The 144,179-nt window shown below is 40.2% G+C and overlaps 1 protein-coding gene and 3 long non-coding RNA genes across 4 annotated transcripts; 3 read left to right on the top strand and 1 right to left on the bottom strand.

Moving 5' to 3' along the window:
* Positions 1–40,839: 40,839 nt before the first annotated feature.
* On the top strand, positions 40,840–57,546 carry LOC134511589 (uncharacterized). Its single transcript, XR_010069914.1, has 4 exons — positions 40,840–40,952; positions 47,777–47,832; positions 54,938–56,461; positions 57,261–57,546. It is a non-coding gene; the product is annotated as an uncharacterized LOC134511589 (long non-coding RNA).
* Positions 57,547–57,548: 2 nt separating this feature from the next.
* On the top strand, positions 57,549–94,111 carry LOC134511588 (uncharacterized). The gene is made up of 4 exons (XR_010069913.1): positions 57,549–57,768; positions 83,683–83,898; positions 85,428–85,728; positions 91,231–94,111. It is a non-coding gene; the product is annotated as an uncharacterized LOC134511588 (long non-coding RNA).
* A 5,385-nt stretch (positions 94,112–99,496) lies between these two features.
* Positions 99,497–103,013, top strand: LOC134511590 (uncharacterized). The gene is made up of 3 exons (XR_010069915.1): positions 99,497–99,578; positions 102,078–102,214; positions 102,786–103,013. It is a non-coding gene; the product is annotated as an uncharacterized LOC134511590 (long non-coding RNA).
* PRL (prolactin) lies at positions 99,926–105,910 on the bottom strand. Its single transcript, XM_063325806.1, has 5 exons — positions 105,883–105,910; positions 104,173–104,354; positions 103,647–103,754; positions 102,048–102,227; positions 99,926–100,117 (listed from the first exon to the last, which is right to left on the bottom strand). The coding sequence occupies exons 1-5, from the start codon at positions 105,908–105,910 to the stop codon at positions 99,926–99,928; spliced, it is 690 nt and encodes a 229-aa protein (XP_063181876.1).
* Between the last annotated feature and the right edge of the window lie 38,269 nt (positions 105,911–144,179).

The raw sequence follows: 144,179 nt of genomic DNA, 5'->3' as shown, positions 1-144,179 counted from the left end.
TTCCTCCTGGGCAGAGGAAGAAGGGGGACATGCTAAACCTGGGGACCACGTTTAAATGGGGCATGTAAACACTGTCGTGCCAGAATGAGCTACTCCCATTATGCTTCTTCTGTGCCCGTTGTTTCAAAGTCTTAGGTATTAGGTATCTTTGAAGGTTAAATTTGTAGCGATGAATTATTCATTGCGAAGTAGAAAGGGACGTGTGAAAAATGCAGGCTTTCCCACTGCAACTTTTAAAAGGCAAAGAAGATCCTGTGGGCACATACTTGTGGTAGCTGCATATAGGAATAGTGTGGACACTATAGTTTTGATTAAAGGCAGGTTTGAAGTACTGTGGTCATGCTGATTAGACATGTAGGATGCAACTGGTTTGTGTTGAAGCAAAAAACGTGTTTACAGGAAGACGAATAAATGGGAAAGGAATATCTGTGGTTCAAGAGAGAAGAATTAATAATGTTCCGATGCCTTTTGCAAACTGAAAGTCTGGGAAGTTGGTTGTGTGCTAAGAAAACCACAAGTACTCAGGCTTGGTTTAAATTCAGTCTCTCAAAATTTGTTTGAATGTGTGAGTAGGAATCCAAATAGTGTGGTGATAGAAGAGCTGACACTCCTTCCATCCTTCAGATGTCATTTACAGGACACGGTATGTTGTTGAAGAACCAGAAAGCTATACCATTCTTCTGTAGAATGGTATTCAAGAAGAATAGGGACCTTATTTACAGTTTTGAATAAAGTGCCACTAAAAGAATATGTGACACTTTGTCACGTGTTACTTAAGAGATTCTGCCAATGCACACAAAATAACTCCATCCTCAAAACGGACAGAAGAAAACCATGTCAAATACAGTAGTCTTCTGACGTCTCCCATTAGTTGTGAATTTCTACGAGTATTTTTCAAACACAAAATGAATTATTCTAAACAGCCTTATTCGAGATGTCACAATTAAGGTAACATAAAGCATGTCAAAGTTGTACACTTTGTGCTGGGGTCTGACTAATCTACAGCTGAAAGGGTTGAAGCTACCTTGTGCAGCAGAGGCATGTTAAAAATTATTAGTAATAATGACTCCAGAATTTGACCCATGGTTTTCAGAACAGTTTGAAAAAGTATTTTCGCACAGTAAATGCCCAAACTTTTTTTTTTTTTTGTTTTAAACTATCCTTTGCATTTTATCTAAGTTGTGTAAGAATTTGTAACCAGAGACTATAGACCAATTACCCATCCAAAGTAAGCAGGAATGTTAGTTGGAGCAGAAAAACAATAACCAGCTTAAACTGCTAAAATATTTTCTTTCATTTGTATGACAATGCTATATAAAAATTCCAGCTGAAAATGAGGGCCCATGTTGTTTTATATTGTACAAAAGCAGAGTGCAGTGTATGGAGAGAGAGCACAGAGAGTGCATGTAGTTAGATATCTGGCCTGGGAAAGTTGTATGAAGAGTTTTGGGAAGAAGGAGTAGGAATAATGACTTTAAAATGATTTTGCAACAGTTTAAATCATATGGATGTTTGCTTAAATTCCTATGATTTTGCTTATTATTCAAGGAGGGGGATGGAACTAGATGATCTTTAAGGTCCTTTCTAACCCGAATCATTCCAAGATTCTATGATGTGGGAAGCTTGATTTTAAGCTGAAGTAACCTAAAAGAGCTGCATTATTTTGAGGTTCTTTTACTTTAAGGCACCGTAATCCAGTAGTCTATGACAAGAGAAAAATTTCACACAATCACAGTCTAGAAATAGCAAACGTTCCCTTGACAAACACCACCAAAGTCTTTATTGACACAATGAAGCAGTCTTTTCTTAAGCAGACAGTTGAGCTTCTCAGAATAATATCTGTAATGTTGCATAGTTAAGTGCACAAAATGAGTAATTGAACACTTACGATGAATTCAGAGCCGCTGTAGTGGGTTTAACTTCTTCGAATTGAAATGATGTGCCCATGCCTCGTCATGGCTGAATGTGATCTCTTCAGCTTTTCAAAGTTAGGTTGCTGCAGATACCAGCGCGACTGCTTTGGAAATGTATTTCCTAATTGTAGCATTCCTTTTCCACTTTGGATGTGGCTTTGATCAGTTATTTACTTACTTGGCCTCAAACAGGTCTACACTTTTCCAAACCTTTCTCTGTTTAGTTTGTGCCCAAACCGCACATCCCTGCTATCAGCTTCTGCAGAAAGTCTGAGGCAAGCGATGGCTGCAATTCCATACAGCTCCAAAAGATGAAACAACATGAAGGAAACAGTCATGATGCCTGAATTTTTTATTTCCTTTTATTATGTGAATGCTCACTGTGTTAGAATATTCTCACCAGCAACCCTTCTGCAGTTATCAAATGTCTCAGCTTTGTTTCAGTGCTTAATCAGCTGTAAAAGACCTTTTATTGCCTTATATGTTCTTTCACCATAAAACTTATCACTTAAGTAAATCACTTCAGTATTAGTTTATAGATGACTCCAAAAAGGAGAGGTTTGGTTTTTTTTAAATTTATTGTGACTAACAGCCAGGTACGCGCAGGAACCAGTACTTTTGGAGCAAGCAGCAACCTGTACAGCAGTATTTGTATGGGGGGTTACCCTGTGAGTAATGCAGTGGTCCACGTGCCCAGCTGCAGAAGACCATTTGGCTGCTGTGTGCTACCAGAGCTGCTTGCCAGCCGGCATGGCTCATTAGGAGCCCAGTTGCAGGATATAACATCTTTGCAGTCAATTAACAATGCTGCTCTTTAAAAGGGTCCAGATCCTTCCTGATTCAGCAAAGCACTTCAATACATGTTCAAAGTTAAATGCTTGATTAAAGTTTTGTGTAATAAAGATGTGAGGTCTTGTGCTTGAGGTTAAACAGGTAAGTGCGTTCCCAGATCAGGGCCTGACATGTTACGGTTCTTAAAGGTTTCCAGGAATCTTGAATATCCTGAAATACTGACTTTGCTGCTTTCCAAGCTGAGTATAACCTACAACTGAAAAAACAAAACCAAACCACATACTGCAAAGTCCGTTTCCCAGTCATCACTGATGCTTGTCTAGTCAAAGAAATTCTAGCAGACTGTTTACATTTTTGTAACCTTAAAAAAAAAAAAAAATTAAAAGAAATTACACAAGTCTATTTTTCTGGAAATTGGGTTAAAAAATTTTTAAAAAAATTTGGTAAAATAAATCTATTCTTTGTAGAAAGAAGCAATAAGAGTAATTGATTTGTTATACACCTCCTGACTGCAATATTTCTCACTGTATAATATGCTACTCTGTAGCCTGCTTCCTGTGGTTGAGTAAAGAAATGAGTATTAGGAGAACCAAAATCCAAGTTTTTGCCTTAGTATTGTATGTAACAATGTGTGCCACTTTCCCATACTTATTTTCTAGAGTATTAACATCCACTTACTTATTGCAATACCCTACTGATAAATTATTACAGTATCTATTAGGAAAATGTCTTTGCTCTAGTTCAGTGGGTTAACAGCAGAATCAAAGCTATTCTCTATTGATTGCGAGTTATTCATAAATGTAACCACTGTGTTGCTTGTGGACTGGGTCTAAACACCTTACTGTGAGATCTAAAATTGGCATTTTCTGTAATAGTATGTTGAATTGTCATAGCTCACTACGTTGTCTACAGCGTCTGTTCTTATATCCCCACTGATAGAGCGCAAAGCTACAGCTGACTGTGGTGAACACAGACTCAAGCCCCAGATAATTTTTGAACACAATTTTTTGTAAGTGATTAATTGGTGAAACATACTATGAACATGGACTGCTTCCTTTTTCCTCTTACTTACTTTGTTCTGCTAGAGAAGAAGTTGCAATAAGTTTTCTGGTGTGTGACACCTTGCTCGTTTGTTTTCAACTTTTGTTTTCAGTTTGAATTGGGCTGAAGTGGTATTTTGTTTTTAATTTATTATTTGGACCTGAAACTTAAAACCAGATAGCCAAAACAAATATATTCCCTGTACAGAGACTGCCTCGAAGTGGTTGGAATTTTCGGTCGTGGGCTGCAGGGCCAGGTGTAGCACCTCCCCTGGGGGTGGTGGGATGTCAATGTGCCGGTGCGGCTGGCGCTTACTGCCCTGGGGGTTAGTGCCTCTGCCAACGCAACTGGAGTTGGAGATCCAGGGGTCTGTCTTCAGTTACCACTCTCAGATTTGCTGGATCCGTTCAGGTGTAAGACTCTGAGGCTCTACAGGTTACCATGTTTGAGATATGATGGGGAAATTTTGGCTTTAGTTGGTATAATGCTTGAACACCCCAGAAGTTCTGGAAACAATGAAATCTAGAGAGCTAGGACAAACTCTGCTACAAGACCAGACCCCAAAATACGCACATCCTCCACCGCCTAGCAGAAATCCACATGAAAGTTCAGTGAGAGCCGGCCCTTTCTTTGCCTTGCCCCAAATTTCCATGTATTTCAGATAACGCATTTTGGATTCAATGATGCAAGCCTCTTCTGATGAAAGCATTTGTAGCAAAATGTCCAGCCCCTCCCAGACACAGGGGTGAGCTTGAGCTGCGAGCCTGTGTCAGAAAATGGGTGAAATTTGGAAAAGTTTGGACCACATGTGAACTTTGCCACTGCTCAAATGTAAATAATCCTGCTCAGACCCTAACAGTTGAGTTGAAGCAGGGCTTTTGAAAAGGTTGAACTTGGATCATAGTTTTATGGCTATCTCTAAAATATTTTATTGCTGTTTTATGACACCGGCGTGTAAATTATGGGGCTGTAAAGACCTGCAGTGTGAAGGTTTTATCCTTTGCTTATATACAAAACATAAATAATACCCTTTTGTTTTTAGGGAGATATATAGATATTTAAAAAGTACAGTTTAGGAAGCCGTGTGTGTTAGTAAGATGAGCACCTTACTCAATATTTTTTAAGTGTGGGTACTTTATTTTTATTAGTTGGTAGTGTGTAATTATTTTCAGTCCATTTATGTAGGTGAAACACAAAAAAAAAAAGGAGGAGGGGGAATAAGTGTGTGTTGTACGTATGTAAATACCATTAGAGTATTAGTGTGTGTAACACTATAAGAATCAGAGACGAAATGCCTTTTATCGGATGAACTAATAGAGAAAAATATCTTTTGGAAGCACAAGCCCTTTCTCAGGTCTGAAACAAACCTTATATAGTTTGTGTGTAAATATAATGAATTGGCTTATACTATATGTGTAGATGTATATATGTGCCTACGCAAATGAAATTATGTAGATGCAACAACAGCTACAATATTGACTCATTTGTATTAAAATTGCATGGTTGCGTTCTCCATTTTTAGAATAGTAGTGGTAAAAAATGAAAATGTTTAGTCTCCTATTACATTTTTAAAGCTAATGTAATACTGTGTAATTCAAAAAATGTGCTGTATTTCGGAGTCAAGGGGATTAAAGATCAATTCTCTTTGGTTGTGACTTCATCAGGATTCATCAGTAGCTTACCCTGGCCTTTACCTCCTGGGTTTTGTATCCAGTACTCCTTCAGATTTTGCTCCATCTCATGTTGAGATGACTCACCATCATTTCCTTCCACTATCTCATGCTGAGTGACCATGGGCAGAAAAATTGTTTTCATCTGCTCCTTTTAGTTAACGTTCTTGTTCCAGTAGACTTGCTCAGATAAATTTTTTTCACAAGTTATGAAACAGTTATTTTATATTGTGAACTCCTTGTTATTCTTCTGCCCCCAGACTTGGCACCAGTGTCCTCTCCAGTCTCTGGGAAAAATGCTAGCTTATGCTGATTGGGGTGGAACAGAGGTGTTAAGTGTGGTTCTCCTGTTGTTCAAGACTGGAAGGACTGGGATGGGACATGAGTGGCTATAGTGGTGTGAAATTCATGTTTTTAGGGGTCCTAAATTCATATTGTTCAAATTTCATACAGTCTTATAATGTCTTTTTTTTCTACTAGGAGATGCAGATGGATCATTTTTTACCAGCTCTCAAGCTGGTAAATGCTCCCAGCGTTTTACCAGCTCTCAAGCTGCTCTATGGTCCTTGCTCTCAGCAATATCCTCAGTGTCCTGGTGATGGGGTGCCTTGGAAGGACCGCACAGAACAAGCTTCATACTGCCTCCGCACTTCAGGCTCTCCGAGCTGTAAGTACGTTGTGTAAAGTTGTGGCTACCGCTTGGCATTTCCAAGTTGGTTAACCAGGAGCGTTTTGACTTAACATCTGGAAAATTTATTGTGATTTTGATGATTTTTTGCTTTTTTAGGTGGTTGAAACTTTGTACCTGGCTCAAATAAATATGAAAGGTACCTTTATATTGATTTATTAGTCCCTATAATCAGCAAAAATTTCCACGATTGGTAGAGAAATTGGTATTTTTCCTGTAGTGCATTACTGTAAACAGCACAAAGGCTGTTATTGACATGCAGCATTGGATAAAATTCATTTTTTGCTGCTGTGCCTAACAAGAAAGGGAGGAGATGCTTTTGATTATTCTGAAGGTATATTCCCTAGGACCTATTATCAGTCTAGTGGTATCTCTGAATATGTATATAGAGGGATGTTGAAACAATATTATGTATAGAGGTGTACATTTTCCAACTGTAAGAAAGATGTGTCTGAAACCTAACTGCACTCATTTTAGCCGAAATAAACACTTTTGGGAAGAATTTAGCTGAATGGTTATTTTTGGTCTGGCAAAGGGGAAACCAACTGAGTGACTGTCATTACTCTGATGCTGATTACTGGAATTGACCAGCTTAAGGGCAATTTGCTAACTTTGTTTAAAAACAAAACTGGTCTTTCTGGGTCCAACTGTGATTTAGAAAGGGAGGAGCTCTAGACCACGTTGTTTTTTTCTTTTTTTCTTGCCTGTCTTTTTTCTTTTTAGAATAAATATAAATTATTTAAAAAATGTTTTCTAGCCAAAACCATTATCCGAACCCCACATGCTGTGGGATTTAGGGAATTAACAGGATGATTCAGACATACAATCCTCACTTTCATTTCCACTCCTGAGAATTCACTTTAAGGAATAAAATTTCTTTCCTGCACTTGGTCAGAAACCAAACCAAACCCTCTTCTCCTATTTTCTTTTTTCTTTTCTTTTCTTTTTTTTTTTTTTAAACTGGAAAGTAAGACAACTAATAAACGTAACGTTAAGATCTGGCGCAGACTGTAGTCCAGTATAATCTCAGGATATGAGCGGTGTGACTTCAGCAGGCGTTTGCAGCACTCCTCCCTGTGTGCTCTTGACTGATGCGTTGTCCGATCGCTCCTTCCCTTTCCTCTTCCCTACTCCGTACGGAGACACGTGCCAGCAGGGGCTAAAGGGTGGTTCAAAGTGTTCCCTTTTTTACTTAGGAAGTGGGACAGGAGGCACTGAGAGTGCTGCCGTGTGTATTGGTTTGCATCTCTGTGAGAAGACAGACCAAGGGCACTGCCTGAGCTCTGCCCATGAGTAATAGAAAGTTGTGATCTTGCAGCCCTGCTGCTCTCTTGATGTAACTCTGGTTTCCTTTGCCTATATTGGGGCCAGGGCCAGGGGGGAAGGTCATATAAGCTGCAGTGACTTTCTTTCTGCAGCAGGAATGAAGAGTACTCAGAACGTGCAAAATTGACAAGGTGGGCACAAAGAATCAGTTTATGATGGATTTGTTTCACAGCCTTTCCCTTTTTGTTGCTCCTTATCAAAAGCAAACAAACTCAAACAAAACATATCCTTTCATTTATGCAGGAACTAAAGCAAGTTAGCGAGACTCGGTGCTTGTCCATACTGCAGTTTCGTTTAAATGCCCACATGCACATGTATTTTCTTGCTTTCTCCCTCTTAGGACTGCTTCCCTTGGTGCTCCTCCTGCCAATTTGATTTAAAGATTCCTCTGACATAATCTGTAACATTTTTAAATTTATAGTCTGTTTGGGTTTTTTTTATTATTTTATTTTTTCCCCTTTGGTCATTCTTCCTCAATACCCAGCAACATCTTCATCCATTCCCTTGGTCTCTCTTTTGCTCCTTGAATTGGGAAAAGTCTCTTAGCTTGCTCTTGCATTATCTGGTATCTAGTCCCCAGTTGAATTAAGTAGTACCGAGCTACTTGTCTATTTCTCAATTTTCTTTCCATATATATATATAGATAGATAGATACAAATATGTATATCCCCCCCACCCCGATTTTTTCCCCCATTATTTTTTTTGCTGGGCTTCCCTGCCAAATTCAGACTATGTTGGTCAATCTGTCTGACCTGTCTCTCCTCCATCTTAGTTCATGGAGTCTCTATGGGCTTCTTCGAAAATTCACCTGAGTTCATTTGATTGTTTAATGCTTCTCTGCCGTTCCGATCCTATTTCACAGCTGCTTTTCTTACCGTGTCTTCAGTTTGGGGGTAATTCCAAACCAGAGCACATTTTTCCTTTCGCTGGCACAGTTCTAGGCAATTAGATCCATAGCTGCACTACTTAGCGCATTTTAAAGACAAATCCAACCCAACAGGAGGATTAGAGGGGCTGCCTGCAGCATGTTGCCTTTCACCGCATTCCTGATTCCCATTTTGCTACACCAGATGCTGCCAACATCCTTGTCTCTTAGGCACTTCTGTAGTCCTGTGCCTCTCCTCCCTTTCCTCTAGCTGATGTTTCGCTGGTGTTTAAATCCACATCCAGTTGTGTTTTTATTACACGCGGAGATGGAAACTCTGCCCAATGATTCCTTTTCGTTCTCCACCTTCCTTTTGTTTTGTCTTAAATATATTCAAGGAGGAAACAGGAGGAGGGATGGAAAAGGAAGGGTTCGGTCTAGACTTCCAAAGCAATTTCCCCTTCCCTACAGAGCACAGCTCATTTCCTTCCAGAGCAGTGTGCCTGGGAAGTTGCACGTTTTTTTCTCAGCGCTGACTTTCCTGAAATTTGTTGAGTCAAAGCACAGCTACTAGGAGTGGTCCAGAGGACCGTAAACACGAGTCTGTGAGTGTTCTTCCCTCTGTTGCTGCCTCACAGAAGAAAAAACAGAGATTAATGTGGAAAGGAGAGGGCGGTCTAGATAAGCAGCCACAGGGTGGAAATGTTGAAAGAAAATAGACAAATATCCATAGGCACACCTGCACTTGGGTGTTTCTGCATCGTGGGGCCTCACAGGGCTTATTTTTGCCATAAATGTCTCAAGGACAGAAAACTGAGCCATGTGGAGGTTGCTGATTTGCCTGAGGGTTAATTACAAGGTTTTGCCTTAAAAAAAAAAAAAAAAAAGAAGAAGAAAAAAGTGGTAGTTTATGGCTGTAACTTTAACTCTTCATGCGTTGCATTTAGCCAAAGAAGAGATTTTTTTTTCCTTAAAATGCATTTATATTTGCTGTTTTGTAATAGTATCCCATTTCATACCGTTGCATCCACTGTTATCAGGTTTCTGTGTTTGCTTTAAACCTAATTAATAATTTGCTTTAAGTCAAATTAAAAACAGACTGAAAGAGTAGCATAGTCATGACCGAGCAACTTCCCTCATGGGAGTTCAAGATGCTCTCTGCTTAAATTTTTGAGGTGAACTAAACTCAGTTTGGTCGAAAAGGAAATGCTTGAAAAAAAACCAAACAAGTGATGAGATCATAATCTGTCAACTCCATGGAGTTTCTGATTTACTTGTTGCCTACTTAAGCATTTGTTTACTTAAAAGGTGAGATTTCTTGGGCTGAAAATGTGTGGAGACATGGATAGGAAGATGAGCTGGAATCTGACCGTGTGCTTGATTTAAGATAATTATTTAATCCATTCAGTTTGCCTTTTGCTTAGCAAGACAAAGTTATGTGGTGTTTACTGTCCTGCCACCAGTAATTGCAGTTTTTTGTCTGAATAACTGGTTATTATTTCTGAGTCTGAAGAAGTTCATAATCGATTTCTTGTGTTAATTGTCAGAAAATGTATAATGAAACTTTGGAGGAGTACTTGTGGGCTACTAGGTATTGCACTTATGCAGGAACTTAATTGATCTTTTTTCAGTGGAGGAATAGATGAGGAAGCTGCCTTCACATTTTGTCTCAAAAGTGGAAGTTCAGCAAACTCTGTAGGCAGAGGGGCTTTAAAAGATCTCCTGCTTCCCAGACGCTCTGCCTTGAATTCCCAGCTACAGAAAAGCCTTCTGCTATTAGGCACAAGGGAAGACACTGCAGTGTTTGCTCCTCTTCAGCTCGATGACATTTTTTCGTGTGAACGAAAACACCTGGCTTCGGAAAAGGTTGTGTATGGGTAGGCGTGCTGATGGGGAGTGGTTACTACATCCACTTGATCATCCTACACTGGATAATGCCAAACTATTGGGGCCTCAAAATTTAGGAGGCCCTGGCTGCCTGGCATTGGACACTGTAAGGACAAGAAAAAGATGTTATGGTATGTAATATAGTGTAAAGACCCTGTTATGGAGCTCATGCAAATTACAGACCTATTTTGTGAGAGTAGGGAATGCTGCTTCTTGCTTGCTTCAGCCACATCGCAGGTGGCCAGGCTGGTACAGGGAGGTACAACTTTTCCATTTGCAGAAGTAACCTCTGGAGTGAATAGGTGCGGAGCTGGTAGCTGAAGGTGCTTGAGTTAGTTATATCCATCCAGCTGTGTTGGACTGGTTGGCTTGACTTTTTGGCAGCTGTGGCCGGCAGAGGAATCTGCACCTGTTAAAGGTAGTTCTGGCAGTGCCAGGTATTCAAGATGAAACGGACGTGGGGGGAAAAAAAAAGGCTATGACATTTCTACTGATATTATCTGCCACTGAGTAGATCAATGTGGGCTTTTTTTCTTCCTGAAATGTGTAACTCTATGGAGTTTGGATTTTTTGGGGGGCCTGTTTGCCGTCTATAGTAGGTGCTAAGGCTGCATTTAGTAGATCAGGTGAGAGGTAAAAGTGCTGCTTTCTAAGAGGAAGAATGGATACACAACAAATGCAAATGATTTAGAAAATGCTACTTTTGTAGCTGTGATCATGGCATTACTGTGGGCTTTTAATACTCGAAGCAACAGCAAGGCACCCTGACCAAGAGGAGAAACTGCAATAGTAGGTAACATTTTTACCCTGCCAGCAAAAGACAGGCCAGTATCTCGTGTTTTCAAGTAATTTTTCATCTCGTTTTTCCAAATATGCACTCTAATGGTACTTGTGGGGCCAGGGTGAGACTGACCTTTCTGGTGCAAATTGAGGTTGTCAGTGGTTTTGTACATGTAGTTGTTCATTCTTGCAGAAAGCAGGACAGTTCCAAAGGAAAGCCAATTGTGTTCTTGGAAAGCTTGGATTTGAAGCAGTGGTATGCTAAATGCTGAATGAGGCACATCAAAATACATGGAGGCACAGGTGGAAATTAAAAGAAAGAAAAACCTAAGGTATCTAGTTTTGTTGCCCGTCATCTGCTAGGACTCCAGAATTGCCAGAGAAAGTAACTCCACCTCAAAATTCCTCAGGCCTTTTATTTGTGAGGCCAATAAGCAAAGTGCCTTGAGTTCTACAGCTAAAAAGGTGCTATATAAAGATTGAGTTTTATCACTATTAATAATAGTATGATTATTGATTTATTCTCACCGTAATTTTTACAACAGACATAGTTACTGTTTTTCTGTGGATGGTGTAGAATGCATAACGGTGCAAAAATATTATAATTTCTCTGAAGGTATTGCTTGCAGGCAGACTGTCAAGATTTAGAGTGCTTTGCTTTGTCTTGGTATGTAATATAGCCTGTAGCAGTAAAGTCCTTTCAGATCAATATATTTCAGCAGAACTGTTTAGTACGTTCCCAGTAAATGATCAACAAATGAAGTGCACTTGAAAAGGAAACCAGCCTTTACTTTCTATTTTTGAACTTGTCTCGTATTTTGCAAAGCAAGATGGAAGAAGCTAGAACATGTATAGCATCCACATCTAAAGAACTGTGCATCTTATGCTTAACTGATGTCGGTAGAAGAAAACAGATAAGATGAGTTATATTTCTTATTCTCACCATTGCATCCCAATTACTCTTGTTGTAGCTGACGCTTATGCAGAAGATGTATAAGGGTGCGCGTCCATCTCTTTGCATCAGTTTTGTGCGTCTTAGCATCAGGAGTGTCAGTGTTCAGGTCTTATCTGTAGACTAGTAATGCCTTTACTGTCAAGTGTCTCCTTTTCAGTTTCGCTGGCTCAAATAGAATAAAATGCATTTACCTTTAAAAACTTAAGTGTGCTCTTAGCAATCTGGAGATTTGGAAAAAACTGGTAGCTGGCTTGTTTAGTGAACAACCCTTGATTGCAATCTTCGATCTCAGAACTGGTTGCTGGGCTCACCTGCCTTCTTCTGGCGCTGCCGCTGAGCTCAAAGGGGCCAGACTCAGGCAGATAACTGCGATGCTGAGTGGAAATGGAGATGTGTATGTAAACATTATTTTTGGTTAGCACCTTTTTTTCTTTTTGGTACGAATGTGATGAACAATCACCGTCACTAAACTAGGTGGAAGCAGCTGGAATAACATGTTACACCATGGACAGAAAGTGTTTTCAACGTGGAAGAAGTCTTGGTGTTTCCTAAACGCTTGCAGGAGGGATACTTTCTTGCAGAAACTTCAGGAGGTAGATGAATACTTACTGGGCTATGTATCCCTTGACTCTTGCTAGCTTTACCTAAGATCTCCAGAGGTCCCTTCCAACCCTACCATTCTGTGATTCTGTGTGTGATTCTGTGGTTTAATAGGTGCTACAGAAACAAGTGTGACCAGAAAACCATAATGCTTCTCAGAAAGTAGCTTTTTGAGAAGTGGTACTGTCCATTTTGTGTTGCCCTGGTAGCCCTGCTGAAGCAGCTCAATGAATCCCTCCATCACAAACGCATGAAATGGGTCAAGTCTGGACTATAAAGGTACCTCTCCTGCCCACATCACTAAATTCTCCTTTTCCTCTTTCCTACCCACTGCCCTTTATATCAGAAACATTACTGGATATACATCTGGGAAATCAGCAGAATGTTTGTTTTACTTCTTTTCAAAGTATTTTCATGGTTTTAGGTGAGTGTTTGACTTATGTTCGTTGGCCCTTGCACAAGAGACTGTGAAAGCTATTTCCTTTTTCCTTAATTAGAGCATGCAGAATATCAGGTTTCTGAGCAGTGAATTTCCTCTCAGGAGATAGGTGAGCATATGTGGTAGAAGTGGTTGTTTTTGTAGGCTTGGGAAGTTGGTCCTTCTGTACTTTCCAGATACTTTCTTAAGCCAAACTTGTACTTTTCATACGGACAGAAGTGGAGACCTTTTTTTTTCCTTTCTTCCCCCTCTTCTTCCCCCCCCCCCCCCCCCCCTCCTAATTTGGAGTTGAATAGACAAGTGGAGAGTTAGAAATAGCTGAGCGAATTTCTAGGAGGGTGATAATAGGAATGTGGTAACAAGCATGGTGAAGGCAGTGGGCCAGCCTGGTTTGTCTGTGTGACTTGATTTGAGTCAGCAGAGCTCCACCAGAGACGAAGCCAGCCCTCTGCTTTTATGCCGGTATTTTCATGCATAACTTACTTGCAGTGATGGCGAGAAAGCAAAGAAAAAGAAAAAAGGGAGAGACGTTTCCCTCTCTTTACTTGTGTCCTGATTTTTAAGGTCATTTATTTTTATAACTGCTGGTTTGTCTGTGTGGGTGGGCAGGTATGAGTCTCGGTCTGTCTTCTCCCTGTGCAGTGCCAGGGGGAAGTTCAGGTCGGTGCGCTGCCGCAGCCAGCCCACATCCTTCACCCACACAGCCCCGTGAAGCACTTGCACACATCAATCAGGGAAAACCCTCAGCTCTGTGCGCCGTTGGAGCAGGTGTGTGAGCTCATGGTGACATCAGATGATTGTCACGTTGTCACGGGGTGGCCACCGGCACCTGGCGCGTGTTCTGTGTACAACAGGTCTACCTCCCGAAATAAATGATTGTCTTTGCAAAACATACAGCTACAACACTCAGACAACCAATAACCATCCTTTCCTCTTGCAGATGGTCTAGGGTAGAGCAAAGGGAAAGAACAGTGAGGAGAATGATTTTGCAAAAAAGTTGCAAATCTCTGTACAAAAAAACCCCCGTCTAGTGCCATGCTTTTAAAATTGTCAACCAGTTACAAGCACTGCAGAAGGAGGAAGGGAAGATCAATGCTGTATCCAGACAAAAGGAAAGCTGGATAGATCAGTTGTGGCCCGGGGATTGGAGAGCTCTTAAAGCACAGACAGATGCTGTGCTGTGGTGAAAAGTTCTTGCAAAGCTACTGCTTTTATGTCCATTTAGTGTTGTTTTTACTTTTCAAAGCACCAACAATGTGCCTTATTTTCTTTCCTTGAAGGATGAACCCAGAATAAACGCACACTCACCCTGCCCAACCCTCTTTATTTTAGTGTCTCAGAGTTTGTAGTATACCAACACCTAGCTGTAAATACACTAACTGCATGAAGTGAAAATACTCCGTGCCTCCTCAAGTGGATCTGTTGGCCTTTTCCGAATGCTATCTACATGGACCCGCTCTATTATGGAGTGTGAGGCAAACTCTGTCCCTCTGTGCCCAGGTAATGGTGGAAGTGCACCACTGGCTTAATTTGGCCCTGGGAATGCAGTAGAGTGGCTCTGGGTTGTATGAGTACATATGAGAGACAAATTTGGTGTTGGCTTCTGGCACTTCAAATAGGATATCCGTGTACATAGCCTTTATTTTGCTAAATGAATGGAGTATATTGGAACAAGTTATTATTGGGACATATGCCAGTGAGATCCAAGGAACACTGAGATGTTAGGTGCCTCCAGTCCTGGGTATGCTCTTAGACAGTTGGCAGAGTGATGTTTCCACCATTTGGGGGTGAGATGGGGTTTTAAAAGTTTAATATCTCCAAAAATTGAGTTTAGAGTATCTTTCAACCTGCCTGTAGCACTCTACCCCCTCAGTGCCTTGTGGACAAGATGCATGCGTACTGTCCTTCCAGCTGCGCTCCAAACTTCGCTTATGAACAAGTGTATGAAGAAACTCAGAGAATTTAACTTCTAAATGAAATGGCTTATCTGATTATTTCATCTTTACATGTAGGCAACAGAAAGCAAGATTTCAAGAAAGAGCAGTGTTATTTATTATAGACATCCTTTCTAAGAAAATAAAAAGCACTTTTTCGTAAATTAAAATATTGAAGCCTTCCTGATTAGGTGTATTCAAAGACATGTAAAAATTACAGGGTAGGGACCTAGTTGGGAACAAATTCCCCTTATATTGCTATGCCAACAGTGTTCATGCTGCACCATTTCACCTGCAGATAATAGAGGTAGGTGCCTAGAACCAGGAAAGGAGGCGGCTTCTGTTCCGCTGTGCACAGTTCTTAGTTATGGGAGAGCAATTCTGACTCCTACAAGATATTTCCAGATTTGAAACGCTGTTTTGTTTTGTTTGGTGATGAAAGGTAATGACTTAGCAAGTTTATAATTGAATATTGCCATGAGTGTTAGTTTACATAGATAATGAGACCATCTTCAGCTACATTACATAACTTTTCGTTGGTGTGACTTCTGCGAAAGGAATCTGAGTCTTTCTGCTTTGGGATGTGAACTCACCACCAACCAAACAGTTGAGAAGAATCTTCCTGTAGGGAGAAGTGTCCTCTTCCCTTTGTTTTTTGTTTTCTGCCAGTAGCCTCTCTTGAAAACAAACTCTTAGACCAGCTGCTTCAGCGTTACTTTTTTTTGCCTTTCCTGTAGAAGTTGGTCCCTGCTTGCTTCACACTCTGGAGCCACATGGGTAGTGGTGGCCCTGCTTAAGGTGTAGGAACTGCTTTGCATGAGCTTGGATGACATCGCATGGGTGCTGACCTGCAGGCTGAAGCACAGGAGAATAACCATGCGATGGTCACAGAGGGGTCACAGCACGATTGGCTTTACCAGCTCTGTTTTGCTACTTTATCATACAAATGAGCTCGCTCTCCTAATCAGGTTTTCACACAGTGAGCGTGGAACAGGCTGGTACTGAAGGGGGGGGTGGGGAGAGAGGGGGAAGAAAAGAAGAAAAATATTTGTCAGGCTTGATAGTGTCAATGAAAACATAAAGAAAGAAAGGAGGAAAGCAATGTTTGGAGAGCAAAGAGTGACCTGACGAATGTGACCCCTGTTTTTCCCAAGGGCTTCTGACTTTGAAACCAAAGCTGCCTTTAATGTTCACCAGGTGCCATCAGGGTGTTTTGATTCCCTTTAAGGAAGGGAGTTAGCCCTATAGTTTCAGCATCTGTGCTTCAGTGAACTTCAGTGACAGGGTGTATTCTTGTTCAGATCATAACCCTTGAGGTTCAAAGGCCATGAGCAGCTCAATAATTAATTCTGTTACTTCCACAGGAGGCGATGAACACAGACCTGTACTACACACAGTTTTTGCCACAGGAGCCTTTCCAGTCCTGTCCCTGCTCGAACAGGGTGCGCCTGAGCATCTCTGAACGGCTGGCCAGAGCAACCAGAAAGGTAGGCAGATACAACAGAGAGGCAACACCGGCAGTAAGATTATTCCTCATGCTAAAAGGATACTTTAAAGTTCATATTTTGTCAGCTGAGATTATAGTTCAATTTCTTGGAAAAAGCGAGATGTTATTTTGCTGAAGATATAGGGCTTTTTGTCCCCTGTTGTTATATAAGCAAACTGTTGTTACTTATCATCCTCTTTCTGGCTGCTTCCTCTCCATGGGTAATCGTCCCTCTGATATTACCTAGATATCTCAGCCCTGCTTGTGACCCCAGTGTCGCATAGAGATTTCAGCTTTTCAGGTGTTTGTCCTATTGCAGAAGACGGATTTATAGGAATATTGCATAATGTCAGCCAGAGGAAACGAGACTGACTGATTGGTGGGGCCTTCGCTCCCCCCACCCCTCACCCCTTTCCTCCGAGAGACTCAGGAAATTCAAGAAGCTCATCTAATCACCTGGTGCAGAGGCTGGGTTGTAGCAGGGGGGAAGGCAGGGTAGGCAACCTGTCCTCGACAGAAGATTTTTTTTTCTTTGGAGGGGAGGACCTAGAGGGCTATCCAAGGGCTAGCTCAAGATCATTGAAGTGCTAGTTGCTGGAGTAGTGGGGTGGGCGCGATGGCCTTGAGAGGCCACATCCAGTGACAACTCTGCAATATCTGTCGTTCTCTCATCCTCAGTACTGCAGCAAATGGATGCTTTAGGAACAGAATCTAATAGTATCTCTGACACCTCTAGTTGTACTGCAGGACCGTGTGGGTCCAGACATGCAACAGGATGACCGCTCCTTCTAGTCATCAGTACGAGACCTCCTGCACCCAGTATCTGTTCTATGGTCACCTCCTGCTCCCAGTTATGTGTTCCACAGGCCATTCATTTAGAAGTGTAGGACCAGAGGAATTTCAATAAGAAATATGGGATGCTGTTGTGCACCACAGATCCAAGACAGCTCGCGTTCGCTGAACTGAACATGATGATGATGATGTTACTAATAATTGCATTTCATATTGTGGCACAAAATGCAGCTTGTCTTTATCTTTGTGTAGAAGTGTTCAGTTTATACTGTAGTAGTGCTTCTTAGTTAAAGTGGAAAATTGCTTCCTGAAGTTGTGTTTGCATTCAGAGGGAGCATTTTATTAATTAGTAAATAATGATATGATGGAATTGAAGTATACTGCCTTTTCTTTTCAGTCTTTCTTTGAGGAGTGCATGCTAGAAAAGTGTATACACAAATAAATGCTTGTCCCCGTGTCCCTAAAAACTTAGGCAGATATGTTGCAATACAATTTAATTTTAATGGCAATGACAGCTTAGAAAGGAAATGCTGTCCAAAGGTAGATAAGGAGCATAGCAATAAGAATGTACTTTTATGAGTTTAAGATAGAATGTTAGAAGCATATTTCTATAAACCAGTCACAATATTAACATGGAGATATATAGATATGTATTAATATCTTGTTAACATTAAAATATGTTTGGAAATTGTCTTGAAAATTTCCAACCCAGACACAAAATCTAGGTACCTGTTCTTTTTGCTTCATGTTAGGATAAAAAACTTGCAGTTGGTGAGTGGGATTTAGCAATGCTAGAGGCATTGCTGTGGGTTTTGGGGCCGATAATAATCGCTAGGGAGATTGAAGTGTACTGAAAACCAGAAAATCTGAACAAGCCTTTTAAATGAATTGCTGAAGTCCTCTAAGAGGATTTTAGAATAAAGGTATCTGAATGCATTCACACATGTGGGGACCGGAGTGCATATGTGCATTGCTGGGCCCTGGTCTAAATTCATGTAATACTACCATGAACTAAGGCTGTGCTACTGTAAAGTGTGTGTTGACTTGGATATAGCACCTTCCGAATCGATTCAGAGCCCTCATTAGTATAAGGATACTTCTGCTGGAGAACGTGGGCCTTCTTCAATTGCACTGAGTGATTTTTAAGGATGCTTCAGTATTGGGGACTGGATAATAGAGCCTGGAGGAGAATGTTTCAAAGTTGATTTGAATGCATAAGAACAACCAGTCCATCTTGCAAATAATACTGACATGATTTTTTTGTATTTAAGTTGTTTTTCATGTAGTTAAAAATAGTATTTTAGTATTTCTGAAGTCTTCCCTAGTTTGTGTTCAGCAGCAAATTCTGGAAAGTTCATGAGCAGCTGCAAAATTAACCCTAGAGTAGTAATTCAAGAGGAAGCTGCCTCAGTATTCACAGCTGAAAGGTTCTCCTGCTGCATTCTCAAATCTGACTTTCAGCTTCACTTCCCTATAGCATAGTTCTGATTATATTGTGTAATGAACAACATCTGATATAATCTTTACTACTTTTCTTTCTTTTTGCACAAAGAAAAGAATTTTATTGTTATGGTAGAAGGAAGAAACTATTCTAGGCACAACTAGAAAATATAGAAGGTGGAAAACAACTTTCATTATTTATATTAAGAAAACATCAAATAATTCAAAAATATACACATGGGGGAAAATTCTGAAACTTCAGCTGTGCTTCTAGTTTTCAGTTGTACCACTTATTGGTGATGAATCTCTCTGTTTGTATGTGTGAACAGAGGAATGCTTACACTGAGATGTCTTGAAGTTGGTGTTCTAGATGTATTTTGCCTGATTGTCTTCACATTTATTTTTACTAGTCTTGGAAATCACAGTAGTTGTAGATCGGCCCACAAGATTATGAAGACAAAAGTAAGCCAATGAGTTAACGAGTTTGAAATATTGCACCCATAGTATTCTATGTCATTTTTTCCTGTCATAAAGTGGATGTGAATTGCCAGTGAGTGCTATAGTAGGCCAAATTTGCATGATCAATAATTTTCTGTCTTTGAAATATTTTGAATATCACATATATTTAATATATATAAAAAAATATATATATTTGAAGAGGTCTGTGCTGGTTTTCTGTGCATATATATGATATGAAAACTTTGTTTACAAACAATAGGTCTTTCTCTTCTTGTCCATTTATCCACAAATAAAAAGCAAAATGGGAGAGAGAGCTAATCATTATCATTTATCAAATCCAGCATTTTTACTACATGTGCCTATTTGTTCACATTAGCAATTCACTGCTAGTGACAACCTGCTCCCTGAGCAGTAATTTCACCTACAGTCTTAAGTGTGAAAAAGAAGATACTGGGTTAGACGTAATTAAACTTCAAAATCTGGAACAGTTGTTCATTTTAGTGGTTGCTTCGTGTGAAAATTCCTTTAAGATTAGTGGGACGTCAAGACCCATGGAAGTGCAAGTGCATTTCATGACCCTAAGGACAAGAAAAGACAGGCACGGTGCGGCAATGGTTACAGCAGAGACGGGTGATGGGGGAGATGACAAAGCTCTTGGGGAGATATCCATGCCACAGTTGCTGCATTCCAGGTGCAGCAGCTTAAAAAAAAAAGTAAATCTGAAACTCCTTTGGATCATTCCTTAAAAAAAAAGAATATTGTGGTGATGAAGCCCAGATTGATTTTATTTTTATTTTTTTTTTTAAAAACTCAGCTATTGACCTGTGAGTTCCTAAAGGAGCTGGGGGAAGGTTGCACAGTGAAACGCTGGCATACCTTTGTCTAGAGTGTGTTGATGGGCGTAGATGTAATAGTGTTGTATACCATATGAAGAAGAGGTAAAGTAGATGGGTGCATCTGCTGACAATCTTTCTTTTTAATTTGGAGCCACCTGAAGGCAGTAAGTATCTCAGTAATAACCCGATCCCCATATGGCTTCCGTTCTTTCAGAGTAATAGTGTGCAGGGGCGGAGGGGGGGGCGAAGAGTCTACTTTTAGCTCTGGCTTCTGTTTGCCTCTTTGTGAGCCTGAGAACGTTTCCTGTCTGCTTGGTGATGGGAAATGTAACCAAAACAGACGCCGGTGAGTGACATTTCTCATGGCTGGCTTTCTGCGTTGGGTTTTCTGTACCACCTTAGAGATGTTTCAACATGCGTGAAGGAAGAAGGAAGCCAGATCTTTGGCATGATTTGCATGCTCACTGTAATATTTAACCTTGTCTTCTCAGCATATATTGTATTGCATCTAAAATATTTTTCCCGATTATAATTCCTTACAGTCCAGTATTGCCAACAGCAGGTGAATATTGTACTTTAAAATACATTTAGTTTTGCAAGTGGCACATTTTAAAATAAAGAGTTTTGCTTTGGTCTAGAATTTATACATAGACTCTCTACTTATAGTTTCCTCATTTTTGTTTCTGTATCTCCCCATACTTTCCTTCCTGTCTGTGTTGTCTTATTTCCTCTCCAAATTATAGATACGCTGGAACAACCATTTTCATTGAAAAGGGCTTCACTTTTGGGGATAATCTATGGCCATTTTAAGAAAGGTCAGCAGTTCACAAGGGTGTTGCCGAAGATGGGACTATATGAAATGTGGCTTTAGGAAAAACAAAACAAAATCAGCAGTCCTCAGCACCCTGCAATCTTCAGATGGATAGTACTAGGAAGAAATGCCCATCCTGCTTGTTTTTCCAAGAAGGTTTTATGCCAGATTATAGTCCTTGCCCTGTCTCTGTCAAAGTAAGTTTTGTGATGCAAATTCACATGTCATGTGAAGGGCAGGGTGAGACAAGGAGAATGAGTGAGTGCAGAAAGGAACAACAGAGAGAGAATTTGTGCTTCAGCCGTGTTTAGTATTGATGCTACGCTAAATCATTATAAACACAGGTTAGGACTGCCGATTGGGAAGCAATGTCAATATTGGCATCTTTACTAGTATCTGTTGCCCTATTGAATTGTTTGGTTGCTTTAATGAGAGAATGTGAATATATGCAACTCTTTAGGAAGAATTTCAGAAGGAGACAGTGAAGTCATCTTCTTTTTTGGCCTGTGCAAACATACACTTATTTATTGGAGATGAGAATTCAAAGTTACAGATTCAAAGGCACACAGGCATAGAATAGTTGTATTGTATTGTTATTTTGAATTGTACTGTTATTTTTTCTGCTTGGAAAAATGTGAAATCCTGAAACACGCTTCACTGCCCATTTTTCACTCCTTTTGCTTACCTCTAGAAAATAAAGTCTAGGCTGCTTATTGTTGACTTTATGTAATTTCTGTCTCCAGCTTGCTGCATCTTCTGGTTCGGCACTGCACGGGAGACATAATCATGCAGCAAAACTCCGGCTTCCCCTCATCTGGGTGTCATCAGGGAAAATGTGCGCTGTGGGTGAAGGGATTCCAGAAACCCCAGTCCCAGCATGAAAGCAGCTGTGAACTCCATTCTCTGGACGCTGCTTTAGGATCTTAAAAATTAACCTTCCTTACCCACAGTGGGATTTCAGGTCCTGCAGAAGTCCATTACCTGTCCCTACATAGGCACGAACAACAACTCAGAAATTTCTACAATGTTGTGAGTGTTAAGGTGTTTGAGTTGCATGTATTGAATATATGCTTATCTTTCCATAATTATTTTAAAATCAGGGCATAGGCTTGGTATCATGCATTCGATGCCTTCCTATTCCTCTACATGTTGCTTTCATGGTCAATTTTGCTGTTAATACTTTATCTTTTGAGAATGTTGGATAAGGAATCCATTGGATATGGCAAATTCTTGTTTTTCTACATATTGTCTAGTTGTATGTTCCTCAAAAAGCAGTATGATGAAGCTAAGATATAGTTTGTTTCACCTAGGTAGGGAAAGTTGTGAAATTCTAGTTGGAAATAATGATACGATGATGTTATTCCATGTTTGAGAGAGATCTGATACCTGTATTAAGGCAGAAAGGCTGGTGGACAGAAGGGCTTAGTCTGTACTAAGAAGTTAAACGAGCCTGGGAGTACCCTCTGGCACAAAGTTATGGACAGCCCATCTCCATAACATAGAACTCTTACTCTCCAAAAGAAGGTGGTGACACCCAAAATGCCTTACAGTATTTAACACCGGGCTGTGTTTTTCCCCTGTGGAGAGTGCTGGCAAGCCTGTGCCAAGCCTATGGCAAGGACTAGTCTAATAACTGAACTGCAGAGACAATTAAAGTCTACTGTCTGGGATTGCTTCTTGGCACTATTTAATTTACTGGTGTAGAAGTGGCCAAAGAGGAATGTCTGGCTGTTTATCTCCAGTTATGCTGTTTATTGAGGATCAGCACTCCAACTGGTGTGTTTCATGAATTTGGGAACTCATTTTGTCTTAGCGCTGCTGAAAACTTTTGTTACGGTTTTGTATTAAAATGGCACCCATGTTACTTCTGCGTATCTCTTGGGGGGGCGGGCGGGGGAAGAAAGAATCCTTAAGCGAGTGTAACACTGGCCACTGTACGTGAGACCAGTAATGATGGGAGTGAAAGAGCTTGCCATTTCCCTGAGGGTTTTTTTTGCCCTTCCTTTATGATTTCAGGGGATGATAATGACTAATTTTCACTGTAACATATAGGGCGTTTCTGCTGTGTGCTTCAAGTGTATGCCTGGTGTGTGTGTATCTATGCACAGACACACACATACATACGTCACCCATTTCTAGAGGAGATGCGAGTAGCTGTGGATGATGTTGGGGTGGTTGGTATTAAGTGATAGTGACAGGTCATGTGAACGCTGAGGCTCGGACCCAGCAGGAGGCGGTGCGTATGCATCTTCAGCATCAGCACAATCGACATCCGCTCAACAGAAGGGTGGCCGGGCCTTTCCTTAGGAAACATATGCCAAAACTATTATCGGAGACTACGTCATGGCCTGCAGCAAACTGGACAGGATGTTAATGAGGAGGGAACTGTGGAAGAAGGAATCTGAGTGCGTCCCATATTATCGAAACAAAATGCTGAATAAACAGATTATTTCCATTACTGTGCCCTGTCAGCAATCTCGGTGTTTTGATCTTTATCAGGTTTATGCTGATAAAGGTTTATTTTTCATTACATAGTTGATACAGGTTTGGGGGCGTTTTAAGTGCAATAAATAAATAAACAAATAAACGCAAACATCTGGGAGGCTATAAAAGACACTGTGGACCCAGGACAGCTCATTATTTCTCCTTGACGAAAAAATCTCTGGTGCATCCTGTGATGTCTGTGACAGCGTGTAAGGAGGCACTCCACTATGTCAAGCCCAGAGTCATAATTCTGTCTTCTCTGCTGCAATAATGAGACTTTTTGAACTACTGAACTCAGCAGAAGTTATAGGTGTAAAGAAAATGGCTTGTGTTTTGCAACTGTTTACAACAGGTGGAGATCAGGGAATTCGGACTGGTTATTTTTTCATTTGAGGACCATGTATCAGAACCTGAACTTTAAAATCGTGTTGATGATTCCAACAGTCTGGCACTAATTTAATTTCATATTTGGCAATTTTCTTCTGTAGTCCTTAATTAGAGGGTCAATATTTTATTGCTTACTTTGCTTCTAGTTGTTTTTTTCTTTATCTTTTTCTTCCTGTCCCTCTCCCCCTCCCTGAAGGTTTGCCTGAGTAGCAAGAGTAAGATCGACAAAATAAATAACTTTGGGGAATACAGCTGTCCATTTAAAGTTGGTGTTCTTTTGGTGTGTTTTAGAAAGCAAAATACGAAAACAAGATTTAACCCCATACTTTTTTCCAAGATGCCAGCTGTTTAGAGATTGCACTTTTATGCATTGATCAGAAGTTCATCATTAACATTAGTTTCATGTCCCTTGAAATGTTGGGTCAGTTCTCTGCTTATTCATAAAATTAATTAAATATGGCCAACGTCACAGTGAGTTCATCTTATCATTAATTTTAAGCTGCCTTGTCTTCACCAGACAATGAATGTATTTTTTCCTACATCTTAGATAATGCACAGTAACTAACATGCGGTAAGCTGCAGTTGTAATACGAGTTATCAGGATGACGTGGCTCTTGGCCTCTTGGCAAAGTATTCACAAAGTCCCTTGTCTTTGTTACGATTTTACCAAATGTCAGCTAATATGCACTAAGAATAGGTTTGCTGCCTGCTGCCCCAACAGGAATGACCTCAGCCCTGACCTGGAGCTTCCCTGTCTCAGGCTGCAGAGATGGCTCGTGTGCTGGAGCCATTCCAGCCTCGGCCCCTCAACCCCCTGAGGTGCAAATCCGTGGCCCCGTCTGCTAGAAATGAGATGTTTGGTGTTGCAAAACCCATCAAACAGCCCTTGATTGGCAGCCGCTGTCACTCATTATCAATCTGAGCTTGATTTGAGGAACCAGCTGTTGGTAAAGGGCCATCTAAAACATTTGTTGTTTGTTGTTAAACTTTCCTTTGCAGGGAAAATGCCTCTAAATACCAGGTACTTAAGAAATGGAGAAGTTGGATCTGATCTGTTTGTTTATGTACCATATCGTCATTCCGGGTGACCTAGTTTAGGATTGTGATGAGATCTGAAGAGCAGAGTATTGAAAATGTTGTTTGTGAGAGCCTGTGTGCCAGAACAATATGGGGTAAAATCATCTTAATGAGATGCTAGATCATCTGCAAAATGCATCTCTCGGTAAATACAGTGGATTTATTTTCCTTAAGAGGAACACAGTGAGCATCTCACAGGAATGCACTTTCATAAGGTTGAAAGAAAATAAGTAGAGGTTTTGGTTCTTTCAAAGCTCAAGCAGAGCAATTTTCTGCAGTACCACCATGGTTGCAGCCATTGTGATTAAACAGTTGTTATTGCCAGCCTGCTCTAGATTCACGCGTAGTGATGGGACATTGAACAAAAATCTTCCGTCGTACTCCAGAAATTAGATAACCGTTCTCAGTTTGTTTGGCAAAATAAGCATGAAGGTGTTGTTTTATTATTGTTAACCAAGATCCAGAACCTAAGAGTCCAAAATAGTACTGTAGCTTCCAGCTAAAAATCAAGGCCTGTCAGGTGGTATCACATCCATTCCCTTTTGAGCATTATTTGACCCAAAAGGAAATTCGTTGAAATGCTTGCTAACCTTTACTGAACAAGAGGAGTGACTTAATAAACATGATTTTTCCCTGGGGAGTTTTACTGCCTGGCCTAGGTTTAGGCAAGGCTTCCCCCTTGACATTTTTCTACTCATGTTCTGAGTCTCCCAGGGAACACAGCAGTAGCTCTCAAGGAGACAAGTTGCATTGGTGTTCCCCTGGAAGAAGCATAATATTTGTTGACCAGAGCCTTAGCAAAAAATTTACGCTATATATAAGCTAATAAAAAAGGCAGATTTTTACTGTTCTGAATTTGCAAGAGCAATCTTGTAAACCTCATGAGTTTTGATTATTTAATTCTTTATAGGGAAAAGGTAAAGTTATGGACAATGGCTAGGAAAAAGAAAGTATTTTGATTTCCCTTAATGTTTCCTGCTAGTAAACTTGTACTGACTGGAGGTCATGTTATAGAATGAATGAATAAAAGATGAATGAGTAAAAATTATTTACAGAAGGGAACTTGCCTTACTATATGTTTTCCCATCCTGATTCTGGTTGATGGCATCCTCTAATTAATTGATTAACTTCTGTGAGTAAAACTCATAATAACCTGTTACTGTTATTCAAAATATTAAAAAAAATTAAAAGAAAATCCAGGTTTTCTCAATTTTCTGTCTTGCTCAGAGTGAAATCCACGTTGCTCAAACTGAATACACGCAAGACTCTATTGATTTTTCTCCTCTTGGTCTACATCCATCAACCAGAATACATTCCATATTGAAATAATAAATATGCCTTCCCACCCAGAGAATGGCATTGCATTCCTTTTCACTTCCAGACATGAAGAATTATTTGTGCTTGTTTGTTTGCTATGTCAGAACTGGAGAACGTTAGCATTTCCTGGCAACTCATGTGCCACCAAAAAGGCTCTTTCCTTGATAGAAGTCCTCCACTTTTTAATTGTCCCACTACTGCCTGAGTCAAAGTATATGAGCATCTCACTCCAAGGGAATACACTAGAAATGCAATGGATAGCTTATTTGATACACTTGCAAACTATAAGTAAATAACACAGCTGCATCAATACGAGGTGAAAATTCAGCCACAATTTTAACGATATATTGTCTGGCTGCTGGTAACATTTTTCTTGTTTTTAAAGATAGTGTTTTGAAACACATACATGTACATATACATATACATATGTACATGTATGCGTGTGTAACAAAAAATATTTCTTTTTGATTGGTTGGATAACTGACTTTCTGCAGAAAACAATGGTAATGAACTTAAAGCCATTATTTCTCAATTAATTTTAGTTCCGTTTTGTATTTTACCCGTATTTAACTCTGTTCTGTGCTCTTATGTGTACACCATGTTATTTTGCTCATTACGGCTTACAGAATCACAGAATGGTAGGGGTTGGAAGGGACCTCTGGAGATCAGCTAGTCCAACCCCCCTGCCAGAGCACGTTCAACTAGAGCAGCTTGCACAGAAACGCGTCCAGGCAGGTTTTGAATGTCTCCAGAGACGGAGACTCCACCACCTCTCTGGGCAACCTGTTCTGGTGCTCTGCCACCCTCAAAGTAAAGAATTCTGGTTTGCATCACCCTAGTGTATGTCCTCTTACCTTGACTAAGACTCATTTCTCACCACGCTACGTTTTGATCAGCTTAAGATGCATCGAAGTATACATGTACAACCAGAAAAGACTTTAAGCGTATATGTTAACAGCTCACTTTTAAATCTTAGTCCAGACAAAGCCTACGGCACTATTCCACACTGACGTGTGTACGAATAAGAGAAGACCTTTAACTCCATCCTTAAGTGCTCAGCCTGCCATTGGCACATCAACCTGTCTTTTTTTACAATTCATAGTCTAATGAATAATTTTGTCCCCCATGTGTCAACCAGAAAAAAAAACCTGAATCTGTTCCTTTAGAGCTGTGTTGGTAAGTGGAAGGTCATAAAACTGAGACTTATGCAGGTAACTTACTGCTGCAAACTGAGGCTTAAATCAAAAAATGAATTTGCTTGCTTGCAAAAGATATCATTACAAAATTTTCTTGGAAAATTTTTCTACACTTGTTGTGTCTTGGTAACTGTACTATTCACAACGCGCAGTCTGTTTTCATTAATTATACATACCTAGCACGTGCATTATATTTATTAGGGAACAGCATACATGCTGTATTCTTAGGGAATAGCATACAGATTTTGTATTCTTACCAAAATTGACATGGTAATAATGTATTCTTCAGTATTTTGTGGCAATTTTACATTGGTACGAAATACAGCTTCTTCAACCTGGAATTCAGTTCTTACAGAGGATATTTCTGTCTCCCTCCCTGTTCCTTTGAATGATACTTAAAGGGCTCTATAATTATGTGGGGATACAAAACAGACATTAGGAGAAAAAAATGAAGCAGATGACGACACTGATTTTTACCAAGGGCTGATTATGTTTCTGAGAGCTGTATCTTGGCAGTAAAATACCTTAAGGCCCAAGGGGAGTTTCTTAACTGTTGTTGATTTATAATATTTGATGTACTGAGAAGAAGGAATCCATCTTTGTACAGTGTACATAATGCTGATAGCACTTTAAAATCAAAATATAATGTACATTTAGATCTGAAAATGGGGATATTTTTACCAATACCAGTGCAAGTGCATTGTTATTGAATAGCAGTAATACCTAACGAAACAAGAGCAAGAGCTGCTGAAGTAAAAATCTGTCTCTATTTTCCTCCAAAGAACACTACCTGAATATACTTGCTGCTCATAGAGAATTATTGACATTACTTTTGTTAATAATCAAAATCACATCCTGCTCTGGTCCTAGAAGACTATTTTTTAATAGCAATTTCCCTTTCCAGATTCCTGAAGTACAAAGGGATTTATAGGTGATATATGACAACAGAAAAGTTCTGATTTCTAGGGCAGAAGAATTCTTTTGCGCGCAGGTAACCTGTTAAAGTGGGTGATAAAGAGACTTTGGCCAGTTAAATTGCTTTTGGCTTTTCCATCATGCTGAGTTAATTAGTTAATATTAGGAGATAAAAGAAATGAGATACAAATGTATCAAGCAGCAAGTAAGTAAAAGACTCATTGTAGTCTGCTGTGACTGGAGGATATTACAGAAACTGTGAAGTCGAAGCACTTGAGGATTTTCCATTGAACAATGTGCTTAAAATCATATAGGAGCAAACCCAAAGGATATATGAGTCAATGATAAACTATATGGTAACCCACATGTCTGAGATGCTGTCCTGGCCCTGGAGGAGATACAGTTATTTGAGCTGAACCCAAGTACCAGGAATTTTTAAGTGGCTGGTCATTAATCTGAGAAAATGCAGGATACGTATGTCTGTAAGCCTCACAGCAAGAGAAAATAATACAGTAAACCTGTATAACATTCTTAAGCCTTCGGAGAAGTTTTGCATGAAATATTCTATTCCTTCCCATTCTGTTCTCAATAACCAGGCTTGGCTTATTTCTTTATTAGTGTATTGGCAGGATTAAGGAATACATTTCTACTTGTTTTTTAGACACATTTTGAAATAGTGTTATTAAAACAAATGTTCAAGTAAAATACTGAGGAAACATTTTGTATGTGCTTAAGGAAAGACACAAAATAGAGTTTCTTGCCACACTCCTCTGTCATACAACTGAACGTGTCTTGAGACTACTTTATCTTCCATTATTGAGACTCATTCTAAAACCTTTGAGCAATGGAAGTTTGGGGACACAGGAATTAAGGCTGGACCACTGTGTCTTACTGCAAAAAGACAGAAAAAGACAAATCAGCGTTCTGATAAAGATTGTTGGAGGTGGATGGAGATGGTTGGAGGAACCCTTGCCTTCCTCTGTTTTCTTTTCAGGCTGTGATGTGTGCTGCAACCTACAGCTGGAGCTGTTTGTAAGCAGGACTCTGTGTCTGACCAAATGGCATAAATATGTAAATAATGTAGTAGCTCTCATTTAATTTAGAGTAGAGTTAGGGAAGATAATGTGGCTTCGTACTAAATTTCACTGCTGAAATATGTTTTATTGGTTGGAAGGAACATTCTTTACTAGCTGATCTTGTGCTGACTGGAGCTGTGAGTGCAGGGTTTATGCTGGGTATCACGGCTCTTTGATTTGTATCTATTCCAACTTTGCTATACGGGAAAGTGGGCTTAACTCCTGGGCCATTAGGCTTTCTAAAACTAGCATAAAAAAAGATTTCACCCTCTGCTGGCAGCACTATTTTTTACTTCTTGTAGCCCATGTTGGTATGATAATCAGGAAAGGCAAGCAATTCCACAAGGCAAGGTTTTTTGTGGAATTCAAGCACTGGCTTGAATTAGGATGGATTTTAACACATGCTAATGTATAGTTAAGCGTGTGTCAAGGTGCACAGTTGAATGAAGCCTGTAATTAAAAATTATGTATATGTGAATCCATTAGGTAAAATTTCAGCAATTTGTGAAGTTGCTTGTAAAATACAAAATTTATAAAAGAATCTTAACTTTAAAGTAATCTTAAACTGAATTTGCTATTCCCATGTAGACACCTAGGAACTGTAAGTTAAGGATCTGCTCCATGGTCTTGCTGGTCAGTCTCACCTCTGTGCCCAGCAAGATCATGGAGCAGATCCTCCTGGAAACCATGTTATAGTTATTTTCACATGGAAAATAAGGAGGTGATTGGTGACAGCCAACATATCTTCATTAAGGGCAAATCATGCCTGACAGATTTGTGGCCTTCTGTGAAGATTTTACAGTATTGGTGGATAAGGGAAGGGCACCTGATATCATCTACCTGGACTTGTGCAATACATTTGACACTGTTCCACACAACATCCTTGTCTCTAAATCGGAGATGCAAGGATTTGATGGATGGACCACTTGGTGCGTAAGGAATTGGCTGGATGGTCACACTCAAAGAGTTGTGGTCAATGACTCAATGTCCAAGTGGTGAGCAGTGACGAGTAAAGCTCCTCAGGGGTCGGTACTGGGACCAGTACTATTTAACATCTTTGTTGGTGACATGGACAGTGGGATTGACTGCACCTTCAGCAAGTTTGCCGACAACACCAAGCTGTGTGGAGTGGTCAACATGCTGGAGGGAAGGGATGCCATCCAGAGGGACCTGGATAGGCTTGCGAGGTGGGCCTGTGCGAACCTCATGAAGTTCAAACAGGTCAAGTGCAAGGCCCTGCATGTGGAACCCATGCACAAATACACAAGCACAAGCACAAATCCCAGGCACAAATACAGTCTGGGCAGAGAATGGATAGAGAGCAGCCCTGCTCAGGAGAAGGACTTGGGGTTGTTGCTGGATGAGAATTCTCCAGCAACGTGCACTCGCAGCCCAGAAAGGCAACCGCATGCTGGGCTGCATCAAAAGAAATGTGGCCAGCAGATTGAGGGAGGTGATTATCCCCCTCTACTCTGCTCTGCTGAGACCCTACCTGGAGTACTGCGTCCAGCTCTGAAGCCCCCAACATAAGAAGGACGTGGACCTGTTGGAGCAAGTCCAGAGGAGGCCCATGAAGATGATCCGAGGGCTGGAGCACCTCTCCTGTGAAGACAGGCTGAGAGAGTTGGGGTTGTTCAGCCTGGAGAAGAGAAGGCTCTGAGGAGACCTTATTGCAGCCTTCCAGTACCTAAAGGGGGCCTACAGGAGGGACGGGGAGGGACTCTTTACAAGAGAGTGTAGCAATAGGACAAGGGGTAACAGTTTTAACCTGAAGGAGGGGAGATTTAGATTAGATGTTAGGAAGAAAGTCTTTACTGTGGGGGTGGTGAGGCACTGGAACAGGTTGCCCAGAGAAGTTGTGGATGCCCCATCCCTGGAGGTTTTGAAGACCAGGCTGGATGGAGATTTGAGCAACCTGGTCTAGTGGGAGGTGTCCCTGCCCATGGCAGGAGGGGTTGGAACCAGATGATCTTTAAGGTTCCTTCAAATAAAATCTCACTTCTTGACAACCTGCACACCATATCCATAGAGTTCACTGTTTGATACTTCGGGAAAAGTTTGTTTGCCCTAAAGCTCCTTTTTTTGGTTTTTTTTTACTCTAACATGACTTTGTCAGTTGGTGAAAGAGATTACTACCTGATTAGATGCACCCTTAATCTCAGTCACAACAGCACAATATTTGTAGTCTTTTGAAATTCCCATGGTGGTAACTGCAGAGCCCCATTAACAATGCTACAGGTTATTATTTATTTATGCTATAAGCTTTGTCTTAGACAAAGAAATTTTTTATACAAGGAATATTTTTTTATTCAAGGAATGTTTTAGGATTTTGGAGGTTTTTTCCTCCCCCTTTGGATGGGATGTTGATGTCCTCAGAAGTCAAGACACGGGGACCTGGAAAGAAGACCTACAGATTGGAGTTCCAGCATGCATTTTGTTGTGTTTCTGCCCCTGATGGTCCCCAGCATGGGGTTTGCAGAACTTGCTCTCCTTTACAGTATTTGCCCTATTCATTATAGTAATAAATCCACTGGAACCTTCAAGTGAGTTCCCTTGGTACTCTGAAAGATTACTTGAGATATTGATGGCAGGTAGACATTGCACTCTGTTGGCAGTCCAATAGGCCCAATAGCATGTAGTTTAGAAATTGAGGGCATTGTGCTCTGTCTTGCACTATATTTTCCTGTAGGCTTTTTTCCAAGCTGCGACTGAAATATTTGTTTTTTCTAAAAACAATTTGCAACTGTTCATATTTGCAAATTAAAAAAAAAAAAAAAAGTGAGAGACAGGTGCTGACAAGATTCCCTTCTTGGTCACACTTACTAGACATTTGCAGACACTCAGTTTTGCAGTGACTTTACTGGACAGCTGGAAGGCCAGAGATTAAATTTTCAGAAGCATGATGTTGGATAACAGGTATGAATATAAAAGTCGATGGAAGTGAGTAGCTTTAGAAATGGGACTTGAGGTTCTTTTGACAGTTTCACCTTTAATCTTTCAACAAGGCTGAAACCTTGGGTATAGTTTAGTATGGCTGAGACCTGGTTTTAGATACAGCTATTTAATTTTATCAGGCTGTCCTGGGGAACTTTATAGTTCTTGGCTTCACAAAGCATGATGATCTGCTGGGGAATGACTGTTTTGTAAATGAAAAGGCAAAAGTGGCTGTAGTTCTGTTTGTCTGTCCAGTCTCCTTTAAATCTTCAGTCCTGTGGGTAATACATTATCGGACTGATTCCAGTTTCCTGTTTATATAGGGTCTGGCTTTGATGCGAGTACAGCAGATTAAGAAGCAGAAGCAGAGTTCCTGTTTTAGTAATTTCTCATTAAGATGTATATAAGTCCAATGACACTGTGCTGACAATTATTTAAAACATCAAACCGGCTAGCACATATTTTTACATCAGCACCAAAGATTTAAAGGCGTACCACCTCGGCAGCAGCCCCACTACTTCATCTTTGATCAAAGCCACACATTCGAAAGAAATTTTGCGTGTTGTTTTACAAGTGTTTTAAGCTAAGGAAGATCATTCTGAAAAGACTGATTTGTCTCTAAGAGAGAATTTAAGTAAATAATTCCTGCGTTAAATTAAATCCCACAGTTTTTGTCTGAAGTTCATTTATCAACCAAAGTGATCTGGAAACCGTCGATAGGCTTTTCTGGTGATTTGTTAGTTGCATTTCATGTTAAAAAAGTCATGCTTTACTTGCAGTTTCAATGTCTTTAGCAAACTTTCTTGCCATTACCTCTTGGAATTACTTTGATAAATTATAGTTCACAGCACAGAGCTCCTGGGATTGGGATACAGTAACCTGTTGCCCTGGCTCTTGCCATTTTGCTAATGATTTTTTGCCAGCCCAAAATTTTTGTTTTGATGTGGAATTCTGTTATTCCTTGAGTAAAGTAATGTTCTGTCAACACGTCGCCTGGTACAGCAGCATACCTCCACCAGAGTGGTGTGCAAACCACATATTCTTCTTGTTCAAAGACAGACGATAGAAAGCCACTTATTTTATGTCAAAAATTAAAAGAAAAAAAAAGCATTTCAATATGATTCTTTGTGTTGATAAATAGGCAAGTGTTAAGCCTATTGCCTCAAAATAAGCTTAGCAATTCAGAATAAACTTGTGATGAACTCTGAAAGAAGCTGAACTCTACATGAAGTCCCAGCTTCTTGGAAGTTCACGCAGGCAGGCCAGGACACTTTTTCCCCTCAGTGCGCGGCTTCTCTTGGAAAAAGGTTTGCGATGACCCTGCTCCACGTTACCTTTTCCTGAGTTAACTTTCCAAGTTGATTAGTTATAATAAAGTGTGTATTGTAATAAGACTTCTTTGTAGTAAGTATCCATCCCAGGTAACCCTGGAAAACCACCTCAGCTCTTTTCCCCAGCAACACGGGCTGTGAAAATCAGAGCAATGCAAGGTGCTTAGGATACTCTTTTCAAGCTACGTTTTGTGTTAGCAAGTGTACTAGCCTTATAGTTTAATTGGTATGTGAACTTAACACACCGTTTTCTCTTTATGAGTTTTCGATGTGTTACAAACCCATTTTATTTTCTATTTGCCTTCTTTGGGAGTTTCATCAAGAAATGATAAATATCCCTATGCATATGAATTCCATTATATGCAATATAATTCCAGTAACAGTATCTATGATAACTGTAGCCTGATACCAATAACAGAAAGCTTATACTTACAGCTATTTGAATAATCACTTCACTGTCTATTTACATTTGGAGTATAGAACTGGCTAGATTTAATTTCTTCTCTGATGAATATTTATCCTTTTACTGACTTTTTGTTCCTTTCTGCTACTTATGGTTGTATAATTTACATTTACTTAATGATCCAGAATGTTTAGAAAATAGAAAAAGTATCATCTGCTATAAAAGTATTCCCATCAGAAAAGGGTTAGTTGGCAAATGTTAAAACTAAATAAGATCCAGTTGGGCATAATTAAACCAGGACTTGCACTTAATAAGCTGCACACATGTGTATCGGAACTTCTGATTTCTGAGGTGGATTGGGTTATTCTTATATTAGTTTTGAAGCTATTAGCTCTTGAAAAAAGAACTTAAAAATGAAGACATTTTATTAAGCTCAGCTCTGCTATTTTTAGTGAGACATCGTGAGACTTCTTTCATGGAAGCATCCTTCTCCCCTCTCATCACAGTAAAATCAGGGCAATTTAGCTTTCTTTAGAAATGAACCCCAACAGATTGTTTTAAAAATCACATTTACCGCATGTGCTTGTGGAACAATAGACCTTGAATAGGGTTTTTTGTAGGTATGTGATGTGAAAGCAGAGCTCACCGTATTAAATTCAGTTGAAATGTTATGTCCGTTTATATAACCGCCCTACCAATGCAGTATTCAGTATGCCTAAGAAATCTCTGCGGACATGTCAGATTATTGTGGTGTTCATGTGTTATCAATCGATAGGCTTGAGAAAACAATACATTGGTCAGTATAATTCCTAAATTTATTATTGCTAAAATACCAGGATTTTGATTTTGCTTTTCTTTGTATGTCACGTTACTAAACTGACATGTAGAGAATTTGCAAGGTGACTGAAGAACCAAATGGTTCTTGAGACAAAATCCTTATATCTTCTGTGCATTGCAGAAGTATATTCATGGGGATAAATTCCTTAGAGGGGCTTTAAATTGTATAAGGGAGCCTAATAGGATTTAAAAGCTGTAAAGTTGGTTATAGCCTACTTGGATGGGTATGGTCTGTATTTTTTTCAGGCCAAGGTCAATGGTATAAATGGTGCTGTAAAATCTGCTTGTGAAAAACTGGAAAAGATACCTGCTGGCTGAGGCAAGACACTTTTCCACAAACATTTGTGTATGTAAAGTAAATTTTTAGAGCTGGGGCAGAAAAGTGGAAGACAACCTTTGCCAGAGCTAGACCACAGCTCTTGAGTTTGCGTTTGCGGTGCTTTTTTTTTTTTTTTCTTAAATTGCTTTTTGCTTTCTCATGACATCACTTTTTTGATTTTTTTTTCCTTTTTTTTTTTTTTTTTCCTGTCTGGGAACTATAGTTGGTGATGAAAAGAAGCCGTTTGCTTCATTGTTTGGGCTTAATGTCTCTGGGTGCAAAATAGAACTTCTTTTTCTGAAATTGAATTGTACAAAAATTTCTACTTGCAGCCACTTACCGCCGTAGCATTGAGGCCACTTAACGTATGTCATGAGAACACTTAACACAGTCTGTGACCAAGTGCTTCTGAAAGGAATGGAAATGTCATGAGCCAATTATTGCGCCTTACAAATGACATATTGAGACAAGACCATACCTGCGTTCCAGGAGCGTAATGAGGTGGGGGCTTGCATTTTCAAACCCTGTGGTTACCTTGCTTAATTACCTGTTGTCCATCTTCTCCAAGAGGAGCCGTGGGGCTCGGCTGGTGCTCATGGGATGCCTGCAGGCAGCCACTGGCAGCAGGCATTGCCAGCACGTTGCTGACGGTGTTTAGACATTGTACCGACACTCAGGACTGGGTAAACTGACTCTTCAGTTACGTATCTGAACACCGCAGCCATTGAACCCTGCTTCTTAGGTCCTCTCTATCCTCTCAACGCAAGTGCACGTTGAATTTCAGTCAGCCAAGAAACGCAGACCTGTGAGGCTGGGCCCACGCCAAGGCTTGTTTGGCATGCTGTAGGGTCGGGCTGTTACAGGGGCGCCCTCAGCCAACGGGGGGTGGCTGAAATAGTCAGCCCGCACGCCTTGCTTCTTAAATGTAGTCAGCATATAGGTAATGTGTATACCTGGTTTGATTTATTCCAATATTTCTTTCCACTGGGACAACATTTTGTTCTGCTTTAAATCCAACACGGAAGAGATACAGCGTGTCTCAAGATGTAGGTGCAGGGGTCTGCTGTGTAACTGACGTGTCTTTGTTGACACTAGATATATAAAGTGCTCAAGAAAACAGAAAATTTGAAGCTTTGCTTATATTTGTTCTTCTTTCTGTTCTGGGTGTGATGTTGGAAGCAAAGCTGAATCTGTGCAATGAAACAGAGTGATTCTGAAGTCCTCCATGGAGGAGCTGCGCGGATAGGCCACCACAGCAGCTGGCAGACCTGCCTTTTGCAGTGCGGGGTGATGTTTGTATCCCAACGTAGTCTTCGTGGAGAGTCCCCAGTATTACTTGCTTCTCCCTAGTGTCTGTGAGAGACTTCCTAAAGAGAAGGTGGCAGTCCCCAGGCTGATGTGCTCTCTCAGTCCTAATAAGAGGTGGTTTAGTATGGCTGCCTTTCCCTTACCAGAGGTGAACTGCTGCTGCTAACTCATCGCCATGTGCCGTGTTTGCTGTGCTCCCTCTTTTCATGCAGCATTTAAATATCATGGTAAAGTGCGTGTAAAAAAACTTGAAGATCACTAAATAGAGAGTTTGTATGGCATTGAATACATAGAAATGGAGCAGCCAGCAGCTAGGAACTGTAACTATGTCAGCAACACCACTACCACCATCACCACCAGTACTTAAACTGGATGCTCCAGGTCTCCCTAGCTCCTGTTGCCTGAATGGATTTAGCGTCGTGTAACACAAGTTCTTCCTGCACCAATCAGGCATTGTGTCTTGAACACAACAATAGAAAAATAAATAACAATTTTAAAAGCTCAATCACAACAACATGCCACCTCTGTTTTTAACAGTGGGGAAAAAAAAGCTTGCAATGATGCTTTTCTAGTTGGCTGTTGCAGTTACGCAAGAAGAGTTTCAAGAAATTGCAATTTTTCTGTTTCAGGCAGGAGAGAAAAAACTAAACCAAACTGTCCAAATAAACTGCTCACAGAGGAAGGAAAAAATAATTAGAAGTTTAAAATAGCATTTTAAAAAGGGAAAAGCAAATCCTGAGGCTTATCATTGCCTTGCAAAATATTTCTAGGCAGAGCTAAGGCCCTTTTTCCCCACATAGGCCTCTTTCCAAGTAGAGAGGGCCAGGGTGGCAGGCAGAGTTTTGCAAACTATCCCATTACTTTGCAGACTATCCCGTTACTCCCATTTAGCCCTCAGTTTTTTATGCATCATGGGCAGCTTCAGTTTTAAGCTTTGAGCTGTTGTATATGTAATTGGTATTTTTAGACATACACGTGACAAATAGGAGATGTTTTACTGATGATAGTTACTGGGGTTTGTTACTAGGCAAAGGTATAGATGTAGAGATACAGTTTTGCTTACTATTAAATATTCAAAGCCTGAGTTACATGCCATAGTTCAGATATAAAGGAGGGGTTTTTTCATCTCTGCTGGCTTTTACTGTAGGCCTGTGAAAGAACTTGGCAGTGTTTGTTTATCGTTTCTGGATTATGTCAAAACTTCCTAACGCACATGTTTTCCAGATGCTAAAATGAAGACGCCTAGGGCTTGGGGGTTTTATTTTTATCCAGCAGCGACGGCCTTGGAACAAGAGACATTCAATCAATAAGCAACATTTTCTTTTTTTTTTTTCAATGTAGCTATAAGAGTATGACATAGGGAAAAGAACTGCAACTGTGTGAACTGCAGTTCATACGAGAAATTATTGTCACAGCTCCTAATGCCAAGTGCACTGGGCTGGAATAAGCAGAGCTGGAATGAAACAGAAATTAAGAAAAAAAAAAAAAAGAAGAAAGTTGACTCCCTGCCTTTAATCAGTAAGCAGTATTGTGACCTCTGTGAGTACGAAATAACCCATAAAAGAGCTCATGTTGAAACAACTGTTTTGAAAACTACATGGAATTAAGGTATTTGCATCTCTCAAGAGGCTGTTCATTTATAAGATGTATGTTTTGCTTTGCTTGGAGGCATATATGCTGTCTTCAGCTGAGTGCTATTCTACTGCATAATATTTGTCCTGTTTGTTGGGAAAGTTTAATTTACTAAGTTTTAACGGTGGACAAATATCAAATGTATTCTGTGATTAAGCTTTGGGTTTGTCTTAGATACCAATATTTTAAGTTCTAGACATAAAACTATGTAAAGCTCTCTAATGGCTCTTAAAGGAAACCACAAACTGTTTCTTGAGTTGGTTATACAAGGAGTCGCTCCAAGGGACTTGGTCCTGCAGCCCTTGAAGTCAATAGCTGAGCTCCCAGAGATTCTTGTGGTGCAGGCACGGCGCGCTCTGCCTTGCGCAGGAGCCAGCTGAAATCAGCCCTCGTGCTCCCTCAGACAGTTCAAAGCGAGCAAAGCTGTCATCATCGCTGGCAAGCCCGAGGGGTGAAGCGAGGACAGGACGAGACTGCCAGAGCAGTTCCCGGCGCTGAACTCTCCCAGGTCACTCCTCCGGCACTCGCTCGGGCGGAGGCGCCGGCAGCGGCAGGGACGAGCTCCAGCAGCCACCCCGGGGCTCCGGCCACTGGGCTTAGGGTAGCGCCAGCCTTTCGGGCTTGTGTGCTGCGAGCTGTGGCTTGTGTTTTCAGAGGCCGGCTTCTCTTAGGTGTGTGTTCTGAACTTTGAAAATGTCAAGCACGTGTGTAAGTGTCGGGGTGTGCAAACACCACTGCCTGCGGGACTGTTGCTGGCCAAAGAGTGCTTGTGTGTGAAGATGCAGGGACTGAAACTGTAATACTACTTGTGCACGATCTCGTACCTGCATTTAGAATCACGATCTCGTACCTGCATTTAGAATCATAGAATCACAGAATGGTTTGGGTTGGAAGGGACCTTAAAGATCATCTAGTTCCAACCCCCTGCCATGGGCAGGGACACCTCTCACCAGACCAGGCTGCTCAAAGCCCCATCCAGCCTGGCCTTGAACACTTCCAGGGATGGGGCATCCACAGCTTCTCTGGGCAACCTGTTCCAGTGCCTCACCACCCTCACAGCAAACAATTTGAAGTGAAAGCTCATGCAGGTGCTCTGTGCACACACAGCGGGTCAAAAGAAGCCCTGCTGAAAATTTGCCTCTGCTGCAGTCACGCAAAGTGACTAAAAACCCAGCACAAACATTTTCAGTTAAATATAATCTTTCTAGCCCATGTATTATTCAAAGGAAGCTTATCTTATGGAGGGTCCTATTATTCAACTGATTGCATTAAATGTTGACATAAACCTCTGAGGAAAAGAAGTAGTTACTCTCCTCCACCTGGTCTGTGTTGTTTGATCGTGTATGTAAAAATAAGTGTGTGTGTGCATATGCATGCGTGGGTATATGTGATCTCATGGCCCACGCTACATCTTGAACCATTCACTAGTGGCTCCATTATAGGTAGGCTCATGCAGAATGTGCTTTTTCATTGACAGTGCCATGTAGCAGTGCCTTGATTAACATTATTACTCTAAGGAATATAATAAAAAAATCCAGCAGAGCAAGAAAATTATTGTTACAATAAAAGCCATAGAAATGAACATGCTTATTAACATGCCTCTCAATTGCACAGAGACTAAAAGACACGGAGCGCGTTCTTCTCTTCCACGTTGCTCTGCATATTTTGTCATTATATTGCACAGCTGTCGCGACTGCTGTCTCCTGGTTATGATTTTCAAATCCCAGTTGATGATTAATACCTTCGTCTCAGACATTTGTAAAGGGCCGGTGCTTTAGCTGAATACATTTTCTCACTGCTCTGGCAGTAGTGATGTGCATCGCAATGCGGAGGGGCATGGAGGGTGGAAGGGAGCCAAGAGAGAGGAAGAAGGAGGGTGTCACGCAAGGAACAATTTTTTTCCATATGTTTTCCCCATTTGTCAGGTCAGCACTCAGACAGGTTTGACTAGAAAGCACATCGCATGCATGCCTTGCATTTCTGCGGCACCTTTTGCTTACAAGCACCTCCCGTGCAGAGATTAAAAATTGGCGATTCATGGATAAAGTCCATTCAGTGTCCTCAGGTAAAGAGGAAGAGTGGACAAGGTGCAGAATTTCATCCAGGTTTTTCTGGAAACTGGCCCTTTGCCAGCAAAAGAGTGGCCCTGGGCTGACCGTATAGGGTCACACAAAAGCTTAGAGGGAAGGCTGCAGCTATGCTTTGCGGCAAAGGCAAAGTTAAATCCACAAAACTGCTGATGTATGCTTAAGGCACATAGATGTAATCATGAGTAGAAAATAAATGAGAAATTCATGAAGGTATTATGGCATCCCTGACATTCCTCATTCTGTTTTCTAGGATTGCTCTGGCTATCTCTTCTTTCTCCCATCTTCACCTGCTCTCTGCGTGTTCACCTTTCCTTTTGGTATTTTCTGTTCCACCATCCCACCCACCCATCCCTTCCCAAGTTCCCTCTTCTCTCAGTCCTAGTGCCTCTCGCCTGGCTATTGGGGCCCCTCTCTCAAAATGTAGGCAAAAGGATTTGCAAAGTTTTAGCGCACGGATGATTGTCCAAAACAAGTGTAACGCACACAAAAATTAGTTTGGAGAGCCTGTATACACACTGGTGTGCAGTGTGGTGTGTACTGGTGAGTGTGCAATACCTGGTGCTTGTATTATTTATTATGTAAATTTGTCTGTGAAAAATAAAACTTCAGCCTCTTTCGGACTGGGATGCTGAGCGAGCTGGCTATTTGTGAACAATACCGTTATGAGTCGTACCCTTCCCCTTTTGTCACTGAGGATGTTTGCTCAGATTTAAGTATTGTTTTTGTTTTGGCAGCGGCCGGGAGCTGGGAGCAGGAAGCGGCTGCACCCTGACGGCTGTCATTTCCCCTGCGCGCGACTCCTGTTTACTGCCAGCTGCTTTCGTACAGACACATCGCCCGGGCTTTGATAGCCGCGGGCCCGACGCTGACTCAGAGCGAGTAAACTTTCTGTGGCTATCTGCTTGTTTGTGCTGTTCTTCACAAGCGATAAGGTCAGCCTTGGGGGGGGGAAAAAATAGTAGTAGTAGTAGTAATAATAATAATTAAAAAAATAACCGTAGGATCTTTCACAATCCTCTGCTCGGATTAGGGTACGTGTGTTCCCACTGAGTCAGTAAATGATGACGGCCGGGAACGTCTCGAGTGGACGGTGGGGAGCTGGGCAGACCTCTGATGCAGAAGCTGCTTTTCCAGCAGGATGCGGAGGAGAATCCTGGTAGACAGATGGCTGGCTGCCCAGTTTGCAAATGTGTCCTCTCAGGCCTCCGTCTGAATTCCTCCCCCCCGTAAAAGCTTTCATTACGTTTTGTCACTTGATACATTAGTTTGTTTTAATGCACTGGAACCCCACGTACATTTAGCAGTCTCTTTCTGCTTGTTTTATGGGGCTCTGCTGTGTTTGGAAATGAATTAAAGCATCTAAAAGGCTTGGCGGTTTCATTAGAGGAGGACAGTCCAATCCAAATTAGTGTAACTCACTTAAAATTGAAGTAAAATGTTTTAAGGAGAGTGATCTGATAAATATTGGCTTAAACTAATTGGATTTTCAATAGACAAATTACTGCATTTTTCTCATTACTTACTGCTCCACTGTAAGGCTTTCACGTTGCATGGCAGGGTACAGTTCCCTGCTATGGACCTGAGAAGGCGGGGTGAAATCCACGGGCTGAAGATGCTTCCTGGGTCTTTGGCTGCTGTGGAGGCTGGGAGGCCTCTGGCTCAGGGAGGCTGGGTGGCTCGGGGGGGCTGGGCAGCTCAGCCCCCCGGGCTGCTGGGCTCACTGCTGGGAATTGGTGTTGCCATTTTCCAGTGCCCTTGCACAGGTTTGCTAATCCTCCTGCTCGCTGCAGGGGTAAATGATCAGCAGGCAGCCACTGACCTCTCCGAAAGGAGGCACTCGCCAGGATAAGCACAGCCTCTCATGTTACATATTGGGCAGTCTTTTTATTCTTTTTTTTTTTTTAATAAGCAAAAGAAACACTTATTTCCAGTTAAGATGGTGAGGAAACAGGGCATGTCCTTTCAAAGTCAGCTTCTGTATTCCAATAAGCTATTAATTACAACTAAATAGGACCTAAATAAATATGCAGGATTTTGTTTTGTTTTGTTTTGTTTTTTTAAGTATTGTTATCCCCAATAGCAAAGGAAAATAAGCAGAGATTCTTAAAACCTTATCTCATGTTGGGAGGACCATCATTTGATTCCTTCCCAAACATGTTTTCTGAAAAGAACTGGTGTGCATTTATTTGATTCCTGGTGCTCATTCAAGAATTCCTCTTTCATGAACGTCAAAGCGGATGTCCTATGGAGAAAGGAGCTGCTCCTCAAAAATGTTTTCAGTGAGGCACAAGAGCATGTGGCCTGAAAGGTGCTGTAGAGAAGCGAAACAGCTTCTTGTTCATTAGTACTGAAACGTTTATATGAGTCAAAATAGTAACAGCATATTTTAGTGTCTGTGCGGTATGAAATTGCTTGTGGATGCAATTAGATAATATTGACAGTTGCAATGGTCAACATGCAAATAATACCACAGTATTCTTCCATCTAACTTCCTGTGTAAGGAAAAGCGGACGTGGCAAACGGAGCGGTGCTGTGAGCCATTTATTTTTCTAATGCAAAATACCCTAAAGCGAGGTTTGTTACTAGGATGTTTGTTTCTCTCAGTTTAGGAGACTCAGTAGTCGGCTGCGTGGCTGAGGCAGGCAGGTATGTATTTTCTCAGGGCAGACGCAGTGTGTATCATATGCAAGCTTGACCATCCCAAGTGCAGTATCCTGGCTGAAAACAGTTTCAGTCAGTGCACTGCATTTCCCTGTGATGATGCTGGTGTGCCTATTTTTTTGTTACCTTTTGAATAGCTAATTTAAAATTGCTCTCTGTAGGGATGTTCTCTGTGTCTGTCTGCCTATCAATCTTTCTATCTGAATGCAGAAGTATTTGATTAGTGTATTTAAAGTAATAAAGATGTCAACAGTAGTGTCACATTGATTGATGCTAATTATAAGTCTTTAATGGCTCCTCTGGTTTGGCCACTCTCCTTGCAGATTGTGATTTTATGGTTAAAATAATGCCCTGCTGTCCACAGACTCGGTCATAAATTGTGGTCTATCTCTCTTTAATGACTCCGCATGCAGTGGTATAATCCCAATAACATACATTATCTTTGGTAAAAGGAAGGCAGTGACTTTCATAGAGGTGATGGATGGATTTATAAGGACTAGCTAACAGACTGGCTGGGATCACAACCAGAGGCAAGGCTGATTGTTCTGCTTGTGCATTGCCATAAGCAGAAACATTAGGCAGGCAGTCTTGGATAACTGATGATTTTCATTGAGTCTCTCTCTTTCCACTCCATACCACTAGTAAAAGTTAAAGAAAACGCCGAGGTGCGAATCAAAGTCTCCTATCAAAAGGCTAACTGTTTAGCAAGATGCAAAAAATCTTCTGTAGGCGTCTGTCAGCGCTACTGAACAAAAAGCAGTGCAGACTCTTGCTTTGTGCGCGTTCTCTTTAAAGCGTGTGACGAATGGTCAATGAATGCGTGTTCACCTTACGGAAGTGCACTGCTACCATGAGGAAAATGCTACAGCCTTGAGAGAGGTCTCACCATTGCTGGGGGAGTTTAATCATTTCATGCGTATGTGAAAGCGAAATTTCAGGGGACCACGCAGGGATGCCTGCAGGGATGCCCGCATACATATGGATGTCTATCAAGTTAGATATGTCCATTTTTAAGCAGGATAGCTAGGGCGATTCTAGAACGCCACCTTATTGCTTCTGTATTCACAACTGGCACCGTGGAGCTCCAGCACAGCATGGAGTATCCCACAATGCTGGGTGCATACAGGCACATGTAGGCAGAGGCTTTCAGAGCCGCCTGTGCCCTGCCGGGCCTGGAATATAACTAGTGAACCCAGCTAAAAAGCAGGGTGTTTCCTTTAGCGCTAAAAAGTTAGGAATACAAGTTAATTTGGAAAAGATACAGTTACAAAAAGTAATTTCTTGGCACCCCAATCCTGGCGTTTACTACTTGGTATCTCACTATAGTTGCACTGTGGTGTGTGACTGACAGCAAAATCCAAGGAAATTACTGGGGGGGATTGTTTTATGGGGGTTGTTTTGTTTGGGTTTTTTTTATTGTTTTTGATGGAGTAATACGGGACTCATAAAATTAATTCTGAGCAGAACTGTAGCACAAACAATGGTAAATATATCACAAAAGTTCGAAGCCTTTAGATCCCATTGCAGACTGCCAGTTCCAGTGCTGCTTTCTGAGTAGACATCTCACACAGCTACTGCTAGATCAGTTACTTTCTAAATAAACCAAATTAGTGTTTGTTTATTAAGCTAGAAAGCTCTGTCACTTTTTCAAAGAACGGCAATATGGATACGCTTAAACGTAGCAAGAAAGCCAACAAATGAAAAAAAAATATTCGCCCAAGGCAGAGCAGGATTTGCATAAAGGACTTTTAGTTACTTGCTACCAATTTTTACTAGTATTAATTTTTCTGACTCCAGCGAAGCAGCGGTATTCCTTTGCCGTGTTGTGAAGTGTATGCTTCCAGAAGTCACATCAGCTGGACAGCATCTGGCCGGCTGATGAGCTCGGCGGGCAGCTGTACTCCCAGATTTGGAGTTCCTTCTGGTTCTGTCATCGGAGACCCTGTTGATGGGGCGTCTGGAGCACGTTGCCCGGGTGACTGTTTCAGGCTGGTTTCGTTTTGGGATGGTGTCATGTTCCAATTTGGTTTTGTTTCTTTTTTTTATTATTATTTTAATTTAATGTTTAGTTGATCAGAATTTTTTCTTCTGCCACGTGTGAAGCTTTCCGCCAGGCCCTCGAAGGGAAGAGTTCCCTTTGTCCCAGCCCCTGCCTCTTCATCCCGCTCCTGTCCCGCACCCAGCTCATCCGCAGCACTGGCGACTCAGGGTCGAGACAAATGTGGCGTGTTCCGGGTGTGTTATCAAAGACATACGCTTCGTATGAGCATGTCCTTTGCTCTCCAAGCACAGGAGCCCCTCAAGTAGCAGTGAGGAGATCAGCCTACGCACGGAAACTCACGCTGACCAGAGGAGGTGGCAGCGGGGTTGTTTATTCTCTCTCAATTTGATTATTTCCTTTTTGTTTATGATAAACTAGCGCTAGCTCATGTGTTGGAGATGAAGTGAAAATGAAAAAAAAACCACAACCCAGCCCCAAGGCTTCTGTCTAAAAATGCAGGTTAATCCTCCGCGGCTTTCAGAAGCATTTCTGTAGCATGCTACTAATTAAGATAAGGTTATCATTTTAAGTTATACCAGGAATGCAATTAGAGCTCTTACTAAGAACTGTTGTAATCAATTTTATAGAAATTATTCAGACCTGGTAAGGTAGAATGCAGTTTTAATAGGACAAGAGAACACACTGTGGTTTTATTAAATATAATACAGATTCAAATTACAGCCAAATGTTGTACTGCCACTCATTCAGCAGGAATCCATGTATCCCTTTCTAAAATCTTTTCTTTGGTAGGATTAATTCAAGCTTTTTTTTTTTTTCCTCTCCTTTTCCATGTACAGTTTCAATTGATCTTTGATCTTGAAAAAAAGCCCTTTAAATGGGTGTACTCTAAAACCAGAAGTGAATATAGAGAATTATTTGGTATACTTACCAAATAATATAAATTTCACATTTATGGGTATGAGTTGACGTCAGATGCCAATTTAGGATCTACGTACCTTGTAGATGTATGTATTTTCTGCAGATACTGTAGACAGTGAATCAAATTCAGCCCCTGTTTAGGTAAGCGAAGAGAGCAGAGAGGGCAGGAGGGTGGGCTCTACTCCCACCAGGCCCCCTGTGCACCAAACAGCTGTGGATGTTTCTGTATCTTTGAACTTTGGCCTCAAAATAGAAAAAAAAAAAGAATCATGGATAGAACTATACTCATCTACTTTCATGTTTGTTTGTTTATTCACTAAGATAACACATTTCTGAGAAATAATGTGTGCCATAGACATGCAAACTGTAAAAGTCTGCTGTTGTAGAAGGGTTTCGCAGTCTCTTGCATACAATGTGGTATTTTTATCTCTGTGCGGTGTCCTTCTGGCTCTGTTTTCCAAGCAGAGAATGCTTGTCCTTTAGGTTTTCCTGGAACAGTCATCTTTAACATAATCACTTCTTGTTATCTTACTCCCTCTTTCTTTTGGAGCTGTGCAAAATCATATTCCTGGAGTTCTACTCACGTTTCACAGATGCCCTTTCCTACATTCTTAAAAGTGGACAGTGTTAAACTACAGTTAATCTTGAGAGTATGTGTGGGCTTAATAATTTGAAAGCTGAAACATTAAAACAATGACTATTCCTCAAGTGTGATTAGAAACTCAGCAAATTCAGAAGAAAAGCTTTATCTAAAGAAAACAAAATGTGTGAAATGTGGGTGAATGCACGTTTAAGGCATGCCACCAACTTTCTTTCTCCCATGTAACAACTCAGTGATCAGTGAATCAAACTGTCTGTAAGTACAGATCAGAAGAAAATGATTTATAAAAATGCATTATTTTTTTCAAAGAGATGTTAAGATGGTTTAGTTTTCTATTTTAGATATCTTTTATAAAAGAAAATTTTCATTAGGACTTGTAACTTGATTTCTCTTGAAATGTTTCAGTGAGAATGATACAGTCTTCTGCAAGGTTGGAAATGAAACCCTCTAACTTCTGCCTCTAGTATTTTTGCACAAGGCTGTCCATCTTAGAAGAGCAGTGTCTCATTAACTCTTTCCTAAAACATTCGGTATGTGGGCCAGTAGGAAACATTAATCTAGCTGTGTTTATCCAAGTCAGAGTGCTCTGCTTCCCAGAGCCCCTGTTATCTATGTTTTTTTATTATCTGGGCTGTATTTACCAGCCCCGCCGCCCTTGAGGTATAGTACTGCCGTACCGCATTTCAGTAAGGATGATGCAGGTGGCAGTCCTCTGTTTTGGGGCAGGTTTTCCTTTCAATATGCGACTGTAATCTAGGGGAATAAAAATTGCTATTTAATCTTGTTAGGTTTGAAGGAATACTGCATGAAAAGACTGGTCATCATGTTTTTGCAGTTAATTTGATGATTGGCATGTGATATCAAGACAGCAATAGCAAATGTTTCTGTGGACACAAGTCACTCCTTTCTATCAGCTGGGAAAGCTCCAGCTTGTGCTGGAGAAGTGGGTATGTGGTATTGCTACTCATTTTAGGAAGATAACCTTTGCTTGAGTACGCTTCGTTGGAAAAGTACATCCATAAATAAAGTGCCTTTTTTATTTAGGTAATATGGTGAAGATAGTTGGATTAAGAAGGCGTAATTTAGGAAAAAAAACCAATCCTGCTTTCATGGAGATCATCCTCTATAGTTTGGCGGTAGAAATATGTAATTTAGGACTTGTGGCAATTAGATAATTATTGACACTAGTAATGTATATAACAAAGGACACAATACAGGTGCTTTATATTGTTCTCATTTCATTCTTACAGGAATTTACTTTCCATGTTTGCTTTCAGTCAAAGTTATGAGTAGGATTAGGTTTGGGGGTGTATGTTGTTGGGGTGACCGCTGCAGAACAGAAGCCACCACTGCTCGGTGTGACCAGGCTGTCACAAGGAGCCTGTGGCTGTTGAAAGCTTTCTCACCTGCACCATTGTTTATACAGATACTACATTCTACAAGGCTTTGTAGAAGGCCTGCCAAGAGAAAGCTCATTAGTAGTGGTCACAGGCCTCGTTATTGTGACTGTAAGTTTACAGGTAAAGGTTATTTTGTCATACACAGAGGTAAAGAGATTTTTTCTGTGTTTACAGAAGGAATTCCTCTGTGCTAAATCTGGATGGTCGGCCTTCATTAGCAATAAAAAAAGGTATGTGGACCGATAGCATGGGTGGGTGTCAGCTTCATTTGTTGTTAATTAAACTTACAGTAAAGGTTAGCTTGGTCAAAATGTCTTTTAACAATGTCTTATAATATTTAGCATGGTAAGTACTTAACAATATCAGTGGAGCACAGCCTGTTTGTTGGCTCCAAATCTGATGAATAGCAAGTTTTTCTAGTTTGGTTTACAGAGCGGTGGGTTATGTTTTCATGTATCATATTTCACTGTAGTAATTGGGAAGGTTTTGGGTTGAGATGTTTTAAAATACTTAAAAACACAAGACGGGATGCTAATGATGAGCGGAAACAAATATTCCAAAGGTAAATCTAGTTATGGATGTCAGAGGAACTGAATCAACTTTTAAATGGCAATTGAGTGCAGAAGGCATTTTCAAATGACTTCTTGATATTGGATGTAAGGCCAGGAAACATTCATCCTGTTGGCCATAATTATTTTCAATGCTCCTCAAAGTTTCTCACAGTTTGTTTACAATTAAACATATCTGCAGTTCACAAATTAATAACATGCATCTGAGGCTTTTATGTTGCTCAGCCAGTATAACATCTGTACTCTGGAGGCTGTAGTCCTGATTCAGAAAACAGTCTTTACCAGCAAAGACCAGTTAATCATAGAATCATAGAACGTGTTGGGTTGGAAGGGATCTTTAAAGGTCCTTCTAGTCCAACCCCCCTTCAGTAAGCAGGGACATCTTTAACTAGATCAGGTTGCTCAGAGCCTCATCAAGCCCAGCCTTGAGTGTCTCCAGGGATGGGGCCTCCACCACTTCTCTGGGCAACCTGTGCCAGCGTCTCACCACCCTCATTGTAAAGAACATCTTCCTAATGTCTAATCTAAACCTACCCTGCTCTAGTATAAAACCATTGCCCCTTGTCCTATCGCTACAAACCATGTGCTTCTTTCATACTGAAGACAGTAGAATGTAAGCAAGTGCTTAAAAGATGAGCCTAAATAGATCTAATTTTAGGGCTTTTGAATAAATTTGAGATGTTGTTTTTCTTCTTCAGTTCGTTCTTCTGACTTTGTTTTCATTCCTGATAACACTCAGTCTTCTTCCTTCCTAAGTTCTGCTGCAATTTCGCTTTTAATCTTTTTTTTTTTTTTCTTTCTTTTTCCCCCCAGAGGCTGTAGTTTTGTGATGAATACTGCTTGGTTAGTACAGTAGCAGATCAGGTGGATTGCCATTAGGAAGCATTTGTTAAAGTAATTGAAAGATCAAGGTTTATAGTTCAGCAGAAATATGCACCCTGTTACTTCCCGTGGCATGGATAGTGACCTAAAGTACACCATTTATATACACACACAGGTAAGGTAGAAGAATGTTTATAAGGTTTCAGGCACAAATACTCAAACATGAAGAAACACCAGCATTAAATTTTCCCTCAGTAATGTCTATGTTTGTACATTACCATTTGCTCTCTTTACGCCTGATCGTATATGCTTTCGTTTCCCAGAAATTCCCATTTCTTTCCTTGAGCAGGATGGATATAGAAAATTGATCTGCACCCATCCCTTTGGTTTTTTGTCTTTCTGTTTACTGTGCTTTGAGAGTTCTGCTCCAAAGAGATGTGTTTTGTCAATAGCTAATGTGTGCATTATCTTACTGATCCACAATCTGGTTAGTCTTTGTCACATCCCCATGTGATGAAGGGCTAATATTATCCCTGTTTTACGGACACAAATCTGAAGTGTAGATGAGGTAGTGTAGAGTCTCCACCAGTTTAGGGTATTCAGTTTGGAATGCGCTATGGGGTACTACCAGGACACAGCTTCTACTGACTTCAGTTGTGGTTGTAAATACTCAACTGCAGAATCTCAGCTTGGGGGCCTGGAGAGAAAAATGTACATATAGAACTTGCATACAGTTAGGTGACGTTGCAAGCCTCACGCAAGGGCAGAAGGGGGTGAATTCTGTTCACTAAAATAATATTCAGCTTTCCAGAACAGGTTTAGATGTAAAAAAAAAAATAATTAAAAAAAGAAGTTACAACATTGGCAAATTTGGGGTTGTATCTGAGGAGCAGCAAAACGTAACCATGATGAACAAGATATCTGCTTATAAAATTATAAATTCTGGCTTCAGCTCTTGGAAGCCCTAATGCTTTACATACAAAATATCAATAGAAATGTTATTGTTTAGGGAGAAGGACACTTCTTAGAAATGTCTAATGTTATTTTACTGTAAATTTACAAAGTGAGGTAAAATAAACCAAGCAGAGGTGAGATTGACATTTTTACAGAGATAAAAGCAACTGTTAAAAAGTGAGTGGGAGGCAATGTTAATAATAAGGGATGCTACTGGTTCTTCTCCATACCTGTTCACTCACCATTTCAGCAATATATGTGCACTTCATATATACATATATTAAAAAGTATGTATGAGTATATATAAGTACATATATTTATAGAGATATATATATTTTAAAAAAACCATGCGGGGCTGTATTTGCATGCCTTCATTGTGCTGCCCAAACAACTGAGTGATGAGAACACCAAACAGGGTTTAAATGTGTGGTTATTCTCACTTCAGTGTTGTGCCTTTGGTTTCTGGAAGCAGGCTGTCGCTCTTGCAGTTTGGTCCTTGACCTTCTATCACTTTTGGAGACGTGCCATACAATCTTTGTTTACAGTAACAAGCATGGAAAAACTGACTTCCTGACAGTAATGCTGAAGTCTAACTTGAAACCACTCACAGGTGAAAAAACATAGTTCTTCCACTTTGAACTTGTAATGTGTTTCATGTAAAATACCCATCTAAAACTGGGCAGCCAACAAAAGGAAACCAGTCCTTTGCCCAAGACCAAATATTAACTGCTTTGTCAGCAGTTTCACTAAGGAGTTGGTTGTAATGCATTTCTGTATCTTTTTCCCTGCGTAGCATATAAATGGTAGTCTTAAAAAACCCACCCCATTGGTAATTTAATTTTTATATAGGTATGATATTAATTGACTAAGCAGTTCAGGACCCTTAATGGAATTCTAGCTATTGTCCACGTAACCTCTTAATCACACAGCTTTCTCACAGGCTGGTAAAACACATCAGGATTTGTAGATTGGCTTGTACGAAGAACCAATAGATCACACAACTTCATTGTTTTCTGGCATTTGCATCACCTTTCCTAGTGTTCTGTGTTCATCAACACAATACTAATGGCTGGAAGACTTTTTAAGGAAATTAGGATATTTACATAAGGCATATGTGTGTTCAGATTAGATTCTCTCCTTGAAGGGCAGGGTTACTAAACAAAGCAACATTTGAGTTTTGGAGTCAAAATCAAAGTCATGATGCAAAATGAATGCAAATCTAATGGAAGATTTGTGACCCAGTTCAATGGTCACGTTTTTGGTGATTAAGTTAAGTGATGTGTTTCGTAGCAATTAAATATTCCATAGTTATGTCCAAAGAGTGTTATTTTACACTTTTAGGAAATTAAAAGGGAATGAGAAGAAGAGTGGAAGTTAAATGAAGAGCGAGCTAATGAAGCATTCCTATTTTCCTGCAAGTTGTGTGTTCAGTGTGTTCAATGTGTTTTAATGCACGCTTCCAAATCCTCTGTACAAATTTTATTTACTTTTTACATCATTACAATAATTACTGTACTCTACACTAACTTATGGCCTGACCCCTTTTACACTGGCTTCTACATTGTGTCAGTTGCTTTTGAACCGTGAGAGGAGTTTGGCCCCAAGGCTAACTTAACTGGAGGAAACAGTTCTTAGTAAGTCAGAATAATAATGGGAATATTAACCTTAGGAAGCTGCTAGGAATGCAGAGACAATTATATATTTTTTCAGTGTTGATTATCATTTGATTGCATTTACATCAATGTATCGCATTCTGCCTTGTTGAATTTCTGCATTTCTTCTCCCCTCCAGGACTGCTGCTGAAGTCGTCTTTCTCACACAAACATTTTGCAGGGAGCCACTAGCACAGGACTTAAGATATGTAGTCCTTTAAAGTGCATAAGCATTTTCTAGCACACAACGATCAAACACGGGTGAATATTGAGAAAACATCACTCAAATATTAAACATAGCATTTGTAGTCACACTGGAAATAGAATCTCAAATATTATGATTAAAGAGCTGGCAAATGCAAATGTACATGGTCAATGCTATCATATGGAATAGCTGAAACTTTGGGAGGCTAATTGTGATAAACTGTCCATCACGCATCCGTAGAACCTAGAATTAATGTGGGAAAATTTTCAAAGAGTAGTATTGAATAATCAGGGAATTCAAATAAATTGATCTGGTTCCAGATAACTGCAAGAGAAAAGCGCAGAACCGTGCTTTGCCAGTTTTGTGTGATGAAGGTCTCTGCTACAAATGCAGAAGCAGCATTTCCTTATTTTTTTTACATGCACTCACTAAGACGGTCTAGAAAGATTCTGGCTTATTCTAGTGGAGACTACCAAAAGGTGGAATCGTGGCTATTTTTTTTAGCTGGATGGACAAACAAAGCATATCTTTTGTATGAGACAGTAGTTAGATCTTCATACAGCGTAGCAATATCAGGAGGCAGCTTTGAAGAAGCCCATCAAGTACCAAAGGAGTTTAGCTGTGGTCACACAAAACTCCTCAAGGGGTATTTTCCCCTACTGAAGAGCTCTGTACACTGTAGAGAAACTACTTCTGGGACTTGAACTCTATGATAAAGTTGACCTGAGTGTCTCTAAACTATGGCACTGTGTGTCTAGACATACCCTGTGGTCACTAAACATCTACTGGTATTTTGTGCGAAGCGTAGGGCACTTCATGCCTTGGCCGGTAGCCAACATGGCTCAGTACTTAGACCACTGTGCAGCTCTGCGGTTTTTGTTCACTGACATATGTTTGTTTTGGTTTGAGTCCATAAGGTTTGCACGCTTGAGGTTCACTTTGAGGTTTCAAGTTCAGTGAAATATCACGTTTTGCCTGGCTTTTGGGTTGAAACCTCAAGCGTAATGATGATGATTTCTCTATCTGCAGATTATGAAGGGAAAGGTCAGTCAAAAACAAACCCCAAAGCCTTATACTTGCTGACAATCACCAAGCATTCAAATGGACCATTCCACGCAGAATTTAGCAAGTGTACGTTTCTGTCAAAATTAGCAACTCCACATTTTACTGATACGAACAAGTATGTAAGCGGCATTCTGCTTCCATTAAAGCTATAGCATTTCTCCAAGTTTCTGCTCTTTTTCAGTTCCTACTTCCTGGGTGGCACTGTTTAGCACTATGCAGGGGTGGCAGGTTTTGCCTGAAATAAGCAAAAAGTTAAATTTATGTTAGGCCATTGGCCAGATACTTGTTGTTTTAAGCCCTGTTATTCTGCCCAGTCTCTGCAGCGCCCATGCTATGCTTAACCATCATGAAGTTCTTCCTTTCACTTCAGAAAGTTAAGTCCCCAAAGGGATTTTTCCTGGTGCCCTGAAGGCAGTTGGGTAGCTTTCCTCTTGAGTCATAACACAAACACTGGTGTTTAAAGGAATTTAGGTTTTGTTTTCCATAACTGTGGAACTCTCCTGGAGCTGGAATCCAAAGTTTAATTTTCAGTGACATTCAATAAATTTTAGACTCACAGGGATCCATGTCAGAGTGGAGTACTGTACCAAAAAGATAATTAGCCATACAAAGAAGTATACTCAATGTGGTTGAAAAGCACCTCAAAATCACTCCACAAAATTCAGTAGACTGTAAGCGGTCATGAATTATGCGTATTTTGGGCTCTCTGTATATTGCTGTAATTCTTCATGTTGACCCAGAGTCTACTCTGCTGCTGAATCTTTTGCTCCAAAGCCTGTCCCCTGTGGACAGTTACGTCAACTCCAAGGTACCTTTTGTATCCTTAAGGTAGCACAAAGCTCCAGTAATACGGGAGCAGGATTTATGATCAAATGATTGAGAACAGATCTTCAAATGCTGGCACCAAATAGGCGTTGGGAAAATATCTCTTGATGACCTGTCAAGGCAGCATCCAAGATAAGCCCAGTTCTTTCCATATCTTCCAATCTAAAAGCTTTCATGTGAACTCAGGCAGTAATGGTGTCAACCAGAAATTCCTACCAGTATCCTCAGCGGTTCTGTGTGGACAACTTCCTACTTCTCCATTCACTGTATGATGGGGAGAAAATATGCTGTGGAGTTCAACTGGGAAGGTCATTTTAGACAGGTAATTTTTTACTATCTGCCAATTAATTACTTTGAGAGTTAACAGTATCTAACAAAGTATCTATGTTAGGGATTTGGAGAGGGAATAAAGAGCTAGTTACCCATGCTGTTATCAAAGAATTTGGTGGGGAGGTTATCTGAAGGGTTCTCAGTGTAAGAATTAGATTTTTAAGCACTGAGTGCATAGGACTGCCTCTCACAAGAAGCTTTTCTGCATCTAAGTCTTCTACATTTCTGAAGAAATGATGACTGGTCTTTCTCTTTGTAGTTCTCGTCTCTTCCCCTCCCTCCCTCTTCGTTTGCATCTAATGTGACTGTGTATCTCTGGGTCATACATCGTATGTGTACATGTATGTGTACACGTATGAACAAATGTTCATACATCGTATACCCACATAGGAGGTTTTTCACAAGCTTGTGGATATATTTATAAATACTGTAGGGCCCCCTTTTCAGGTCTGTTTGAAAAAGATGTCCTGTATTGTGTATGCTGAATAAACTAGCGTCCTCCAGGTACCGTGTTGGTTCAGCTTGAATTCTAAATTCTGAGAGTAGTTCAGGTTTCACACGCATCTGGTCTTTGTTTTTTCTCCTGTTTCTCATGGGTAACACATGACAGAACACTGGAATCAGGTTGTTCACTGGGGTTTTAGTGGTTTGGTTAATAGTTGAACTGGAAGCATCCTAGATATCAAAATGATAATCAGATGGTGGCAATTTGGAGCTGCTACTGGTTTGAGTTGAACTTGGTTAAATGAGTATGAAGTCTCTTCATTCCTTGACTCCTGCACTTCTTTTTGGTTTTAGTGTAAGATCTAGGAAAATGTATGCAATTCAGTATTTCCCACTAGCAGTGCAGTGAAGGCTCTGTATGTAAGAAATAGAGAAAGAACATTTATTTCCTGCACATTTATTTCCCCAGGGAAGGAGGTGCAGCACTGGAAGAGGTTACCCAGAGAGGTTATGGAAGCTCCATCTCTCAGGGTTTTCAGGACAAAGTCACAGCTGACCTGATGTAATGTTGATGATAGCCGAAGGGTTCACTAGGTGACCTCCAGAGGACCCTTCCAACCAATGTATCTGTGATTCTAAGTCAGAACAGATAAATGAGTTACTGGTACCAAGTGGGAAAGATCATCAGCTCACAGAGTCAAGAACTCCTGCAGCTCTCTCTTAAAAAGTAATGAGAATGGATGAGAAGCCATCCTGAGACATGCTGCTGTAATTGTTATAGGTTAAGAGCAATGAGAGTGGTCACCAGGACAGCCCCTCTTATCTTGTAATCTAAAGCCCTGAAGATACTTATTTTGCTGCACTGAGTCCCTGCCTCAGTAATGTTTATCTTTTGGCCTGAGAAAAAGTCATCCGAAGCCTTTATTCTTCATATTAGCTAACACTGCATCTGAAAAAACAGTATTACATCCATTAGCTACAGTCTGAGTTTGGGTGTACCAACATCGTTTTCTAGCAAAGACTTGTCAATGCTGAAATTATTAACCCCATGGGTGAAAATGCCCTCAAATGACTGTGGTAACCTTGTGATTTCAGTACATGCAGTCCTGCGGCTCTGCTCACTAACTGCACACTGAGGGTGAATACTACAACTGGCTTTTACGTGGAATTTAGGCAACTCCTAGGTGCAGCCCATTGCAAAACCCCTTTCTGATAGGAGCCAATGAGAACAAGCTACAACTGCCTTGTGCAAATTTTTTGCAATCTGCTATTGCATGAACAGTTGGGAAGGTTGAAACCAGAACGAAAGAGCACTCGGGTTTTGCTCCGATTGCGCTTCCCCGTGTGAGTGCTAGGCATCTCTCTCTCTTCTGGGGAATTCTGTGCTCGATCTCCATCATATAACTTCGGAGCTTGCAACGGGATCCCGTGCAAAACAGCTGTGCGGATTGACGGCAGCTATCTTCTTACATTTCCCCGACACCGTGTACGGTTTCAGTGCAAGGAGCCAGGGAGCGCAGCGTTGTGAGGTGGTGCCCGGCTTTTGCAAACAAAGGGGATGGAGGACTCTGTGCCACCTGCTCTGTCACTTGAACAAATGTTAGGAGTAAAACAAGCTACAAACCGCTAACTGTTTGTTGGATGATAACTTTACGCAGCAGCAATTCCATCGATCATCAAGGTCGGCTTTTTTGCTTTTGTTTCTCAAACGAACCAGTCTCTCGGTTCCATGCTCCTATAGGCAAGATGGTAAAACAGCCAAAGATGTTAACTGCTTGGTGCCCTGACAGTGAACAGCATTGCACGCTCTTATTCGGGGACTGCCAGAGGTGTCCAGATGTTTCTGCGTTGAACAGCGTGGCACAACACCTCTGCAGGAATTGGCAGGCAAGAGTGTTTGCTTCTTGACTTGGATTGAAAGCTTTGGAGTCGGCAATGTCAGGAAAACATTGCTACTGCCCGCAAACCAGGGAGCATCCTGTCGTGTCCATACGTGAGGAAAAAACCCTTCTGCTTATTTTTTCCTGATTATTTTGTGGGACAGTGCATTTACTGAAATTACCGGTTATGAAAACGGTGAATGCCCCTCTGTTTCTTGCTGTAGTCGCTCACGAGTGTGGGGCTGAGTGGGAAAAGGAGTGGTCTTGGCAAAAAGCTTATTAGTCTCAAATAAATTATTCAGAACACAGGTTTGGATACAGATTGCAGGGAACGATAATGGAGTTGGTTTTCTGAGCCTGTTCATGTTATGAAGACATGGAGTATGCTTTTCAGGAATTCACTTAAGTGGAATCAGCTTTGAACAACGTAGCCTGGAAGTAATATTGCTGCCATCCAGCTAGTGTCTGTGGAACAGCATTCTGCCTCCTGAAGAATTGGTTTTGAAGACGGATAGATAGGGAGATATTTATTTTTTGGCCTATTTTTTTTTTTTTTAAAGGGAAATTCTTTCTAACCGCTAGAGAGGGACATGTTTCGGTCGAGATTTTTCCCCCCCTGAGTGAAACAGTGGACCACATCAGCATCCGATTTGGGTGCGTCATGTGGTTTCTCATGTGATGCTGGTCTCGCTGCGCTTTGGAGAGTGAGCCTTTGTGACTCCGCACTCTTGGACAGTAGCATCCAGCAACACAGGAGACTTTGGGAAGGGAGAGGAAAAGAGACACCCCCTCAGAAAACCCCCAAAGCCCAGAAAAATAAAGTTACCGTAATTTATTATAGTTATTGTTTCTTCTTAACTGTTTAGGCTTTTATTTTTAATTCTGGGTCTTCCCTTTTCTCCGTTCCTGCAGGCATAAAGCTGCACTGTTCGGAAGAAGCGAGATTGTCTTTCCTTACAGCTCCGACGCTGCACCGCTCTCGACACAGCCTGCTTTTCCCCCCATTTACCTGGGCGGCTGCTGCTGCTGTTTCTGCTGCTGCTGGGGCTGCTGCAGTCTGGCTGCCTGCGCTTCACCCCTGCTCGGCTGACTCGAAACTCACTCGTCTGCACATTGCTAAGGAAGAAGAGTGATGGAGCCGCGTTTTTTCTGTTGGTTCTGGAAGCAAAGGGTTGCGATGTGTGATGAATTTGGGGTTTTCTTGGGGGGAGGAGGGGGGGCAGGGAGGAGAAAGGAGGGGTGTGATTCTAGGATGGGGTGGGTGAAAGCTTAAAGTAATATTATGTGAAGTAATCCAGTGCTTGACAAGGGCATCAGCAGCAAGAATCCAGCCTCTGCTGCTCCAGAGGATTAACATGGGGAAGCCACAGTGCTGCAGTCGGGTTTCACCTCAGCGTTGTGCTGGAGATGGAGAAATAAGGTATCGGTTTTGTCTGCCTGTTAAGGCAAAGCCATGGGAGAAGGAGAGAGCGAGTGAATGCAAATGCAAAGGAAGAAGAAATGCTACGTGCCGTTTGTCTGATTCTGTGCATTCTCATTGCAGAGAGGATGGCATGATTAACAAAGCAATGTATGGACGGAGGGACTGTAAATTGTAGCTCGAACACTCCTGATGCTGTCAGGGAGGGAATTGATGAGCTAGGTGGCTGCAGCGATATCCCCCAGGGAAAACAGCAGCCACGCACTCTGTGTGTGTGTATATGTGTATCTTATGTGCTCGTGTGTGTGTGTGAGCATGTATAGACATGAAAGAAAGACATTTCTGACCAATTTACGGAGGAAGTTTGTCACTTTGCTGGGTCAGACTTGATTGCAGCTTGTATTTTCAGCTATAGCTCTACACCCATTTCCTGACTGAGGCGGCACTTTGTGAAAACAGATGTAGGCAGAATTCTTTTGAGAAACGTGAAAGCAGATCCTTTCCGCTTAACACCTTGAAGCACTGAATCTTCTGCACTGTGCTGAGAGAAACTGTAGGGGTTTCGTTTTCTCCATCTTAAAATCTTTATAAACACAGCTGTATTCAGTATGGTGAAAAATTCTATACTGTAAATAGAAATGTGATCAATCTAATCAAAATAAATGCATCCCAGATGACTTCTAGACCAGCTGGCTACCACAGTCATCAGATGGCTAAATGCTCAACTGAGCATTTATATCCAGCATTATAGTTACATTTTCTTAATTTTTTTTTTAGAATTTCAAAATCAGCCTCTAATTAAAAAGGATTCTTCATCTACTGAAAAAAGCCAATGCTCGCATTTGGCAATAGCTTTCTCTGCAATGTACCTGGGTGAATTTTTGTATTGCTGAACGTGCATGGGGGAGACCGTGTTTTTAGAGCAGGTAGACCGGTCACAGTACAGGCGTATTTAGTTTGGTAGGCAGCTCGGCTTGGCCGTGTCTGAACAATGCAGAAACAGGGGAAACAAGTGCTGCACTCAGCTCGTGGGGCTTGGCATGGCTTCTAGCAGCTGCCTACTGAGAAAGAGGGGTCTTTTTCCTCCCTTTTTTTTTTTTTTTCCTTTTATACAAATCTGTAGACCATAATGTCATCCTAAAATGTGTACGAGGGGATTTCCCAATAGTCATGGTGAGCTACCCTGCAAGACGCCTGTCTGGCCCTTCCACTGTTTGTTACCCAGCCTACAAAGGCAGCCCTGTGTGTTGGATTATATTTAGCCAGCTGTTGGATAACATTCTCGTGCTGGGGGCAAAGGAGTCCTATTACTCCCAAAACTGTAGTTTTCTGTTTGCTTAAAGAAAAATAACCTTGGCAATACAGCAGGCTCTGCAAAGGAGTTATGCCGCTCCCGTACCTTTCTGAAACTGTCGTGCGCTTCGAACTCGGGTGGTTTAAAGCAAGCAAGGAGGAGGAAGAAAGACTCTCAACTCACAGCTTCAAAGCTGCAGAGACGAGCAAAATGTCAGCAGCTTGTAATTAGGAGTCCATGGTTACGTCAGTGGCTGTATCTCTCCAAGAATAGCTGTGATGTGTGCCACAAAGCAAAGGAAGACAGTCATAACTTGGTTATCAAGCCTGGTTCAAACAAGAAAGAGCGAAATGGATTAATGAATCTGCTGTGTTCCTAAATCAGACGTGGATGGATTACATGTACAAGGCTCGCTGAATTCTGCAGCAGTGAAGACTGAATTATCAGTTTGTCAGAGGGCTCGTGTTCACCGAGTGAAAGCGTGAATCCTTCAGAAAAAAATGCAGATGAACAGTCTTTCCTAGAAAATGTCTTTCCCAGCTCCATCCTGGTCCTGTACAGGCTGTGTGACATGGAGGCATGCTCCAAAGGGAGAGACTGGCAAGCCGCATGGAGGTGTTTAAAAGGAAGGGTGTAATTAAACACAAAGCAAGCACGCCAAAATTCTTTTCCGGCATTAGAGATTGGATACCGAAATACCACCCCAGAGCAGAGTGGCTGGGGTCTGGTGTGGTTTATATTAAGGCTTCTCTGGTTAAGAGCAAGAGGGGGAGGGAAGGGGCTCGGTGCAGCATCTTGCAGCCACAGAGCAGCCCCCAGGGCCGCAGGGGGAAGAGGGATGTGCGGGGCTGTGGGCTCTTAAAGGCCCCGCCAGGAGCTCCCTGACCTCCCCGACCATTTTTAGGTCGGCGCAGGCAACTGGGCAGCGTTTCAGCAGTGAGATTGCAGGGGTGGTGGGAGGTGTGGGGGGGACACACTTGCTTAATCTGCTCCGACCGGCCTTTCTCCACGTCCTGGCTGGGAGATGTTTTCAGGGCTTTCAGCAATCCCCCGCCACAATATTCCGTGTGCATGCCTGGCGGCGTTCACACCGGCCGCCCCATTGCTGGAAGCCTGGCATGGTTCCCTGCTCCCAGCAGAAGTCGGTTGCAGTTCAGCTCTGTTTATGTCGCTCTTTAATTTACCAGGATAGGTAGACTGCGTTACGCGAACAGTGGGGTGGGGTGGGGTTTTTTTGGTTTGCCTTTTTTTTTTTTTTTTTTGACTGTGACCACAAATTTGTAGGAGATGACTCTGTATATTAAACCAATAGCTCTTTGAATTGTGTGTAGTATAATTTAAATATACTTACTTTAATTAATAGAAGGTTACAAAAGCTGGCATTGTCTGGGGCTGTTTAATTTACATCTTAGGTTTAGTCAATGAGCATAACCTGCCTGATGAGAATAGTGTATTCTGCGCAGCCAACAGGGTGGAAGACATTATTTTGTTTGTGTTAGTTCAAACAGCTGGTCATTAATGCAGGCCCCATCTCCAGAGTGAAGTGCTAGTGGACATGAATGGCTGCCTGATTAATGCTGCCCCTCGACGGGTCCTTCATCCAGCAGCGATGCTCGCAGCAGAATAATGCGGCGTGATTTGATTGCGCTCTAACAGGGGTAGTATGTCATTGTGTCACCCGGCAATCGAGGTTATTATGGGGCAGGGCAGACAGACGGGACAGTGGGGTTACTAGACCGTGGCATTTTTAGAAATGCAGGCCTGACCTACTTAGAGTTATTCTTGCAGGCTGGCAGCTGCCTGGTGCAGGGCTCCCCCCCGATAGGCTGCGGCTGTTGCTAGGGGGAATTAGCATGAATTTTTCCACATGCGGGCTCGGTGATTGAATGATAAAAGCTGACTGGAATTAAAGAGATTCGGTTCAGTATTATGCAGATTTATCTCCCTCGGTTTCTCTCTCCCTCTCTCTCTCTCAAATGCATAAAAAAGAGCAGAAGACAGTTTGTTTCCATTTATTTTTGACCTATTTTTTTTTTCCAGGGGAGGGCAGAAGTGTTGTGAATTTTTGATCATCGTTTACTGTTTAAGCCCTTGAAATGATATGACAGTGGGCATGCATCTTTAATGTACGGGAGATTCAAATGCTGTCTCTTTGGAAGGGAATGAAACGAATGTATTTTGTGTTCTGGTCAGACCGCCGCCTCTTTCTATTTGAAGCCATGTCAGATTCCGTTGTCTGGAAAGGGGAAACATATACCAGGTTTTATTGCATAACATTACTCTTGGCTATTTTTAGCTGCCTGTGCTTCACAAAATTAGTCCTGTGTTTTATGTTGGTGGATGAAATTAATCCTCGGACTGTGTCTCCTGTATGCAGACAGACGCCCAGGGTATGCTGCAGTGCTGTGTGTCATGTTCATTGGAAAAGGTGTTTACGTGCTACAGGCGTATCAGCGCTGCATACTTAGCAGGGAACTGAGATTTGGCCTGTGATCAGATCAATTAGAGAACCTCTTCTCAATTTTGGAGTATTTTTCAGGCTTTGGTTTGAAGTTGGATTCTCTAGATGGCCCTTTTTTATTTATCTACCTCTGCCTAAAATAGTGTTATCTTTTCAGAAAACTCTGTGCTCCCTCAGGAAGCAAATAAAAACAATACTCAGTGAAGAATCCTTTGATGTAATTATGAATATTTCCTTTGTTATTATCACTAATTATAGAAGATCTTTGTTTAAACCGCAATTCCCCTCTGTGTGATCCTTTACCATGCAAAGAAGTTACAATTCAGTGCTTATAATTTTAAATTAATTTTTTGTGGCAACGCATCATGATGTCATACTCGAAGAATTGGGAATTTTCAAAGTAAGAGGCAGTTGGGGATGGGGGAGAGAGACCCAAAGGTCTTTGGAATTACAAAATAAAAAAGGTGACTCAGTGCTGAAAAGTAGTGAGCTCATTTGTGCCTGAAACGGTTTCATTTGAAATACTTGGATGAACAAGATACCTTTTAGAGGGGTGTGAACAGCCGGCACGTCTGTGTGGATGGCCAGCAGCCTCGCTGGACGCAGAGCTCCTCTGCCTTGGCCCCTGGAGTTTCTCGGGAAGGTATGAGAGGAAGCAACTGGAAATGGAGCCACACGTTTGAATGCATCTTGTGGCTGAGGCAAAGCATTAAGTTCCTACAGATCTGAATTTCCTATGTCTCTTCCTGGCCTTGATTCATTACTGAAACTCGCACCACTTCCTTCTCTGCTCCTTCCGACAGTCCCATGGAGTGACGGTTTTTTAGAGAAGTGAAAGTGAAGAGAGGCACTACTTGATGCCCGGTAATTGTGTTCTCCTTGGCTGTCCCTAGATGTGACTCCAGAAAGTGAGATCAGGTCAAAGCCTGATCTCTTGATCCGCTTTCCTGGGGGATGCTGTCAGTGCCTGTGGCTTTGCACCTGGGCTGTGGGTCTTCCCATGTGGGTCACATGGGTCTTCCAAACTTATCTCTATGTTGTGTTGTCTGCTGAGCTTCTCCCCAGCTGCTTTCCCCGCCATGAACCAGTTCAAGTGATCAGAGAAAAGGGCTGGAGCATGGCCAAAGTTCAGCCCATCCCAGCGTCTCCTCGGTGGCTCGTACCCGGGTGGGCAGCCTCTTTGCTAACAGAAGGGGAATACTGCCATGGAAGTCACTTCCTTATGGGAGGAAAAGCCACCTTTGCTTTCGAGATGCTAGGCAACAGCCAGCCTTTGTGTGCAATTGTCTATTGAGGTTTACGCCCTCGTTGGTTGTAGCCAGTTGTAGTTTCATCAAATTCACCTGGGTTATTAGCTAACTTGGACTTCAGCAAATCAAACTGAGTGTGCAATATTATATTAATTTCAGCAGAAATCTGTTTTTGAGAAAAAATATTTGAGCGTCGTCTTATTTTGATGTATTCCTGCTAAGAACGAGGCAGCCCAAAGAAAAGCAGCAAACAATATAAAGCATACGCTCTGGGGAAAAGAGTTATATGCTTGATGTTTGTTTGGGATTTCGGTGTGGTGAACATTTATAACAAACATCAAATCAGACAGTTTCAACAAACCATCAAGTGACATATTAAATATAAAAAATGCAGCGCACCAGAAATTGTATTCAACATTAGGTTACTTTTCTGAAAGTCTCTTTAATTGGAATTATTCCAAATAAATGAATGTGTGAATAATACGATCATAATGCTTTGGGTAATTATAAGTAGCAGAAATAGGGAGTTAATGAAACAAAACCAAAATCTGAGCTCTGTGTGTGTGTATAAAGCATAAGAAACAGGACACCAGAGGAGTTTGAAATATATGTCTGTGTTGAAAATATTGTCAATTGTGCACATTCCTTTGAAAAAACATGTTAATCATTTTCTGATGATCTCCTCTGAGGTTTCTATTGTTGAAACAACTTACACCTCCTACCTTGAAGTTGCTTACCTACAAAAGATTGTGTTGTATTGTTCAACATTCTTGTACCATGACCTCTCCTGCGAGCCATGAAAGATCTGTTATGCTGAGTTTCATGCTCTAGGGTGGCTAAGCGAGGGCTGATTTACTGGTAGCATATGCAGGCAATAATTTTTTTTTTTTTTTCCCAGCAAAAGACTCAGAATCCTGCCTCCATTTGCAGCTGAGAGATGGCTGGGCTGCTCGGTGTATTTCTGATATTCAGGTCTTGGCCAGTCATGGATTTGTTGCGCATTTTGTGATGTCACTGCAACTTTCTGTTTTTCTGAAAATGGTATAGCGCAACACATCTTGATTTCCATGAAGGGATTACAGCCGCCAGGAGTGAGTTGATTCCCAGCCTTCACCTCCTGCCAGGGCCATAAAGACCGGTTCTTCTGCAGCAAATGTGTTTCGGTTCCGATTTCAAATCAAAAGTATGAGGAATTGTATTATATTTCTTAAAAGACTGGCAGTTGGCACGTTCCTTTTATTGCAATACAGTAGGGAATAGAAATGTTTTACAAATTAAAATAATCCTTGCAAGATATTTTTCCTGTGATCCATTAACGTGGAAACAAATTCCGTAACATGCTACCATCAGCCAGGAGCGGTGTTAATGTGGCTCCCACGTTCATGCTTTTCCTGCATCCATGGTTGTGTGTGCCGAAACCCTCAGAAGTGCTGTATACACGTAGTGTGTGTGAATGTGTGTACAAGACACAAGCGTAACTTACAGCAATACAACACTGAGGCATATAGTATGTAATCGCAGTTGTCTCGGGGTAGTACCAAAACCTGTGCCTCTAGGTGTATGATGCTGGTTTGTGTATGATGAAAAGTGGCTTGTCATAAAATTCATGCAGTTCTGGCGTGTAGCATAACCATTGTGTTAATGCTGTCATCCTGTTCACCACCAGCAACAACAAAAAATCGTGGTATTTTGTAATACAAAGGTAACAGAAAGGATAGTGTGGTGAAAAGTAGGGCGTACCTAGATAGATGGGTTTCGTAACCACTCCTGCCCTTTTTGTAGTCAATAGCAATGTAAAATGAAATGTATGATAGGCTGTTTAAGAAGGAGAGATATATTTTATATTATAGTTAATTCTTCCCTCCTGCTCTTAGGCCACACCTACTTCAAAAGTGAATCCAGACTCAGATCTTGACAGAGATCGTGACCCTGTTCAAACCAATGGCTGTTTTATCCTGGAATTCAGTGGAGCCAGGCTTTCATCTCTGGTATTTTCCCCTGAACATGTCTTTTTTTGTGCTCTTGCTCCAAAGTGTGGTGTTTCTATTTCTACTCCCCCCCCCCCCGCCCCCCCCCCCCTTCCTCTGAAAATGCTTTGAAAGCTTACTTTTTTTTATGAGCAATATACTATAGATTTGCTCTTGAGTCTGAGAAAATGTGGGGAAATATCACTTCACTGCCAAGCAGATAAGGTTGAGTTGCGGTTGGTCTCCATAGTTATGTTTTTCTGAATACTTCTGCTTTCATCATAAAATGTCTTTAGTTTTGATGAAATGGAACAACAAGTGAAAAAACAAATATGCCAAGGAGAATCCGGCCTCTAACAAGCCGCAGAAACTCAGGTAATGAGATGGCTTGTGTCTCGGCCTACAAAGCTAGGGCTCATAGAAACGTAGAGGGAGGCAGAACAAAACAATCTTTAAAAAGAAATGCTTTCTAGCTCTCTGTCAGCTTACAGTGTTATCATCATTGAAGTTAATGGTGGATTCCTTTTCCTTTTTTTTTGCTACTTGAGTGTTGCATAAACAGCACTCACACCGATATTCATTGAAGTTATTCATTTTGGAGGTAGGTATACCACCGTTGTGTCTGGGTTTGCCATGTTTTTCTTTGTTATACATGGACACAGTAAGTAGGCTTTTCTGAGGTCAACATTTTTTGGATATTTCAAGGTTGGAGACATTTGAAATAATGGCAGTTAACAGTGGACATTGGTGGTAGGTTTTGTGCTATATTTGTATCATTCAGAAAACATGTGGAATGGAGGAGATGGTGCGTTGTGCCGCATGCTTGGTTTGGTTGTGGTTGAAACAAATGGCTGATGAATCTTAGTTTAAATCTCCTGTTTGTGACCTCTAATGGCGGCAATATATTCTAGCTCTCACCTGCAATGCCTGTGTGTATGCGCAGGCACACATACGCACCATTTCAGCTGAATTGAAATTACTAGCGAAGTCATCTCCAGCGGCTCTTCCCATTACTCCTTTGAAACTCAAACCTACAGTTGTTCACAGCTTACAGATGAGACCACAAGTTCCATTCTTTTTTTTCCTTTTCTCCCCCCTTCCAATGGTTGGTGAGATTACGTCCCTTCATGAGTTTTATGGATATATCCTTTTATAAAGTAGCAGAAACCCCAGTGCGCTTCAGTACTCTGTTTGCTCTCTCACAGCCAGTTGATCTTGTTTCCATCAAGTGTTCTCTGTTAACAGCCAGGGAGTAGCACACTTGTCTTCACACTGGACTTTGATTTCTTGGCGTTATACTCGCCGTTCCCTGCATTTTAGCAGTTGTGAAGAGATACTTGCAAATGTGAAAAACAGTCTCCTCTGGCGCCTAGATTTTGTAGAGTCAGTTCACATTTGATATGAGTTTAGGTGAACAAGACATGAAGATTAAGCAATGCCCTCCGAAATGTTTTCTCTTGTTTTATGAGAGCCATCTCATTTCTTTTAGAAGCAGCAAGCGAGTGGCAGGCCAAGGAGCCCATGCAGACAAATTTCACAAACCAAGTATTCCCATTATGATATGCTCCTAAGGCAGCAGGACAGGGAACTGGTGCTGTGTAGATCAACTTGGTTGTATGTTTTCAAACAGTAGGTCATGTGAAACCAGAGCTATGGGACCAAGTGAAAGCTTGGCACTGGTGGAGCAGTTGGAGAGCTGGGCTGACCGGGGCACAGTGCCTGCTTGCACAACCCTCCAAAGGGATTCTCCAAAATTTCAAGTGCTGCCAACAGCTGGTTGCCTTCTTTGCTCAGCCCAACAGATGCTGTTTTCATTTCGGTGGTGATTGTAAGGGGAGGTAATACCCTTTATTTAAACCAGCTCTCTCCCATCGACCTTGGCTTCTCGATAGCCTTAGGTAGTCCTGGCTGCCTCATATTAGTGTTGACTTTAATAGGAGTTTGGAGCGTGCAAAAAAATTGGAAGGCGGCCAGGATTTTGGAACAGCAGTGTACTATAGTTGAAGATTTCTAGAGGAGTTGGTTATTTCTGTTGCACAGAAAGTTAGAAGAAATGCAAGGCAGTGAAGTTTTGGCTGTACTCCAGCGCTGCATAATGATGGAGATCAATAAAATCAGTTAAAACTCTAGACTGCCGCAATCATTTGCTTGCAACACTGAAAATCACATCAGGAGGAGAACAAAATAGAACAAAAAGCACAGTTTTCTCAGGGAGAAAAATCTTTTTAATAAATATAGTTTTATGGGGTTCGTTTCACCCTTGATGAGTCAGCTCAATGCTCCTGCATACATTTATGATGTACGCAATAGGAACTCAGCATGTATTCACTGGTCTTTATTTTAATGTTTCATATTACCAAAACATTTTTTGTACCCCAAACTTTATACCGTAGGCTGAAAAGTGGTCATAAGCAATCAGAACACTGAGCATACAATTTCTCCTGAAAACTAACTGTATTTTAAGACGTTATGCCAGCATACTTTGACATACAGGCAGATCTGAAAAACTTTAGGAGAAAATGACATCGTCTGATGTTAATTCATGAGGAACGGATGCATTATTGAAGAAAAAATCATTCCATAATGTGACTTTTTTTTTCATATAATTATTTTGGTGGTTACCGTTGCTTAGGTTGAATGAAAAGAACTGAGCATAGTCATAAATGCAAACTCAGTAATACATGTCCCTGTGGAACATAGAAGTCCCACAAAAGCAGTTTCTTGGTTATTTCCCGAAGTGAAAAGATAAGTTTTTTTCAAATAGAATTCTGTTATTATTGGTAAAAGTTATGGGTTTGTATGTAAAAGTTGTTCTTTTGGTGGAACACATATATTTTTGTTATACACTTCTGTTGCTTTTTAGGCCAAAGTTGCATGGTCAGAATTCAGAAGCTGGCAGGTAATTTCCATAGGAATGAGAAACTGGTGATAGGGGTGCAGTGTATTTTTGGGGTAGTTTCGTGGCAATGTGCTCTATTCACAGAGCATGTGTGCAAATTTACTTCCCTGAACGTAGGCAAAAATCATCGGAGAGCTGTTTGTTTGTTTTCCAGAAATACCCCAAATGCGCATAACTGCAAGTGGTGTTCACAAGAAGCTCCACCTCCACACAAGAGGAAGTGTCACCTTCCTCTGTTCTCACACGCCTTTTGCTCGCTTTGTCTGAAATTATCTTACTCCATGGGTCTACAACCAGAAAAGAAAAACCCCTCTGTTCATCTGCTAGATTCAGTTATGCACGGGCCCCAAGCAGTTTATATCTTGGGTTGTCATGCCTATTATGTGCAAATGTTTTTAAACATTTGGTTCCCCTTGTCATTGAGCCATAAGGATTTAGCATACGTGCTGGCTTTTTTGAAGTCTGTGATTATTTCTAGATTCTGGATGGCACCCACGCCTTCGTGATAGCCACTAGAATATAGATCATATTCAATGCACATACACGTTTTTTTAGAAAGGATGAAATGGCTTTTTGTCACTCCTTAATCCTACGTCAAAGGGTAGAAAATGCAGGATTTTTCCCTGTGAGCTGTATGGACATCAGAGATTCTTCTCTTTCCTTGGGTCCTACAGCCCTGCTTTGAAATGTCTTTTAAAGAGATGAAAAGGGTATAGTTGTAGCTTTAAAACCATGAACTTTGCACATGACTGAAATAAATGGTTCTCCTTTTTATTCTGGGATCCAGATTGAGATAATACACAGAAATAAAAAAAATACGGATGTCTTCTATTTTATTGTCTCCTGACTTTCCCCCCCGCGTTTAATTCCTTTTTGGGGTCTGGAAAGAAAAGCATGCCGAAAAGGCCCAGTGTATTGAGGTGTGAAATTGAAGGAGTTGCTCATTCTTATGATCCAGACACTGTGCCCTTTGACAGGGTTAACACAAAAAGAAACATACTGGAAAACACGCATCTCAGTACAAAAAATTCCTTAAATTCAGGGTGTGTTCATACAAAGTGAAATTTCTACAGTGTGGAAAGCATTAAACCTGATCCAGAAAAAATGCGAGGTGCCCCAGCCATTGAGATGTGAATCTCTTTAATCTGCACAAGCATTGGAAAAATCTGAAACATGTGAAAGTTCAAAAGCTGCAAAGCCATTACATGACTTCTTATTCATTTCTCAAATATTGTAACTTTCTATTGAACTGTGAAAAGGCTTTTTCTTGTGGTTTTTTTTTTCTTTTCATAAGCAATAGATCAGTCACTCACTAATATGTTATTGCACATTGTGAAGCTGACAGTTACTTTCACTTGGTTCTATCTACTTAGATATAAATTCTTGATTTATTTTAGAGGATTTATGTAGCATTTCAATAGTTGGTAACTCACACCTTTTCAGCAGCTGCTGTTAGGGTGGGGGAAAAGGGCAAGACTGAGTACAAGTTTTAATTTTTTTTAAGATCATTTTCACAGTAAGTGTAGAGGTCATTTTAATGACTAGCTCTAACTTTGCATGAGGGCTTTTTAACTGTATGTGCGCTTCTTTACAAAAACCCAATGAACAAACATAACAAAAACCAAAGGAACACAAAATCTCATTTTTCAGCTTAACTTTACAGCTCTGAAGTACACCAAGAGGACCTTCAAATTCGGTGAAAACTTGCTTCAGAAGAAACGGTCGAGTTACTGCTTGTAAAGGGACAGACCCAGTTGGTAACAGAAATGCTCAGCCCAAGGATTTCCAACTATCAGCAACCCTCGAAAGTGCACGTATGCCTAACTCCAAGGGCCAGAGTCTCCATGTCTGGCCCCAGGCTGTCCTTGTGCTGCCACAGCAGCCAAACCTCCTGCGGAGGCCTGGGCAGCCTGGCAGATCTGGCTTTCCCTCTATGGGAGTATTAATTTGTTTTGCATCTGCAATTGTAGCCTTAGGCTTATTTTTGATACCTTTGCCCTTGCTGTGGTCAGCTATAGCAGCCCTCAAGTTTTCAAATAGTTGTCTCTCACTGGGGTATGAGTCATGCTTCGGGCTGTGTGCTTAAATGAAGATAAAGTTGCTGGGGAGGGGGGTCCCATGTGTCTGATGGTTTTGTTCTAGGAGCTGCCAGGGATGTAGTGTTACACTGACATGTCTGAAACAGAAATAGATCTTCATATGTAGGGTAACAGGCTTTCTTAAGGGCAGGAGGAATGGAAAGGTTCATGTTGCTTTGCCAGTTGAAAATTGGCCACGAATTTTTGTCAGTGAAACTCCTGTGAGAAGATAAGTACAGTGACAAAAAACAGTTGGAGTTGGTTTTTAAAATGACGTGCAACTGCACAATCTGACAAAGAGACTTTTTGAGTCCCCTCCCCACAACAAATGTCTTCTACACTTAAAAAGACAGGGAGAGGCCTGTTTTCCACATGAAAATAGTTGGCAACCTGACTTTCATTGACTTGCCAAAAGATGTATCAGAAGGGCTGAGGTAATCCACTAATTTCTGAGGTGGCGAAACAGAAAAGTGCAAGTACTCTGTGGGCTAGAGATGGGGGTGACTGCAGGAGCAGAGGCGAATGTCATCTGAGAACTCCAGGATCTCTGGAGGAGACCATGTTCTCAAGCAATGCTCATCATTTAGAGTTATATAACCTAAACAAAATAAATGTCTCAAACCTGTGCCAAGACCCAAGGAGTTTAAAGGTAAACATTAGATAAGGATTAGCTGTAGTCATTCTGTCCTCTGCTGCCAAGGCCTCGCAGCACAACAAAGGACTATTGATCAAAAAGGTCATGTAGAAGAGGGCAGGGTTTGAAGAAACTGAATTTAAAAGAAAAAAAAGAAAAAAAGAAGAAGTCCAAATGAGACAAATGCAAAAATAGTAACTCGGAGATGAATGGAGTTCTGTATCATCAGGCATTTCTCACATGCATTTTTTTATCTCTCGGCACAGATACAGTGAATATCTATAATTCTCTTGGTTTCCCTCTGTAGTCTCCAGAGCTTGAAATGGCGAGTAAGCACACAACGTGTCTGTCTAAATAAAATGGAAAAGGTAACAAAAGAAACCATGGTGCTGTTCTTGGGTTTTTGACTTGATGTTTTTCTACTCTACAGGTCTGCATGGACACTTAAGGCTGCTCACACACGTGATGGTAGCCAGTGGCTACTGAATTATTGCTCTAGTATTTAGGCCTTCGCATGGTAGCAGCAGCTGCTGAGGGATATGCTATGAACAACCTGCTCTTGATCTTCACCAAAAAGGCTTCCCCCCTACCCTGCCCTGAGGTTGTGGGAAAGGGCAATAATTCTTTGTAGCTGGGGTCGATCCGCAAGTTGTCAGCCTGTTGTATCCTGAAAAATAATAATAAAGGGCAATTTACTCTTGTGAGGCTGCTGTAAAAAGATTCTAAAATACAGAGATTCTAGTGTCATCCCCAGACGACAATCTGCTAAGTGTGTTTGTGTTTTGGGGGCAAGCGGAAAAAGAGCATTCCCTGTGAATGACAAGTGCCAATCTCATAATGTCATATTACTATTATGGATGAATAAAGAAAAAGGCCCATTATGTTATATCTAACTAGAAAGAAACCTAACAAAGAAATACACTGTGTTGTTAGTGAGAGGAAGTATAGACTTGTGGTTAGGGCACAGGAGATGTTGGTTCAAATTTCTGGCTCTGCAAGAGACTTCCTCTGTGACCTTGGGCGACTTGCGTACTGCCACACTCAAATGGCAGGAGCACCCAAACTGGGAGAGAGATTTCCTGGAGAGCTGTGTTCCCATTCAGGCACTCAAATGGGTGCCTAAGTGGCCAGAACTCCAAGATGGGCAAAAAGGTCTCTTGAGAATCTACAATAAAAGTAGGAACGACCGGGCTTGGAGCTCCCTGCCCACCCCCCACCCCCACCCCCCACCTTTATTTTCTCCTCTTTTTCCTATGAAAGTCTGGCTCTATTGCTGGTTATTGAGCATTTGAGAATCTGATCCTTGACCTCCCTTGGGATTCTCACTCTTAGTCATCTTAAGGCATGGTTTCCCAGCTGAAAATGGGGATAACAATGCTTCCTTTATCTTGCTGTCTGCCAGTTTTGTCTGTTTAAATGTGGAGGCTTTGCGGGGAGGGACTGCCTTCTACAATATACAGGTATTTGACCCTAATCTTTCAGAGGTATTGGGAGAAGTTGGGACTTTAGACATCAGCGTGATGAAAAGGAACACATAAATGATGGTAAAAGCAGTGATTTTGAATAAGTGATGAACTCAGCTCAGTAGTATTAAAACTGGTTTTGCTTGTTATAGAAAGAGAAGACAGTTTGGGTCAGAGTCAGGATTCCTTCAAGACTTGGGAATGTTGAGATCCAGACTTGTGGATTAAACACATCTCTACCCAGAGTTAGATTAGAGTCTGCGTTCAAGTATGTTTTCAATTATATTCTGTTAGAAAAGTAATGCTGAAATTTATCTTAAGTTGTCACAGTGCTTCAAAGCATGGGCTTTTCCTCTCTCTAAGTCCTTGAACAAACGCAGGATGTGTTGAGGCAAAACTGTTTCCAATTAAGTTGATGCATTCTATTCTTTAATGTTTCAGGACTTCAAGTTTAAGTTAAAGAAAAATCCTGTAGCCAGAGTTCAGAAGGATGAGTCAGATAAAATTGCCTGGAAAGCAGTCATTTGCCTACATTTTTGTGGCTGCACCGTGTCGGGTCCTCAGATAGCACAGGGTGACACACAGCCATGAACTTCACTGAAACTGCTGACTAACATTGACGGGGGATCCAGCTCTTCTCTGTGCCAGGTCACTGCATATCTAAGAGGGGCTTGAAGCATATGGGTTAAGGAAAATAAAAGTGATTCCAACAGATTTCTCTGTTGCTTGTATCCGATGTAAACTTTTGCTGTAGTAGGTGTGCCTGCTTCAGCAGAACAAGTTTTTGAAGTTCCAAGGGTTTTTCCCTGCCTAACTGAAGCATTCCTGTTCATCACCCATCATTTTGTGGAGTGCTATCCTGAAAACTTCTGTCATGTTGAAGATTAAAAAGGGATTAAGAGTGAGTAATGTGTTTTCAGGTAAATTTATGTACACGCACAGCACATTAATTGTCCAGGTTCAGTTCGCCAGCTCAAGACAAATACTTGCATGTTTACACTTGACACTCTTATTTGTCAATTCTTGGAGCTGCTGCTGCAGGGATCCCTGACCAAACCGCCTTAGCAGTCTTCTGTATGTTCTTCCTTATATGTGCCACCTCCATCCCTGCTTCCCCTGCACAAACACCTCCCTGCTGAACCCTAGCCAGCAAGGTTACGCCAGAACTTAATTTGAGTCACTGATGTTGACTGCTTAGCAATGCCTGGCCTGCTCAACTTTGTTTTCCCTCAAGGCCAAATTTAAGACTGCTCAGAGCACGTACTCAAACCAGCTTCATCAAAGGTAAAATATATGTGGAAATGATGATAAAAATAAATCCTTGTGTTTTTGTGATACTAAATAAAGAACAAAAATCATGTGATGTAGGAACAAATGGCCAGTTTCTCACTTTGGCTGTTGCCCTGTTGCAAGAGTATGTGTGACGGGCGGTCAGTGCCAAATGGGTTTTGGATGGATCCAAATTATGTAGTTGGCCGTAACTGTGAACCTACTTACACTTGGTTCTCTTAAAACTAGGTACAACTTACTTTGGTACTCTTAAAAGATCACTTTGAAACCTAGCCCCTGAAAATATAAAAAAATATCTAACATAACATTAAACCACACTGTAATTCAGAGTGGTGTCCTTATTTAGGCTTTTTCTTGAAAAGTCAGGTCAAACCCCTCTTGCATCTAAATTTTTAAAAGTTTTTGATCGCAAGCTGTTTTAAATAAACTTCTGGGACTATGAAGATACTGGAATTATGACATATTTTAATGTATGCACCCTGGGATAATTGTTCTATTACAGAATGATATTTGGTTGTATTATCCATGACAAGTTGGCCGTTTCCCTTGTCTGTGTTTGTAATCTGAGCAGTATGTTCTTTTCATAAAAAGAGCGTATGCTCATCTCATTGTATAAATAAGAAAACCCAAGAAAAATAACCACGGTGTGACATGGGTCCCCTTAGAGCTGGGGGTAATATTATGAATGCCCTCTTAATGAGGGATAAAAAAAATACTTTTATTTTGCTTTGGAAAAATGTGGAATATTAGATCTCATTCTGGAAATATGGGCTGTGCCTAGCAGCGTGCTACTTTCTGCCTAGCAGCGTGCAAATTTTATCTTCTATGTAGAAGTATATCCTGGTCACCACTTTGAATTAATAATTGACTGGCTGAGTGAGTCCTGTCCACTTTTTAAACCACAGCAGAAATATATTTCTGTGAGATGTCAAGCTGAGACTATTTGAATCAGCAGATTAAAAAAAAAAAAAAAGAAAAAGAAGGTTAAATGTATTTAATGACAGAGTAGCAAAATCATTTGCTGTAAATGGACAGGTAGCCAACTTAAAAAGAACGAAGAAATCTTCCAAACCAATGAGTTTAAGACATTTTTATATAAAGTCTAACATACATTCAAGAGTTTAATTGACATGCCTTATTATTTACTCTGAGAATGTATTCTGAAATTATTGCGTTGCTCCTGTAAATGTACTAGTTTTTTCCGGACAAAGGACTACATGACTGTCACAACTATATGCATTGCCCAATACATGCATTATGGAAGAGTGCAACAAGTTTATATCATCCTTTTTGTTTCTACAGTCCTTAAAACTTATTTAGAGGAGAAATCACAGCTGCTTTTGTCTAAAGAGCATCAGTGTTTTTATGACTGGCAAATATGACTGGGAACATGACTCAGCTTTAACAGCAGTGACCTAGATCTTGCATTAAAGGACATTATCTCAGTAGTCATAGTGGAGACATTTGAATGCTTTAGCTGTGCGTGAGACTGTACGCAGGCAGATTATACCATAGCAAGCAGATCCCTAATAGTCAGAACTGCTGTGCTGTATTGACATATGGTTTGAGAGAGACAGTTTAAATATTATCAGTAGCTTTTCAAGCATTGAGTAAATAGGGCATATCAGTAAGCGGTATGGATGAGATAGTGAAGTTACGGATTTTATACCAGCATAACTTAAACAAGACTATTTCCAGCAACAATTGATATATGTTTATAATAGGACAAAAGACAGCTGGGACATTACAGGGTCATTGTCCGATCCGTCTTTTGACAGAAGGATAACATTTTGAGCCATCTCAAGTTGACTGGCATCATACACTTTTACCTGCCTGCTGATTGCTGCGCATAGTACTGATTTGATTTCAAGCTTATTTTCACAGAAAAGCTTGTCTGTTGTGACAGAAACAACCTTGTACAAGATATTTGCGGCCGACACATTAGCAGTATGTGTGTGAGGCCCAACCCTGAAGATTTCCTGATGACTCTGGTTTTAGCCACCTAACAGTGTGTTACCTCAGTGAGCTATTCAGGTTCCTGAAGTTCCACATGCACCAGAAAAACTTCCATGGGTCAGAGACTAAATTACTTTCCTTCCTCTCTTTCATCCTTCCTTCCTTCCCTTCCCCTCCCCACCCTCTGTCTGGCTTTCCAAAGAATGTATATTGATTTTTGGCCCTAAATTATGACTGAGGCAATGATGGGCAGAGAATTTCAATGTGGCATTATTATGCAGTGGTCAGATTTTTATATACTTTTTCTAACAAGTAACACTGCTGCTGTCAGTTTTTGATCATTTAAGCTAAAGAAAGCAGATAGTAACGCCTCTACATTTTAAGGTGCTGGAATAGTTGCATTAATTTATCCATATAAAAATGGTTACTATATTGCATCAAAAAATACCCACCTTTTGGATGAGTTAGGACTGTATTTAAAGCACTAAAAAGAGATCCATCAGTGCCTAAGGGCTTTAAGTTGAGTCTTTACATGAATTCATGGATGAGTTTACTTGGAAAACATTGACCAGCACTGGAAAACAGAAGCTGGACAAAATTAACAGCAAATCCTCTCAGCAAAGTAGATCTGTTGACTGTCAGCTGCCCTAGATTTTAGAGTGCAAAACCACTCAGATGGTTGCTGAGCATCAGTGTCTCAGAGAGTTGGGGAAATTAGCCTCTGGTTGTGAGAATAATTGGATTCCATTTGGGGAACTTTCAAACTTTTAATATTTTAAATATTTGAGTGAAGGAAAAGTGGTTTCTTTTCATTAATGTATTTGAAGGGCTGGAGGGTATTTTCTTTCTCCGATTTTAGTGCCTAATTCTCCTCAGAGGATCTTAGCATACATGCTGCTTTATAGAGGCCACCTTTTGTGTCATTACTGAAGCACCTAGCTTCTCCTCTTCCCTCCACAGAACACCCTGTAAGTGGGTCAATAACAACTGGCACAGGGAGAGCAATGGCTCCAAATGGAGAAACAGATACCACCTCCAAACATCCGGAAAGCACACATCCCACTTCAGCATCCCTCCGTTTTATCATAGATAAGGTTTCAGTGAGGCTTGAGAATATCAGAAGAGTAAAACCAGGATTGTTCAAAAAAAAAGAAAAAAAAGTCTTAAAAACCTCCCACTACTTCCTCTTGAGCATCTCTGATGTTTCCTGCATGTCTGTAGAGGGGCTGCATTTGCAGCAGTAAGTCTATTTATTTTTATCTCCGATATAGTGCTAAACAAAGGGATTCTTTTTCCCTTTTATCCTTCGAAATTGAGTTTATGGTAGGTCTCTCCTTTTTCTGAACCCCAAACTGATACAGATAATAATTCACATCCTCTTTGATTGCTTTTTCCAGTATTTCTTGAATAGCTGTTAATCTTAATGATCCTTCAGTCCTGTATTTGAATGGACCACTACCCATTCCCCGTACACTCTGGAGGATGTATGTCAGGGCATACATATTAATTAGGCAGAATTATGTAAGCAGTTTTTTCCAAAACCATCAGGGCCAGTTAGTCATCCCAACATTACATAATAAAAGTTCATAAGTTGAAAAGAATGTTCTTAATCGTTTATGCTCAGTAAAAGAGAGGTTTTAAAGCTACAAACGGAAGTTAGATTCCTGAAATTCAGAACTGAAACATTCCCCTTAGAAATAACACAAATCACTACAATTAATAATTTAACTGAAAAGGCTCATATCAATGTGTATACACATGCATGTGTATGCATCATTATCTGTCTCTACGTTTCCTAGCAGTTGGTTTAGGAGCTTAAGCTGGAACAAATCTGGCTGCTAGAGAGAGCTCCCCTGCGTTTAGTGAGACATCGCATGGCCACAAATGCTGATCAGCACAACTAAGACAGCATCACACTTCAGTGACCACAAAAGAATTCCGTTTCAATGTGAGATGTGGAGGTAGAAGAATTGCCTCCATTTGGGTGTCAGGCTATAAAATCCAGAGCATAATGCACTGTAAGGGAGAAGGGATGAAAAACCACTTGCAAACGTAACATTCACAGAGACAAAGTGAGGGATCCAGATGGAAATACGATGGAGAAAACTATGGAAAATGTTTACATCCCTGAAAAAGAGTCTAAATGAATGTTCAGAAGAATGCATTTTTCTACTTATCCAATATAAAGAGCAGAGGGAATTTTGAAAACTGGGTCCTAAGTATGTGGAAACTTGATCAGTTATTCCTGATTACTTTGATATAACTATGTGGCTTAAATGAGGCTGTGATAGATACACAACTTGTGTCAAAAAGAGGACATTTAATTACGTGAATCTGATTAAAAGCTACTGCATTGTAACAATGAAAATAAGCAAAACATCAGTTAAAAATACAATGAATAATTTTAAAGTGCTGAAGATGTCAGGATTCATTATTTGATTTTTATGGTCAAATTCCAAGGGCACTCTGTGATTCAGCTTCCCCTTTCATCGAGAGTTTATTGAAGAAAAGTGGGGGGGAGGAAAGATGAGGGGGGGAAAATGGTGCTTCCAGCAGATCCCATAAAATTGTGCAGTTTTTTCCTCAAAGACTGAGGTTAATCTTTTGTAGTTGTACTTGAAGTTAATCTGCCTTGATTTGTAAAAGGTATTAAATTTTCTTTTCTGAACTTATCCCTGTACTTCCAGTATAAAACTTTACATTCAGTATTCTCTCTAGACCTGGGGAATTTGATTTCCCTTTACCCGTCTTCTTACATAGAACAAGCAACAATGATTAGACTGACAGGGCATCTCTGCTCAGCAGCAACACCCACTCACCCCAAACCCTTCCTTTGCAAAGTCTGAAGCCATTGCATTATATACTTCTGCTTTGTATTGTCTTCCCTCTTGTACAGGGTAATGCTACTTTCTAAAAAGCAAGTAAGTTCTGTGAAGAGTTTTGGATAGGGTTTTGCTTCAATTCAGTATTTTGACTTGAAATTAAAGGATGATTCTTCAGTCAAATTTCTTTTTCTTTGGAAGAAAAGGTGAAGATTCCACTCATAGAAGTTTGTGAGACAGATTCTCAGCACAAGAAGGACATAGACCTCTTCGGGCCAGTCCGGAGGAGGGCCACAAAGATGATCAGAGGGCTGGAGCACTTCTCCTGTGAGGACAGGCTGAGAGAGTTGGGGTTGTTCAGCCTAGAGAAGAGATGGCTCCGGGGAGACCTTGTAGCAGCCTTCCAGTACTTAAAGGGGTTAACAGTTTTAAACTGAAGGAGGGGAGATTTAGGTTAGATATTAGGAAGAAATTCTTTACTGTGAGGGTGGTGAGGCACTGGAACAGGTTTCCCAGAGAAGCTGTGGATGCCCCATCCCTGGAAGTGTTCAAGGCCAGGCTGGATGGGCCTTTGAGCAGCCTGGTCTAGTGGGAGGTGTCCCTGCCCATGGCAGGGGGGTTGATCTTTAAGATCTAGATGATCTAGAAATCTAAAGATCTAAAAAAGATCTAGAAATCTAATGATCTAAAGATCTAGATGATCTTTAAGGTCCTTTCCAACCTAAACCATTCTATGATTGACTTCATGATGAAACTGCTAATGTAGAAAAAGAGCCTGTTGTCAGAAACGCACCTAAGCAATTCTTTCAAAAGTCTACACTTACCTTCTGTAGATAAAACCAAGTATCTCCAATGTTACTAAATTTAAAAGGAATGTGATTTTTTTTTTCTTTTTGGTCAAATAAATATACTTATTTCTTGAATCTATGTGTCAGTAATAAAATGTGAGAATGAAATATGCTCTTATACTTATCTCAGTGAAGGTAAGTTGGTATTTTTAGCAAAGATTTTACTGGTATTAGTAGAATCCTATAAGAGAACTTCCGCTCTTTGTGACATTGAGACTAATTCCTTCCTGACTGTCCTCTTGAATCATTTATTCTGCTTTTTCACCGCATTCCCCATTCCTGATTGCTATCAGGTAGACAAGTCCTCCTTTCTTCTTCACAATCTTTAACTCTTATGAACACAAATTAAACCGTTTTTTAGCAGACTTTTTTCTGACCCTTTGAGCCAAGGAAGGACCTAAAGCAAACAAAAAGAAATCATTGTCACACAACAAGTGGTGGAACTCGCTGCAGCTGGCGCTTTTGGAAAACAACAGTTTAAGCATCTTAAAGTAAGAATATTCATGTTTGTGCAGAACAGGCCTGCAATAATGTTCAATGTGACGGTTGCATCCAATATCCACTCCACAAGGTCCATCATCTCTTGCTTATAGAAGACCTGAGAATAAGAGAGCTGCCTATCTCTAATGGTCTTTTCCTGAACATCTCCTACTTGCCATTGTTAGAAACATGACAATGGAACAGATAGTTCTGTAGAGTGAACCAATACTTCAGTTCCTGTTTAAAACAGTCATTCTTCCCTCAAGGCCCAAATTTGCCTACTCAAACACGTATTTGAGCTGCGTTGCCAGTGTCCAGTTTAGACTGAAAATTCTTTAGGGCAGAGATAATATCTTCCTTTTGATAACTGCCCTCTACGTAAAGTTGAGGGCATAAATAATCATAATACTCAATACAATGAAAAGACCAGTTTTGCCCTCATGTAAGTGAAAAGTAAGTTCCATTCTCTGCTGTAGACTTCTTTGTTTATGATTTACACCAGTGGTTGTTTATGATAACTATTTTCATAGCGATTTCTAATTTTTCTCATGGCAAACTGAAATGGAGGGTCGTTTTGTGATAGCCCCAGATTCTTGTCTTACTTAGTTGACTTTTTCAAGTCTAATGGTTAATTCTTGAATGGGAAGTGGTTTCTGCAGATTTGATAATACCAAATGGAAGTTGGGTGATGTTTTCGCCTTTAACATACGCTTAGATGGGTATCTGCAGGACAGTGTCTCAAGAACAGAGAGAAAAGAAAGGATCTGTCATCAACAAACTCAAGGACTACAGCCCAGAAAATTCTTTGTTTTTTAATGTGTTTCGTTGATAAGGGAATGTCTTACTGGTAGAGAGCAAAAACATAATGATGAGCCCTTGTTTAACTGTAATACTTTTTAATAAACAAATCTAGTGGTCATTTATCCAAACATGAATTATTAAATGTTTGCACAGTTCTTAGCGTATCTATGCATTTCACTATTACCATTCATCTTAGGGGCTGGCAGGGTAATATTGCAGAGTGACTGGAACCATTTGAAATTTTGCATGACATCAGCAAGTAAAATCTCTGCAGTGCTCCAACCTGAGAATGTTTTCCTTATAGTTTTTGAAACTCAGTGTACAAGACTGTCTTTGGGTCCAGGTGGAGGAGAATGACAACTTGGTGAACTACATATTAGACAACTGATATATACAGAGGAGAGCAACCAGGCAGGAAAGCAATAAAATCTATTGCAGAAATTAGCCTTCAAAGAGGGGCCCCTTAAATGTCAGGAGAGGTTTTGGAGTTGGGTGTTAATTAGTAATCACAGAATACCAGGTTGGAATTCTATGATGAACTGAAGGATCATCTGGTCCAACCTTTCTCGGCAAAAGCACAGTCTAGACAAGAGGGCCCAGCACCCTGTCCAGCTGAATTTTAAAAGTGTCCAATGTTGGGGAATCCCCCACTTCCCTGGGGAGATTATTCCAATGGCTGATTGTTCCCATTGGGAAAATTTTTCCTCTTGGGTCCAATCGTTATCTCCCCGGGATTAACTTGTACCCGTTACCCCTCATCTTTCCCATGTGACTCCTCATGAAAAAGGAGTCTCCATATTCTTTGTAGTCACCATTTAAATACTGGAATATGGTGGTAAGTTCTCTCCTATTATTAATATAGTATGATCACAGTATGTTCAACTGTCTTCAGCTTACCTGCTTGTTACCGGTGAGACTTGTGGAAAATGACTCCGTCCCCTATGTGCCTTGTCAGCATAATACTGCACGACACGGTGTCAGGAATTGCTGACAAGGTGCCAGAGTTTGTCTGTGCGTGTGTTGTAGCACAACGACTTGCAACATGCCAAACTACCACTCTTTTGTAAGTGAGAAGCATCATCAAATGCGGTAAGCCAATTTTCCTCCTATACGTCCTTGGAGTAGCAGCTACAAATCCTGCTCTTGTGCAGCCTGGGTGTGCAATGGGGAATGACACCCTTTAATACCAAATGTATCCATGCTTACCAAAGGTTGTATAAAAGCTTTTTTTTTTTTTTTTGACTTAGAAGTCATTTGCAGAACTTCAACCTGGATTACTTGAAATAATAGAGCTGTCACTAATACGATATTTTTTAAAAGTGGGTGCAAATTACATCCTTTTGCAAGACCCTGCTGGGTAATAGCAGAAACAAAACAATAGAAATGAGGCAGACCAGTGAGAGGAGGCAAACATAAATCTAAGATGCTGAATCCTAGGGAGACAAGAGCAGCTTTCATTATGAATAATTCTGCTTCTCTTAATTTATTTCCTGTCTCCATCCCCCAGTGTTTCTATTATACTATAGGGCATCGTATTACTGATTTATATCAATAGTAGACTTCCCAAGATGTTTGTTCTTCATCCAGTTTTACATGCAGAATAGTTGGGAGGGTGTGGACATTAAAGGGAAACAAACAGCAATGCTAATTTCAGTGTTTCTTCATTTGTAAATCAAACTTTGTTTTGCATGAGTCTCTTTATAATCGGTCTTTGCAAACAATAACATACTGTTTCAAAGTGCATTTTAAGTGACTATGATTTGACTGCAAATGTTGTCCTAATGAGTTCTGGATATAAAGTGGAGAGCTAAACGATGTAGCCTTATTTTGGAAAGTCTGTTGTATTTAGTTCTGGCTTAGTAAATGAAGCAATAGCTCACGAAGTGTTCACAAGCTTTAGAAAAACTGTGTGGTTCTGTATATAACTAGAAAGATTGCTGAGGTTTTCAGACAACATTATGGGTCATAATACTACTGTTTCAAAGTCCAGCTTTGATTTTTGCTGCTTAGATTAATTTTGAAAAAAGGGTGCTGTTGGGAGTATTTGTTGTACAAGAGTCCTGAAGTCATATAATCTCACCCCTTCTGAATGTCATAGAAAATTGGTTCCTGTTTTTTTTTCTTCCCTAGAAAACTTTTGGTTTCCGGGTAACTCTTAGGCTCATTCTTTTAATCACTTCACAACATGTAGAGCTGATGGGTAGGGGTCTAGAATATTTCCCCATCCCCACAGGCATTTTCACAGTGCAGCTGTTGATCATGTGAACATATTCATGTTTCCTTCACAGCTGACACCCTGCAAATGTCTGGCGTGCCTGGAGATGGTAAACATGTGTTCAGAGCAAAAGGAGCTTTCTTCTGAGAGGGACAGCATGTCAATTTTCTAAGAGGCGAGGGAATCTGAAGTGAAAATAAGGGTTTCTTCAATTGCATTAAGACACTACAGACAGACCATCAGTGAATGAGAAGAAAGTGTGTCATGCTGGGGTATGAATCTAGGAATCCAGACATCAGAAAAACAAATAATTTTCTTTATTTTTATTCCCTTAGAAGTAAAGGGTTTCAGAGCAAAAAAGCTAAACATTTCACAGATTTTAGATTTTTAGCTTGTCTCACCTCACTTTTTTGTAAGAGATTTTCCTTAGCTGCCTCTTTAAAACTCTCTTTTGCTGTGAAGTTTATTAAAATTTTGACAGCTGTCAGACTAGGGATGTGCTGAGAATGCTGCCTATCACACTGACCAACTGTGTCACTGCTGCTTTGTTCTTCCATCTGCCTGTCTTTTTCCATTCGTCATTTTTGTCCCACTCTTATACTCTAAGTGCCTTTGAGACAAGTAATGTTTTTGCAAGGTGTTTTGTACAGCACCTACACAATTGCTCCTGATGCATGTCACCACTTGTGTTTTGTTCCATTTATTGGGTTCCTTTTTCTAGCTGAAAACCTAGCTGAAATACCAGGTGAAAAAAGATCAACCCCCTGTTACACCAAATACAGAAAATCGCATATGAATGCACTTATAATTTTGACAAGAGTCTAAAATGTTTAAAGAAGAATCTCCAAGGCATTAACTTCTGTCAATGCTTGCTCCTTCTCTAAAACAGAGCTCATGCCTTTATGCAAGGATTGAATAATCCAGTCAACTAATTAACTATACCTTCTGTCGTTTTTTTGAACCCTTTCATTTGGGAGTGCATGCATGTTTCCCTCTGTAACCTAGTGAACCTAATATAAGACAGTGAATTGTCATTTGAGCTAATCTAACCATATTCTTTTCTCTATTTAAGGAAATAATAAGGCTACAAGGACACATTTATTGCATATCAAATTATTCAGGTCTTTTGTATTCAGTGAAGCTCATTTAAACAAAAATCTGATAAGGGAACAAATATGTAATGATGAGTAAAATAATGCATACTGGGTATAGATGATATATCTAATTCTAATGTTAACGGACTTAGTACCAGAAGATAGACATTTATGCTTCTGTATTCTACATTGCATAAATCACCTGATTAAGTACGTTAGGCTTATATGCCAGCAAAGTGCACAGCTGTGTTGAAGGTTAACCCTTAGAACATGTGTCTCTCCCCACAATCTTCTTTTCTTCTGGTAGTCCGTGCTCCATAACTACCTCTGAACTGCTGATCTTTCTCAATCTTTTTCAACAGGAAGGATCCGGTCTACTGTTGGCTTTCTGCTTGCCCTCTGCCTTGCTGAAGTCCATCCTTCTTGGTACTTCTCACACCAGTCCTCTCCAGCTGCACGAGGCAGCTGCTTTGTAATCACATCATCTACCTCCTTGAATTGTGAAGATACATCATCTTTTGTAGTGCTGCTCTGTGGATGAATCCTTATCCTGTCCTAATGGGGATATTAAAGATGAGGTGAGCCTTAATATCTGGGAATAGTATTTTTCAGAGTATTATAAGGCACATAGCTACACAGACAGATGGTTTGCCTCTCCAGTGATGTCTTGTCTTGGAAAGACTCCTTGATATTTCAAGTAATATTTCCCTGTTTCCTAGATATATTTTATTTGTCAGACATAGCCCAGCTACAGAGTGGCCAGTTTCTAAGAACTCATCTATGCTTTAGGCCTCTCAGGCTGTAGGGAAATGGATTGTCAGCATTTGCAAAAGTTTGTATTTTGCTAAATTATTTTTAAAAACCCCAAATAAACAAACCCATAAACAACCAAAAACCCCCTAACACTTCCAGCTTCCACTACCTTTCAGTATTAGAAACAAAGTAAAACTCTTGTCTTATACCATAGAGATTTTACATTTTGGTCTTGCAGCTTGCCTTTTCAGAGGGGGAGGGAAAGGAATGGAAGAGAAGTGTCAGTCTCTGAATAACAAGTCCTCTTTTTCCTATGTAAAAGTTCTTTGAGAATGAAACAGATAAATTTTACCAAGTTACTCTGAGGCAGAAAGATCAACTGCGAAGTGGAATGTTAATAGTGATTATATTTGTTTCTTTTTGGTTTAAATAACAACATGTTAGAAGAAAAAAAAAGAATTAACTGTAAATACTACCATGTTAGCACTGATCTCTCTGTTGTTTGGCAGTATAATTTGGTGCTTCATTGTGAAACAGATACATGCCTTCTTAAACATATTTTAAGGCATGAGACCTGGTCTTACGCAAATAAACCCTTTTTGTGTGTCCAATACCATCTTTCTTAAGAATCTTTTCATAGCATTGAGGGAAAAACTATGTCTACACGACGGAGAGTATAGAGGCTTGGACATTTTAGCAAGAATAAGACAGTTTAACATTGTGCATTAATGAAATGGAATGAAAATAAATGTCAGCTGAAAGCAAGTCCCACCCACGCACCAGTTCAGCAAAGTGAGCGAGGCAGAGAGGCAGCAGTGACCACAATGACACACAGCGAGATGTTATGGCTTCAGACTGCATTCGGTGTCTGTGCAGTCATTTGATAACACTCTGATCCAGGAACATAGGCAAAAAAAAAAAAAGCTGACCTGCTCAGCTTTAATGGCTGTTCTTTTGTGATTATTTTTGTCCATTTCTTACTTTATGTTCTATTTTATATCAATGAGGATAGAACATTTTATACAGATTCATCAGGGAAATTACTTTGTTGGGAGGGTTCTTCAAGACTTTTTATCTTCACAATAACAGGACTTCTAGGCTTGTGTTTGCATGAGATGAACTGCATTTTTCATCATTGTCCTCACCTTCACATTTGGGGTTGTTCCCTTTACCTCCCTCTGTTACTAGCCCTAACGCCCATGTTATCTCATATCCACGTGCATTCTGTCATGTCTCATTCTTTGACTGAATAAAAACCAGTTTTGGAAGATGGGAAATTAAGGCCTGGACTGAATTCTGTAGATATGCATGGAGAAGGCACTGTTCATGCAGATCTCCCCCTTCCTACATCCAGGTGGTGGTTGTGGGAAGCAGCTGCGTTGATTTTTTCCATCTTTCTTTCGTGGAAACCATATGATCTGGGGCGTTGCGTAAGACTGTGTTTATACATCACCTCTTCTATGCAACACCACATTCAGCTCCAACTTTATGGGAAGGACAGCACGTTCTATATACCACAAGAGGCATAACATGGATTCAGCAGCAGGACACCATGAAGCAGCTTGGACTTCAGTTGGGTGCTCCAAAATCAGCAACACTGTAAGGGTGGGACTTTGGCTCCAAAACTTCTCTGCCTTCCCTCTGAGGGTACTGTGGTAAGAATTTGCTGCTCTGTGGAATAGTTTGAATGAATCTCAGTGCGTAGCGCTTTTCTTTACAAGTCCTCTATTTGGAAAAGGCCACGAAACTCTTCTAGCGAAATGAATGCATATCAGTATTTTCAAATAAAGACCTTTCTAGAAGTGTTTACTGAACTACTTGGATACTACTGGAACTACTGGATAGGAAACCTCTTCGGTATCTGTTAGCAATGATACAGACAGACAGATTTAGAGTCAAGACTGATTTTTCCCAACTGGAACCTTGAGTATGTTGACTAAAATTTATTTCAATGTAAAAGATCCCTGCAGGGACCTACCCTCAAGGACTGTGTTTCTCAAGGCTTGATTTGCATGTCACCTAAATCTGTCTTTGCTTGCTTTTACTTGAGAGAATGGGTAATTTTGCACTGTAGTTCTGTACTTCGTGTCTATTTTATAGACTGCTCTTCTATGGGAAGTAAATACCATTGCCAGTAGCCCAAAGGGATTGCACAAGGTGAATGAGGGTAATCCTATGTTATCGTCTAGTCTGAGTATCAAGATGGAGGACAATCTTAGTGCAGAACCTCATACACGTAAAGCATCCAATCCTAGCTTTCTTTGTGACTTTGCTGTGAACCTTCAGTGGAGCCAGACAATCTTCGGGCTATCTGTAGAGTGTGTTGAGAGATAGAATATTAATTATTCTGAGGGCAGAATTCTGCTTCCCACTTTACTCAGTTCTGCACTGACACAGTATATGTGGCCATCCTCTCATGAATCATCTATTCTGTATTATGCCATTTTTTACTTAGCAAATGGTGGTCTGGCCTCTATGCTGAAACGTGTGGCCCAGTTAGCTGATACAAGGCAAAGGGGATGGAAAAACCAAAACTTTTCTTGTTTCTGTTTTCAAGTAAGTCAGGTCAGTGTTACTGCCAATAATATTCTTTTCTGTATTTTTAATACACATTAATATCATGTACCTGTGTTGGTATTCTTTGGAGATTAAAATACAGTCTTCATTGTTTAAACCATATTACATTAGCCATCCCATTGAAGTCAATAAGAGTATCCACACAAGGAAGGAATATAGGTCTGAGCGTTTGATTCCTGTAGCATTCTTTTTTAACCAAACCAAAATATTACTTTGTGTTTGGATTAGGTTCAGTTGCAGCTGAAAGATGATTGTTTGTCTTTCAGATTCCATTCACATGACTGTCTTTTCATAACTGATATATGATAATTTATACTACATGCTCTCAGGACTATGTCATGTGAAAAGTAATATTTAGATAGCCAAATATCTGACACAAAAAGTATACGACTATCACACACACACATGCTTAAAAGTCCAAGAAATCACATCTCCCAAGTCGCTCATATCTTTCCCTTTCGCTGTTTGTGTTGGTTTCCTTTCAGTAAATACAACTGCAGATCTTTGGCCTGTTCCACATGTCAAATAAGGATAAGAACCCTCTACACAGAAGTCAGTTTTCAAACATAAATGGAGCAGATATGTAAATCTCAATAATTTTCCTACATATCTTTAAACTATCAGATTACACAGGTGTATGTGCAAGGGGTAGTTTGTACATGCAAGAATCCATTTATGACGATTAAACAATTTTTGTGTGGAAAATAAAATATATTTGGAGCATGCACTTTGGCATGTACACTCTTTGCCAGCATAATTGATGGAATGAATATTGAATACCTCATTTAAGGACACAAAAATACAGAGCTGCCTAAAGTCACTACAAAAGGAGCAGAGAGCAAAAGAATTCTAGATTTTTTTTCCCCTTACAATTTTTTGCCAGATTCTGAGTAACTTATTCTGTGTGCTGCCTTGCTTAAACCCAATGTAATGATTGGAAAGCTTGAATGTTCTTTTTTTTTATTATTATTTTGCAATTGCTGGTGAAATTGCAAGTAGCTGGAGTTTGGATTTGGAAGTATTTAACTACTCCATTTCCATCTGCGTTAACATATAATACCATCTTTAATTCTGTACTTATCATAGGAATTTTTTTTGCTTGAAAGATATACTTCTGGGAATATGTTAATTGTCCTGTACTGTAATATCACTCCTGAAAGAAGTGAGTCTTTAAATATTAGAGTTCAGTAGGACTGCTCTTAATCTTTACTATAATGAGAAATACTGAATGTCAAACCTTTTCAAAGATCCAAACTGGAAACATCTTTTATCTCCCTAAAATGAGTGGAAGCTCCACACGTGTACATATGAAAGTAGGGAATTGTTACCCCAAATATACCTTGCAAGGATAATTGGAAAGGATTAATTCACTTCATGTGGCTTTGAGGGAGATGAATAGTCTGCTGTGTTCCCAGGAAATAGAGAGTTTGGAATTCTTTACTTTTGCTGGTGCAGAATTTTCTGCAAAGTTTGCATGCTCAAGTAGTTTTAGGTGTACCCAAACTTGAAGAAGTATTCCAAAACAAAACTCAGGTTTTCCCTGTCTGAATCTTATTCATATTGCTACAGCGTTTTTAGATGAAATTTTGAATATCGAAAATATTCTGTCCCTTTGTTTTTAATATTCATGCAATAGAATTTCTCTCAAGTGTCAAAGTGGAATAAGTTATACATGTATGTATATAATTGTATATCTACACCAAGATTTAGAAGACTGTGTCAATAGAACTAGCCCACGTTAAGGTTGGTTTAGATGTGCGCTAGCAGGTACAGTTTGAGGCAGCAGGGCTTAGACCGAGAGACTTTTTTCAATCCTGGGTGGGAAGCTGGTTAATCAAGCTCTTGTACTACTTATCTGCTCCCATAGTTTTACTTGAGTTGCATTTTCCTTGCTTAGCTCCCCTCTTCTTATGCAAAGTTTCTGGCTCAGCAGTCTAACTTTGACTTATCTGACCGAGCCCATTTCCTTTCCGCTGCATGTCAGTTCAATATAAGTACTGTGCAAGCAATCCCCTGGACAGAAGCTGATATGAACCTTCTAGGAAAGCTGAGATGTGGTGTAATATCAAAATTCACCTGCTGTCAGCAATTTTAAGGTGTTATCTCTGAAAAGCAGAGGGGATTGAGTGGATGTGCCATGAAAGAATTAATGGAATATCCACTTTAATGCTCTCGTAAGAGTGAAGGCATGTTCTGCAGAAAGCCAGTCCAGCATACGTGCTAACACGGCAGCATCTCAGTCAGCTGGACCTCCCATGCAGCAAGACTCTGCAAAGTCTCTGCGGTCTGCTGTAGGTGTCTCTGGGCTAGTCACCCCTCAAGAAAGAGATTCTCTAGGAACAAAATCTCCAGGAGCTGTGTTTAGACATACAGCTTGAGGGGGGAAGGAGTGCTAGAATCCCATTAAGAAACTGTTGAGCTCTAGGGCTGCAAGAGTACCCAATGGTGTGGAAACACCTACTGCACTGGTTTGTACTAAGGTACCAGCATTCAACTTTTACAGATGCAGATCAGAAGTCTGCATTTCTCCCTTCATCACAGCTGCATGGGAATCTGTTTGAATGTAGGGAGTAGGTTGCTTATCAGCTGGTATGGCGGGACACAGGAGTCAGCCTCAGCTGCAGAATCAAGAAACCATGAAATAGATGAGTTTTAGAAGGTATATAATTTTGTGAGGCAGTGTAAAAAAACAGTGACAGCTACCCAAGAGTGGCTATATGGCTGTAGAGGAAAGTCTTTGCACGTATGAAACAACTATAAAACATCAGTAGGTGTAATGTTCTTCAGTGGAAAAAGATACTTGGGATAGGACCTTAGATGCTTAATGCTGTCATCTAAAAGATATTTACACTGTTTCAGTTGTGCAGATGTCTTCTTAGTCAATGGATCTATGTATTGCAGAGCCCTGTCTTAAGCTTAATAAAAAAAATTGTATGTTTTTGTTCATTTGAATACAGAAGGTTGTTAGACAGCTAATTTTGAGGAAATAAGAGTAACTTTGTGCAGAAAACCTTAGGTGACGCAAAGCCTATGCTCGTTCACAACAATGGTTTCACAGAGGATGAGAAACGCCTCAGATCCTCAAAAATCAAATTAACCAAGCGCTAGTCAGATACCAGGCCCGTGTTTTACTGTGCCATCAGCAAGTCAGACTATTTATTCTGTGGAAAACTGACTGCTGCCTCTTGTTCAAAGTAGGGGCTACCCCCATTTCTTTGCTCTTGTGGCAGCTCCCGGTCTTCTCCTCCGAGTGCCACTTTCCGAATCTGGACCTCCTACATTTCCATGTTTGTTGGCAACGCGCATGACTAAAATGGTATTTTCATATTTCAGTGCAGTCGAGACCCCTTAAAGCGGGGGTTTGCAAGTGTGAAAGAGAGATATGTTGTTCCCTAATGGCTTATTACCATCCCATTTGCAATTCAGATCAGTTCTAAATTGACTGAAATTTTTAAACACATAGCAGGCAGTTTAAACTAATGATTGTCTGGAGGTTCACGTCTGACATGAACTAAGCTTCTGTTCAAAACAAATTGCAAATAATTCCTCCCTTAGAGTCAAAATGTCACTTTTTACGCTGTGCATTGTTGCCAGATTTTGTCAGTTATATTAAAAAAAAACAACAAAAAAACCCCAAAAAACAAACCACCACACCAAAAAACCTACTACCCGCTGAACGTTCTGAATTAAAAAGCGGAGTGACACTGTAGTTGTTCTCGCCCCCCTCCCCCACTACCTTATTTACAATAATGTATATATGTGCCTGGCTGATCAGAAATCCTTTCCCCGCCCCGGCTCCCCAAAATCCCTCAGCCTGCGCGGAAGGCCCCGGGGGCAGTGGTAGGCCCAAGTTGCCTAGCAACCCCCAGCAGGCCGTGGGGCCGCCGTGGCCTGCCTGGGCCTGCCAGCCTCTTTCCCGGCATTTCACCTTGGTCCCCCCTTCCTGTCGCTGGCTTGCCCAGGCCTACACAGACATGGTCCTGAAATTAAGGGTGTCAAAGGTGGCTGTGGCGTGTTGGAGGGAGGATGAGCACCGCACAAATTGGGCACCGCACAAATTGGGCACCACACAAATTAGGCACCACGTGCCCTGATGGGCCGTGCTGAGCGTTGTGCTCTTTGGTGAAGGATGGCCGGTGCTGGCAGGGAGCTTCACAGCTGCCTTCTCTTTGTGGAGGTGTGGTACAACTGGCTTAATCCTTCATTGTTTCCATTTTTTCAGCACCTTACCTTGTAGTGGCTGCTTAAAGAAGTAATTTAGAGTTTTGGGTTCTATTCCATCAGGATTTCAAAGTCCATAGGCTTGATGATGTTAAAAAGGGAAGCTCTTTAAAAATGTCCAGTGGGGTGGAAAGGGTATGTTTAATATGTGATCGAAATTGAGTTTCCCGTGAAAGAAATAACCCGTCTGAGGGGACTCGCTGGAGAAATCTTGATAACTTACAACCACTGATAACTGATTGTGAATAGGGAGATATTTGCTAATTTCTAAAGGGAAATAGCTTATGTAGAGAGAAAATAAAAAAGAAAAGAGAGTCCAGTTTCCTTTGATGTAATCCTTGTGTATTTCTGCTTTGTAGGTGCTGGCCACAGGGGCAAGGTTTGGAAGAGTCTCTCTTTTTTTACCCATGATGTTACTGGATCAGATATCTGTTAAATGTCACTTGAAAGTCTGTGTTACTTGACTGACGTGTGGCTATCTCTGGAATTCAAAAAAATACTGTTTTTCAAAAATTGTCACAAAGAACCCTCTTGTGTTCATCATGCTACTTGTTCAGTTGCTACTTATGTTTTCATCTTGAACTGTGTATTGATATACTTTGTACAACATTGCATTTCTCAAAAGCTTTTGCATAGCACATTGTCATACTTACTGTTTTTTTGGTCCTTTTTTTCCACTGCGAAATATTTCTTGAACTGTTGGAGATCCCTGATCAAGGAATATTTTCTCATTAAAGAGAGTATGGCGAAATGACATGCTTCTTATCTACTAAAATGGCAATTTCACTGAAAAATTTAATTTTCTTTCTGAAAATTGTGATTCCAGAATTGGTTTCAATCAATACATGGGAGGAAATCCTGAAGCATTTGATTGGTTTGATTTAGAATGTTTCTGTATTTGTGAGGAGAGAAAAGTTGAAAACAAATGAAAGAGACTTTTCTTTGCTAAATGTCAGCTTTCCTACTACATGTTCATGCACGTAAAAAAATGCATTGCATGTTTGGGGTTTTTTTTAACTGTAAGGAAGTGGGAAATGTAAAAAATAGTTTCTTAAGATGTTTCTAAGTTTATGATATTTTCGGGAATATCTACCTGCTTGTAACTAGCTCTAGGAAAGATGTGCATGTTTATTATATTCTTTTTATGCCTTAATATGTTCAATTGAAATGTGATATACTTTGTATTTCACCAAAAAAAAACCACCAACAAAAAAAGTCTTAGCTTACTGATTTTGGATATGGATTAATATAAAATAAGTTTCTGCTTTCAAGACAACCTTATGAGTGCTGCCTCTTTACACTGTATACACTTACTATGTTGAAGACTAAGTTTAAATATAGTTTGCCCTGGCTACAATCAAATATGTCTAAAAGAAGTCTTGCTCATTGGTTTTAAGGTTAGAACTCAATCAAAACCATCTTTCATCTGTGAAACAAGAAAAAACGCTTTTCATTTTCTCATTTGCTAGAGGGAAGGGATGCCATCCAGAGGGACCTTGACAGGCTTGAGAAGTCTGTCTTCCTCAGGAGGTTCAACAAGGCCAAGTGTAAGGTCCTGCACCTGGTTCAGGGCAATCCCAGGGGCAGGACGTGCAGAGGGCAGGTCCTGAGGGCAATCCTGAGGGCAGCCCTGCAGAGAAGGATTTGAGGATACTGATGGTTGAAAATTTGGACATGAGCCATCAATGTACACTGGGAGCCCAGAAAGTCAGTCACACTGACCACAAACACTGTAGATGTGTGTGTCCTGGGCTGCATAAGAAGAAGCGCGGCCAGCAGGTTGAGGGACATGATTCTCCCCCTCTACTCTGCTCTTGTGAGATGCTACCTGGAATTCTGTGTCCAGTTCTGGTGTGCCCAGAACAAGAAAGACATGGACCTGTTGGAGCAAGTCCGGAGAAGAGCCACAAAAATGACTGGAGGGCTGGAACACCTCTGCTATGAAGAAGGGGAGAGTTGGGGTTGTTCATCCTGGAGAAAAGAAGGCTCTGGGAGACCTTATTGTGGCTTTTCAGTATATAAAGGAAGAGTCTTGTCCTGTAGTGACAAGGAGCAACTGAAAGAGGGTAGATTTAGATTGGTTAAAAGGAAGACATTTCTTAGAATGAGGGTGGTGTGATACTAGAACAGAATGCCCAGAGAAGTTGTGGGTGCCGCATCATCACAAGCATTCAAGGTCAGGTTTGACAGGGCTTTAAACAACTTAATCTAGTTAATGATGTCTCAGCCCATAGCCGGGGGATTGGACTAGATGATCGTTAAAGGTCCCTTCTACCCCAAACCATTCTACGATTCAGTGCATTCTTTGGAGGAGAGCATATGGTGTTTCTTGACCATCTCTAAAATGTGTTGTGCATGTTCAAGACTGTAGCACTATCATTCTACAGCTTCACTCTGCTGTTTTGTCCCTAGTCAGATTTATGCCATGACAATGGATATATAATATTACCCTTAATTTAGGTCAAGACAGAATTCATAATGCCTTTGATAAAGACGCTATACCAGGTATGTCATGCTTTGACACTAAGGTGATGTGCATGATATAAATAATTACACAGGTACCTTTTCCCTCTCAGAGCAGTAGCGAACCTTTTCTTTTTTTCTTTTGTGAGCCACGTGGTGCACAAGGAGGGCTGTCTAGGGGACAGAAAGTGTCTTTTGCAGAACAATGCTACTATCTACCACTGTATTAAAACCTTCAAGATTTGTTTTTTCATGAGTCTCTTTATGTTTTGTATTCACCTAAACCTTACTTTCACTTAGAGGGAGTCTCGAGTGAAAATAAAAATAAATGGGTATCCTAAACTTCTTGCAAACCATTTCTGATGCTTTTGCTTTACGTTTTTCATGGTGCCATCCATCAAAAGCTAATCTCTCAATAAACTCAGGCTGTGCATTGCACTTTCTTCCTTCACATGGCCCTTAAGAGAGCATGGGAGTATTTTCTAATATGATGAAGTATTTTCTAGTACAAGATGATAAAGAACAGAATCTTTTTTATTTTCTCACTTTGGTGCAATGGGGACACAGAAGAACAGATTCCTTGCAAATAACACAAAAGCCATTTTAAAGAATTGCTGAGCTGCTTATTGCATTAGCTTTGACATGAAGACCCATGGTTTCTATTGCATGGGTCTCATGAAGGTACCGTGCAAATCAAATTAATTCAAGTAGCTTTTGTCATATTAAGTTATAGTGCATTTGCTGTAGGTCCAGGATGTTGGAACATCCAAAAGGTTCTGAGGCTTTAGTTAGGCTTGGATAATCATCAAAAGACTTCGAAACTTTTTTGAGCTATATGGACTATTTTTGTCCGTGAAATCAGGCTGGAAATCTCCCAATAATGTCTCCTGGGGAAGATTATTGTTATTTCAATCATCTGGCTAAAGAAAGGGTCTATTGTCATGTATGATTTTTGGACTAATCCTGCAAACCATGCACAGTGCTTTCAAACATGAAGTCAGTAAAAGTAAGCACAATAATGTCTATATATATTTCAGGAATTATTTCTGCCTTAGCAATAGAGTGAAAATAACAACAGAGAGACAAACTGTGTTAGGTACTACACTTTGTATGCTTCTGATTCCTACTTGTTTGAATTATAAGTAAACAGAGCAGGACCTTGCTGGGAAGGGAGTCTTTTTTTCTTTTTTTTGTTCAGTGTTAGTATACAGCAACAATGGTTTGGTTGATGATTGTGGGTCTAGTAATTCTGATAATACTATAAAAAATTTAATATTCTTTAATAAGTTCTGATTTATTTGACCCTGAAAGCTAGAGGGAGGTAGTCATCTTGACAGTGAAAAAAACCTCCATCAGTAAATGGGAATACTTTTAGAGTTAGTAATTTAGTGCACAAACTAATTCTTATTCATTGAGTGCACATGCATGTTATGTATTCTGTATTCTGCTAACTCCTTTGCAACATGTGGTATATGGTACAAACTATATGAGTTTTATAGCTTCCCTGATATGCTAGAGTGAGTGCTCTTAGCATTTTTGATGACTCACACCATCGCTCATGTGAATTAATAAGTGATCTGAACTCTTTAGTGTAACGAACCCTATCATTTATTAAAAAGAGAAAAGTGTTCCCACAATTAGTGTGGTGGTGTTTGACAGGAAAAGTGAATTTTTGAAGGACTACTACTATTTAATATTGTTGGTAAATACTGCTCATTTTTATGCTTGGCAAAGCACTTTCTGGTGGCAGACTGGATAAAAAGTAAAGTGTTTGTTGTAAAAGTGTTCTTTAACAAATTTTACTAGTGTCTATGCTATCATTTTTCAAATGGTCGTGAAATGTAGGAATTCCCAGTCCAAGACATGTCCTTAGAAGTTTTAGTGAGACTCAGTGTCCATAGTAAATAGGAAATGAACATTCATCTATTTATACCTCAGTAGTTTTTGAGCTTCAGAGACCAAGTGTTTCTGTGACCCTGAAAACCTTTCTATAACCTTCTTTCACTTAGTTTGTTACCACTTGCACTGTGTACCAAGGAAGAAAAAGAAGGTGATATGGACTGGCCAATACTGATATAAAATGTACCACTGAATGAAAGAACTTCAGAAATCCTTTGTGAGGAACACAACAAAAAGTTGTTATATCCTGCAATTCTCTTTTGGATGCATGAATTAGAAGGCAGTATACCATGAGAACTTATTCTTCCCAAATCCCAGAATGTTAGCATGAGATTCTAGAGCTTCTTGGGTGATTAAAAGAGCATAAACATGGTGGTATGAAAGACAACTAGTGACAAAGTAAGCAACAGGGTTTGTTTTTTCCCTCAATGCACAATAAAATTATGGATTGAATGGCGGGCTCTGTATTTTCCTTTAAAATGGCTTTGTATTTTCTTTGTGTTCCACAGAATGTGTCCATGGGACCTTAAAAAAAATAAATCAAAGAAAATGGGAGAAGTCTATGAATCTTTTTTTCACCAAAGATAAGGAGTTTGTACTGCTTTGACCTGTATAGAAAAAAGATATAGTTCAGAGGACATTGCGCACCATTACTCATCTGTTTTCATTTCCTCCTCATAGCTGAATACATGAAAGGAAACGAAAAATCACTATGAGAAAACGTACATTTTTAAAATGTTCAGTTATGGGGGATATATCTAAATATAGCCTTAAAATTGCAATGATAGTAGATATTGTTGAAATGTAAGCTGATAGTCATTGAGTTGTTTTGGGAAAAAAAGTTTGAAAACCATGGCTGACATTCTCGCTGTTTTTCAAGACTGATGTTTATTTGAATTTAACTTCCTTCCTAAAGATGGATACGAGCATAAGGAACTCCAAAAAGGTATCATTATGTTTTAAAACTAGTTTTAAGCCTCTTCTTAACACAATATAAACCTATGGATAGTCAGTCTTAAATGTCAATTGAATTGAACATTGAGACTCAGCTTCAGTCTTCAAGATTTACCAAAGTAATTTGCAGGCACAAGTCACTAAGAGCTTGAGACAGAAATAGTTGTATATGTAAACAGCTTTACAGATCAGTAAACCCAGTAATTTCAGTGGGAATGTGTATGCCTGTGATGTTATTCCCATGTATGATTGTAGTATTAGATTTCTGTAGTATATGGATATATACATAAGTATGATTACTGAGTTTACATCTCTGACATAATTTGTTGTTTGTATACATTTCATTTATAATAGGCAGACTCAATTTAAAATGTAGCCCTCAGAGACTTTCTGTTGTTCAGAAATTAAATTTAGAAGATATGTGTGGTATCCCTTATTATTATCCCCTGTTATTAGAATTGTGGATAGCCTTTGAAGTAATATTGTGAAGGTAAACTGTATTGTACAGATAAGTTGCCAAGTTATAATCTCTTTTTTTTCTTTCTTCTGCTAGAAGTTAAACCATCGTAGGCTTTTTGTAGGATCTCAAAAGAATAAAAGAAAAAAAAGATGGTAGAGAGATTATCACATTACTAGTTTAGGCAGGTGATTCCAAGTAGCATATACTGTCAGTAAAATCTTCCCTTTTTGGCTTTAAAATCATCCTCAAAATTATTTCTATTTGCTCCAATGGTTGGATATAGTCCTAGACTCTAGACACAAGTTATGAATAGCAAGTTAGGTTTTTATTTTGCTTATCGCTGTTGCTCTGTTGTGTTCAGTGATAAATGCTCCCGGCCATGAATTGGTTTGAATTTCAAACCATTTAGATTTGGTGTCACAAGGTCTTATCTTAAATTTAGTGCCATCTGTGGAAGCTTGAATATGATTTTCAAAGGGAACAGAACTGAGCCTATATTTCAGCCATGTGGACCTTTCCTTGCCATTCCTATCATTAAGCAGTCTTAAATAAATAGAAGTAAAGAAACCAGCAGAGTTTTAAATATGGCTAATTTGGGTGTTGAACAAATAATTAGAAAACTGATGCTGGAAACCTGAAGTAGTCAGAAGTTGGAAAAAACCTCTTACTGATACCAGTTACTTTCATTTAGGAAGAACACGCTGCTTCTAAATTCAGTTTTGTATGAAATAAGACATTGGCTGTATAACTATTTTTATTGGACAACAGACAATAGTTGCTCAGGTCTTATGAAAGTGCAGTAATTAACAAAATATTAGTGAGATAAGAATGTATTGTTCCTATGAGCAACTGAAAGAAAGAGAGTTGCCAATTGGCCTATATTGTGGCTTGAACATTCAGAGTCTGAAGGCATTGTCCGCGCCAGGGCACTTGCCAAGGAAGGTGTAGCTTTGAATGTGCTCATGAGCTTCGAAGTCTTTCTGTCTCTGTGGCAGCTGTGATGACTCAGAATATTAACCAAATCACTTTTAAATACCCCTTTAGCTAAACAGCTGCAAACCAGAGAGCTTTTCAGTTGCTTAGTTTTCGGGGTTTTTTTGTCCTTCTATCTTTCTTTATGAAATTAGAAACTCATAATTGTACTAAACCAGGCTATAATAAAGCCAGTGCATGCAAGCTTTAAACAATTGTTTTAGCGCTGTAATTTTTAAGCAGCTAATGAAAGTCATTGTTTTAGATCTAGTCATGTAAGTGTAAAATTATGAATGTCTGCCCTATTAATCAAGTTGCTTTTGAATTCTAAAGAGATTCTGAGGTAGGAGTTTACTCAGCGAGACATAATCGTTTTTCCAGCTCAATACAGAGTAGTCCCATTATTCATGTTTTCTTTTGAATAAGAACTCACACTGTAATTCTAAGCACTTGTGATAATTACAAAGGATATTTTTTCTCTTTTTTCACTTTAAAATGCTTTTTTTCCCCCATTGGCATTATAACAGAAAATAGAATATTATGATCAGACTAAATTCTAGTCTGGGCACTTGCATTTTGCTTGGCAAAATTTACCCATTTTCTTCCTTGACTGTGGTGTTGTACAGCTGTGTGTTATTAAACCACTGTTGCATATGCCTCAAGTTTTGTGCATTTCAGGGCTTATGGAAGATGTCAGTTATGACTGTCCAACAAGGAATTTGTTTGCTGTACAGGTGACTTTATATATATTAAAAATGGGCTTAGTGTATACTTATCCAGATAAAGCCTGAGGCAATCAATAATTGAAAACATGAAGAGCTTAAAAGGCCAATATATATATATGTATAAACACACAGGTAATTAGAAACACAAGTATCATTATACCCTTATATAGATGGCTAAAATGAGACCTTTCTAGCAATTGATATTATCTAATCTCTTACATAAATACTTATTGTGGCTGTGCTTATTTTGTTATGGTAATGGGAGGCTTAAGCCCTCAAACCCATCTTGCCTGGTGTTTCACTCTTCCTGCAAGCTGGCTGGACTCTGGAGCAATTCAGTGGGCTTGTCTAGTGGGAAGCCAAACCCACGAGGATCTGACTTGAATTTAAGCTCCTCTTTGCTGAAGCTGTGCGATGAAGCCAAGGCCGAGTTTGTTTATGCCTTACGAAGACAGTATATAGATGTGGTCAATCGCTCCAGCTGCTATCTGGCTTCTTACTTGCTGTGTGACTGTAAGCCAGGTTTTTTTAAAAGTAGCCAATTATTTTGGTCTCTCCAATTTTCCGATGTCTATCCGTAGTGTTTTGAAATGAGTGCCCTAAAAACTTTGAGTGTGACTAAACCCAAAGTGAATGGAGACCTTTCAGGTTTAGGACAGCCGACATCTTAGCTCAGCTAGTGTCTTTTATAGTTTGAAAGATTTCAGAGTAACTGCAACTACCACATCACTTGTGAGGAGTGTGAAGGTTAGGTGGATAGGATATGGATGCCCAGCATTTCCTATTGGGACCTACTGAAACCTGTTGGTTCCTTTGCCCTCACATAGTCATCTCAAATATAATGAGCCTTCCTTTGGAAATGCCTCTTCTCCAAATAGTAGAGACATAGATATACCTGGATCTCTGTCCTTAAAATTCCAGACGTCTCTTCTCTCTCCGTGGACTGCATGAGGAATCAATGGCTATGTTAGCCAGGATGGATTTCTCACCTTTTTCTCCCCTACTCAGACAGTTTTTCTACAGAGTAAAAGCATCAATCCAAGTAGATTGGATTTCAGGCCATACTTTTAACTAAGGGTAGTTTAGTGTAATAGGTAATTAATCTGCTTTTTGATGTCCCTCCTTCCCCCCCCCCCCCTTTTTTTTTGGAGCAGGGGTAAAGAGCAATGGAAGTAAGACGTCCTGTCATCAGTAACTGCAGACTGAGATCCAAAAAGCGAAGCTACTGCTAAAGGTATAAAGCTATTTTTCATTTGCTGATACCACTCAGAGTTATGCGCTTTTGGATTTATTAACATTTTTATTTGTACCTGCATGATCGGGTTATCGCTGAAATGCTACTAGGTGAGGAGATTAGACAGAAAAGTGTATTCTTGTCATACAAGTAATTTATAACATTTTAAAACACCAAGATAAATGGTGCTAAAAGTTGCGGCCAGAATTCACACAAACATGCCTGAAAATTACTGATGATCCCGATACTGTACAGCGCGACTTTTCATAAAGTTTGCAATGAAAAGAGGCAAAGCAACAAGAACACCACGATGAATGATTTCAGTAAGTGATTGGGCCCATGAGTACTTAACAATTGCTATCATGGATTAGGCGGCACTTCAGAAGCTTGAGATAGTTGTCAATTTTGTGGGAATCTCGGCGGAGGCAATGCAGCAGATTGTAAAAGGCAAAGAGTCTGGAGTCCTCATCAGGGAGTTGCAAGGATGGAAGGCCTTCCCACTGAGAGTAAATTTCATTTCCAGTCTCACCGGAATGAACCTAAAGATGCAAAATGATACTGTAATAAATGATGGTGAATCTGACTGGATGTGAAACAGAGCATGTAAAATACTGGCCTTGAGGAACGCTGGTTGCTAGTGTATGGCATGTAAAGTGTTTCCCGTTATGGTTCTCACTATTCTGTATAATGTTCTATATCTTCATGCAGATTTTGAATGGATTTGTCAGATTTTTCAGTTTATTTCCCTAAAATACGTGAAAAGCTTAACTGTGTCAGTAGGGTTTTAAGAGAACTAGTGTGTTAACCAAGGTCCAACAGAATCTGACTTTGCAGAGAAATCAGACCTTCCTTCATGCATGGACTCATCAGTGACATCTCCTTTTGCTTCCTTCCTCTTTGAAATCTTTGTTAGCACTTGTCCTAGAACTTCTTTGTGTGTATCTCCAGCTTTGTCTTGGCCCATCTCTTAGGCAATCTCTCTGATACAGGCAGCTTCAAGAACATCTTACCAGACAAATCTCTCAATCTTCAGATGTACTGTAGCTTAGATTCCATTAAAAAAATAAAAAATGCTGAGTGATACAGTGACCTCTAATGTTAGAAAGCTACGTGTCGGCACTCATGTAGTGAGTTAGTATCTGAGGTGAAGATTGGTTTAGGTCTCCTTGTTTGAAAGAGACAATCATTAATTTTTTCATATCACAGAAATCTGCGTTTCATCGCAGGAAGGCAGTCTGTGCCTCTTGGTGCTTGTGCTTCTTCCTCATTTCCTACCAGTTGTACTTTGTACAAGCACATAGGAGAGGATCTGTGGAGCCTCTATCACTCAGTTTAAGCAACAGGCAAAAAAAGGTAGACCTTCTATGACTCAAAAACATGGTTTGACACTAATGAATTTGCCAGTCTTGTCTTCAACCTCCTTCGGTAAATAATGTGAATGAGAAGATGGTGACAGGGTAACTGTAGCAGCACCTGACTTCTACTGTTATGTTGGATCCTTGCCTGCACAGTTTTTATGCACGGATACGGGATAGAGATGTATTTGATTATGCTGATAAATGCATTTGTGGCCTGGATGGGCTAAGGTTTCTGAGTAAAGAGACAACTGAAAGAGAGAGAGACCATGAGTGATGTGGTGGAAAGTGGTGGATACAGTGATGGTGACACTCTTAATGCTACTCAACTGTTCAGAGGCTAAGCAAAAGCCAGTAAAGTCAGAACCTCTTGTTAACATCTAGCTCACTGACAGAATGATATATTCAGGGACTAACAGAGGCCCCTTTAAAAATAAACAAGCTAGAACTGATTTTATTCAGGAAAGCTTTCAATCAACTACTGATAACAAAGGGTATTCGGGTATGGGTTTTGTCAGACAACAGCCTTCTTGTCTAACCTTACAAGTGTAGGGGGAACCAAGTCAGAGCAGGAGTTCAGAGGAAACAGTATGGTGCGAAAAATGGAAGACACCACGATTACTTTGCTGTATGCCACATCTTTGCAAGAGCCCAGACTTCCAGAACAGTTTTAAACACACTGTCTGTTTCTGAAAACTATACACAATACCTGTATGTGTACAGATGTGTATAAATACGCTAAAACATACATATAAATATGTGCATGTGAAAAATCACAGACACATCCTTAAAAAATCAGGATTGCAAATTCAAAATATTCAAAGACAGAATGACTATTACCAGTCCTGATGATTACACCCTCTCTTGAAGCAGGACTGGGAGTACGCTGGAATGTTCTATACCAGTCACATCACACTGTCTCTTTAGAAATTGCAAGACAGCAGAAAAAAAAGAAAGCTGAAAGAAGAAAGATGAAAAGTTCTCATATTCAGCTATCTTGGCTCCCTTTTCCCCTCACATCTACTGTTTCCTGATCCAGGTAGGGAGCACTTGTCACTGTATATGTCTTCCTTACAGCAACAGGCTGGAAGGATGTTAAGGACCTAATACTTACCCGCCCAACTATTTTCTCCATTCCTTCTAGAAGCCGCTTGTTTTGTTCTTCAATCTCTACAGCCTTCCAGAGGATGGTGTCTGGAGCTTCTTTGATTCTTTGTACTTCAGAGGCCAGATGGATCAGGGGATCATTCCAGGAGCGCAGCACTCCCAGTACTAAATTCAGTAAGTCTTCATGCTGCTCACCCACATTAACAAAAGGCAGTTAAAACAGGAAGGCTAAACACTGGCAGCGTTAGGAGGCATTTAGAGCCGTGTCCTCAGATATAATGATTTGGGAACTTATTCCAGGTCCTACCACTGAATGCGTCCTGTAGCCCTGTCTTAGATACCTCTGTGCAATTGCATTTTTTGAAGTTTGTCATTGCTGTCATCATGTTTTACTATATTGGCACAAGCAGTTATAGTATTGTAATGGAAAATATCATTGAACGCTTTCCACTTTAAAAACTAGCAAGCACAACAGTGTTTCATCCCTGTGAAAAGAACAGGACTCCTTATCTGATTTTTGAGGAACATTTTAAAATCCAATGATTTTTTTTTTAAAAAGTTTAGTACTGAATGGAAAGTGCACATTATGGTAAGCCAAAACAGCTTTTATTACCTCTATGTAACTCGTTCTGAACAATGGTGCTTCCAGCAATAGCTCTGGTTTTAAAAATTATCCTTTCTTATAGGTAATAAAAATTCATAAAGCTTATGGTTATGGTATATTCAACCATTTTTTCTTTGCCAGGTGCACTGAAGCTGAACACAGCCAGGCTTGTTACGTACCGAGGGCTGTGCCAATAGAATTGCTGAATTATGCACTGAGAAGATGGCAATACCTGGGATTGCAAGGATATCACCACCATGAAACTGATAAAGATTTCTCCCTGGCACACCCCCGTTCATACACCTGTGCTTATTTTTTCTCCACAGTATTTTCAAATAGTATCTGTGATCCTAGGCTGAACGAGACCATCTTCCCTTAAGTTTGTAATTATTAAATTAATGTATGTAGCGTGTTTCTCTTTACAAGTATTTTGCAGTATTTCGCATTGCAGTCTTTGTGTTTGGATGATGATGTGACCGCATTTACCTACTGGTAACAGCAAGAATATCTATTTAGCATTTGTTTAGTAATGTCAGTGTTTTCGGTTACTAGAAAACTATTGACCTGTGCCTACATACAGTATTCACTATATAGACAATGTGTTTTTATGTTTGTTAATATAATAATTGTCTGTGAGGTGTTTTAAGATAATGTTCAAAGGTTGTAGTGTTCTCAGTACTGTACAAACACGGTAACTGGCATTGCTCCATGAGGTTATATTGTAATTGGAAATAAGATGCAGTGACTGAATGTAACATACAGGAAGAGGAAGGGAAGATGAAAATTACCGGTACTTATATATTCTGTATAGTCTGTAACTTATTATCAGCAAATGTTAAATCAACTTTTCTTGGCTTTTTGGTGCTTTCCTCTTCCTGGCTTTTTTATTCTGATTGAGCTGATTTCCCTCCCTCTCTGCTGCCTCTCTATTCCTTAACCCTCCCATTTCCCCCCCTTCCCCTGTCCTGTTTCACACTAAATGACATTAGAAATGGGACTTACATGAATCTGCTGAGCTTGTTCCTTATCTTCAGGAGTGGTTAAGGAGGAAGTGTGGCACCCATTAACAGCTTTTGTAATAAAACCCCGGCCCTGAGCGTAGCGTTCGTCCTGCAGATCAGCAAGGACAGGCATTATTGAAACAGATAAGTAAGAGGAGCTTCAGTTCAAACACTGTGTTATAACTAATTGTTGTTCCATTGCTTTTACTTATCACTACTTTTATGCTGCAAAGGTCAAAAGTTTCTGGTGAGTCTTTAGAGCGAAACTGTCACCCAGCAAACACAAACTTGTCCCACAGATAAAGAATGATGGGGAAAACGGTACCTTTTAATGGAAGCATTGGGGATCTTAGCAACGGTCAGGACTATACAGAGATTTGGTCACCACTGGGACTGTCACTGTCTGTGCAGCAGTCATATTTATTTACTTATTGAAGGATTTAATATGGTAACATACGTGTGTGCTTAGAAAGTGTTAAATTGCATTTTTATATTTTCTTGCTCTCAGGAAAGGGCAGGGTACTTACAAATTCATTGAATATTTCTGAAGAGAGGAAGTGGATGTAGTGTGAAAGTTTAACTGCTCGGTCAAAAAGTTCCCCAAGGGAAACTTGGCAATTGACAGATCCATTGGGGCAGATTGGCAAGGAGGTCACTCCTTCCTTTGTCAGGAGCATGTTGGACACCAGAAGAGCGACCAGCAACAAACCTGTCCAGGTTTAAAAGAAATCAAAATGAAATCACGTTGACTTGTACGGGCATTTAGAAGTAGCTGTCAGAGTCAGCTGCTGGGTGATTTTGACTGTCCTGTCATGTGGCTCAGAGTACCCCCACTACTGGCTGCTGAAAATCATTGGACCAGGGAAGCACTGTAATTCTATTATCCTTTCTCCCCTCTGTCATCCTGACTGTATAGCAGAGACCGCTACAGAGTTTGAGGAGACAAGGTAACCTGTGTTGCAGTATACACTGTATTCAGAAGTCTCTTACTATTGTGCCTGACTTTATTATATAGTGATAAATGGAAGGAAAAATCAAACTTCTTCACAGTGTAAATACAGATACATAATTATATTTGCACAGATATATAAGTTTGGAAAATAGATTGATTGGTCTTTTTTTTTCCCTTTTTTTTTTTTCCTCTTCCCATAGATGCTTTTTTTCTTTTGCAAACATTTGGAGTTTAAATCAATTTTGTGGGAGGGTGGTTAGGTCACTCTCTTAAGGTTTTGATTGTCCTGGGAGTTCCTTCAGAAGATTTCCAGCAGCTGTGCTGCTTTGCTCTTTAGAGTTTAACCCTAAATTGCCTACTGCTAAGAAATCAGAGAGAACTTTTGTCTTTTCTCCTGAGTTTCTGAAACTGATACAGAGGACTTCTCATTATCTAAACCACAAAACCTCATCTGTTTAAAACTTTTAATATTAACTCAACGGAGTCGAGTTTTTATTTCGTGAAATAAAATATGCACAGAAAAACAATAGAAAAAATTAAAAGCAAATATTTGGTAAATGAATGAACCTATTCAAAGAACGCTGTTCTGCGCTCTGAGAGTTTTAGTTCTGGAAATTGTCTTGCTACCTGTATTAGTTCACTAAACTTAATTTAAATGCCAAATTAAAAGGTACTCCATAAATCAGCAGAGCTGCCCGTAATGTTATCATGCGATAAGTTTCTTTCTAGCTCTAAATTCAAGAAAAGTGTATTTACACAATATTGAAGTAAGCCTTCCTCCTCCCCCATGAACAAGGTACATGCCGCACGCTGCAGTTAGGAAAGTGCTCTAGGGAACAATTCTATGAATAAGAAAACCTGAGACTTGTTGGCTTAGAAAATTGAAGATGGTTATGAAAACATTCACTTCAAAATTACTGCATCACTTCTAGACTTGTGGATAATGACTTTTAGTCATTGCCTTCTAAGTGGTGTAGCAAAGCAGTCTGGATCCAGTCTTTCGTATGCAGGTGTCACATCCCTCAAGCCAATTTTCTGTGACACTGCCCAATGCAAAGGTTGTCTTAGGAGACAAAAGACTGAGTAAAAAAAGGATCAAGCTGCCTTCTAATTCCAAGCTTTGGACACTAGACATTTGAGGTGGAGGCAGGTTTCACCATTCCTGGAAGACTCAGTGGCTGGAAGACCTCAGTTTCTAGAGCTCTTACATTTCAGTTACTTCCTAAATCAATCTAAATTTAAAGAAATATAAAAGTTATCAGCAAGTGAATGGCAAAAGTCTTACCTTGCAGTGAAGCCCCCTTGTTGCTCATGGTGGGGATCCTGTATGATGGCTTGCTCTACCAGAAGGAAGTCTCAATACTTGCTCTTACCCTCTGCACATGCCACTTTTATACGCGCCATCCAGTGTCCATTTTGCATACATTCAGCAGGTCGTGGAGTTTACCTCGATAATTACAAACATCAAACTGCCTTTCTTCCACATTCATATTCAGTATTTTTTGGTTTTTTATTTTTAACTGTGAGAGGGAATTTCATTAACACGTTCAGCTGTGGGATCCAAAGTGTGGTTGGATGAAGGGAGTGCCAAAATTTTGCCCTGAACAAGGTGCAAGTGCCATTGATGTAGAAAGCTCCAGTTGTCAATTCTGAGACAGGTATTTTCAATGCTTCTGGCCAGCTGTTCCCCCTCCTCACAACTGTCTTCTCATCCTTCCTTTTTTCTTCAGCCATCCAAGCTTGCTTATGTTAAATTTCTGGCTATTTGTGGGTGGCAAACAATATTTTACAATGTCCACAGTTAAAGAAACAGCATAAATTGTACTGAAATTTATCCAGAGAAAATGAATGGAGGCTCCTGGAAAGACAGGTGACTATCTATAAAGGTATAGATATGATATTCTGGGTATAGAGCTGCATACAGTTAAAAGAGATACTAAACAGCACAAATCATAATATAACTGATCCTTGGTCTGAGAGATGTTTAGAAAAATGGGGGCAGTTCTTATATTAAAAAAGTAATAATTTGCAACAATCAAAGAAGAAGTTATATATTTACTGTTTAATCAAAAATGTTTCATGAATAAGTCAGCATCATTAAAAAAAAACCAACCAAAGAAAAACCCTCTACAAAACCATGAGATTGTTTCCTATACTTGAAAACTCTCTGCGTAGAAGATACGCATTTACACCATAGGCAAAACAGATGCTGTCGTAATCAGTGGGATTTGTTTCCAGATCTATGTGCCTGTGGTAATCTACAAACTAGCCTCAGCAGGTTGGTCCTGTTTTCTTCTTGTGTGAGGCTCATCTGTATGAATGTGTTAGCAAATGTCTAATCTCTCATCTGTTTCTCAGGTCCGTTTACCCATGAAAAGACTTTCCAAATTGGATATTTTAATGAATAATGTATACAGTATTAATGAATTTTCTTGCCTTTAGACAACTTGTTCTGTACTTGTGGAACAGGTATGTACGTAACCCCGAATCCTTCATTATTTCATAACTATGGACGTGATTCTGGAAGCAGTGATAAGCAAGGGAGAAGAAAGATAGAGAGTTCAGGGAGTAAACCGTGGAAGGCATCCCTTGGGAAGGAATAAAAGGAGTTGCTTCAGCAATAAACCAGAACTGGTAGCAAGTGGTCTACACATCTGCAAAGTTCTAGAATGATTGCTAGAACACTTTGTTCTGCTTTGAGGTTGGATCTTGTTTGGAAATTGAGGCTCTGCTGAGTAAATGAAGCAGTTGTTGCCTGCAGCAGGGAAAAGTGGCAATCTGATGAAGGCAGTAAAATTAGAATAGAGCCACAGCCAAAACTCTAGAATGGATGGAAAAAAACCAACTGTCTTCTAAACCACCGCCACATGGCTTATGATCTTGATTTAATTCAGCTGCATTTGAAAATCTTCCCCAGTAAGATCACAGGTGAGCTTGAAAAACTGTGGTATCTTATAACATCAGAAAAGCCCTGTGAATAAAAGGAATGAACACTTCTCAACCCACCATTTGCTCTTTCATTTACTAATCTGCTTTTCTTGGCATTTTGAGGGGCCGGCAGTGATACCAAAATAAGGCACACAGTTAATTAATATTAGGGACTAGAGAACAAAGGAAGATATTTACAAAGGCATCAGGTAAACTCCCTAGGCTCCCTTTACCATTTTTGGAGAGGGAAGCTCATCTCAGGCCTGACAGCATATCATAAGTCATATGTCCCCATATGACTTACCTTCGAGAATAGCCCGTCTCTTGCTGTGTAAGAGTAGATGATCACTTTAAACATAAATCGTAGGAAAGAGTGGTTTATTTGAAGCCATTGCATGATGTTTTAATTCACGCATTCTACCACAAAATACGATACTTTACATTTTTCTTGCACCTTTCATCCTGAAATCCTCAAATACTGTACAAACATGAATGGATTAAAACTGCCAGCAATCAAGAATCATAGGCAGAAGGAGAGAAGAAATGCTCTGAAAAGTAAGTAAATACAAAGGTAAAGTTCTTTTATCGGGTATGAGAACTGACAGAGGTCAGGATGTTTATTTGTGGCTGCACAAGAAGACTTTAGGAAAAAAAACCCAAAATTCCTGATCCCCAGACCTGGACTTTAAGTGAAGATCATAATTTCATATAAGTACCAAAAAGAACACAAAGGTGAGACAAGAGAAAGGAGAGGAAAAGTTACAATAACCAGAAATAAATAGATCCAAATGTTAATTTTCTTTTATAAATTGGGAATTTGGTTCTATTTAAAAGTTGGAAAAAAACTTGAAAGTAGCTGAATACGCTCCTCTCTGCCTCTTGAAAGTGGTCTGGGTTTATATCCTCCAAAGAAGTAACATGGAACTCGGCATCCCATCTTCTCTGACTGTTCCCTGAACCTTGGTAAAGGAAGCTGATCCTAGCCCCTGATAGCTTCCTAGTTCTGAGAGTAGCTTAGGACAGCACCGTAAATAGCTGGACAGTCATTTCTACTTAGGGGAAAGCTCCTGGAACAACTTGTGGAACTACAAAGCACAGCTGTGATTAGCAGTATGTTTCCATCTCCATTTGTCTTTCACTTTTTCCTTAGGAATTTCACTGAATTAATTTTTTTTTTTTTTAAATAAATTATCGCATTCCTTTTATCTTCAAGAGCTTTTCTGGAAGCAAAATTAGTAGATTGTTACCACCCAGTGTAAAAAAATATGCCAAAAGAAGGGCTAGCTATAGGCAGATTTTATCATATAGCTTTTAGCTCATTACTCATGCTTCATAGGCATTACATGTGATGTATCAATATTACGGATAGCAGCATTTAGTCCTCATTTCTCAATAATCTTATCTTTCCTCCTCGTAACAGGTTGCAGACCATGAGTCAGGCTGTCACGTTTTGATTAAAAACTATTGATCAGTAATGGAAGATCGAATATTCCATTTTATTTTATTTAAAGGTTTTAAAAAAGTGTTGTGTCTGATTGATAGCTACCAGAGAGGAATGAAAAATCTTTTCTAAAGGAGCAGGTCTTTGCAGAATACTTATTTTAAGTAGGTGAATCGGAGACTGGGTAATATCACTTGATGTTGTCTTTTACTTACCTGGAATTAGCTGTATTTAATAACAGAACATTAATTAATGTAGAAATTTGAAATGCCAAATTTTTGGCTATGTTTTTAAAAGATGATGCCCAAGTTATGTATGCAGATGATTGAGGATGCAAAACTGAATGTGCAGAAAAATATTCCTATATGTGATCTGATTATCTGAATATTCCAACACACAATGAAACAAAAGGTTTTACAGTTCCTGTTTTGCATGTGTAAGTTGGAATCATAATACTGAAAATATAGTTGCTCTTGTCTTCCTTTTATAGAAAAGTTATCCAGTCAACTTCATTTAATGGCTGGCTTTCGAAAGATACAAAACTATTTAATGTGGATCAAAAACAAATCCACAGAGCACTTTAATTTTTCAAACGTGTGGAAAATACACTTTGAGGAGGAATAGGAACAGAATATTTTTTCGATCTAGATAGTTTCGAATGACAAATATTTTGTCTTTTCTGATTACTTCCTATAATCTCCATGAAACTTTTGTGAAAAATTCAAGTGATTTTTCTAGGATTCTGTAAAACAAGGGCTCTTCCTCTCCATCTTCTTCATATAAGAAATGGGAGAATTTAAAAAGCATTCTCTCCAAATGTTTCTCACAGTAAAAACAGAAAAATGGGGATTGAGTGCTGTCTTAGTGTGATCTCTGCATGAAGGCCGGTAAAAAATAGATAAGAACATAAGGGAAAATGATTCCATATGGAGGAAAAAAAAAGGTGGAAATCTTCGGGAGATTTTCAGTTTACTTTTAATTTAAGTTTACGTATATGTGTGGTTTCATACAATTTCAGAAGTAGACATGAAAATAAAATGGCAGAACTTGTTTCAAAAATGATTTATGAACATTGCCCCTCTGATGACATATGCCCAAGTGCACCATGAAATATTAAGTGTGAATCCCAAGTAGAATTCCAGCTAACGATAGCAAAAAAACCAGAGGAATTCACAAAGAACGGAGCAAAATCTAGCTAGTATATATTGATCCTGATACTTGAAGTTGTTTGAAGCTTGTGGCTCTGTGTTCATTAATACCATATCTGTGTATTATCAAATAACCTGGCAGTATAAATTTGATCTGGATCACACATAACTGTATTATGGCACTTCAGTTGAATTACTGAGAGACCGTGTTATGCTACTTATCCTGGCTTGATACTTGATGCTGGATTTATCTGACTGGTGGAGGTCAGATGATAATTATCTGACATCTGCTAGGACAAAGATATACTACAAAACTTTTTGTGTAAATGTGAAGAGGCGGACTGAGCCTGTGCTGGTTCAGCATTTTATGTCATGTGGCTTCAATGTTATTTATCCTATACCTTAAATCCGATTTTCCTTTTTCAGGACTTGAAAACTAGTGATTTTAAAAGTAAAGACAGATAAAGGGAATCTCCACCCTCCAAAATATCTTTAGAATAGATTCCTGGGAGCATTGTTATACATTGAGGATTTGAGCAGTTGTGATAGCTTCTTCTGTCTATCCAGTTTGAGTCTTATTCTACTTCTGAGATAGTGGAATTACATACTGGGCCATAGCTGGCCTGATTTCCAAAGCTGTAACTGTAAGTTACAGTCCAGTCCAAATGGAGAAGTATTACAAGCATGTAAGTATTTGCACACTTTGACCTATAAGATACAGTTACTGCTATAAAAACAGCACTGAAATGCTCTGTCTTAGCTACAGGAAAAAGTATGCTTGGTTCTAATGCATATTGAACATCATAACTCCAAAGGCTGAAGACCTAGCGATTTAAACAGTTTATGTGTTTTTTGCATATTTTCCCAAGCATTTGCTTTTATCTCTGATTTATTTCCCTTGACCATGTTCTGCTACAATCAGTAAGTTAGTCTCCATAAAATCCTGATTTCAGCTGATCGTTCTTCAGGATAAAATAGAAGGAGTTTCAAGAATTTATTTAGGGTAGGCACGCCACAGTGGAACTTACTAGTGGACTGCGTACTTATTGGTCTTATTTTAAGTACTGTGTTTGTGTAACATACTTTTAGTAAACGGTAGTAAACAGTAAAATTGCCATCAGAAGGCTGCAATTTTCCTGCTAACAAGTGGGGAATAGGAGAAATAGGAATATGGTTTAAATATTTGCATATTTTTAATTCTATGGATAAATGCATCACTGGAAAAACATTTCCTTAAGTGCTTTGTGGAACTAGAGTCTGTAAAAGTAAGAGGATTTTTTTTTTTTTTTTAATTACAAATACACTGAAAAGAGCGCTGAAGTGTGCACAGAGATTTTGAGCACATTTCAACAGCTAGGTATTTTCAAGGGTTGTGGTAAATATGCTTCTGTTTTATCATGCAGTGCTTGATTTTACTAACGGATAGTATCCCGAAATGGCAAATGGAGATTTTGTCCTGTGCTTAGGAAAAGATGTATCTTCCTGAAGACGCATTTTTCCTCCTTATGTGAAATATAACTTGGTCAGATAATTTCTGATGTGTACCTAAGGATTGAATAGAAAGGGAAAGGTGAGTAGAAAATTTTTTTTGGGGTGTGGTATTAGCTGAAAGCCAAATAGCAGGCAGAGATGGGTGCTGAGATTCTTGTTTCTTTGGAAGGATCTCGCTTTTCGTTGTGCACTTGTCAAAGGGAGGAGTGCATATTGCTGCTCCAAATTCTCCATTTCATAATAGCATAGAAGTGATATTGAAAGAATGTGACCTTTACTTAATTGTCTTTAAGGAAACATTCAATGTCAGAGGTTTCTCTTACTGATTCCAAAACCTAACACATTTTCTTCTCTTCATTTGTTTGTTACTGTCTCTAAACCTAATCTATAAATAAAAATAAATCATTAAAAATACTGAAGGGATGAGGTCTATGTGTATTGGGCATCTCCTGACCCATAGGAAATTTGGAACCTCAAATCTTGGAAAAATAGTTCTAAAGAGATACTAAACAATCTACCCCATTTTGTAGATGTTTTAATTAAGCTTGTCATATTTATTGAACCCCGGCTAGAAATTAATATTGACATAGATTTTTGGAAGACACATGGAATTGCTTTAGTAAAATGCATTCACCTCCTTCCTAAAGCTAAAATGTTTTCTTTGGGGAAAAAATGTGAAAGGAGTTGTTCTGTGACTATATATTCTGTGCTATTAAAAAGAAATATATGTTGCAAGGTAAAAAGTGCATGGATACGCATACAGGTATATATAGCAGGCACAGCCCATAGTATTTTCTGTGCAGACCTCTGTCAGCTATCCCAGGGTACCTGGTAGGATTCTTATACCTTAAATACTTACAAATGATAGCTATATGGGACATCCAGTCATATGAGCAAAGAAGAAATAAATAACTGTTATTAAAAATGAAAACAGCTGAAGAGTTTGAAGTAAATATTTTAAAACAGAAATAGAAAAAAACATAGTCAAGAAAACTTTTTGGTAGCAAACATTCTAGCCACTCCTTGAAAGGTCAAATACATTAAATTGCACACCTGCAGCACATTTGTGTTTAAAAATTCATTAAAAAAAATATTGAAGCTGCATTTCTCTTCAGTCTCTTCTCTAATGAATATATTTGCATGTAATCACAGCTTTTCTCCTTTAGAGCTTTCTTACTCATTTCCTAAGTCCTCAATCTGTAACCTGATCTTGTGGGCTTTACAAAGCTGAGGCCAAAGTCATCATGGAAATGTCATGACATTGCCATTATCGGAAGTGCCTAGTCATTATAAATGGCCGACACGGTATAGCTTTGTGACTGAGCAAGAGCAGTAACGTCAGATACACTGTGCGGCTTGTTACATTAGCCATAGATTTTGGGTAAACAGGAAGAGGTAAAGGAATGGTTGCCTGTTTTTCTCCAGACCCTTCATTAGTGCCATCCGGGGCTTCATTAAACTTGAAGACATGGGAGACATTGCACTGCTTGGCAGCTTACATATAACCATCCCTGATGTCTTTATGCTTTTTCATTGTGGTCTGTGCATTTTACTTTAGTTTTCTGAAGTGTGATTATAAAATTATTATTTGAACTACTTCAAACGCAGCTCTGCTCAAGGGATGAAGGCTTCCATATTGTTACAATGTGCCTTGGGAAGAAAACCCAAAACCACAGCACCAAGCCAATAGGAGGGAGTGGAGCACAGTCTTTGCATCACTTTCTCTGTATGGCTTTTCTGTTTTGGCTCTGGTATTAAAGCTTGGGCCTAATATTCCCTGTGGACCATATTTCAAGAGCGTTTGTCTTTATACCTGTGAAACATACCAATACCGTCCTACCTTGTAGACACCGGAAAAGATCAATTTTTCATAATGAATAAAATTAACTAGTTTGTATCCTTCATAAAAATGAATATGCTAAATGGAGGTAGTTAAATTTTTTAACATTGTAGAGTAAAAGTAATTCTTATTAAAGGACTGAAGTTTTACTTAGATTATGACATTTCTTCCTTTAAAAAAATCCCAACTACCTGCCATGAATTTTCTGCAAAAAAATCTGCTTCTCTGAGCATGTATCCTGTCAACCTCCGTAACCTTTTGAGTCTTTAAATCAATCTTTAAAAAGTGGAGGAGACATCTGTATCAGAACTAATACATTTGTACACTCACATTTGTTGTGAGGGATGCAATCATAATAGTAAAGAGTTCTAATCTGTAATATTTCTCTAAATCTTATAATAAAAAAAATATTTCTTGTGTGTGGGAGAAAGAGAGCCAGGTTACAGTTAAAGAAAAGAAAATATCATGTTTTTTTGATGTTTCTTTCTTGTGTTTATAGCAGTGGAGCAAAAAGATATTGTATGTTGACTTGCAAAATTTTGTGAAACGGTGTGGTATCACGTTGCAGCACTTTTTGCTATTATGGCTCTTGAGTTCGTGTGTAGACAGATCCTGTAGCTGGATCCATTATTTGCAGGTGGCTGTGAGATGAGGATTCCAAATGATTGAAATAGGATGACCAGGTAGCAGAAGTTTTTTTCAGTTCACACCAGACTTGTTCTGGAGATAAATCGTCTTTTGGTAAATCGGGTAATGTAATCTCCAAAATTCTTCCTGTGGTAGTCAGTATATCTTCCACAAAATCTTCTTTCCTATGTGGTTGCATGCATGCCAGAAATCTATGGCTGTTAAAAAACCAAGCGATTTTAATCTTAAACAGTGTCAGCAGAAATAAATCCATTTCCTTATTAGAAATAGTGATGATCACAAGAATGGAAAGGCAAAGTGGACAGTCAGTTTTCCTTGTGCTCCAGTTTTACTCTCTACCATGTATGGACAAACGTGAAAGGTTTTGTAGCTACATTGGCAATAATAGAAACTGCAGGTATTTGGTTTAATAAAGACTTCATTAATCCCATAAAACCTTAGTGTGAGGTAGAGCTGCTGTTAACTGTTCTGACTGACCTAGATGTGAAGAACTTTCAAAGCCTGTAAACATGCCAGCAGTAACTGACTGTTCTTGCACATTCCCTCCAGCCACCTTTTACTGAATTCACAAAGGTTTTTAATTTAGATCCCTCATAGCTTTTAAAGGTGCTCTTAAAAAAAAAAAAGATTCTCTCTCTCTTATTTTTGTGTCTAATTTCTTCTATTCAGAACATGAATCTGGGAGGGGGGAAAAAAAGATGACAAAAATCTTTGACATGTGGAGAGAATTTAAAATTGCCTTTTTCCTACTGAAATGGAGCCTACAGGTTTTTAACAAAAGAAGAGTAAAAGGATCAATCAGCTAGAGATACAGCTAACTTATCTGACAGGCCCATGACAGTGTTCAGTGCTCTCCACCGAAAATGTTGTGGAGGCATATGATTAGTCTGAAGGTTTTTTTCCTAAGAACACCAGGTCAGAGAGGCCTGCTCGCCTCTGAATAAAAGCAGACACAATTGCTCTCACATTGTCCAGGACTGCATTACACATACACGCCTTAAAATGACAGTGGAAGAAAAAAGTCCATAGTTAGTGTAAATCCCATTCAGAAAAATACACTGCTAGTTTTCTGTAGGGAGATGGTCCTAATGTCCCTGTTTTGTGGTAAATCTGTGGGATTGTGGAACTAGTTCTAGAGGTTTGGAATAAAATTAGTAGTGCATATGTCACTATTTCTGCAGGAAGAGTTTTAACACAGTATCTTCTAATACCTTTGGAAATGGGACTATTTCTGTAGCCTTAGTGGAGTATGACTTTCCTATATCCAAAAGCATAGGCCATGTGCATAGACTCTACACATAAAACATATGCTCTATTCTACATCTCTATTTTAAATCCTGCAGAATCATGCACAGATCATACAACCCTATGTCATTTGTACTGGCTTTGGTTTCCATTTCTCAACTCTGTATACCTTCTGATCCTCCCCTACTGTGACACCACAGGAGAAGCATTCTACTTTTTGCTAAAAGACAAAGATTGTTTACCCTTCCCAAATCCATTAGTCTGCCAGCTGTGTTTGTGTATCTAGAAGTAATAATGCACGCGCTTGCATGCAGCTCACAGGCATACCTCATTTGCTTCTGGATGCATAGTCTAGCTCTGTCCAGAAGTTTATTGCACAGACACGTCTATCCATACGCATACCTAGAAACATCCCATACAAGCATGTGTGCATACAAACCCAATTCACAGGCTTGCTCCACGTAACAGCTGTCAGGCTCTGTTAAAGGTACAAGAAAAATTAGGAGGCCACTCCATGTTGATTTCTAATGCTTTTGACAGAGTAAGGTTCTGCGCAAATGATGAAAGGAGTCATCTAGCTGCTCTTATCCACATCCCTTGGACTCTTGCTTTCATGCTGTGTTTGTGATAATGGAAGACCAGCTAAATTTTGCACATTGTCAAGTGAACTTGGGTGAGGTTTTTCAGTAGGTCATGATGCACTTAGGATACATGATCCTATGGCCAGTTTTAGAAAAATGCTACCGTCTTTCCTACGAGAGTCTTGATATGATATTGAATTAGTGGAATCTGTGGGATGCAGCTTGGTACAGCTCCCCTTGTAAAGCATACTCCTGTAGATTTAGGAAAGAAACAACTTCCAGGTCCTTTCTTTGAAATGGCGAAACCTACTGTTTTGAACAATGCCAATAGGACTTGGCAAAGAAATGAGATAATTATAAGGGGATAAGTATTTTTTGCCACACTTACAATCTTGCTGCTAATGAACATTGCCTGCATGAACATGGCAAGTAACAGAGAAATCATTTACCTGTCACTTTGATCCACTATTTGAGAACCTAAAATATACTTGTTTCTCTGGCAAAGCCTTCTTAACTCATTTTAATTTGTGATTTTACTTCAGAATTTTATCTATTGGAAGTATTATGTTGCCTTATCCTGTTTTAATCTTGGCAAAATCAACATGGGGATCTAGCAAAACTGAGAATAGTTATCTATCTCACTGCTAATAACTATGAAAAATGCTATCAGTCAAACAAATCTTTATTATTAATAATGTGTGTACTTTCTTGGCAGGATAAGAATTACATGTCACATTCCCTTGAAGCTGCTTGCTACAAGCTACTCTGATATTTTTTGGAACAGGCTTTGTGAAAAAGAGGAGGCATGCATCATTCCCTCAGGGTGTCAGCTCTCTAGGTTGCTGGATGACCCTGGAAACAATTAGTCCCATATCCAAGCCTAGTCCCACCAAGATCCAGACTGCATTCTGTCAGGTCTGAGATCCTGCTCAGATGTTCTGTGACAGCATATGGTGGGATGAGAAGGGAGTCTTCATATATATATGACTAGACAAGTCTATTTAAGGCTGAAAAGAGAAGGACTAGATATTTTCATATACTTAAAAGAAATAGTTGATACAAAATATTGGTGTGATGTTCTGCCCAGAGGACTCTCTAGCTTGGGAACTGGCTTGCTGCAGTTGGAACCCAAGAATATTTTTCAGATACTCTTAAGGACAATCTGGGCTAGAGGTATTGAAGATACCAGCACAAGCCATGGACCTCTGCTGCCAAATCGAGATTTGGCAGTCACTTTGGAATTTGTCCAGTCAAAGAAAGAAATTGTATCTGACAATTGCTTTTAACTGTGTGTGAGTAATAATGAATCCAGAGAAACCTGATGGTCAGGCACCACTATGAAAGCTGGAGCATAAATTCTTATTACTGAGTGGTCTACAGTTTTGACTCATTCATGACAGTGTTGCCTTCTGCTTCTGAGCCCCAACTCACCTCTTTTGTTTAGCCTGAGAGCTGTTTCTCAACAAGGTCCACAATTCCCAGAGATACAGGATCAAGAGAGAAATACTCCAACATTCCTGAGTTAAGGGGAGACTGGATCCAGATTTTGTAGGAGCTATGGTAGAAAAGAATAGTTTCCTTGTCATGCTGACCGCTGTGCTGGAAGATTTTTGACACTGCATTTGCTGTTGCTGACTAGCCAACTTGAGGCCTGTTGTCTACCAGTTATCTACTCTCCTGTTTCTTTTCCTGCAGTTCAACAGAGAATCAAAGCTAGCTCTAGAGATCGAGTGAAGAGACATGGAATCTCTTTATTACTTTGATGGCTGTAGACAGCAAATAGTTGCAGTATTTCAATTTTATACCCATCAGCTATCACCTAATTTAGTGGATACTCATTGATCTCCAGCAGAGAATTTTGAAATTATAATCAGTATGAAGATGCCACGGAGGAATAATAATAAACCTCTTAGGAGCTCAAAATACGTTTAATGAATCAAGAGGCTGAGTAAATAATACCACATGTATGTGGTGGGAGCTGTCTGGATAACTGTGGTTACAGCACCAAATAGCTCCTAAATAGCCTACAAAATAAAAGAAAAGGAGATTTAGTCATTATTATTGGAGGGTCTGCTCATGGGACTATATCAAATGCAGTTACAACAGCATAAAACATGAGAAACATTAAAGCTCTTCTTGTTTCCCTTTAAAAAACAAAGTGAACATTTTATTTGATTTTCTGGCAAAGCATGTACATGTTTGTATATGTGAGGTGGATAAAGACATGGGATGAAAGTGTGCAAAAGAAACATCCAACAAAAAGTAAGGAACACTGATTCCAGAGGAACAAGTATTGCCCAGTTGAAGGATTGGCAACAAATGCTTGGTTGACTCTTGCTGGTATCTAAACCACTGCTTCACCCAGCTTCATGTATCTGGGCCAGTGCCATACCTCATCAGCTAGTGTGACTCAGGCCACAGAGGTGGGCAGATGAAGAATCTGAGCCACAGAAGGGGCTGGAGTACTTCAGCCAAGCCTGTGCTGCGTAATCCCAGCTCTGATACTGATCTAGGCTTCCTGTGGTCACATTCCACAACATTTTTTACCTCATTAGCTTCATCAGTAAAAGGAGGTGATATTTATCTGAGGGCTTCATAGGAATGTTATTATTAACTAAGTTGTGCTTAAGGAGATGTAATGTGATTTCTGCACTGAATCTGACAACACCTTCACCCAACAAGTGGCTGGGGATTTAATAACCTACCCTCACCCAGACCTGTGACACAGTACCCTGAGCAGTTGTATGTGATCGGTCTCTACCAAGCCATGTCTGGGTCTCTGTGTTGGGTGCTGTTTCTAAAGAAGAGAGGTGGTAATGGGATGAAGATTTTCATCCGTCTGGCTTAGGTAAAGCAAGTGAGTTAGTGGTTCTACAGCTGTTTTGGCAGCCCTCTCTCCATGCTGCCTTTCTGCAGGAGAACGTGTGGAGCAGAGAGACAAACTGCGGTCAGGGGTTTGACTAGGTGACCTCTGAGGCCCTTCCAACCTGCATGATTTTGTGATTGTATGATTTGAGGCATGAGTGAAAGTGAGCTAGTTTTAGAGGTGTAATAAGGAAACAAAGGAAGAAGCCAGAAGTCTGTGACGATTCCTTCCATCCTTGCTGCTTTATTTTCTGACAGTTTCAGAAGATTAGAGGACCATGAGTATGTGTGTGTCTTGATTACAGAGTGGTGTCTAAATGAGCAGTATCCAGCTTTTTTGGCTGACTTCTTTTAACGTTAGAAGAGGATTGCATACAGTAGTGCTGCTCTTCTCACATGACAGCGACCACAGAAGGTTCGGTGCTTTCTGGAAGTGTGCTGCTCACCTGCTCCGCTGTATACGGTGCACAGGTGAACCCCTGCAAACAAAAGAGCTACCAGCAGGTTCTGGCTGCAAGAAGAGCTCAGACTATGCCTGACAGCTGCCTTTCTCGGTGGCCATTCACATCCAGCAGAAGCAAAGGTGCAGGGCAGGTGATTTCCTCTGGGTATAGCAGTTTATTCCCAGCTGCCAACTTTCCTGAAGATGCCTTGGCCCATATCAAACAAACACCACCAGTGACTCATCCGCCCCCAGTCCCCCTGGTTGCACCTGGCAGCCTCCCATGTTGGCCCTCAGGACAGACGGCTCGCCCCGGTGGACTGTATGTGCCCCGTGGGCTGTAGGTTGAGGAGCTGGATGGCTCTTCTGCCTTGATTATTATTATTATTGCTACTTTAAAGGCCCAAGTGGCGGGGAGAGCAGATTCACTGAACGCTTGAACTCTCTGCACTCGTTTGAGCTATGTGACCAGGCAGCGGGTAAAAATAGAAGCCGTGGCTCCCCTGGTGCAGCCCCTTTCCCGGCGGTTCCTCCCGGCGGATGGAGTCATGCCCGCTGCCCTGCTTCGGCAGCAGGAGCCCAGCCGGCACGGCCAGCTTAAAAGGCTGTCAGGGGGTTGGCAGGTCATCCGCCCAAAGGCAGGAAAGAAAGGGGGTGGGAGGGGGGAGAGGGAGAAAAATTGAAAAATAACCACAGAGAAAACAAGCTCTTTTTTTTTTAAATTGGAAACTTTAAAGAAAAAGATTTATGAACCTTTGGGTTTATGAAACCACCTGGTGCTTTGGAGTTCACTGCTGGTTAAATTTGCCAGTTCAAAGTTTGATGGTTCTTTCCCTCCATTAAAGAAAAAAAAAAAGACATTTAGAATAGTCTAATTCCACATGTGCATTGATCTTTTAAAGCTCACGCCCCCTTTAGCTTTGAGCTCAACTTGTAAAAATCAGAAAGATTTAGGGGGAAAAGTCTGTTAGTTTTTAAGGGCGGCTTTACCATTCGCGGTGGGCATTAAGAAGTGCCGCCCCTGAGCTCCGCCGCTGCCGTCTGCTTAGTTTCCTCACCAGTGCGCGGTGTGACTTGTGCTGTGTTTTGACAGTTGGTGACCTCTGAACCCCCCCTGCTCCATAAAATGTTTAGGCTGAGGATGCTGGAGAGGAGCTCTCAAACGCGGTGGATGGGGGCTTTTCTGAGACAAGCCCTTCACCCATTCCCCCAGCCCACATACAGCAGCGGCATTTGAGCCTGTAAGTTTTGCTTGCGCAGACATTCTGGTCAGGGACTTCCCCCCACGCCTCTGGTTCCAGGATTTCAAAGAGAAAGGGGGAAAAAATGAGGGGAGGGAAGAATAAGTGCCTCGGGCTGCCTTTGGGGTCAAAAGATAATCGAGCTGTGTGGGTCTCTGCCACCACACGTGGCAGCAAAATTCAAGCTTCACTCTTGCAGGGGCATCTCCAGCTCGGGAGGAGTTCCAGAGAGTTGTGAAGTCTGTCCTTCGTACGGAAACTACACTAATATTCCTTCAGTTTTTGGTGGCTCGTTTCTTTTCTGGTGTTTTATACCAGCTGATTAGGCCTTATGACAATATTTGTAGAGATGGATAGTTATTAGATCTGGATGAATCATTCAGAATGAGCAGTTTATTCAGCACATTGCGCATTCTTCCCTTTGTAAGTTTGCAATTAAAAACTGTGTTACTCTTAAATGCATTCATTATTTCAAAATTAGTTGTCAGTTACATGAGGGAATATTCTTGTTCTGAGCTAATTTGCAGTCATTTCCATGAAAAATATTAGTAATTTGCACTGTTCTGGGTAGCTTTGGGAGTCAGGTGAGGCCATCTCTGTTCCCTTGTCGGTGATGCAAGTATTTAACCAGCAATAATGCTCTTCTGGAACTGTGTGCTTGACTCTCAAAACCAAACTTAAATTCAGGTCATTAAGGCTTAATTGTATACTTGGAAACATGCTATAGAAGTATTTGCACGTAATCAGGTGTTTGAGCTTAAAGTTACTCTCTGCCCAAGCTTTCACTAAAGTGTTTTCAGAAAGTGAAGGATGCTGGCCTTTGAGGACAGCTGATTAATTTAAGAGTGTGTATGAATGAGTGAAAGCCTCAGTTTTACAACTGGGAAAGCATCACATCTATTTCTTCTTTCTTCTGTTAATTCTCCTTTGACATGGCCAACCTTGTTGCATAAATGAGAGTTTTCTTACCACGGCCTAATGTCTGACTACGGCAGGAGCTGAAGCAGCCATTACAGCTTAAGCGAAATTGAAGATTTTTTTTTTGTTTCCAGACAGAAGCGTGTAGAGCGGGTAGAGCTCCCTCCTGTAGCCCAGTGAGAAGACTTAAAGAGCCAGTCTGTCTCTAGATTTGCCTTGTGACTTCTAACCCTCCTGTCAAAGGTCAGACTTGGCAGTGTTAGATTGTCCTTTGGCTTATTAACTCCTGCCATCACCTCATATACCTTGCTCTGCACAGTTTGGATTTCACTGGTTTGGAACTTACAAACTCAGTCCCTAATTGCCAAGATCCATATGTAAGAAACAAAAATATGCCTGTGAAAAAAAAGCTTTCAATGGTATGGGATTCATTTTTTTTAGCACAGTGATAGTATTAATTCACATGCTAATTCTGCATTTTTGCTCTTCACTTGGCAGTTTACAGCTCTTGAAAGAGAGTATTATGTGCTCTGTCCTTCTTTTTCAGAATAAATGGGAGTTTTGCTGCTTGTTCAGTCTTATGCCAAAAGTCTGCGATAGAGATAAAAGTTATTTCTGCATAGTAACACACTCCATGGTGAAAGAACTGAACTGATTTCCTGGAGATCTAGGTTAAATTCCTGACTCTTCCACAAACTCCTTTATGTTCCTATGCAGGTTACTTAACAACTTTCTGCTACGGTTCTTCATCTGCAGAGAAATTGAGCTTATTGCTCTTCCCTGTCACCCTTTATATCAGTAATTAAAACCACAAAATATTTAATCTGAGGATCGAACCCACTGTACGCTGGTGTAGTGCTTAGCACATGAAGATTATGACCTTGTCTGGGGTCACATTCTTAATATTCCTTGGAAGCGGACAGAATTATCCCCATTTTTCTGGTGGGGAAGTTGAGGAAAAGGAAAGATAAGAGATATTAGGAAGAAGAAGTTAGAAAAGTAGAAAAAGATCTGGGTATGTCCTCTTCCAGTTCTTTGCTTTATCTCAGTCCATCTTTAGGCACAGGCAAAAAGCGGGCACCCATCTTGGAGATCTGACTACAGGCAAATAGTCCTATAAGCCTTCCTTTGTTGGTTCCTTATCATGGTGACAGCAGAAGTTAATTTTACCTATGCAGCTAATCCCTTGATCCAGTTCTGCTCACCTTGTTTGCTTAAGAACAAAGTTACCCTTCTCAGAAAAGAACATACTCCCTATGGGCACATATTTCCTGTGAGACAAAAGTTAGGTAGTTATACCTTTTCATATTCACTTCCAGGACAGAATTGCATGTGCCAGTGCTTGGAAATACTAGAAGTATTTCGTGGATCCTGTTGGTGTAATATTTTCCTATGTAAATCTTGGTGCCACAGCAGGAAATACTTCTGCCCTATCCAATTCTAAGCAATTTAGTGGAGGAAAACTGAGAAAAGGGAAGGGGGAAAAACTGATTGGTGTTGCAGGAGCTGCTCACACCTTCTGTGCTGTCCTGGAAGCCCTAACTAAAATTTATGGCTATTTGGAGTCAATGATAGGTTTGTTATTCAGTTCCATAGACCCAAGATTTCATCCTCTGTTTATTCAGTTTCAGTCTCCTTGTGTAAAGCTATCAGGAGCCAACTGTGGAAACAAATCTCTCAGCTGCTGGAGCTATCAAGTAATCAAGATATTACTCAAGAGGCTAAAGCTCTTTTGACTTTCAACCGGGGGTCTATGGGACTGGTGTGAAAGGATACTTGCCCCACCTGTGGCTAATTAACAAAGCCAAAGTGAAAGAGAACCCAAGACTCGTAATAATTTATTTCCATTGCAAAAGGATGCCCCCCATAAAAAAAAAAAAGAAAAAAAAAGAAAAAAAAGAAAAAAGAGATACAGCAGGCAATAGCTTTGTTGGGGAGCACGGTCACATTGTGGCATGCAGTACAAATTCCCCACAAACTGCTGGAGGCTCAGGTCGGAAGTGCAAGCATATGTGAAAAGCGGTGGGAGGAGAGGTCTGGAATGGAAAAATGTGTGCATCCTGCCTCAATGTTAAGATCTGTGTGTTTCTGTTACTCCCTCAAAAACTACTCCAACTGTGTGCCCCAGGCCCCTGGCGGGATTCTTGTTGAGATCTAAAAATGGTTTAGATATACCCTACAGGCAGAAAAATACATATCAAATACCTATAATATATTACAGGAGTAATGCAACTGGGAAAATATTTTTATATTACTACTTATTTAATTACCTATACAGTTTCTGTTACCTTGCTTTATAGAAGCAAGTACTCCTTCAATGTTTACAAACTGAAATTAGGATATTGCAAAATATTTGACAACACAATTCAAGCGTGATGCGCTACATGTATATACACAACAGGTACAATAATCTGGATTATAAAACTGTGTATGGCTTTACATTGTGCACACATGTACATACCTACAGATATATGTGAAAACAAGTCAAAGAGCTTTGCTCAGTATGATTCTGGTATATGGACCTAGTCAAGATCTTACAAAATTGTAAATGATAAGTTAGAAGACACAGATTTCATTGTCCTTTGGTATGATGGAGAAGGTGAATGACGTGAAACTATAGGAAGAACACTGAACTATGCACTAAACAAATTATGATGAGTATCTAGGAGAATTTCCCAAGTGAATCTTATCTCTTTCTCACAGCTATGCTGATTACCATCAGTTTGTCTGAATTATTTGTCTTTTAAAATTATTTTCATTGAGCCTCAGCTAGTCTGTTTCCTTTCTGGTCCCTTCACCTAATGCTTATATGACCCAGCAGGGGCTATTTTGTGGAATCTTTGAACTTGAACTCATGGGATACGACCTTGAGAAATGTGACTTCTATTTTATTTCCAGCATTGATATCTCCTAGAAATTTGCTCTGCCTGTTTTAATATAGTGCACTGCGTCTGGGTTTTGGTTTTGTTGCTCTTTGTGCACCATGGTGTCTGTGGGCACCTGTGGCTGATGCAAATTACGTGTATGTTTACATACAATAAATGGAACATGGCTTTCAATATACACTGGTTAATAACAAAGAATGTTTATGAACATGTACTGTAGTGGGACAATTAAACTCAAATCAAACCATCACTTTTTTCCTTTTGAGAATAGCTTTTGTTAAACAGAGAGAAGAATGATCTACCTCTGACTTCACAGTCTCTACAACACCTGCCTTGGCCATGATAACAAAGCAGTAAACTCATGGCCAAACCATTTTCTAGGATGAGCAAGTGCAATTCATGCTCAAGACTGCTGAGCTTTATGCAGTACATAGTAGGAATATGATGCTTTCTTTTAGCTTTGTTTTCAGATTTGCCAAATTAAGAAAAATAGTTTCTTTCCTTCCAGCAGGTACATTTGGAATGTCTTTGCAAAACTGTACAGAGAAAAACAGTATCTCTGTATAGGTGGTACTTAAGGGATCGTGAAGATTTATGCCTATACATCTTGACTCAACAAGGAACTGATTGTATATATGCCATTTTGCTCTTGAAGAAATGGCAGAGGGTCCATGTAACAAATGGAAACTACTCTTTCAGTTAAAAAAATCCTTTTGCATGATAATTGGTTTCTTTTGATCAGCTCAGAAGTCTTTTTACCCCACAGATACATACTAATAAAAAGAACCAGTAAAATTTAAGAGTGACTGGTATAAGCAAATAGTTATGTCCTATAAATCCTAATGCAGTCATGGTAAATATACGATTTGCCATCTGCTTTTGTTTATATCAGGTAAGCAGAGCCGAAATTTCCAAACTGTGATTTGTGGCTGAAGGAGAAATATTTTGTCACATCATGCTGGTTCTTGTTCTGTTTCTCACTGAGAGAACCTGTGCGGTAAGGGTAGATGTAGAATAAAACTAGGCTGCCTCAATCCTTTGAAAAAAAGACAAAATATTTAATTCAAAATTTAAAAAAAAAATCTTCATCAAAACACCAAAAACCACATAAATGCTTTCCAATCAACACTTCCCTGTGAAAACAGTTGCTGTAACCTGCAAACATATTGATGTTTTACATGTTATTATAAAAGAGAGATGTATTTGTGACAAGAGTTTGAGAGTGATAGTGAACAGTGAACGGTGTTTGCAAACCATTTTTCTAGAAGAATCCAGTTTTGAAAGGTCCTGAGCTGATCGATTTGAGCAACATGGAGTCTCCATTAGAGTGTTTTTTCTTCTAAAGTTTTGTTCTGACTACAAGGCTTTGGGAACTGATGGTACATCACTGCAAGTAAGTGAGGCTTTTAGCCAGTCGCTGTTAGAGCTGCCGAGAGTGTCCGTTTGCTGCTGAATTGGCCATGGCTGGTCTGAACGGGGACCTGGTGTTTTCTAAGAGCCATGGTATGGCAACAAAACATAAGATTTCATCGCATAACAGCAGCAACAGTAAACTTCATGGGGTAGACATGTTGTGCTCCATCAGGAAATTATGGCTGCTTCCTATTCTGCTCATTCAAAGAAGCCAGGGTCTGAGATTGCCTTTGCGAAGACATGGAAGGAGTATTTCCTCTCTGAGGTGATGTAATCTAAGATACAAAGCATCACATCCCTTTTTCTGTTTTAGTGTAGCAACCGAATTTTCTGATTTCACCATGGAACAAATGCAGGAATAAATAAACATGGAATAAATATTTCCTAGTTCCCACTGAGAAAAAGGACAGATTTTTGTTTTCTTTCACAGCCTGTCCTGTTACTTTCCCTGTAAACTTCATCTGTGTAAATTCAGCAATATAGTCTGTAAATTGATTACATTTCCTCATGATTTGCTGGGGACTAAGTACTACTGGGTCTGTGTGGTTGGGCTCAGAATAACTTCATCTGATTTCAGGAAAGTTGTCTCTGATTTGCATCGTTTCAATTGAGAATATAATGAGAATGTCTGAGTAATGATGAAATTTAAATATTTCTCAAATTAGTTACTAGTATTTGAAAACTGTGAATAGCTGGAGTTGATGTAAGAGTTTCTAATCTATTATGTATACAGAAAAAGACAACTGATCCACCAGCTGAATGTGGTCTTTTCTCCTCCCCCCTTTTTTTTCCCACCGATGTTCTCTGTAGAAGTATGCTAAGTAGCCATTGTAGCTGATGATATTGTTCCATCAAATTTGTAAAGAGATAATAATGAACATTGCTCATTCACTTACTTCTGAAGTGCTCATGCAAACCTGTTATTAGGAAACTTACGTTATTATGATGCTACTTGCACTTATTTCTGAATACAAATTATTGACCCACAACTGCTTAAAAGAAACAAAATCCTTCTAATCACTTACAAAAATACAGAAGGCTGCTCTTAAATTAGAGGATTAACTTGCTAGGATTGACTTTGCATATGGAATGGCAGGAGGAAAAGGGCAGCCTGAGTCATGTAACTGGCCTTGTTTATCTCAGTAAGAGAGAGAGGAAAATTTAATTTAGTGCATGCAATTTAGCATGCAAAAGGTCAAACTGGTGCATGCCTGCAGGTAGTTAATCAGAAAACTGCTATAATTCCCAACCCAAACAATGTTAAGCAATAGAAATGCAAATATTGGTCCTTGCTCTGTGAGGCTGATTTCAGCTGATATTCGTAAACCCCTCTTGCTTCTGTCCTGAGTATTTTACAGGATACAAATGAATTTAATTAAAAAAGAGGGTGTCTTTCCACCCTCAGTTCTTTTATTGTCTCCAGTGGGGGTGGAACAGAGTGTACATCAGAGCAGAAGTGCAGCTGGGGCAGGATACCCCTTGGGTGGACTCAAGTTTGTTTTAATTGCATCTTAAAAAAAAATACTGTCTGACACATGGCATGTGCCATCTGACAGTGGGCAAAAAGCCTCAGATTGGTGACAACTGAGATGGAAGAAAGACTGTGGCTGAAAGCAGCTCCTAGTCTAAGGGAAGGAAGTGTGTGTGTGTGCAGGAGTTACTCGGAAGTCTTTTGTAACAGAACACTTCCCTCCTCTCTCCTCCCTTTTTCGCTTTCCCCTGTATTTTACATTCTCTATCGCTTTAAAGTTCCATTCAGCACTTTCAACCCAGCACAGACCCTCATGGAGCAGCGTAGCATCTGAGTTCATTATTGTGCCTGCTTTTTGTTTTATAGGCTAGTAACCTGGGAAACATATTGCTTTGGTTTTTTTAAGACGCTGAACATCTTTTAGTTCTTTTCAATTTCCCAGATGTATGCTGCAATTAGCCAAAAGATACCATTCTTCTGTCCCATTTTTCCTTTTGTAAATATACACTGAGTAGCTTTTTTTTCCCCCCAACAAGGTCTCACAGGAAAACTACTTTCCTTCCAACCCTAATCTACATACACATTTCTATTCATCTAGTGGTGCTGCTCTCTCGTACTCAGTTGTTTTCTTTTCAAAATAATAAACCCCAATCCCCAAATCAATTGGACTCAAATCAAGTATTGCTGTTAAATCTCAGATCTGATTCGGACCCTACATGCAGCAAGCTTGGAATTCACATGTCCCTCCCAGATGTCAGAAAATGGTGTCTGCCTGCAAACCCTGAAAGTCTTAGAGCTGGTTGTACAGATGCAGCTGCTTTCTTATTTAGTGGAGTTAGTCACAGGCAGCATATTATTCTCATTTTCCAGAGCCTGCCCTGTCTTACAGAGTTGCTCCAGGGCATAAAGCATTGATTTTGATCTGTAAACTCACGTGTGGTTTAGGTGGTGATTGTCTATGGGCATCATCCTTTCACATATTGAGTGCCTCGTGGGAGGTGCAGAGTTCCTTCAGCTCACATTGTATTTAAGGTAAGTGCGAGGAAAACGGAAAGAGGCAGTAGGGACCTTGAGAAAGCCTCCTTTCTCTATGCAGTATCATAACATACTTGAGCTTTGCTAGGCACTTGTAGTCTTCAAACATTTGGCAACCGAACTAGACAGACATAATCTAATGTAAACCTCATTTATTTCTGTTCCCAGAAGGGAACAGATGAGGAGGCTGGAGTAGCTTTAATGGTCTTGAACTGCGTATGGATGTCAAGGAGACAATACCATTGCTTACTGTGGCACGCGTTTTAATTTTTAAATGATGAAGATGTACCCAGAGAGGCACATTCAGGTCTGCTTCGAGACTGTAGTGTGCAGTGGCTGGTAAAGGGCCAGCACAAGGGCTCCTTTCTCTCACCCCATGCCAGTGGCAGGGCTGAGCAGATGAAGTCTTATCTCTCGGCTGAGCTGTGGGGCAGAAGCACACCACTCAAGGGAGCTCTGCAGTGACTCAGGCTGATGAGTGGGAGCCCTGGCTGCGAAATGCAGCTGGCTATTTCCTGCCTGACTGGTTGATTTCGCTTACTGGTATATGAAGCAGAAGGAGCTGTACGCCCACCTCTTCCTCTGCCTTTTCTGTATTTTCCTACTGGTGAAGTAACCAGTAGAAGAAAAAGGGAAAAAAAAAAAAAGAGGAAAAGAAAATATTGTGAGGGAGGGAGGGAGATGGGCAAATGCAAATTTCTATTTCCTTTTCATTCATCTAGAGGGAATCCATTGGATTTGACCCAAAGGGCAAGTGTTGACTCTATTTCCTGCACCTTGCTTAGTAAAAAAAATTAATTTAACTGAAAAGACAAGTGCAGTTTCTTGATGGCATTTCCATTATTGTTGTTGTCTAGGTATCTACCATTCCATAAACAAATAAAGGCTCTGGTCCAGCATCAGAGAAGGTCCACTCCAAATTCCACAGAGGATGACAACAGAGCCCTGGACTGAGGAAGGGAGAAGCTGGAAAGGTAAAGTGGCAGTAGTAGAGTCATATTTTGTCCTGTAAATAGTCAGGTGCTTAAACTTAAGACCACAAATAGCTGCTTTGATTTAACTTAGGTGAAGAAACTTCAATGAGAAAGTTGGTATGTATAAAATTAACCACATACATAAGTCTGCAGGTCTAGAGCTTAAGCCACACTCAGTAGTCTGTCATGATTTTTTACTAACTTTTTTTGTGCCACTTTCTGTAGGCTTAAAGGCAGACTATGAACTCTGAATAAGAAAATGGTAACTTTGTCTAGTGTTTCTCAGTTTACTTTTTTTTTTAATGCTGCAGGTTTCATAAACAGGAGAGATCTTTTGAAGGTTCTAACAAGTTACATCGGTGAAAGCAGATTTCAGTCCACACAGCCAAATTTCCTCATGAAGGTGCTGGTTGTATTCCTTAATCTGTAGCTCTCACGGTAGGCTTGAGTCACTCTGCCCAAGAAAGAAAAGGAGAATTGTGAGTCACTTGCAAAGAGGTTATGAAGTCTTGATCTGCGAAGCACAGAATTGTCACTTAGGAGTGTCACCTTCCCCTTAAGAGAGTCAGACTTGAGGGTGCACTGTGCTGCTTAGGTTCTAGACAATCAAGCAAAGCTATGACTGTTGGAGGAACACATGAATAGGTCAAAAGATTAATACACTTAGGAAACAGTTTTTGAACAAGTGTCCTTTTACTACTTATGTCTCATCTTACCCAGGAATGGTCAGTTGCAGAGGGAGCAGCACTAAGGTGGAGTGTAGTGTGTGGTTTACGTTGTGTTTATGGAAAATCGCAAAAGAAGAAAGTAGCGGATTCATTCACAAAACCCTTCTGTTCTTAGGAATGCTAAGGAAAAAACTACATAAACACAAAAACCCCCAACATTCCTTAAATAAAGCACCAAGGATGTTGTCTTCTTGCTGGTAGCTTGTCACTAAGGTCTGACGTAATTCACATACACACACGAAACCTGCATGTGGACTGTTTAAATTTATCTCCAACTGTTTTGATTTTGATGATTGAATTACAGGGTTAAATATGTTGGCAGTGAAGGCTGGAAGACTGGACTGAGTACTGAGAAGCTGCATGGTAGGGAATAAGGAAGACACTCTACCCTGCAGGCCTGGGGAATGGCTCCGGGTTCCTGGTGGGGGTTTAGACTGTTACCTAAGGTAGAAATGCACATATCAAATTCAGCTTTCTCATGGAGTTTTGAGTGGGTGATGTGGTGAGAAGACCCACGCGGCTGTGGATCCATAGCTTTCTACCTTTCAAATGAATCATGACCATGTCTGCCTCTGATACAGTCCTGTGCCAAAAGTAATCCCAAAGAGACCTCTAAAGACTAGGGAAGTGCGAGAGATTCATGTGGATTTGCTCATCGTGGCAAATTCTCCTTTAAAATGTGCACTACTAGACTCCTAAAGAGCTGGCCTTCTAGTCTGTGTTTGCCTCTACTGCCAGTGAAAGAAGCACACATCTAGAGAGAAGAGACAGCAAGAGCTGATTAATATTTTGTGGCTATGATAGAGTGGACTTGCCTAATGTGCTTTTGCCAGATTTACAATAACAAAGCTTCCCAGACTGAAGCTTTCACTAATTATAACAGGTAGATCAGTAACCTTTGACGAGGCTCAAGGAAAATGGCTCCATAACTATTACCCAGACCTATGCTGTGGTTAATGGGCATATTAATGCCACAAGCATTTCATCCTAGTTTTTTTGAAACAGAATGCATTACCCCGTAGTTTGACTGATTGCCTGAAGAGCTGTTTATAAAATAGGCAGTCTGCTTACGATCATTCTGATTATATTGTCAGTCATTTGACCAAATGCCTGGAAATCTTAGTGACTTGGAGAAATGTTAAGCAAAATGGTCATTTGATCAAATTATTAGGACATTTTATTCTTTTATTGGTTTAATTTTAATTAATGCTGTATACGCAAATAGTGATTTGCACTCTCTGTCTCTATTGTAGGAAGACAAGAATTGTGATTCATTTGACATTATGACTCATTTAGCTGTGCCATATATATTAAGATTAAAAATTGTTAAGCAGAAGAGCAGAGAATTTGTGTGCTTTTACTATCCTTTGGCGTATTTCCTTTAGAAAATACTTTGTCTTTAGTAATAACACAACACTGTAGAAAAATTGTGAAAAATAGATGAATAAATTAGGACGCCTGACACAAAAAACAGTTTGCCAAAGGAGCTTCAGGAAAGGAAATAAAACAATTTCTGTTGTTCTTGTGGAACAAACAGGATGCTACCAAAACTACACAATATACCTGGGACAAACTGTCAACAGAAAGCAGACGGGCCCAGGTGTTGCTTGAGTGGCGCATCCTGCTTCTTTTGAAGTTTTTGTTTTTCCTGGCTATATAAAGAAAGAACTGTGAGCCCTGTGTACTGCAGGTCTAAGGCCAGGATTTTAGGAGTTACTCATAGGAGTTACTGCTCTCACACCAGTATTGACAGCAGTGTTTGCTGTGTATTTATTATGTGCTGTACTTGAACAGACAACGCACACGTCATCTTACTAGACAAGAACACTTGACTAGACTTTATGGAATATCAAGGGAGCTCAGATTGAATTTCTTAGGTGGAACTCCTTATAAGCACAACATACAGGGAGCAGGCATGTTTTGCAAGTTATTGAAGATGGTGGAAATCAATCTGTTAATCACAGCAGATTTCTGTCATTTTAAATATTATACGAATGCTGGTAAAATACGCGTGCTCTGAAGTTCAAACTCCAACTTCACCTTGGTAAGCCTTGAAGCAAAAATCCAAATTGTGTCCTAAGCCTAATTTAGAAGTAGATCCTGATGTAAACTGAGTTTACATAGCTCAGTTAAGGTCAGTGCAAAACAAAGTGGCAAACACAAACATAAACTCTCCCTGGAAGACAGACAGAAGGCAGCGGGTCTGCTCATGGAGCCATTCTGATATGAAAATAATGGAAATTGGTGAAGGATTAAGTTCATGATGTTCTCAGTTTTTGTTGTTAAACTTATTGCAAATGCCAGTGCAGGCAAACTCTGGCAAATGCCAGATTTTTCTTTTTAATTCTGGAAGAACTTGAAGGATTTAGTGTATAAACAGGGAGAGGGAATTAGAAATAGGGTACAGCCTGAAATGAGATTTAGGAAATGACAGAGCATTTCTCCAGAACCTGAGGCTGCAGATCATAAGAAATGAGGAAGGGTTTTTGTTAATCTAAGGTAGAAGTAAGCTACACCTAACTGAAAAATGTTAATTCCACAGAAGAATCAACATTTGAATTAGAATCCAGACATCAATTGACTCTTATCCAGTATTAAATGGAAACACATGCTTTGTACTAGGAGCTAGATCAGGGTGGGAGGAGGAGGTGGCAAGAAGCCCCAAGCTCCTTTTCATTTCAGCGTTATACTCTCATGGCCACTGGCAAAATATCCCAGAAAGTTGAGCCAATTCAAAACCATTCAGTTCAAGGCTGAAACATCTCTTCTCTCCCTCCCTAACTTTGTTCATAAACATGCTTCAGTCAGGTGTTAATTACAATCCCCAGTAAAGCCTCAGAGCTGTGCAGGTTCTCCTGGGGAAAATGACTGGACTCAGCACTTCGCAGTTCTGTTTATTTTACTTTACTGCACTTTAGTTACCCCAGCTGGCTTGCTGCATACAGAGAAGAGAGGAGAAAGCCCAGCATACAGAAGAGTCCCGGGAAAGGAAAGAGCATCACTCTTCCAAAATGAACAGCTTACATGAGAATTGCTTGCCCGTAGTGTGTTGATTGGGTGTTGAAGTGTCCTTTCTCTGGGGACCTGACCTTCCAATATCCTGACAAGTCTGCTTCTTGCCAGGTCATTCCAAGCCATCTTCTCTTGTGCCGTGCTTCGCAGGCAAAAAGCAAGTGTGAGAACATCTTGCCACATATTATTTATTATTGTTAATAGAAAGAATTATTTGCTAATCTCTGATGACGTGATCGGCACTGAACAAGACACAGATAAGCACAGAGCATACCCTGAGGAGTTTATAATTTCGAAGACAAACATAGATGAGACAACATGCACTTGGGAGACCCTGAAGTGGATGTTGACCTACTAAGAATTTAGAATGAATTAACTGGGAGTGGGAGATGATTTCTTTCTGATGCAGTCTGTTTTAAAGAACATACTTTTTTACTTCAGCTCTAGCAAGAAAATGTTGTCGTGAAAAGCATGCATGTCTTTCTTACCTTACCATGCCCTCTGGGAAATAAATAAGGCCATACTCTTACTTATCTAAATTGGCAGACTGTAGTTGAAGCAGATGCAACTCTGTTAAGTTCCACCAGGTAGGCATTTGACCACAGAGGTACACAGTTCACCTGCACACTTTAAGATATGCCAACAAGCTAATTGTTATGATCTCACAGAGGACTGAATATGAATTTGAGATCTTGTGTGTCAGCTTGCTTGCTAATTCTTGGAATGTGCGCTTTCCTTAGCTAGAGAGATACTGCTGTACAAGTGAGGAGAAATTCCAGATATTTTTATACTGCCTAAGGTGTGCAAACCAGAACAATTGATTCTTAAGTAAGACTTGTTTAGATGGCAAATTAACTTCACTTCTAACAGTGGCTACCGAGGTAAACATATAACAAAAAAATATAATTTTTAACGAAAGGAAGCAATACTTTCTTTTGGGTCACCTTTATTCCTGTTGAGGTTTTACAGAAACTTGACTGTTTTAACTGTTGACCATTGCTTTCTGGAAATCAGGCAAATTCACAACGCAAAGGCTTGTCTGTACAGGTAAATTACCAGCAGTAACCCAAGAGGTGGAATGACGTCGCATTAGCTGCGCTGCACTGAAGCTCCCTGTGGACATTGAGAGTGCACACTAAGAGTTCCTTTGTATGGAGTGGCTTCCTCAACTGCATGTAAAAGTACACACACGAGGAGCAGCCAGCCTGGTGTAAATTCACACCCTACTTTCCTTGTATAAGCAAACCCATAGTCAAGGCCTTGCATTCATTCCGCTGGCATAAACCTGAATGAATAGATGAACCTTACACCTTGCCCCGAATGTAAACACGTTTGGGCTAACATGATGCGTAATGGAGGGAATGCTGTCAGGAGCCAGAGCACAGCCGTAGATAATCTTGGGAGAGTTAGTAAAAGTACTTCAGAAATTCTCAAAAGCCGTGAGGGAGAGCGGACATTCTCAATATCAGAGGGAGATCACCTAGCAATCCTGAAGAACGTGAGCATGACGTGAAATATAGCTACAGACTTCTCACCCTGTGTGTCATTCCTTAGGTTTTGAAGGGAATCTCATTGTTGAATAGTAGATTTCTCTACCGTTTTAGGCAGAACGAATATTATTTATTCACTATGTTTGGCAGTGAAAGTCATAGAAGTGCAGCTGAGCTCAGATTGGCCGAGTCTCATGTAGCTGAAAAGGACACTTTCTCACAGCAATCTCTGGGCCTTTCCTAAAAGTCTTCCTCTCTTAATGAGTATTCCTCAAGGTGTTTTAATGAGACGTTAAAAATCTTTTTCAAGTACGCTGAACTATCCTTCCAAACCGCCACTACTTGACAGCCTTGTAAGACACAGTCATCCAAGGCTGAGCTGATTCCCATCTGCAGTAGAATAGCAAGGGTGATCTTGTCTGCTCAGGTTTCACTGAAGGTCAAAAGCAGTCTAAAGATCGGGGGGCCCTCTCTGAGAGGAATGAGCGTATCCCTTTCCTCCTGCCACTGTTACATTTGCAGGAACATACACAGAGCTGCCTTTCACATTTTATTAGATTCTTCCGTGAAAAGAGTGTCGTTGCCCAAACATGCATGAGCCATCAGGCTGTTTTTGCAACTGCTGTTATTTGATGGCCTCAGGAACCCATTTGCAGAATGTGATTTTACCTAAACATGCATATTTTACTGTGAAGTATTTATCTTTGACTAACAAAGTCTAAGAAATTGCACGTGCTCAAAAATCCACTCAATTGTCAACAACTGGGGCTACAGCAGTTTTGTTAAAAATACTCACTAGCTTGTGTTTTGACCACAAAGCTTAAGAAAGCTGTGAAAAAAGCCTAGTGACTAAAAACTTTTCCCTGCATCCCTGAACATATGCCTACGAAGTGAAGTGGTGTTGATTGCAGACTGGGAAGGTGGCAAGCACGAACATGCTACTACAGCAGTGGAGTCAGAGTGCTGCTGTAGGATTCAAACTGGGCAAAGCACATGAGCTCCTGAAACCTGTGTATATGGTTACTAGCTCACGCCAAAGGCCACGTCTTCAACGCTCTAGTTAGCCAGAATAATTCTTGCACAAATGTATACTTCTCTATTTTGCAATACAGCTTCATTTTACTGTCTACCCGTTCCTTTTTTCAACTTTGGAATTGGATATCTCATCTGAGGAAGTTTTAGTTACCTTCTGTAACGCCCACGAGGCACACCCGGGGGTCAATGCTTGTCTCAGACATCTCTCATGCTGGGTTGAGTTCTGTGGAGATTTCTCTTGTTTCTTCCCTCCCTCTGATAGAGATGTGTCTTAGATAACGGGCTTGAACTGGATGGCTAGCTCTTAGCCAGTCAATTTTAGAAGAGATCAAACCAGGTCCAGAGGGTGAGCATAGACTGTATGATCATCCACCTGCCAAACTTACCGTGGAAGAAATAACCATGGACTGCCATGCTTATTCATTATTGGGCTGAATTCTGCTCATTTTATGTACTTGGGAATTTATTGTTACTATTGGACTCTGACCTGTCTGCTATATAGCGAAAAACTGCACCATTTTAGTAGATGCTAAATAAAGCAGTCATAGCGGTGATGGCTTGCCAGAACTGAAATGCTTCCTTGATCCGCAGGTTAGCCTCTTGAGCCTCTAGTGCCACCTGCTCCAGAGATGTGGTTTATATCTTTCAAAGGACAGCCTAGGCAATATAACAGTATTTAGCAACGTACGCTGGGAGTAAACTCAGAGTAATATAAGTTTGAGGTACTTAGCCCCTGAGGGCTGCCATTCAATTATACCCCCAGCACAGGATGTTGGAATTTACGACCGGCTGCAGAGGCGCTTCTCCATGAAGGATGTGCAAATGAAGCTGCACTATTGTGTGAAGAGTGTAGATCAAAAAGCGCTCGCTTTGGTCTTAGTAAGTGTAGGGTCTATGAAAACCATTTCTCCCCTATCCCATGCTGCCAAACTCATGAAACTATCCTGAAAAAAAAAAAAAGGGAATGTTGTAGCCACCTTGTGAAGTGCTTTGTTTCGCCTAGACGTGCAGGATGCCACAGCCCAAGCTTAAGTTCTCCTTTTGGGACATCTCTTCACATCTCAATTGCTTATGCACTGCCTGTGCTTCACAGCAACCTGCAGCCCAGCTCTTCTCACTGTCCTTGTATTGCGTGCCCGTATTATGGAGTTCTGAGGTTGTTTTAAATCAGAGCACAAGCAGCATGAAACTGTTCTGTTTTGGCACCTGGCAGAAGTGAGCTCCTGGTGGTGATGCAGAGCGTGCCGTAGTCAGCCTTGAATATGACACCACAGTTCAAGGGAATGCCAGAGACCCCTGCAATCCCTCCTCTGTTTTGATCTTGAGTGAGCAGGTTGTGCCTGATGGTTACATTAACAACGCATTTAAGTTAGGACTTTTTATTCCAGGTTAATTTTAGGTGTTTCCTACTACCTAGCCTTAATTTATCCGGTTCTATTAAATATTGTTGTTTAATTGCTTAATACGTGAATAAGTGAATAAAATAATTTACTACATCACGTCACAATGGGCGGAAGCCAGCATAGCATGGTTCAGTACCTGGCCAAAGTCTTCACACAGCCAGGCCGCTGGGGCAAGTTGCATTGAGAAAGGAAGTATTTGGCTGAAATGCCAGCATTACTCCTCACTCTTGCTGTAAATGCCACAAGATTTGTGACTGGTGTCTGGTTGGCCACGGAGTACCTGAGAAGGGACGTTGGTTTTAGCATATCAGTTGTTCGTGCTCCCTGAACATTGTGTTGTTAAACTCCTTGGGTATAACAGCAAAGTGCAGACATATTGAACTCATTAGTAACATGCAAATTGTTTGAACAGAAAATAGCCCACATTAGTATTATTTTTAAGGAAAGATGAAGTAATGTAATGCAATTATAAGAGCCTGAAATATGGCTGATTTATTGAGAGACACCATATTTGGCTTCAGTGACACAGCTGAAAAAACCTTGGAAGTAAGAAAGACAACAGGGACACTTTTGGTTTAAAAAATGCTTAATGTGAAATACAGGTTTTGGAAATATTGACACACATTATTTTTTCAGCCAAACATATGTGACTCAGTTGATTATCTACGGGCACAGTTCTCAATTATACTGCTGGAAGTTTGGGTAAAGTGAGATTCCCCATATTTGTCTAAAGCTTAAATTGACCCTAATGGAAAGAGTTGATTTGTTTGTGTTGGTTTGTTCTTCATCTTCTGTTCCCTTGAGCACTCTGGATTTCAGCTGAAAAAGAAATGGAAAAGCTGTAATGTGACCTGAAAGAATAGCTGCTCCTGTGACACCTCCACACTACAAAGGTTTAGACCACTACCAAGTTTTTGGAGTACTTATGCAAACTCAGACTGCGTTGTGTGCAGTTTGCTCTTCCACAGATTTTTAAAGTGACTGAGAAATCACGACAATGAACTAGCTGGTCCTTGGGTGTATTGGCATCCTTCTGTTTTACCTAATTCTTCCTGTGTGAAGCTCATTCCGTTCAACTAAACTTTTGTATATATTTAAAAACGGCTACTAAAAGTTGAGTTTTTCATTTTGCTTCTAAACATTTTTAAGAACAGTAAAAGGCTTCCTCACTGAAGAAGAGATGGCATTTTAATTTCTTCTCTGAAGTCCAGGGGTTAAGAAAGCAAGGTGTATTGTGGAGGTCTGGGTTCAGGTCCTTTCTGTCACTGGTTGAGAATGCAGGTTTGACGGAGGGCTCTCCTGTAAGAGTACCTTGATGATATGGCTGAAAGTATTATCATGTTAAAATTCATTTAGAGGATAATATAATGTGGGTGCTCAGGTGGAAGATGTGCTACCCTTGCTAGTTAGTATTTTAATGGTTATTGTAGAAAGCCTTCTCAGCATGCCCTGTGACACAGTATTTAGAGTGGTCTGCTGGGGATTGTGGGTTTAAGACTGAGGAACTGAATTTAGATCTTTTGTTTCTCTGGAGAGTCTTTAAACATTTAGGGAAAATAGGTACATGTCATCACACCATCTGTTCACTAAATTTTTTTTCCCATCAGCTAAAACCTTTAAGCAAATCAGGTAGACAGCTTCAATCACTTTTTTTTTTCTTTTGCTTAGAACCCTGAAAATACAGTAGGGATGTTTTAGATTTATCTTTGTGTTGTATTTTACATTCCTACACTGGGAATGGATTTCTGGGTAGAATAAAGGAGGGGTTTTGTGAGCTGATCCCGTATAAATCCTATGAGTTCCCTATGCAGTCTGATGTCAGATAAACACTCAAGACAGTTATAAAGTTTTATGATATGGCTGCAGTGCAATCATAGAGAAAAGCAGGTATTCTGGGTACTTTCTGAAATGTCTGCTGTGAACTGAAATCTGTGCCACTTTTAGTCCATCCTGCCTGTGATAACTGATCTAGAAATCACCCTGTCTGGTATGACAGGGTCACACCTTCCTAGGCTAAAAAGCATCAGGTCAATTGCAAGATTTGCCAAGTATTTAATGGATATATTTCAAACCTACTACTTCCTTCCTTCTTAAGGAGTGTTGTGTTTACTAAATACATGTATTAAATTCTTTAGCTCGATCAGCCCTATTTCTTTCTATCCCTTAAGTTCAGCTAGGACACTGTGTTAAAAGCCCAGGTGCTCTGGGCTCTTTCTATATTCAGTGGATGGTGATATCTCAAGAGCCCATCTGAGAGTGGTAACAGAGGACGGCCCCTGGCTTAGGTGCCATTGTTTGTTGCCTAAAACTAAGTAGGGTGACTCTGAGGCTCCTTGTGTTGGTGTAAATAACACGGCACTGATGCACAGTCTCTCGGTAAAGTCTGTTTAGATGCTTCTCACACAAAAAAAAGTGCAGTCCAAGTGCCAATAACTGCTACCTGCCCTTCGGGCGAAGGGTGTAAGTGGGGCAGTATCGAGGATGTGGAGATAGCGGGCTTTAAAACATTGTCAGACCTCTTGCTGCAGAAATCTGCACCTGCCTCTAGAACCTGTAGCCATTTATCTTCCCTCTACCCATCTATTTCCTTTTTGTCACTCCTTCAAAAAAAAAAAAAAAAAAAAAAGATGTCTTAGCAACACCAATTTCTGAATGACAAAATCTGTGAGAAGAGCTGCTCCGCTGCATTGTCCCCCTCCTAATGGGTGTTTTTCCACAATACCATACGAAATCGTAACGCTTGGGCAAGGTAGAAGAAAAGAGAAAAAGAAAGCATGTGTGCGGAGGATATACCCAGAAATCAGAACCGTGCCGTGTAAAATTGTTACAGCTGTTTCTGTTTTTATTGACTGTTTCTTTTGGATCCATTTCTCTGACAACTGCTGCTCATGTGAGCAGGAAGGCATGCGGCATGACATTGCTGTGGGCTGTGGGGTCCTAGGGCCAGGAGTAGGTGGAGAGTGGAGGGAAAGGAAGAGGGTGTGGTGGTGAGGACATTTATGTGGGACACATCAAAGCACATCCTTGTAATGTGTTACAGTAACCCGGGAAATTCAGTGCAGATGCAGTGAATAACTTCATGGCGATCCAGGGTTTGCAATACTGTTACAGCAGCAGCTGTCACACTACTTGATTTTGGGGATTTCGGTGAGCTACTTCTTCCCCTGCTCTCTCAAACAGGTCCATTCTCCTCAGTTTTCTCCTCAGAACAGTCTTGCTACACAGTATGTCAGGCAAATGAAAGTAAGTGGCCTACAAATGAATTAAGCAGTGCCTCTTATAAGCTGGGAAAGAGTAAAGAAAGTGATTGTTATAGCCTCTTTTGATTTGCTTGGATATGGCATTAAAGAGACCGTTCAAACATGGAAACAGAGAATTAGGTAATTCTGCACATGGAGGGAAATAGCAAGTGAGAAGTTTTTCCATAGAAAAATATTTTCACAGGAAGATATTAATCTTTTTTTGGTCAGTATGAAGTATCTGCCTCCTTTGATAGAAACACTAGATGGAAGCTGGAAGATAGGAAATGCGATTTCAGATGCTCGACTCAGTTCCTTGACCAAAGAGGGAAAAAATCTAGAAAGAAGTCTGAAAAGCACAGATGGCTTTTTTTCTGCGCTCTCTTTATCCCTTGGAGTTGCTCCGTTATAATCAGGCTCCTTAAGTAACTGGCCAGTCTGAAAAGGGGTAGATCTTGATATTTTTTGTTCCATATGCAAAATGCACATACGCCCATATGTTCATATAAGTGGCTTGGAATATACACACACCCTTCATATGTCTTACTCAGCTTCTACGATGTTATATCCCATGGATGCACATACCAGGGACCTAGGTCAACAAAATGGCTGTATTTTTTTAAAAAAGCCTGCAATGTTAAGTTTTCGTTTTGCTAACCAATGTAAAGAAACAAAACTGTAAATGAAGGGAAAATGCATCTTGTGATGTACATTCATTTGAGATGAAAATAAAAAAAAGTATTATAGATAAATGCATTATATGTTATTAAGCATTACTTCTTGCTCAGCAATTTGTACTGTAACTCCTTCTCCCATCTGTCCTTGGTTTTCATCCATATGTGGAGCCTCAGTGTGTCCCTGATATTTGTCAATGTGTCAAAACTTTGGCACAAGGAGGAGGAAAATATACCAAAAACTAGAATCTTCAGTCAGAACACACTGAAATCATGTGGATTGGATTCAAATCCCGGAGCCACTCATACCTCTTCGGCTTTTGATTAGAAGTCAAACTCAAAACTGAAGGGCACATAGCTCTAAGGTTCATTGCAGCTTTAGCTAAAATGAAGACCAGAACCATAGACCTGCTTTGAAAGGAGTTGTACTTGATCCAAATCTGAAGAATTGACTTAAGTCACCGTTATCAAAAGCAGCATCTAAATACAAAGATCAGGTAAGTTCATTCCCACTGTGAGGACACCAGTTCAGAGTGGTACCAAAATTCATGTTTTTGATGTGCAGATCATGCAATTTTCTTTAACTAGGCACTGACTTTTTGAACTGGGGTCTATGTGTATAATGCTCGTTTTTCCTGAAATATGTCTGTTTGCATGTACAAATTATGTTTCTGGCTATAAATACCCCCATAACATGCAGTTATTTGCTTTTACCTGTGTCTATTTACCTATGACTTTTACGTGTGGAGGATTTCTAACTAATGAGTCACTATGAAAAACTGGTGCTTTATGAGCAATAGAGATGCAGGGTGAGATGCCTGTGAGTCCCTGTACTCTGTGTTAATACCCAGAGCAAACCATTAACGAAACATAGGCACTATTTTAAAAACTGGGTGCAGAACTAGGCTGCAAAAACAACTAGTGATGTATCTTTTCTGACTATGCATTTACAGGCCACTGCCTTCTCTGTTGAATGTTCTCCATACGATGATTGAAAAAAAGTCGATGGGGTGTAATGGGAGAAAAATACTTTTAAAATGTGATTTCTAGCAATTCTTGGCTATGGATAAATCAGAAATACTAGTGTAATAGAGATTTTTGCAGATTTTTGGGATGTTAGTTTTAGGTCACAGAGAAATGTTTGAATAAACAAGTGAAAAGTTTGAATAAACAAATCAAATCTCCACCAGACATGAAATAACTGCATCTTCTGGAGTTCAAAACTGCTTGACAGTCATTGATGTAACTTTAAAGTTACCTCTGTATAAACTGAATTTGATTATTCGTTCCTGGCAATAAATGCCTGCAGCTCCGGAGATGCTCACAATAATAAGATAAAAATATTAGAATTGCGAGGATAAAATATAAATGAGTATATATGAGAATCCTCTGCCTTTCCTTTATTCTTTCATGGACTTATTGGGACAGAGTACTTTCCCAGACACTTTGCAAATCCAAAGCCCAGACTGCTACAAGCATGCTGCTACTGGCATACAAGCACTCATGTTTTCTGTTGATCAGCAAAAATCTTTCTCTGGATTCTCTTCTTGTCTGGTTTTTGAATAAGAAAAATGCCCAAAAGTGATAAAGAACTTAAAAGATGTTGGTTTGGTTTTTGCTTGAAAAAATTTTCGAAGAAGAAAAGCTTTTGATCACTCAAGGATGGTGGGGCTCCTTTTGTTCCTAACAGGGTTATGTCGTACTCTCCACTTGCTCATTTTTCATTCTCTAACTTTTCATTTCTCCCTGCTCAGAATACACCAGGAAAATAATTTCTGCCGTGTTTACACATTCTGGAATTTTAGTAATTCAGCCAAAGATTTTTCTTTTTCTGACTGATTTTTCAGTATTTCCTCTCAAATTGTTATGACTTAGCTTTTGGTCTTCAAAATCTTTTTATTTCCTCGCCTGCTATTTTTTTCCTAAGTTCCTTATGTTTCTAACTTGCAGTGAATTACGTACAATCTCTGCCTGGCCTCAGCTGAGTCACTTGAAATTTTACTGTCTGTCTCTCCGCTGCTGACCAGTATGTGCCAATTTCATTCTGTTGGTGTGACTTACAAAATTAACAGAACCAACCTTGTGTTTAGTAAACTAGGAATGAGGTTATTACAAAGTGAGTGAGCATCTCCGAGAGTCTCATTTTAGTAGAAATAAAATTCGCATACCCAAATACCTTGGAAATTCTGAGGTATAGGCCCCCAGCTTCCACCTTTTGGTCATTCTCTTCTCAAATCATGTATTGCAGGTCAAAAAAAAAGACTTGCTGAGAAAGAGAACAATCTACTTTTTCTTCCTTTCTGGGTCAGATGGAGTTTTAGGGGAAACAAGGCAGCTTAATGGAGACATAACAGTAGCCATTGTGGTGGGTAGGGAGCAATGGCAGGAACCTAGTAGGACTACACTAAAGATTCTGGGAAGAGCCAAGTGGAAGATGTCAAATTGGCAGGTTGTGTTGCATCTGGAAAACACTGAAGCGGGATTTTTGGGAGACTAAAGCCAGTCACTGTTTTGACTTTCATTGAAATGATGTGGATGCCTGTTAGTGAAAGAAGTTGGTAATTCCTGTCACACAGGGGGAAAGTCAGGGACTGGTGAGGGCAGGGACTGACTCTGCACATGGCAGGCTGGTTTCTTTGATCACCTAAACTGGTGTCTCTGGTGTGGAAACTTCTAAATCATCTCCATTTGATGATTTCTTTATTAAATCAAAACAAACTACTGAATATGGAGCAAAATATTTCGCAGTGCCTAATATTTAAGTGTTTGTGATTTGCCCTGGCACAGGGATACCTACACAGAAATACTGCTGTTTGTTCAAAGTCCATTCACAGCTTCACATTCTTTTCCACGGGAAAAGGGGAAAACTGGAGACCGGTCCTCAAATTGTCATACATTTACACAAACTCTGGAAACTGTCACTTTCTTGCTACTTATTATTTTGAAGAGTCTTGCCCACAGGAATCTGCTGTCTGTGGTATAAAGTCAGAATGTCTGTATCTTGGGATTGCCTCAACAGTAACTTTAGCTGCCTCCTGCTTCACTAGCCCTGCGAAGCCACTGCAATTGTGACTAGACTGGACAAGGTTAACCATAAACCTGACCTTGAGCAGATTCGTGCTTTACTTTCTTAAAACTTCATTGCCAGGAAAATTGCCTAGCAAGTATTGGGAGAAAATTGCAAACAGGGAATATGTTAAATCTGGTTACTTCTCTGTGTCTGGAAAAAAAAGTAAAAATTAAAAAATATTTAGTCTGTTTGGGAGTTTTTTTACAGTTCAAACAATATAACTAATATTATGGCTGTGGATTAGTCTTGTCGGCTAAACATTTAAAAGTTGGCTTCAGATGAGCTAAAGGATAAACGTGATTGTTTTGATGGGAAAAACACTTTGATCAAGCTGGAGGATCAGTGCACAGAAGGTATAAACTGCA

Source organism: Chroicocephalus ridibundus, chromosome 2 (assembly GCF_963924245.1).
Source record: "Chroicocephalus ridibundus chromosome 2, bChrRid1.1, whole genome shotgun sequence".
In the NCBI taxonomy this organism is placed as follows: Eukaryota; Metazoa; Chordata; class Aves; order Charadriiformes; family Laridae; genus Chroicocephalus; species Chroicocephalus ridibundus.
The sequence above is the reverse complement of the archived record's forward strand: the minus strand, read 5'-3'. Positions and strand labels throughout refer to the sequence as shown.

What these genes read in the sequence shown, in the direction of transcription:
- PRL (XM_063325806.1), bottom strand. Translation starts at nt 105,910, where the DNA reads ATGAGCAACAAGGGGGCTTCACTGCAAG. An exon ending in CAGAAATATTCAATGAATTT is followed by an intron (nt 103,755 to 104,172) that starts GTAAGTACCCTG and finishes GCTGATCTGCAG; the next exon opens with GACGAACGCTACGCTCAGGG. An exon ending in AACAAGCTCAGCAGATTCAT is followed by an intron (nt 102,228 to 103,646) that starts GTAAGTCCCATT and finishes GTGGGTGAGCAG; the next exon opens with CATGAAGACTTACTGAATTT.